General features: G+C 40.1%; 1 protein-coding gene across 1 annotated transcript; it reads left to right on the forward strand.

Annotated features, from left to right (window-relative positions):
* The first annotated feature begins 3,592 nt into the window (after positions 1-3,592).
* On the forward strand, positions 3,593-99,523 carry odad2 (outer dynein arm docking complex subunit 2). Its single transcript, XM_052112293.1, is given in 21 exon segments — positions 3,593-3,715; positions 9,959-10,199; positions 12,372-12,529; positions 12,851-13,019; positions 14,399-14,505; positions 17,150-17,289; positions 18,805-18,921; positions 30,030-30,250; positions 31,000-31,143; positions 32,813-32,957; positions 44,424-44,570; positions 46,201-46,410; positions 49,570-49,803; positions 50,296-50,406; positions 50,583-50,737; positions 58,954-59,196; positions 67,097-67,211; positions 87,073-87,261; positions 87,578-87,781; positions 87,783-87,800; positions 99,102-99,523. Coding segments are annotated over 20 exon segments (3,159 nt in total). The 5' UTR covers positions 3,593-3,715; positions 9,959-9,981; the 3' UTR covers positions 99,216-99,523.
* Positions 99,524-110,985: the final 11,462 nt, after the last annotated feature.

Raw genomic sequence — 110,985 nt, forward strand, 5'->3', positions numbered from 1 at the left:
CCATCTGCCGCCAGGTCATCCCCGTGTACCAGGATGAGGGAGGGGAAACAAAAAAAAGTGTGGCAGCCACACGCCGTAACGGCGATCGTGCCAAATAAAAAAAAACATTTAAAAGAAAAGAGAGGGAAAGGCCAACATGGAGCGGCAGTAGGAGAGAAAGAGGAGAGAGAGAAAGCGAGAGAGAAAATAAAACACTTACTCGCCGGTTCACAGATATACAGTAGCTTGGTCCTCGGCCACTCCTCCACCCTCTAGCAGATGACAGCAGCGCCTCCCTGGGTAGATCGGAGGTAGTCCTCCGGCCCCTGGCGGACGGAATGCCCTGCCATGTTTTTGGTGGATGGTAGGGGTCTCCCACGCCACTGGCAGCGGTAACTGCTCCAGGCAGTTGGTTGGGAGCCCCTCCCCTCGTGGTCGCTGTATTGGTAGCTGTGAGAACTCCACTAAGGAGCATCCCTCCTCCTTCCCAGCCTTTCGGCACCAGTGTAAAGGGGTTAAAGGGAAAAGAGGCCCGCCCTCCGCCCTGCTAACTTTCATTCTCTCTTGTCATTCTGCATAAAATGCTCAGTCCCTTCTCTTTTCTGTCTCAGCATTCCAATCAAATGTGCTCAGGTGCAACAAAACTCTTATGTCAAGAAAATTATTATTAAGTCTTTTAATGGTATTATCACTAAGGGGCTCCTTACCTCGAAGGATTTGTTGCAACTGGCTGCTGCTTCTTTTACTACATATCCAGCCTCAGATACATGGTCTGTGAAGTTTTATTATTATGGGAAAGCTCTTAAGTCCATATAAATTACTGTCTTGCACAATTACACCAATGCCATCTGAATTATATTTATAGTAAATGGACATGTTTGAAATGTTTCCCTTATGTTTGAGAATATAAACATTTAAATACATAAATCAGGCTAAGTTCAGCACTCAGGAACCAAATTAATTGTCCGACTGTATACAGAAAGGGGAAAAACTGACAATTCGTCCTTGAATGATTACATTTATTATTATTATTACTATTTATTTTCTTGTACGCAGAGCCTCAGTGTTACCTCTTATTGGCTCACCTCTTTAGTCTGTTGTATTTCTAAGGAGTGGCAGAGCCAGACAAAATGCCAAATAATAAGATTGATGACAATGATTTGCACCCATTCATTCAGCCAGGGATGAAAGCTTTTGCAAATTAATAGAAACATATCTGGACTATAGATACACTCACCTAAAGGATTATTAGGAACACCATACTAATACAGTGTTTGACCCACTTTCGCCTTCAGAACTGCCTTAATTCTATGTGGCATTGATTCAACAAGGTGCTGAAAGCATTCTTTAGAAATGTTGGCCCATATTGATAGGATAGCGTCTTGCAGTTGATGGAGATTTGTGGGATGCACATCCAGGGCACGAAGCTCCCGTTCCACCACATCCCAAAGATGCTCTATTGGTTTGAGATCTGGTGACTGTGGGGGCCATTTTAGTACAGTGAACTCATTGTCATGTTCAAGAAACCAATTTGAAATGATTCGAGCTTTGTGACATGGTGCATTATCCTGCTGGAAGTAGCCATCAGAGGATGGGTACATGGTGGCCATAAAGGGATGGACATGGTCAGAAACAATGCTCAGGTAGGCCGTGGCATTTAAACGATGCCCAATTGGCACTAAGGGGCCTAAAGTGTGCCAAGAAAACATCCCCCACACCATTACACCACCACCACCAGCCTGCACAGTGGTAACAAGGCATGATGGATCCATGTTCTCGTTCTGTTTACGCCAAATTCTGACTCTACCATCTGAATGTCTCAACAGAAATCGAGACTCATCAGACCAGGCAACATTTTTCTAGTCTTCAACTGTCCATTTTGGTGAGCTCTTGCAAATTGTAGCCTCTTTTTCCTATTTGTAGTGGAGATGAGTGGTACCCGGTGGGGTCTTCTGCTGTTGTAGCCCATCCGCCTCAAGGTTGTGCGTGTTGTGGCTTCACAAATGCTTTGCTGCATACCTCGGTTGTAACGAGTGGTTATTTCAGGCAAAGTTGCTCTTCTATCAGCTTGAATCAGTCGTCCCGTTCTCCTCTGACCTCTAGCATCAACAAGGCATTTTCGCCCACAGGACTGCCGCATACTGGATGTTTTTCCCTTTTCACACCATTCTTTGTAAACCCTAGAAATGGTTGTGCATGAAAATCCCAGTAACTGAGCAGATTGTGAAATACTCAGACCGGCCCGTCTGGCACCAACAACCATGCCACGCTCAAAATTGCTTAAATCACCTTTCTTTCCCATTCTGACATTCAGTTTAGAGTTCAAGAGATTGTCTTGACCAGGACCACACCCCATAATGCATTGAAGCAACTGCCATGTGATTGGTTGATTAGATAATTGCATTAATGAGAAATTGAACAGCTGTTCCTAATAATCCTTGAGTGTATAAATCAATGCATTTACACACGTGTACACACTGTACTTGTGCACACTGTTCAGTGAGCATCATTTGCTTTCTGCCTCTGTGGCCTTAAGGCTGTAAATGACAAGTCTGTTGCCAGAGACCAAAAACAAATACTATTCCAGATTTAAAATCAAATGCCTATAAAACTGCCCATTTATTTTCTTATTTCTATATCAATACTAAGCAAATATACAATAGTAGCACTAATTTAACATGCTCGGCCATGTTTACCTGTGACATGAAAAGATGCTCTGAAATATCCATAATTCATACCACTAAACAGACTTGATTAAATTAATGAAAAAAAAAAAAGAACTTTTATTTTAATTAACTGTGTGTAGCAGAGCTGAAGCCTTGTGGAAATGCTTTTAACGTTCCGTGTAATATTAAATGCCAGGGGAAATTCTTAGTAACAAACTCTTGGTCTTCAGCAAGGACTAAAATCATTAATTCAGGAACATAAAAATCCGAAAAGCACTATTTAAGTGAAAAAGCATGGAAATTTCTGTAATGCTAACCTTTAGGTCATCGGTGTGGTTTGGCAAATAGCTTACAGAGAGAGAGGCTAATGCACCTGGCGCTAGGCCTTCCATCTGCATGATTGAAAAGAAGGAGCTCCTGTTCAGTTTTGCAAATGAGTGAGACCTATCAGAGCTAAACCCAGCATGAATAATGCTGCACTGAATTAACTTATTTTGGAGAGCCTGTATGAGAAGGATAAATTGGAAGTTTTTTCTGTGGCCCTATTGCTTCTGCTTAATTTTCTGCCAAAACATACAGCACTTCAAGGGGAAGTTTATAAAGAGGCTCTTAAAAGTGTGGTTCTGTGGGCACACCAACCCAGAGAGAAAACAAACAGTTGACATTATGTAAAAGCCTTTAATTCGCCCAGGTGAATTTGTTCGACAGCATGTTTTAATAGAATGATGTCAATGTAAATGTTGATAATCCATTTAAAATAGTGTTTCCTCCACAGATAATGGACAATATAAAAGTAAACTCCTGTAAAAATAGAATTATTTCAAAAGAAAAAACTAAACAAAAACATCAACAACTTTGTAACTTAATCCAAACGCTTTTCTCTATTTTTGACCCTCTCTGCACTATGTTGTTTGAGTGTATCTTAGCAACCGTAGCCAGCGCATAGTTTGTTTCTGTGGTTACTCTGTAACTGACTTGAACGCTAACCAGCCAAAGTTATCAAGCTAGAGCACATATTTGAAGAGGAATATATATAAACGTTGGGGTGACTTGTTTAGTCAAGTATTTTGGTGAGTAATACTAAGCCTTAGTTGCCGTTTAAACCGAATATGTCCGTTGTTGCGTCCGTCTCGACTGTTCTATAATTGGTTTGTTATGTGAACATACTCTAGACAAGTTTAGTCTTTGACTTGAGCCTCGTCTCGCTGTAACTTTTTTAAATTCGCCGTGTCAAGTTAAAAAGAACACCAACTTCTCCTGAAACCCGTTCGGTTAATTGCGCTGTTGCGTTTAGCTTTTTAACGCAAAGCACAAGTTCTGTGTGAACTGCCCCATATCATTAATTGACAAACGTACAAGGGTGACACTAATATTTTCGTCTTCACAGTGACAATTTCCCTTGGGGGAAAAAAAGTCCGTTAGAATTTGCAGGGTTTCTGCAGGTTTTATGAAGCTACATTGAAGACATTTTTATGACCAACTAAAGAAAATATAAGGAATCAATGTGTGTGTGTGTGTGTGTGTGTGTGTGTGTGTGTGTGTGTGTGTGGTGTGTGTGTGTGTGATATAAAACATCCTCACATATGTTTCACACAACAAAATAGTAACTGAATTTACACACACAATAATGTTAAGAAGTTTACATTCCCTTGGTTTCTAATATGGTGTTGCTTTCTCAATGATCAATGACTGTGTAATAATTGTTTTTACAATTGAGGGACTAACACAACTATTACAAAATCTGCAAAAAATTATTGATGCTCAAGAAGGCAATATAAGAACCAAGGGGTGCAAACTTTTGAACGGTATGATTTGTGTAAATAAGAGTACATTTTGTGTTTTGTAGCTTTTGATGGGCAGTACTGTATAAAAAAAAAGAAATCTCTTATAGGCTATTTGTATAAATTCTAAAAGGGGTGTGGAAACATGTAAAAACAAAAGGGTTACGCAAACTTCTGCACTTAACTGTATAGGTGTTGTGAACAGAAGGCAGCGGGCAAGTTAACGAGGGACAGGTGAAAACAATGACAGAGAACACGAACGCTGACAAGGAGACTATGGAACAAAACAAGGGACAAAAGTGAAAACTATGGAATACCAAAAGGGACAAAAATGGAAAACAAAGGGGCAACGGTAAAACAAGACAAGGTCATACATAACACTATGGAATAACAAAAGGGACAAAAATGGAAAACAAAGGGGCAACGGTAAAACAAGACAAGGTCATGTAACAGAGCCCCCCCTCAAGGATCGGATTCCAGACGATCCGAAAAAGAAAAAACACACCAGGAGCAGACGGGCAGACCGGGGGCACGAGAGCAGGCAGGAAGTCCAAGGGGGCACAGAGGGCAGGCAGGAAGTCCAAGGGGGCACAGAGGGCAGGCAGGAAGTCCAATGGGGCACAGAGGGCAGGCAGGAAGTCCAAGGGGGCACAGAGGGCAGGCAGGAAGTCCAAGGGGGCACAGAGGGCAGGCAGGAAGTCCTGGGGGGCACAAAGGGCAGGCAGGAAGTCCTGGGGGGCACAAAGGGCAAGGACTGGTTCAGGTGGTCTGGGAGCTGGCCACCGGGCAGGGATAGGTTCAGAAGGCCTGGGAGCTGGCCACAGGGCGAGGATAGGTTCAGGAGGCCTGGGAGCTGGCCAAAGGGCAAGGATGGGTTCAGGAGGCCTGGGAGCTGGCCACAGGGCAAGGATGGGTTCAGGAGGTCTGGGAGCTGGCCACAGGGCAAGGATGGGTTCAGGAGGTCTGGGAGCTGGCCACAGGGCCAGGATGGGTTCAGGAGGTCTGGGAGCTGGCCACAGGGCAAGGATAGGTTCAGGGGACCGGGGAGGAGGCCACTGGACAGAAACAGGGTCAGGGGGCCTGGGAAGAGGCCACAGGACAGGGGCCGGGTCAGGAGGCCTGGGAGGAGGCCACAGGACAGGGACTGGGTCAGGGGGCCCGGGAGGAGGCCACAGGACAGGGGTCGGGTCAGGAGGCCTGGGAGGAGGCCACAGGTCAGGAACCGGGTCAGGGGCCCTGGGAGGAGGCCACAGGACAGGGGCCAGGTCAGGAGGCCTGGGAGGAGGCCACAGGACAGGGGCCGGGTCAGGAGGCCTGGGAGGAGGCCACAGGACAGGGACTGGGTCAGGGGCCGGAGGAGGCCACAGGACAGGGGCCGGGTCAGGAGGCCTGGGAGGAGGCCACAGGACGGGAACTGGGTCAGGGGGCCTGGGAGGAGGCCACAGGATAGGGGCTGGGTCAGGAGGCCTGGGAGGAGGCCACAGGTCAGGAACAGGGTCAGGGGCCCTGGGAGGAGGCCACAGGACAGGGGCCGGGTCAGGAGGCCTAGAAGGCTCTGAGGACGGAGCTGAGGAAGGCTCAGGAGAAGGCTCAGGAGACGGAACTGAGGAAGGCTCAGGAGGCGGAGCCGAGGAAGGGGGTGCCGTAGGAGGCTTTGGGGGCGGAGACCTGGAAGGCTCTGGAGTCTCTGGGGTCTGAGCCGTAGGAGGCTCTGGAGGCGGAGCCGTAGGAGGCTCAGGAGGCTCTGGGGGTGGAGCCATAGGAGGCTCGGGAGGCTCGGGAGGCGGAGCCGTAGGAGACTCGGGAGGCGGAGCCGTGGGAAGTTCTGGAGGCTCAGGAGGTGGAGCCGTGGGAGGCTCAGGAGGCTTTGATGGCGGAGCCATAGGAGGCTCTGGAGGCGGAGCTGAGGGAGGCTCAGGAGGCTTTGGGGCGGAGCCGTAGGACGCTCTAGAGACGGAGCTCGGGAGGCTCAAGTGGAGGAGCCCCGGGAAACTCTGGAAGAGGAGTCCTAGAAGGCTCGGAGGCCTCGAGAGGCTGACGCCATAGAAGGATGAGCCGCGGACGGCGGGGCCGCGGCGAAGCCCAGGAAGGCTCTGGGTCGGTCGAGGCTACAGGCGCTGGCTCTTGGACGGTAGAGCCTACAGGCGCTGGCTCTGGGACGGTAGAGGCTACAGGCGCTGGCTCTGGGACGGTAGAGGCCGCAGGCGCTGGCTCTGGGACGGTAGAGGGCGCTGGCTTGCTCACAGTGACATGCGTAGGCGCAGGCTCGCTCACTGTGACATGCGTAGGCGCAGGCTCGCTCACAGTGACAGGCGTGGCCGCTGGCTCGCTCACCGTGACAGGCGTGGGCGCTGGCTCGGTCACCGTGACAGGCGTGGGCGCTGGCTCGCTCACCGTGACAGGCGTAGGCACAGGCTCGCTGACCGTGGAAGGTGTGGGCACAGGCTCCTTACAGTAAGCCGCTAGATCCATATGTTGGTCTTTCGTTCTGTTGTGAACAGAAGGCAGCGGGCAAGTTAACGAGGGACAGGTGAAAACAATGACAGAGAACACGAACGCTGACAAGGAGACTATGGAACAAACAAGGGACAAAAGTGAAAACTATGGAATACCAAAAGGGACAAAAATGGAAAACAAAGGGGCAACGGTAAAACAAGACAAGGTCATACATAACAGTATGGAATAACAAAAGGGACAAAAATGGAAAACAAAGGGGCAACGGTAAAACAAGACAAGGTGATGTAACAATAGGCTATATAGTTTGTGAAAATTTATATTTTAGATATAGTTTTTTACACGATTAACCACATTTGATCTTTTTTAATGTACAAATTCCATGTGGCCTATCTATATGATGTCATATTACATGTGCAATTATGAAATGACTTCACAAAAATTCACAACATTGTAACCAAAAATTCAAAATACAACTCCCACATCTGAACATATACAGTGAGGAAAATAAGTATTTGAACACCCTGCTATTTTGCAAGTTCTCCCACTTGGAAATCATGGAGGGGTCTGAAATTGTCATCGTAGGTGCATGTCCACTGTGAGAGACATAATCTAAAAAAAAAAATCCAGAAATCACAATGTATGATTTTTTTAACTATTTATTTGTATGATACAGCTGAAAATAAGTATTTGAACACCTGTCTATCAGCTAGAATTCTGACCCTCAAAGACCTGTTAGTCTGTCTTTAAAATGTCCACCTCCACTCCATTTATTATCCTAAATTAGATGCACCTGTTTGAGGTCGTTAGCTGCATAAAGACACCTGTCCACCCCATACAATCAGTAAGAATCCAACTACTAACATGGCCAAGACCAAAGAGCTGTCCAAAGACACTAGAGACAAAATTGTACACCTCCACAAGGCTGGAAAGGGCTATGGGGAAATTGCCAAGCAGCTTGGTGAAAAAAGGTCCACTGTTGGAGCAATCATTAGAAAATGGAAGAAGCTAAACATGACTGTCAATCTCCCTCGGACTGGGGCTCCATGCAAGATCTCACCTCGTGGGGTCTCAATGATCCTAAGAAAGGTGAGAAATCAGCCCAGAACTACACGGGAGGAGCTGGTCAATGACCTGAAAAGAGCTGGGACCACCGTTTCCAAGGTTACTGTTGGTAATACACTAAGACGTCATGGTTTGAAATCATGCATGGCACGGAAGGTTCCCCTGCTTAAACCAGCACATGTCAAGGCCTGTCTTAAGTTTGCCAATGACCATTTGGATGATCCAGAGGAGTCATGGGAGAAAGTCATATGGTCAGATGAGACCAAAATAGAACTTTTTGGTCATAATTCCACTAACCGTGTTTGGAGGAAGAAGAAAGATGAGTACCATCCCAAGAACACCATCCCTACTGTGAAGCATGGGGGTGGTAGCATCATGCTTTGGGGGTGTTTTTCTGCACATGGTACAGGGCGACTGCACTGTATTAAGGAGAGGATGACCGGGGCCATGTATTGTGAGATTTTGGGGAACAACCTCCTTCCCTCAGTTAGAGCATTGAAGATGGGTCGAGGCTGGGTCTTCCAACATGACAATGACCCGAAGCACACAGCCAGGATAACCAAGGAGTGGCTCTGTAAGAAGCTTATCAAGGTTCTGGCGTGGCCTAGCCAGTCTCCAGACCTAAACCCAATAGAGAATCTTTGGAGGGAGCTCAAACTCCGTGTTTCTCAGTGACAGCCCAGAAACCTGACTGATCTAGAGAAGATCTGTGTGGAGGAGTGGGCCAAAATCCCTCCTGCAGTGTGTGCAAACCTGGTGAAAAACTACAGGAAACGTTTGACCTCTGTAATTGCAAACAAAGGCTACTGTACCAAATATTAACATTGATTTTCTCAGGTGTTCAAATACTTATTTGCAGCTGTATCATTAAAATAAATAGTTAAAAAATCATACATTGTGATTTCTGGATTTTTTTTTTTAGATTATGTCTCTCACAGTGGACATGCACCTACGATGACAATTTCAGACCACTCCATGATTTCTAAGTGGGAGAACTTACAAAATAGCAGGGTGTTCAAATACTTATTTTCCTCACTGTAAGTGCTTGTACTACGTAAAAAGTAATGTGTCACACTAAATGTGACATTGTCTGATTTACCTCTGTGCTCGTGTGGAAATGAACATTACAGAAAAATACTCACTGACATATTCACATGCTGCATGAAGAAATGGATTGGCTTCTTTTAGCTTGTTGTTGTGCATTTCTACTAATTTCTACTAACTTGCTACTTGTGCTGAATGACAGGATGATAAAGAGTGCACGCCAAGCATATGACGTCATTGCCATTTACATTTCAGTTGATTTGCAGAAAGACTAGAATTAAAATACAGTCAAATGAACATGCAACGCTTCAAAATTGCTTCTCTTCTCTGTAAACAATACAAAAGACAATAGCGAGAAGGAAAATGAGTACATCAAATGTAGTCAGTGAGCCTACCAGCCAGGGACGGATTATGACTTGCAAAGGCCCTGGGCCCAATTATCTCCAAGGGAGGGGGGTCGTTGTTCATGCCCAAAAGGGTTTTCAAGTGGGTGGGATCAGCAAACTAGATCCTTAAAGCCCAGGGCCCCCCTGGGCAGTCAAGGGCCCCCTGGTAGTCAAGAGCCCCTGGGCACTGGCCCCATTGGCCCGGTCAGTAATCTCTCCCTGCTACCAGCTGAAACCAGGACATAATTGCAATGTTTAGGGAATTGTCGGGACACCGGGACACACCTCTTCAAAACGGGACATCTGGTCACCCTACTTCAACGCTATGAGAAAACAATCCCACGAGAAAACAATCTCTCATACAACATTTAATTCCACGACCTTATGAAATAAAGACTTGTTGCTCTGATTTAAGACCTTTTTTTAAGGCCTTATTTTGCGGAAGGGCGAATTAAGACTTTTTAAGACCTGCAGAAAACCTGATTTGTAAACATCGCTGATCCATTTACGTGCAGTTATGCATATATAACTTTAACAGACTCATGTTGTATTATTATTGTTATCACCTCTGTATTAATTTTAGGTAAGGCCCATCTTGTGTCCATCATGGGAGTTGCGCTCTCCAAGGCAGTTCAGTGGAGCAGCTCTGATGTTGAAAAACTGGAGAATACCCCACTGAATGAAGCCATACTCACTGAAATCCTGCTCTTCACGGAGCAGTTCAGTGCCAGACACCCACAGGAGGCCAGGCTCATGTTCAGAGAACCTTTACAATGGAAAACATCTCTGGAAGCGTCGGATTTCAAAACAGAGTATGACATAAGGTAATACCAACAACTGGACCACTGGACCAAAAAACATTTGAAGAGAGAAAAAAATTTTTGGAGAAGAGAAAAAGACATTTAAGACTTAGGCTCAGGAAGGAACTGAGACACAATTTTCTTTTCTTTTTCTTGACCTTATGGTTCAATATATTTCCTTCCCATTTCAATAATAACAGATTTGCAAATGAGCAGACTAAGGATGGCAAAGAAGCTTGTACGTCAGAGCAATTAGAAGGAAAAATCCTGAATTAGTTTTCTTGTTAGGATTTTGTTTTTAATAAATATTTTTTTTTGTCATTATTTCCTTTGTAGGGTAGAGATATGTAATTTCCTTGGTGCAAACATTTAAAGGGATAGTTCACCCCAAAATGAAAATTCTCTCCATTTACTCACCTCATGCCATCCCAGATGTGTATGGCTTTCTTTCTTCTGCTGAAAACAAACAATGATTTTTAGAAGAATATTTTAGCTCTGTAGATCCTCACAATACAAGTTGGCCTTTATTACAATATATTCTCCTCCCTGCCCAGTAGGTGGCGATAGCAAAAAATATCTTAAATATTGGTCTGTTTCTCACCCACACTTATCATATCGTGGGTCTTTTTCTCACCCACACTTATCATATCGCTGTTGAAGACATGGATTTAACCACTGGATTCCTATGGATTACTTTTATCCCACCTTTATGTGCTCTTGGAGCTTAAACATTTTGGTATCGCTTGCATTGTATGGACATACAGAGCAGAGATATTCATCTTGCTTCAAATATTGAACATCTGGGATAGCATGAGGGTGAGCACACGATGAGAAATTTTTATTTTTGGGTGAACTATCCCTTTTAAAATACACTATTGGTCAAAAGTAAATTTTATAATAGTAAAATCATTAAAACTATGGAATAACATAAATGGAACTATGGGAATTATGTTGTGACTAAACAAAATCCAAAATAAATAAAGTGTGTTATGTTTTAGAATCTTCAAAGTAGTAGTGATGGGCATTCCGGCTCTTTCTCAGCTCACAAAAAAGAGCCGGCTCTTTTGGTTCCCAAATTGCTCTTTAAAAAAAATATGTTTTGTATTTTTTTCAAGTCAAACAGTTTACAATAATTTGACTATAATTGGTGTTAAAACAATTATAATTAAATTATTAAATGAAATCATACTCTACCTTATCCACAATGTATTTAAAAATGCATTGGTTTGTTATGAAAAATAATGCTATTAAACATTTGCATTTAAAGTATAACATTTTATTGTATATAAAAAGTGCATATAAATCTAACCATTCAAAATGAATACAATCTGAACAGCATAATAGAATATTGCACCATATAAAAAATAAATAAATTACAATTTGCAAAACTGCAGCATCCCACAAATTGAAATATATGTACAAAAGAAGGATGCTATTACACATGTGTCTGATTGACAGGAACAACTTGTGAGGCTGTTAGTCTGAGCAGACAGTCAGAATGAGTGTGTGTGCTTTTGAGCATTTAGGCCTATATTATTTTATTTCTTTTTTCGTTCTTTGAATTCGTTATTCATATCTTAATTTCTTTTAAATATTTTTATAAATAGATTCGGAAGATAGAAACTCTTCTGATATGCAAGCCGGCTCCCAATGTTCACCTTCATGAGCCGGCTATTAGAGCAAACGACCCATCACTATAAAGTAGTCACCCTTTGCCTAGATTTGCAGACATGTACTCTTGACATTTTCTCAATCAACTTCTTGAGGTATCACCCTGGGATGCTTTTTAAACAGTACTGAAGGAGTTCCCATCTATGTTGGGCACTTATTAGCTGCTTTTCTTTATTATTTGGTCCAAGTCATATTTGGTCCACAGTTATATTTTTCTACAAAACTAATTTCAAACATTTATGCATTTGCCTTCAGATCAAAAGATTTTTAAGTTTGTGAGAAACATTTCAGTCAAGCGTTTTAAAAGTTTTGTCCGGTAGTATATATTAACAACAACAACACAGCTTCACAATGTTATAGACAATAAATAAACATGTTAACAGTTCTTGTTTTTCAGATAAATTCAAATGCTGAATCTACGCAGTCTTAAAGACCTGTTTATGTCAGTGACTGCTTAAAGCACAGAGAATGCTTCCATCTGTTGTTAATCTGCTGGCTTTTCGATCCATCCTTTCTCTTCATCAGTGGTGAATCAGTCATGTCCCAGCAGTCTGATGAGGACGGCCATCCCCTTCTTCAACTCACTCCACCTGACATCACAGTTTACACATTTTACCACCTCTCCAATCTTCTGCAACTTGCTGAAGACAAAAAGATGAAGGAGGTTCAGGCCTGTTTGGAGTGTGAGAATCTGTGTGCAGGGCATACAGTATTACTTTAACCAACTACTAATTTCTCATATCCCATATCAGCTGTTGATTCTGTTTTCATTCCTTTGTGGCCATCACATAATGCAAGTCAAAATAATGTCACTTTTGCTGTTTACATTAATTATAAAGTTGAGATTAAAAAGGTGTTTTTTTTTTGCAATTTTTACAATTTAGGATTAGTTTCTGAGATGCTGCCTCCTACAGCTTTTGACTAACACTTAAAACTGAGATTTTGAAACATGCAATGAATGTATGATGAGCAGCTGTAATTAAGGAGTGTTTTTTGCCACTCAGCTAACAGGAACGCTCTGATAAAGATCTTGGGGCACAGCTCTACCACAGTGGAAGGAGAGGACCTCGTGAAAGAGGATGAGTCAAGTGAGGAGCTAGAAATCAATCTGTTTAATATTTTGAAACAGCTTGACACAAAGCTTCTCAGCATTGCAGTCAGAGAGATCTCCAGGTACACACTCTTTCTGTATACACCACTGCATATGCAACACACTGTCTTCTGTCAAAACTAAGCGACTTTCCATCATCGGGCTGAACAATTCTGAGCACGGTATGGAACGGTTACAGTAGCATTTTCACATGAGCACAGTTTGGCACGGCATGATTAGAAACTGTTCTCAGCCCAGAATTTTCAGAGTTGGCATGGTTAACTAACCTACTGGTGGAAATGCTTTAGTACAACTCACGATTGTCAATTTGCCAATGCCAAGGTAACTTATAATGCTTTTAGTTGTTTCTAGTTCTCTAATATTTAAGGAAAGTTAATCATAATAGTGTATATTCATTATTTTATGATGATGGTTTAACTAGTATAGTAGCCTACATAGTATAACTAGAAATACATCAATATATTCTCATAAACTATTTACATATAATACTTATATAATAATTTGTCAATAAATATCCTTTTTGGCTAGTCTGGGAACTTTTACCTTTTCTGTGTGTTTGTGTCCGGTGACATACACGAGTCCACAAGCCCTCAGCAGATGATGGAAAACATCTCGACATTTTCTCTTTGCTTTCCTTTTTGCTTTATGGGACGTGTCTTTCCTGTAGAGTAAAACCAGTGAAAAAGCAGTCCTTAGACTGCAACTGGAATATGTGATCATCCTACATAGCGATATCGCTCCAATGTTAACCTCCCACACTGTCACAAACACACAAACTGTTACATACATTCTCCTAATTTCTCCACACCATAGTGTAAAAAGGAACCATAACCACTCCAACTGGCCCTGATTGGCACGGTTTTGTGACGAGAACTGGTGGTGGAAAAGTGGCTATTCAGTCATGCTCCTTATTTTAAATATCATATCTGCCTTTCGTCCTTGTCATGTCTTTATCCACTTTTCTACCATTGGGCCGAATGGATCTTGTCACAGAACTGTGCCGCTCTACCGATCCAGGCTCGTTGGCACAGTTACAGTTTGTTTTCAGTTTGCTGGTGGTCTTGCCATGACACAACATGCGTTTCACTCCTGTTGTGTCCTGAGTAAGGTTAGCTAACTGTGCTAAGAATTCCAGGATGGGAAGGGAATGTAACCTCACCATACCAAACCATGCTCAAGTGGAAATGCTGAACCATTATTAAACATGCTCAGAACCATTCGACTTGATGGTAGAAAAAGCACTTTATGAATGGTGGAAAAATATTATGCTCTATGCATCCACTTCACTGGATCTGTGAAAAAGTGAATGTTTTTACTATGACGTTTGAATTCACACATTATTATTATTGTGTGTTGTGTGTGTGTGTGTGTGTGTGTGTGTGTGTGTGTGTGTGTGTGTGTGTGTGTGTGTGTGTGTGTGTGTGTGTGTTTCTTTGCCCAGAGAGGGCAGGCTAAGCCCAGCAGCTGTTGAGATGGAGGTAGATCAGCTGAAAAGTTTCTGTGCAACAGGAGAAAACCGGGTGCTGAAATCTGTGCGCTACACATCAGGTTTGCATTATTATTTTTCCCCCTCTCCATCACTTCTGCCCACTCCATCTCGTTCTGTCACTAACTCACTCACTACCAGACTTCTTTTCACTCTCAATCTGCCTAATGCACAGCTAATCTTATTTCTCCCTTACATATTACTTTCTATCACACTGGATCTCTCTATCTCTCTCCATGAGTGAATGCTTAGTGTGAACGGGTGGATATGTTGAAGTGAGTGTATTGGACTCTGTGTAAGACTCCTTTTTTTTTAATAAAGGTTTTCCAGTTAGACTAAAATTGTACAATTACAGTATGTAGACTAACTTTAGGCTGACAGAGAATGGTGCATTGTTGCAAACTTTGTAACTGGGCAGAATAAGCTAGCTATTAGAAAGAATTAAAGATTGTCTGCTGTAATGTAATGTATATTTTTCCTTTTTTATTGCTTCTATAGAATTAAGAATCTGAGTTGAGTTCTTTCAAACCACTTCAACTGTGTGTGAAAATGGTGCTTTATTGTCACTGAGATGATGAAACCATATGTTTCAATTAATGATGCTGTGCATCTGATTCTAACCTTTTTAACAGGTTTTTAGTGCTTCTTTTTAGATTAAAATGTATTAAAGTGCTCTAAAAAGTAAAAAAAATTATAATAAATAAAAAATGTCCCTCTCCCTATCTCGTCCTCACTCTTCAAGCTGCCACTATTAGTGGGCAATGCTGGGTAACCATTAAATATTAAAGTCTCTGCAACATGGAAACCATTACATATGTCAGATTTCATTTATAAATAGATTCATCAAATCTTCCTCTCGACAATGAGCACATTGCAATGCCATAACAATCAAGTGTTTATGTAAAGAGGAGCGTGGCCTGCAAATTTTGAATGATGGATGTGGGTTCTTATAAAAAAAAAATAGTAAAATTGGAAGCTTCTATGCAAATGAAGAGGGGGCACAGTGAGGATGCACAGGGTGGTTTGGAGCATGTGGAAGTATCAGCAGGGGTATTTTTGGGTGATGTCTGCAGCAGCTCAGTCCTGAAGAGCTATCATTCATCTTTGCTGGCAGGACTGCAGGTACGAAGCTTCTGTCTGTCCCATGGGAGCCTGCATTCTGTGAAGTTTTTTTTTAATGTGTTCTTCTGTGAAGCAAGTAGGACACTGGCACTTTTACAGGTTGTACTTGGGTTATTTATATACACCGATCAGGCACAAAATTAATACCACCTGCCAAATAATGTGTAGGTCCCCCTTGATCTGCCAAAACAGTGCCAACCTGCATCTCCAGATATCACCAGATGATCTCACCACAATTGTACAGTGTGGTTATCTGAGTTACCATAGACTTTGGCCATTCTCTGTTGACCTCTCTAATCAACAAGGTGTTTTCATCCGCAGAACTACTACTCACTGGATGTTTTTTTGTTTTTGACACCATTCTGAGAAAATTCTAGGGGCTGTTGTGTGTGAAAATCCCAGGAGATCAGCATTTACAGAAATGCTCAAACCAGCCCGTCTGGCACCAACAATCATCCATGTGATTATCTAATCAGCCAATTGTGTGGCAGCAGTGTGGTGCATACAGTTATGCAGACACAGGTCAGGAGCTTCAGTTAATGTTCACATCAACCATCAAAATGGGGAATTGTTTTTTGACTTCAGTGATTTGGACCATGGCATGATAGTTGGAGCCAGATGGGCTGGTTTGAGTATTTCTATAACTGCTGATCTCCTGGGAGTTTCACGCACAACAGTCTCTAGAATTTACTCTGAATGTTGCCAAAAATAAAATACATCCAGTGAGAGGTAATTCTGTGGACGGAAATGCCTTGTTGTTGAGAGAGGTCAACAGAGAATTGCCAGACTGGTTCGAACTGATAAAGTCTATGGTAACTCAGATAACCACTCTGTATGTACAATTGTGGTGAGAAGAATATCTCAGAATGCTATTCGGGCTGGTGCTATTATAGGGGACCTACACAATATAAGTCAGGTGGTTTTAATGTTGTGGCTGATCAGTGTATGTGTGTGTATGTGTATATATATATATATATATATATATATATATATATATATATATATATATATATATACTTATTTATACTTGCAAATGCACAATACTAGCTCCAGAATAATGGCAACATTCATTTATTTGCACGATGTATCCAAACAGCTATATCTTTTCTGTTTGTGCTAAAAAAACATAATTTTTGTAAATAAAAAACAAAATAATTCTGTCAATTTACTCTATCTCATGTTGTTTTATATCTGTATGACTTTTTCTCTTCTGTGAAACACAAAAGGAGATGGTAGGTGGAGTGTAAACCTCAGTCACTATTCACTTTCTTTGCATCTTTTTCCCATACAATCAAAGTGAATGGTCACTGTGGCAAAAATTCTGCATACCATCTCCTTTTGTGTTTCACAGAAGAAAGTAAAATGGGTTTGGAAAAACATGATTGTAAGTAAGTCAGTTGTTTTATATATTTGGGTGAAATAACCTAAAAATTGTAATCCCATACTTAAACTTTTTGTATTTATCTCACACTGATCTCAAAATACTTCTGAATCTGTAAATACTTAAGTACCATCTCTTTGTTAATCAATGTGTTGTTGCACATTTTAAAAAGACCGTATTGTTTCCTCTGGATGGCTCCACAGATTATGTGTTCTCAAATGGTTGCCGCTCTCCCCCCTGGAGGCAGATCGATGGAGAGATTTGCTCACTCATAATTGAGACCTGTGACACAGAGCCAACACTTTTTATCACTTGCAGCGCTTCTGGAGCTTTTCTCAACGAGGTGAGAAAACTTTTGAGAAACTAAGTGCAATAGCAAATAATAGAAACTAACATTTAATTGACTCAGTTTTTAATTGTTCTGGGAGCAAAACCTGCTTCCATGTCAAAGTACACTTTTGTTACTGCACACATTGCTTTTTTCTCTCTCCCCTTTCCTCCCCAATTTGGAATGCCCAATTCCCAATGCACTCTTTAGCCCTTGCGGTGGCATAGTGGCTCACCTCAGTCTGGGTGGCGGAGGACGAATCTCAGTTGCCTCTGCGACCGTCAATCCACGTATCTTATCATGTGGCTTGTTGAGCGCATTACAGTGGAGACCTAGCACACATGGAGACTTAACACTATTCTCCGCGGCATCCACGCACAACTCACCACATGCCCCACCAAGAGCGAGAACCACATTGTAGCGACCACGAGAAGGTTAACCCAACGTGACTCTACCCACCTTCACTCAGCACGCCCTGGATTCAAACTTGTAACTCCAGATGTGGTAGTCAGCGTCTTTACTTGCTGAGCTACCCAGGCCCCCCTCTGCGCACATTGCTTGCGAGAGTGATAGAAATCTGCTGCATAAAGCATCATTTGCCAGCAGCAATCAGTTTCGGAAATGTAGAGATTTTCTCGTCTGATAATGTTTTGTATTTTTATCATAAAAAACAATCAGTAACCTAAACAGCATATATCCCAGCAAGCCTGGCCTGAGCACATAACAGATGGAAATTAATGCATCCCATCGGAATGCTAAATGATGCAGTATGGGTTTTCTGAAACTGTCAACCTGTCAGGGGAATACATTTTGGTAGATAATTTTAACACACAATGTGCTCTTAATGTGTTTGAAAGGTATGGTATACAGATACTTTTCCAAAACATGAGGTAAGCGCAACTGAAAAGTTTAGACATGACAGTTATGTGGTTGTGTTCCAGATCTGCTCCTCTAGCTATGTTAAGTGGTTTGAGATGCCTCACTGTTTAATCAAAAGCTAAATTTTACACACCACAATATTGTTCATTCTTGTTCAAAACAATTTACCAAATCAACTACATACCTGTCTGTCTGTTTTTATCTTTGTGGCTCTTTCCTGTCTACACCTTGCCCTCTCTGTGTCTCTACCTTTCTTTTTAGGCTCTCTTGTCCTCGCCCATGTTTTGTTAAATGCTTTCTGACATTTCACCAGTTTGTTGTACATTTGAGGTCAGATTGAATTAGCTACAAATGACAGTGATGTAATTTGTAAGGAGTAGACATTCAGTCAGAACACTTCACCTCCGAACCTTACAGATTAAGTGTTTAAAATACAATTATGTTTGTGCATGTGTGTTAGGTTGAATGAGTAATTTGTGTCTTTAGTAACTGTTGAGCCTTTTCACTGGCTCCTTGTCTTTTTCCTTGACTCATGTGCTGTTTGAAACAGCAGTTGAATTCCAATTTATATTTTAGCCAAAAACACTGCTACACCACTGGGAATGTAGTCGATCTCTCGGTTTACATTTACATTGTGATTTGACTTTACAGGGAGTCACTGGAGAAGGAGGTGAGAACTCTTATAAGAAGAAAAGTGATGTCTTCAAAGACCTTGCTACGCTACTGAAAAACAAGTCTCTGCACTTTGCTGATGCTATAAATGAACAGGTATTGCTTAAAACCACATAGGAATACAACTATTTCAGTCTTTCATCATTTTTGAGACCTTGTTCAATCTATAGTATTCTATAGTATCTATATGGCAAAGTTCATTCAAGTTGATTCTCTCTCACAAAATACTGGAACTTAACTGTCAAGTCATTTTTATTTGTATAGCACTTTTCACAACACACATCGTTTCAAAGCAGCTTTACAGGAAATCATGCATTAAAAAAAAAGAAACTGTAATATCTATAAAGTCTTAGAGTGATCATTGTGTAGTTTGATTAAATATGTTTGTAAGATTGTACATTTTCTATAAATATTAAATAATTAAATAATAATTGTATTTACAACCCCTGTGAGCAAGCTGAAGGTGACTGTGGCAAGGAACACAAAACTCCATATGATGTTGGTTAATGGAGAAAAATAACCTTGGGAGAAAACAGACTCACAGTGGGGGCCAGTTCCCCTCTGGCTAACATCATGAATATAATGCCAATATTAGTTATTTGTGTGCAGTGGAAGGCATGGCTTAAAATTTGTAAATGTAGTATGCGTTAAAGTCCAGTGTTTAAAATCATATATATTTTTTAATTATGAACTTTAAGATTAATTAATTAATTAATTCATGTCTTTGAAGTCCATTCTGGATTAACTGCAGAAGTTTACATAGATGCATTGTCCTTTGTTATTTGGCTGATGAAGGCTTTTGTTTTAGCAATTTAATGATAGTCTATGTATTCCATTTCAAGAGTGTAGTCCATCAATGGACAAAGGTGATGCAGGCAGAGATCAATGAGGTGCATCGCAGTTCTACTGGCAGGTATTTTGGTGAGGTTCGGTGGGGTCCATCCTAAGTCCAAGGTTCAGGCAGTGGCATGATGTATCCGATGTCTTACAGTTGGAGTAGGCATCGGTTCATCTTCTGAAGTCAAAAGACTGAAGTGATGTTTGGCTAGCACCGGCTGTAGTTTGTTGTCATCACTCAGTGATATGTAACAGTGGAGTCCGGGGAGCAGGAACGGAGCTGGATCTGGCCGGCTCTGGTAACCTCTGGATATGAATCCCGAGGTTGAGGATGGAAGCAAATAGAATAATATTAGCGTAGATGCCTTTCAGATTTATAGATCATTATAGATGTTTCTGGTTACAGCAGACCTAAGTAAAGCAGCCTAATTGTGAGTTGATGGACAAAGTAGGTGTATGCCTGGCTAAATAGATGAGTCTTTAGTCTAGACTTAAACTGAGTGAGTGTGTCTGCATCCCGAACTGTGTTAGGAAAACTATTCCATAGTTTAGGTGCCAAATATGAAAAGGAATTACCTTCTTTTGTGGATTTTGATATTCTTGGAATTATTAACAAGCCAGAATTTTATGATCGTAATGAACATAATATAGCGTGTCAGAAGGTCACTTACAGTAAGTACTATGGAGCATTGTATTTTGTGGTTAACAGAATTTTTTAATTAATATGAAATTTAACAGGTAGACAATGTAACGACAATAAAATTGGGCTAATATTATCATATTTCTTGGTTGTAGTCTGCACTCTGGCATCTGCCTTTTGAACCAATTGAAGTTTATTTATTGAACTTGCTGGACAACCTCCCAGTAATGCATTACTTTAATCTATTCTTGAGGTCATGAATGCATGATACAATGCAACGGACAAAAGAGTGTCTTTAGTTTTTTGTTGGGTTTTAAAATGTCTTTAAAAATGTATTTCACTTATGCTTTATTTGCTTAATATTTTTTAATTTTGACTAAATGGCATTGTTGTTTTCCATTCCGCTGATTGTTTTAGTTATTCCCTCATGCACCAGATGGCAGTTTTTGAACACATGACAGAGTTTTAATAGTAGAGTCTGCTCCACACCTCAGGGCTTTGGATATCCTTGCCATTTTCTGGGCAAACCCACCATTTCAATCACATAATGCACAGTTTAGAACTAATCATAAAAAATGTATAACCTTCTAAACATTTTCCACATAACTGTGGCATAATTACATTATCTCTTAATATTTAAATGGACATCGGTGCTCGTTAATTTCACATCTCAAATGGTAAATGGATCTCTTCAGTTCTTCTTAAAATCCACGATCCCGGTTCCGGGATTTAAAATTACGTCAGTAATAATGTACTTCCAATTTTAAATGTATGCGGAGGAGTTATGAGCTCATATCTGGTACCATTTGAAAGCTTAGAATGTCTACTTTCTTGAGATATGCATCACTTTGGCATTTGTTTTACACTAAGTAACTTATTTACAATAAATTACATAGTTCCACCCATCAAAAGTCGTGTCATAATTATGTGCGTTTTTGAATACATATGTCTCATATCGCTCAAATATGACGCACATGTACAAACCATGTATCAAATGAAAGCTCTCATTGCCAGTAAGAAGTTCCAATAAGTCTTTTTATTGAGGTATAATCACATATCTAATACACTTCGAATGAATCATGAAGTATACAATCATACAAGTGAAATTATTGAATATTTGCCGTGCTACTCGCACTAGACAGCACAGTTAGCCACAAATGCTACATAATCTTTTACCTTAGGTTATTCTCTGCAAAATGAGCCGTTTTTCAGTGTTTTCTGTGGTTGTGTGCCCAAGTAATCCCTCGATATGTCACACGAGTGCAGAAACACCACAAAGTAATGTTATATGATATTCAACAATCCAGGAAAATATGTAAACATCCGATCCGGATAAAGCATATATTGCCGTAAAGCTTAGACCCTCCGCTTTCCGGCAATGTCTCTCAAGATCAAATAGACCAATCAGGGGCTGTGATATTGCATCCAGACTGTGAAGTGATCACTGGGTAGGTTACGTGCCCAAAACACACAGACGCGTCTCACCAGACACCAGAGCGCATATTTACCACTTTCAACAGTGTTTTATGTAATGACAAAGGGTTTTCTGTAAAATTACACTGGGATTTTGCATTTATAGCACTGTATATGGGTATGGGGAGACTTTAGATTTGGGTAGGCGGAAAGTACACCAAAAAAGGTAATATTCCTCCCTTCAAATAAATTGAAATAGATATTAAATAAAACATGATACAGACAAAATTCCTTTTTCAGGTATTTGCTGACATCTAGTGGAAACAGCCAAAACTGTCTGCTTGCTGCTAGGGTTTACAGGGCTTGAGTTATACACTTTCAAAAATGAATTTATATAAAAAAAATCAAAAAGCGCCTCTTTTTTTAGGAGGGTTATTACTGTTCAGACAACATATATTTAATTTTTTTTAATTTTTAGCAGTGTTTTATGCAACTTCAAAGGGTTTCCTGTAAAATGACACCAAAACTGTGTATTTAGGCCAAAGTATGTGGGAATGGGAAGCTTTTTAATTTGGGTAGGCCAAATCCAGGCGGAAATCCCCAAAAATGGCAAGGATCTTAAGGCACCTGAGCTGGAGATGTTTGAGTTTTGAAGATGCTAAAAGCTCAGTAGTAGTGGTGGTCTATATTATAGATTGTTGCCTTGTTTGATGTAGTCAGGTGCATTCTAAAGACAACAAGTGCCAGACTAGTGTTGTTTTGTTTTTTGATTTAGGTATTGCCATTCAGTACACATAAAGCTAAAAACCAAGGCTATATGTGTTAGTTCTTTACAACTTACTCTTAGTTATCCATAACAAGCTGTGAGAAATCTAAGGTTTGGCCGAGTCAGACGCACCTAAAAAGTAGGAATGGGAAAAAGTGCCTGAGAACATGAGTACCCAGAAGTAACAGCAATGATTATCATAAAGCACATTAAACTTAAAACATTTTACACTGATCAAAGCCGAACAACTGTCCAGCACTGTACACAATAATGTTCAGTCAACACTGTATGAATAGGATTAGAGAGTGTTTTGTTGTGTTGTGTTAAAAACAGTTTTATGGTGTACATCTGAATAGAATGGGGCACATGCATTTTTAAAAGTGTTTTTAAAAATGATCTTTGAAATATTTTTAACTTGGCACGCCATCATAAAAAGGTAATGTTCATGCAAGATGCAGAAAAAACAGACATGACTTACCATTTGACTTACGTTTTCATTGACCAATAATTAAAAACAGAACAAACAAGTACTTGAGTAGTCAAAATGACCAAATACACATGCCTAGTTAGAATTCAGCAACTCAGGGTTGGAAATTTTGGCTATATAGACCTCAGAAATGAGGCCAGTACATCAGACTCAGACACACAAATAGCACAGCTGTCCTTCAACTGGCAGTAGTATACTCCTGTTCTCTCCTCAGCCTGTGGTGTGAGGTATGCAGCCTAAAATCAATCACAGCTGAGGAGAAGAGAGCAAAGGGGAAGAGGGGACAACCTAATGTCTACTCTTCTCTCTGTGAGAAGAGTGCGTGCTTGTCACAATAACTGAGAGCGAGACAGATTAAGACAGTAAGTGAGAATGAGAGAGAGGGAGTGCTCTCCTCTGTCAATGTGCTGTTTTTCACATCAATGCTTTGTGAAAGAATGTGAGAACAGGCCAGTTACTCAGACCCCTCTGAATTAAGTAAAAGATAAATTAACAAATTGGGTCTCCGATAATGGCCTCAAGATGTGGCGAAAATGATATTTATCATTAGAAATATTCTATCCTATTTCTCATTAGTGACACACTAATGTATTTGTTGGGGGAAAAAAATGTTTTACAAACTGGCGGCATTTAGGGGACCAAATATTAGGTGCTTTGTACATGAGATATCACAATGAGGAATTATATGAAAATCTATTTTTTAAATATATGTCACTTTAATAAATTACCATTTTCCATTTTTTATTGGTATTGGCTGGCTTAATGTTCTCCTGATCTTTCTTCTGCTTCATCGGTAGCAGAGGGCAGAAAATTCTTTTTTTGTTTATGCAGACAAAAGGTTTCCTCCAATATGTTCTTTTCTTAAAACAAAGCTCCACAAAGTTTTATGCTGACTGTTGGCTGTTTTATAACCAACATAATTCTGTCCTTGAGTAATATAAATGGAAACTCCATCATCCAGACCGATTTCTCTTTATGTTTCTTTCTAAATGATGGTGATGTTATCTCTCTGCGATATAGTTTGCAGATGGAAAATGAAGCAAGACAGAATGATTACTGCTTACTGTATAGTAATGGTTATTGTCTTGCGCAACTCCACCGTTGTGTATAAAAACCTCTGTCTGGTGCTCCCGTAAATTACCTTGAGGATAGAAATCTAAAATGCTCCTTTCATCTATTCTTTTTGCATTGAGTGACAGTTTTCAGACACAAATTAGGGCTGCTGCAGGTTTTTACCTGAGCACTCTCAGTAGAGATGTCCAAGTTAAACGCTGTGGTGTCCAAGACTTCATCTTCCTTAATTTGAGGAACAGTTAATATGAGTCTGTACTCTGTAGTAGTGCTAACCTTTAATAACTCTTGCCTCTGATGAATGGTAAGTCTAAATATGCTTTCATTCTAAACCTCTCTGAGAAAAACTGAAGGAGCTGAAGCCGAGTTTTATGCTGTACTCAACAAAAGCTGTTCCTACGGTATGACAGATGCACATTTTTGTATGCCACAATGTGATTTAATCAACTAGGACAGGTCCCTGAATCAACATCCATTGTAGTTCCAGAACAACATTGTTATCAAACAATCTAAGCCCTAACCACCATCCTAACTCTTCCCCTAACCCTAAAATCAGAGTGCAGTGATTGATATGAATTTTATTTCAGGAACTAATAAGGATGTTGATACAGAAACATGTCCTACTTGTGTAAATCATGTTAAGATGTTTATTTGGTACATGATCGCGATTGTTACTTCACTGAAATTTCTATCAGAATATGTTTGCCAAATAGTTGACAAAATCATACATTTTTGTTTTATGTTACCATTCTCATGGAGACAGGAAATGCCTGATTAAATTTAAAGTGATTGTGGACTCAAAAATCCATTACTCACCCGAATTTGGAATTCCTGTTCCAAATACTTATTCCATGGACTTTCTTCCATGGAAAACAAAATGATATGTTAGGCATAATGTTAGTCATTGTTAGTCACCATTTTCTTTCATAGCATGCTTTTTAGGGATATGGAATTTCTGGGCCGATACCGATAACTTTCAGCTCATTGTGGCCAATACTGTTTACCGATATATATATATATATATATATATATATATATATATATATATATATATATATATATATATAAAGGTTATAAGTTTTCCTCCTTCAACCTGGAACTGTTTGCTAATTCATTTAAAGGATCTCATTTTAAAATAGGTGTCATTTAAAATCTTGGAATTTTGACTGCTATTTAAGGGTTGATGGATGTAACATAAACCATATAAATCTGCCTTTATTACAGATGTGTGCTGATTTAAATGAGAAATAATTTTTGGTGCCCATTTGTATAGGTGCTTACGGTAATTCTGGTAACTCACTCAAAGAGAGACAATTAATTTCTAACAGCTGTAATAATGCATTAAACCAAGATGTGGTGATAAACTGCATGTAACGAATATTAAACAACAAAACACACAAAACAAACCCTAATCCCTGTATGCATGGTGTATTATTAGTGCCGGCAGCCGGAGTGCGACTGCAGAGTTGGTTTGTGTGTGCTATGAATGTGCGCTCTTGTGCTTACCCAAGTCTCATTCACAGACACATGCTACGTCACTCATCTGAAAGTTCTACTGTATAACTTTCAATTTATAATTTTTTTTTATTTATTGTGCAATTTTAGGTAGTGCTTGGACTAGTTTTAATCACAATGCTGCTCTGTTAGTAATGCTATTTCCCACATTCTGTTTATTTCATGAAGTAATAAGCGAAAATGATAGCACCCATGTAGCCTATATGCTTTTAGCACATTTCGTTTATTGCCTCATGAAACAAACAGAATATGGGTAATCCATCGTTACTGACATCAGATGACTAAAACCAGCCCCAAAATAGAGATCCCCATTTCTCCCCAATTCGCAATGCATTCTAGGTTCTCGTGGTGGCGTAGTGACTCGCCTCAATCCGTGTTGCGGAGGACGAATCTCAGTTGCCTCTGCATCAGAGACCATCAATGCGCACATTTTATTATGTGGCTTGTTGAGCATGTTACCGCAGAGACGCGTTGAGCGCCTCACTCTATATTCTCCACAGCATCCACGCATGACTCACCGTGCGCCCCACCGAGAGCGAGAATCACATTATAGGGACCACTAGGAGGTTAACCCAATGTGACTCTACCCACCCTAGCAACAGGGCCAACTGGTTGCTTAGGAAGCCTGACTGGAGTCACTTAGCACACCCTGGATTTGAACTTGCGACTGCAGGTAATCAGCGTCTTCACTTGCTGAGCTACCCAGGCCCCCAGGTTCAGAGATGTTGAAATAATCCTCACAGAGTAACATGAGTGTGGCATGGGGATGCGGTCATGTGTCGGTCTGTGAGAGACAGGTTTTAGGGGTAATTATTTACATTTACATTTATGCATTTGGCAGACGCTTTTATCCACAGCGACTTACAGTGCACTTATTACAGGGACAATCCCCCCGGAGCAACCTGGAGTTAAGTGCCTTGCTCAAGGACACAGTGGTGGTGGCTGTGGGGATCGAACCAGCGACCTTCTGATTACCAGTTATGTGCTTTAGAATCAGAATCAGAATCAGAATCAGCTTTATTGCCAAGTATGCTTACACATACAAGGAATTTGTCTTGGTGACAGGAGCTTCCAGTCTACAACAATACAAACAATACCAAAAACAGCAGCAAGACATAGGTAATTAAAAACAAAAAAGAACACAATATAAATAATTATACATATACGTATGTACACTCACCTTCATACATACCCACATACACACACGTAGTGCAAATCTAATACAATCTGTATATAAAGAACAAAAAACAGTATATTATGTACAGAGCAATATAAGTAATGGCAGAAGTGGATATGTTGAATAATATAAATTAAAATTAAAATTAAACTGTGTAATGCACATCATTATTGCTCAATGGGGCAATTTAATTGTTCATTAGATGGATGGCCTGAGGGAAAAAACTGTTCCTGTGTCTGACAGTTTTGGTGTTCAGAGCTCTGAAGCGTTGGCTAGAAGGCAACAGTTCAAAAAGGTAGTGGGCAGGGTGAGTGGTGTCCAGAGTAATTTTACCAGCCTTTTTCCTCACTCTGGAAGTGTATAGTTCTTGAAGGGGGGGCAGGGGGCAACCAATAATCCTCTCAGCAGACTGAACTGTCCTTTGTTGTCTTCTAATGTCTGATTTCGTAGCTGCACCAAACCAGACAGTTATTGAAGTGCAGAGGACAGACTCAATGACTGCTGAGTAGAACTGTTTAAGTAGCACTGGTGGCAGGTTGAACTTCCTCAGCTGGCGAAGGAAGTACAACCTCTGCTGGGCCTTTTTCACAATGGAGTCGATGTGTATCTCCCACTTCAGGTCCTGTGAGATGGTAGTGCCCAGGAACCTGAATGACTCCACTGCTGCCACAGTGCTGTTTAGAATGGTGAGGGGGGACAATGGTGGGGTGTTCCTCCTAAAGTCCACAATCATAGCCCACTACATAGCCCACTTTAGCCCACTACACCACCACCACTTCATTAATTATGAACCAGGTGACAAGCCTTACCTCTCTCTCTCCCACAGACCGACACATGACCACGTCCCCATGCCACAATGAGCTTGGCTCTCACACACACACAGACACGCTGTGTATGTGCATGCGCACTGTCGCTTGAGACTTCCCGAGTCTATGCCTGAAGGAAAGACGCAACCGGCAGTCAGAGAATTTCAGCCGCGAGTAAATAAATCATAACAAATTATCAGCAGAAATATTGGCGGAATAAGTGATGACAGATTTTTTTTTTTTTTTGGCAACCTATCCCTTTAAGATCTGATTACAAGCACTATGATTAGAGTTGCCTCCACAGCATAACAATTCCTCCTTGCCACTGTCGTCTTTGGCTTGCCCACTACTATTTTCTGTAAAGTTGCTTTGAAAGAATGTGTATTGTGAAAATAACTAAAAACTGAAAAAGAATGAGGTCAATATTCTATGTGCATGTGATTTTGTTTTTTGAACAAGGCTGGCCATGTGCGAGCAGGTTGTTCGATTATTGGTGGCTGTAAGGAGAAAAACTATGGTATATTATTCTTTGAAGCAATGATGCCAGGCAGGCCGTTCATAGGTGTGAGCATATGTTTGTGTGTAAAAATGCCCACCAGACTTAAATATTTTATGATGCCAGCAGGCGGGAACTTGGCCACGAGCACTAGCACCTAATGGGTGATGTACAGAGGCTGTAAAGAGAGTCATAAAAATTGTCTGCTTAGACACAAATCAAACCCCTCTTTGTTCTCCATTTTTAACTTTATTTCCTTATTTTCTAGATTTCATCTGTCTACTTCTCTATGTCCTTTTTGTTCCATGTCACTCCTAGGTCTTCCAAAAGCATTTCCAAAAGGCTGCGATGAGAGTTCTCCTTTTTGCACAGGACTCTCATCATCATCCATGAATTCAATCATCCAGGAATCCATCCACCTGAAATGAACCCATTACCTTGGGTGCATGTTGATTTGAGAGCAGATAATGCTTTTAGCTGCACTGTTTTAGTGTGAAGAGTTCAGCTGAGAATAAGCTCATGTGCTCTGGATTGCAGCTTGAGTTGCTGAAATAAGTCTCACACACGCTCTGGTCCTTCAGCCATCAGTCAACCACCAGACCCTGATTATTCAGCCCAGACACCCTCAGCACAGTCTTGCTTCAAATGAACACCAGGTCTTAGCCAAAGACAACATGCTGTATCTCCTAGCATATCAGCGGTATGGGGGAACTGATGCATTATTAGATCAGACACTTTTAATCAAATATACACAGCCAGGGCTGAGCAGAATGTGATGCTCATCTGAGAAAATATATCAAACCACTTGTATGCTTTGTCAGACTGGGACAGGAAGATATTGTGTCTTGATTAGCGAGATTCTTCATAGTTATATGTTGTAGTTGTAGTTTGAGGTTCATTGAGCATTTATTTGATGTTGTTTGGGATGTTTTGTGCCATATTAGAGTGTTCACTCTCCATGTTCTTGTACCTGATTTTTACAGGTTTATTAAAACAGTTATAATATTAAAGGTGGATGGAGCGGTGTGCAGAAATGGATAAAACTTTAGCTGTTCTTAACTTTCCCCTTTTTATGGGAAATAAGCCACGAAAGGGACAAAGTGTGCTTAGCTTATCATGATCCAGACAGAGACCTTGTACCATAATTAAAGTTTTTTTCCCCTTACGTACTTACTCTGACCTCTTTTTCTCTCATACTCTTCTCTCTTCCTTTCTCTGTGTCTAGTCTCTCTTTCTGTGGCTCACGCTTGTGCTACAATGATGGCAAAACTTGTTTTCAGATTTTATTACCAGAAACTAGGAATGTTAATAATAAGATTATTTTGCGATTCCAGAAGTTTCAATAACAGTTTTTTCTGTAAGAACTATTTTTTTTAAGTCATCTTGAGGCCCCTTAGAAGGTTTCTGAGGCCCCTAGTAGGCCCTGGCTTCGTGGTTGAGAACCACTGCTCTAAAAGATAGAGCTGATGAATGGCTAATGGTAGGGCAGGCTATTTTCTGCATAACAGGTGTCTGTGACTAAAAAGGCTAACAACCTGTTTAACCATTCATATGGATCCTGTTGAGCTTCTCACAGAAGTAATATAGAAGTAGGAGAGAAAGACAATGTCCTTTAAAATTTAAAGAAATCCTTGTAGAATTGCTTTGCCACAAAAGGCTCCACTCAGTGTGTGCCAAACTTCCAGCCTGCAGTTCATGGAATGTACAGAAAAAATGTTTTATAGGCAATTAAAAAAAGAAATGCAAACATTGGAAATATGTTTTTATTTCTCATTTATTCATATATATGCCGCTAAGCTAAGAGTGCATTCATGCACAAAAAGTACTACTTAACTGTGTTAAAAGAACAATGATTCAGAGGAAGACCTCTTTTAACTACCCAAGATTTTATAATTTATAAGCACAGTTTATTGTATTATATATAGTTTGCACTTTTGGTGCAAATTGAGATAGGTCCTTTTCCTGACTGTCTTTATTCATTCGCTCCCTTCCGCAGGACTTTGCCAGTCAAGAAGTGCCATCTACCAAAAAGATCCTACATGTGGAAGCAGTTGATGCTGAGCAAACGGGCCAAAACCTGAGGTCTTACGATCATCGAGAAAAAAATGTGCCTGAGAAGGCGAGACAACAGCTTGAGCGGAGCAAGCAAGGCGGTATGAAGAAGAAACTAGAACCATCTTTGAAATGGAAGAATCTCGGCCTCACGTCCCCTCACGAGTAAGTGATAAATCCAAATCCCAGTGGATGTCCTCTGGGAGTCCCCCAAAAATCAAATGGTCACACTTCAAGAGAGGGTTATATAGCTTATACAGTATATCTGCAGTATATATATATATATATATATATGCTTTCTTCTTGCATGCGTTTATCGCTGAAGTCTTGGCATAGCATAGAGGAAAAACCCACAGCTTATCAATCAGACATGTGTTTTAGGATTGATCCCGCAGACCGATCCTTTCTGCGGTTTCAACACTTGTTACTTGTGAACCTCTTCTAACTAGTCAACTTAGTTTAACAAAACAATAATCCTTTGTTTTGGAGAAACAGTAATTTGCCAGATGTGAAAATGTATGCCTTACTGTTCTGATTGTCCTAAGAAAAGATCCAAATAAAATGAAAAAAATATAGGTGTCCAAGCACTCAGACACCAAATGCAGAACTACAGAAGACATCAACTATAATAGTAAAAATATGTTAGAAATGAAAAAAAAAAAAACATGCAAATGCACTTATCAAACATACTTTCTTGCTGCATTCCTCTTCCTAAACTGAAAATCCAAGTGGCTTTTAACAGCTTTGTGATTATACCATTATGTCTGCCAGTAAGTATTTAATATTATGTATGTGTGGTAAAATAGTTGTACTGGGTTCATAGTATTTATGCAATCTAATCTTTTCTGAGGGGAAAAAACATGCTTAAATTCTAAAACTGTATACTTAATTAGTGATTGTTTTGATTTTTCCAGTGAGGGAGAGGAGAAGAAAGCCCGGAAGAGTGGAGAGAGCAAGAAGGTCTTGGAATATTGCACAAAGTCACCGGCATCAGAGAACAAAAGGAAAGCTAATTTTTCTGGATCATCTCTGCCAGGCTGCCAGTCTTCTCAAAAAATGTATGCCACCATAATATTAGTCCACAGAAATAGCTTTTGTCATAGTACACATGGTATTTCTGAGGTAAAAGCCTAACTATTGCAGCAGGATCTGAAAAGCCTTCTCCCAGGAACATGCTTAATTGATTAACCCTTTAATCATCCAGCCAAACTTATAGAACTTATTCAATCACTGAACTGGAAAAATATTTGTTTTCTGGGCAAATTAGTTTGGAGTTTTCATTTTAAAGCCCTTAATAAGTCACGGATGAAGATGTCGTTCATGTTGGTGTATAAAGGCATGGTCTTTTGGTGCTACTGGGAATAGCAGTCTGTAATAATTGTTCACAGTTTAGCCTGTGCTACAGCCACTGATAACCCTGTTCCTTCTCCTGGCTGTCTGTTTGGTGGCAGAAAGTGAAGACTCTAGCTCACCCCATTGCTAGAGTACACAGCCCTTCCTATAAAGAGCTCCGGGTATAGTCACAGTTTCTCTGTCCCAAAGTCCCTCTGGTAATGCAATCATTTTTAATCTGTGCTGCACACAAGAGCCTTCACAACGTTCTTAAAGAATAGTTCACCCAAAAGTAAAATTATGTTGTACTCACCCTTATGTTATTCCAAACCCATTTGACTCACATTGGCCACTTTTATGATACTTTTATTTATTTATTTATTTTGCTTTAAATTCACAATACTTTAGAGTGATTATTAACTGCTAATGTATGGAAATCAGGGATCACAACAGAGATCACGTTTTCCACAGAAGAAAATGTGTTATAATATGAGTAAATAATTGGTGAACTATGCATTTAAGAACATTAGAGTAGATTAGATTTAACTAAATTGTCATTGTGCAGAGTATAACTATTGATACAATAAAATACATTTACTGTAACATCCAATTGTTAGAGAACAGTTCAGTGCAAATTACAAGGAAAATTAGTTACACAAATGCAGCAGTGAGTGACTAGCAACAAAGGTAGTGTTTATCATGGCGTGAATTACAAAGAGAGGAGTGCCCTGGTGTCCGGCAAGTGAGTTATTCACTGGAAAACACATGTTAGTCCCTCTGGCCTTCTCCCCATGTATGCTGAGTTTCATGACATTTCAGTAGCCCGACCCGCTTTATTGGCCATCTGCATTTGTGCATGTGTAATCTAGCGATGAAAGAGATTTCAGAAATGCTCTGATGACCACTCCAGTCATCCTCTCTCATTTTCTGTCTATTGCTCTCTCTGTGTTATTTCCATCCCCCTGTCGTTTAATTTAATGCCATGGCTTAAGATGACACTTCAAATACACCCCAGAGTTTGACGGCCTTTTTATACAAGGGTTTCAGCATGAAGGCCTTTCAGAGAGCAATAATTCAGTCCGCATTGGATTCTGAGAGACTTTACCAGAGCTGGGAGAGAATGGGCTGTGTGGTTTGGCTTGCACCTGCTCTGACTCTCCCCTGATTTTCTTTATATTTTATGCATTAAAATATCTATTTAATAACTCTATTTAATAACGAAAGTTTTTTGTTCCTTTTTTTCTGTAATGCCTTTTTATGTATGATATTTCTCGTTTCTTTACTGAGAAACTTCTGTGGGAGAGTACTCCTCACAGTGTGTGCCTGGGAGACATAAAAATTTGGACCAGCTTGAATATTAATATGTCTAAAAGATGCATATGTGTGTGTGCACAGCAAGACCCCAGTTGGAGCTGATGACTTCAGTGAGAGTTCATCTGAGGGTGAAGAAGATGAGGAACAGCCTGACAGACGTGGCGAGACTACAACCGACCTGCCCTCTGAATATTGGCAAATCCAGAAACTTGTCAAATACCTAAAGGTAAAAAAGAACACCTACACATAAACTGTTCATATACACACCAACCTGCATCAATACATCAGAAAGGGGTTCACAAAGACTAGGAATAGTTAATCAGAAATGAAAATTCTGTCATTATTTTCTTACCCTCATCTCATTCCAAACCCATGTGACTTTCTTTTTCTGCAGAACACAAAATATATATTTTACAGAATGTCATGATCACTGAATCCCATACAATAGCAGTTGATAGTACATCACTAAAAGCTTAAAAAGCACCCAAATGTGTTATAACGTAGTCCATGCAACTCAGGTGTCCTTCTAAGTCTTCTAAAGGAATACAATCACTTTTCATGGACATTAGGGCTGAGAATTGCAACAAACCTCCTGATTTGATATTACAATTATATTTCCAAGCCGATTTGATATGTAAATCGTGATTCTGTAAGTTTTGCAAAATTTATGTTTTGGTAGGAAAAACTTAATAAAAAGATAAAAAACATTAAGTTCTTTTGAAGTTTCTATTGAAGAACAGTTGTGTCTGAAATGACAATTGATTTCAGTCTGTATTATATAATTTGCAGATAAAAGGTAGGAATATGCAAAACTGCCAATTTAAAACTACCAATCGACCAGTCAGTGCGTTGTCTGAGCTAGGTGACTAGTTAGTGCAAGTCTGCAGTTAAGGCTGCATTATGTCCTTTTGTATCCAACAAATTAATGTATGCAATATATCATTTTAACTTACTAGACTAATGTTTGAATATCGAATATAATATATATTACCAATGGCTATTATCTTAATGATAATTTTGCTACATAGAAATGGAGTAAACATGTACAAGAACCATTTATGGGGCTGTACTGAATTATGACACACATGACCATTCACCAGTAATCCCAATGTTGTTGCATATTATTTGCATATGTATCCAGAGATAGTATGAGATCCTATGCTGTATTCTTATAGACAAAATTATTCTTACAAACTGCTCCTAGATGACTGACAGAGAAAAGAGTGAGAACTCATAATGTGTGTGTGTTCTACGAGACACGATCGTGCTGTGCGTGTTAGTGCCGAAGCGCAAATGATCTTCTGAACAAAAAAGCAAATCAGGCATTTCTTTCGTATGTTCTTCAAAATATAATCAGATGTGTTTTTCTCAAGCACACGTCTTTTTGTCTAGGAATTTGTTGTCGAATGTGGTGGGTAAATGTGCACTTAAATGGCCACTGCACATGAATACCCTGGCTGTTAGATTGTGAATATTGTGGGGGCGCAACATGTAGTCCACAGCATTCAACAGTTTGATGAGCCTTTTTACAGCTTTATGTATTTATTAAAGCAGTGTCAGACAGAATCGACAGAATGACTTCTGACAAATACTCTCCACAACACCTCTCAAATAAATTTTGGATTATGCATAATAAAAGGAACATTGATCACAGCATTTTGGATTTTGACATCCGAAAGTGATCAAACAGCGTTTGATGGTTGTAGCAGCGGTGTATTAAATAAAATGGAAAATAAAAAAAATATTTTTCATCAGAGAGACTAATTTAAAATCGTTTGGCTCAAGAATTGTGATTTGTAACATAATATTTTTTTTCCCCCAGCCCTAATGAACATACCAAAATTCAGTGATCAACTCTTCTAAACAGTGTACAAATCAGTGTTAGAGACAGTCAATATCATAAAATGTATTGAGAGAGATGCACAAGAACCAATGAAGTTTAATCTTATTGACGTGTCGCCATATTAAATTTGTGCTCTGGATGTGTTCCTTTTGTGTTCTGCAAAAAGTTATATGGTTTGGAACAACGTAAGAATAATGAAATGATGACAGAATTCATATTTTGGGATAAATTATTCCTTTAGCTGCAATTAGTCGCTGAAATGAATTGACTTTTTTACACTTAATATTACTATTTTTAGGGGTGTAAAAATTTGTCAATATTATGCTGAAACTTCGATGCATGGATTACTGCATTTAATAATCTATTATAATGACTATAATAATACACAATGTGTAACAGAGACTGTCTCAGATTGTATGCACACTCTCGCAACAGAAGTGCACTTTAAATGAAGAATGTTTAGTTTGGATTTCTGCCTTATTGTTCATAATTGCACTTGTCTAATAAAGCAAAATGCATTAATTTATATTCTTTTCTTCCCCAATTACGATATATTACGCATATTTTGGAATATTTGGAAAAAAAACTTGGAAAGTTTATTTGCGATCATTATTTGACCTTAACGTGTTACATGCGATAATTTTTTAATTCTGGGAGCCTGCTTGGATTAATGATCAGACTATTTGCCTGTATAGATGAAAGATTGAATTTATATTTCAATTGTTGGTTCAGTAAATGTTCCTTTGCTGATATGCAAATCTTTTACTCATAATCAGCAGTCTTCTTACCATCTGTTTGTGTTAGTTTGCATAAAGTCAAACATGATATTATCCAGTATTTATATTGGCTCAATAATTAACTTAACAAAAGTATTATTTTTATTATTATTATTATTATCAGTATTATTATTATGAACCAAGCCTCCCTGTCTTCCATTAATACATTGAATATTCGGAAAAGATTTAGAATCTAACAGTTGTGCATTCTTCTGTTCAACCCAATGCATTATGCATAATATAATATTTCTGTAATATTATTCTCCATTGATTAAGTATCACTCATTTGTTTAGTTAAAATGTAAAACAGGTTAAAAAAAAATTATTATAGTAAAAATTACAATGATGTCGACAACCCACCCAGTCAAAATTTGAAGTGACAGCCCCTCCCTGCCCCTCAAAATGTCTGTGTGCGGCCCTGCTCACAAGCTGATGCTCTACTGTAACATTGTCTTATCTTTTTACTGAATTCTACAGAGTCATGTCCAGCCACCTCAACCTGAACTTTTATTCAGGTTATTACATTAAGAACAAACAGAATTTGAATCACTATTAGCCAGTTTTTGCTTTGAATGATGTTTGAATGGTTTCCACCTGGTATTACTTTCCAATCCAACAAAACATTTCCTGATGTTTTTACAAATATTTCTTATGAAGTCATTGTTTTATTAAGCTGCTTAAAATTGTACAGGCTTCTTGCATGGTTGGTCGAGGGCTTTTCTAAACAACATTTTATCAGTACCCTACTTATAAGCACAACATGTATATGTGAGTGTGTATTGAATTATAAGCACAACATGTATATGTGAGTGTGTATTGAGTATTGTTGTTCAGAGCTAGGATATTACTTATGGAGAAAATAACTATGCCCAAGTGTATATAACTGTAAATTAAACATATAATATCTTCTTAATGGTTGTGTTTGTTTTACGTTGCCTTGTCGCCTTATAGTCATATAGATTCAACAGATTAAGCTGTTAAGCTGCGGAGCCAGTACTAGCATCACATTAAATCAACTGTCTGTGCAGGCTTTCACTACTTCTCACTTGTTGCAGGGAACTTGCCACATTTGGTGTGGACATGGTGTAAGTCAGAACAGCACTAAGCCTGTGCAAAAAATGTCTTCACTCATTATTAGTAAATTTTTTCATCCCAGTCCATAGATACTGTTTTTCCAACTATTTAAAGTCATTATTATCACATTACAGTGCTTAGCAGCATCATTACACTATCAATGTGCCTTACAGTATGTTGCAGTTTATACAGCTAGCATGTAACATAAAAGGGATATGTTGGGAGTGACCCTCCATTATTAGCATATATCATACTGGTCTCTGTATTAAAATATAGCATCCCTTTAACCAATATAGGAGATAATTTCATTGAAGGCATACTCAAGGCATTGATGTTGTGTTAAACACCAGTGCACACAGTGTATGTAAAAATACTATGTATTTTTAAAAAGATAATTTCCACTGTAGCGAGTAATAAATTACATAAAGAAAAACAGCCAAGCAAAGTTCAGCCACAGGTAGATATTTTTAGCCTAGTAAAACACAGGATAATGAATGTGATTTTCCCAAGGGGAGGTGCTCATCCTCTACCATTTTGATTCTCAACAAATGAGCCTCTCTATGCATCTACATTTCTAAAGTGGATTTCAAAATTTTTGGTGATTTGTGTAAGGTGTTTGGGGATGCGTTTGTTACTGTGCTCTGTTCAATTCTAGACAGAATGTGTTTGTAACGTGCCCTTCCCGGCATTTTATCTGTCTGGAAACCACAGTTCTTATTTATGGTGGTTTGTCCAGTAGAGCTGTAATAATGTTGTTACCATCAGATCCTGAAAAATAGTCTGTGCCAAACTAAATATCTGTTATATTTTTAGAGCGATGAATATGTTTTTTTTCCATCCTCTCTCCTTTCTTCTGGTCTTTTCCAGGATATAGACAGGCGTTTGTATTTCTGGGAGATTACACGTCTATAAGGTGATGCATGAATGATCTGACTTGTATTTAATGGTTGTTTATGTAGGGATATTTTTGCAGTATACATTACTTGGACTGTACATTTACATGTCTTCATGTTTGCCTTTCTGTACACATGTACAGAGGGCAGTTTGCACCAGTGACTATATCCTTTCATGATGTGAAATGTGCACACCGATATTTTCATGGCTGTATTAGTGTTATATTTGGAAATTGTGCATATCTTTAAACCGCAGTACATATTACACACACCAAACTCCATTCAGTTATTGCTCGGATGGCTCAAAGAACAAGCTTTGAGTATAATCGCACATTTACACATTCACACATTCACACATTCACAGACAGACAAATCAGTTTGTAGAGGAGTTGAACGCCAGATCTGGATCAACTGCCTTATCAGCTTGAATTAGAGAAATATTGCAGCCAAACAAAGTTGCATAGAAACATTTTCTCGCACTTCCCTTTCCCTCATGTCACCCCGTTCTGCTCTTCATTAATGACTTTTAAGTGAATTTTTAATGCTCTAATGTTTTTATATGGTAAAAACCTATGCACAATCTTCGCCAATGTGATTAGATAATTTTTTATTACAAATCCAGTTGACTATTAAGGCTGCAGAGTGTCTTTGTCTGCTCAGGAAATAAAGCCTACAGTAAAGCTGGATCTCTTTCACAGCATCTCTTCATGACTTGCTAACACAGCACTCACTGTTTCTGACAGTTAAATGATAGAATACTCTGTTGTGTTTTTGTAGAATATTAATATGCACAAATAAGAGACTCTACATTTTGTTAAGCAGTCACGACTCAAAATATGAATCTTATATAAAATATGAAATATGTATAATGATGGACATAATGGAAAAAAATATGTTAAATGGCAATAATAAAATGCAACTGACCATATGATCTTTACATACACAATTACACTCACCTAAAGGATTATTAGGAACACCTGTTCAATTTATCATTATGCAATTATCTAATCAACCAATCACATGGCAGTTGCTTCAATGCATTTAGGGGTGTGGTCCTGGTCAAGACAATCTCCTGAACTCCATACTGAATGTCAGAATGGGAAAGAAAGGTGATTTAAGCAATTTTGAGCATGGCATGATTGTTGGTGCCAGACGGGCCGGTCTGAGTATTTCACAATCTGCTCAGTTACTGGGATTTTCACGCACAACCATTTCTAGGGTTTACAAAGAATGGTGTGAAAAGGAAAAACATCCAGTATCGCGGCAGTCCTGTGGGCGAAAATGCCTTGTTGATGCTAGAGGTCAGAGGAGAATGGGCCGACTGATTCAAGCTGATAGAAGAGCAACTTTGCCTGAAATAACCACTCGTTACAACCGAGGTATGCAGCAAAGCATTTGTGAAGCCACAACACGCACAACCTTGAGGCAGATGGCTACAACAGCAGAAGACCCCACCGGGTACCACTCATCTCCACTACAAATAGGAAAAAGAGGCCAATTAGTGCCAATTAGTGCCAATTGGGCATCGTTTAAATGCCACGGCCTACCTGAGCATTATTTCTGACCATGTCCATCCCTTTATGGCCACCATGTACCCATCCTCTGATGGCTACTTCCAGCAGGATAATGCACCATGTCACAAAGATCGAATCATTTCAAATTGGTTTCTTGAACATGACAATGAGTTCACTGTACTAAAATGGCCCCCACAGTCACCAGATCTCAACCCAATAGAGCATCTTTGGGATGTGGTGGAACAGGAGCTCGTGCCCTGGATGTGCATCCCACAAATCTCCATCAACTGCAAGATGCTATCCTATCAATATGGGCCAACATTTCTAAAGAATGCTTTCAGCACCTTGTTGAATCAATGCCATGTAGAATTAAGGCAGTTCTGAAGGCGAAAGGGGGTCAAACACAGTATTAGTATGGTGTTCCTAATAATCCTTTAGGTGAGTGTATATGCTCAGTGGCATTTTATTATTGGCATCTAACTTTGTATATTACCTGTTGTCCATGATCAGAACAGAACTGGGACACATGTTTCCTATTAATTAAGAATTGATTTAACTGTTTGTTAAGATAGCAAAATAAAAAAGCTTATTAACTTTTAATAAGGAGGGAAATACGCTTCCCATATCTTTAGTTTTTGATGTCAATGTCTGTGTGTCCAATCAAACTCTAGTATTTTGGTTCAAATTCATCTATGACTTGGTAGAAGCTAGCCAAATTAGGCAGATGCCAACATGGAGTGGTCTTTCATGTGTTCATCATTCTAAAAAAAAAACATTTGAGTGTTTGATTTTGAGGACATTTTGGTTTGCTAAAGTGCAATAAATAATGTTGGTATTGCGTTGAGTTTCCACTTGATGCCCAAAATAAAATCTGGGTAAGCAAGATTAGCAAATTAAGCAAGATAATTTAAATTAATTTAGATTTTGAACATAAGAAAAGCTCAAATTAAAGCTTTTTAATTTATTGAAGAAGAATGGAAAAAATAGTGGCAGAAGTTGAAGTTCCTGTCAGAATGGAACAGTTGTTTATCATGAACAGAGCAGTTTCCATATCTAGTTCAGCTTCTTGTAATCTCTCAGGACCTCATAATGAGGTTTTGCTCCCTCTACTGGACAAAGTGAGTACTTTAATGAGTTGGCGTTGGATTAAGCTGCTGGTGTACCTCTGTCCTGTGTGATGTATACAGCTGCTTTAAAGTATTCCAGATTCAATACAAGTTAAAGGCATAGTTCACCCAAAAATGCCATCCCAGATGTGAATGACATTCATTATTCTGCAAAACACAAATTAAGATTTTTAGCAAAATATCTCTGCTCTGTAGGTCCATACAATGCAAGTGAATGGTGACCAGATTTTTTCATCTCCAAAAATCACATGAAGTCAGCATAAAAGTAATCAACACAGTGGTTAAATCCATATCTTCTGAAGTGATATGATAGGTGTGGGTGAGAAACAGATCAATATTTAAGTTAAATCTACACTTTCACTTCCACGTTCTTCTTTTGGTGATTCACATTCTTCGTGCATACATTTTTTTTATATTTTTTCTATACCACTTCTCTCTTCTTTTTTTTCTGTCCTCTTTTGTACCTGTTACTAACTTTATCCAGAGCATCTGTACAGCTTTGTTTTCATATATCCATTCTTTCCTATTTTTTCTTTTTTACCTTACTGCTTTCTTCATATTAGTGTCCCTCTGTGTCTCTCTTCAGTAGAATTTGTTAATTGTCTGAGTTCAGTGTTTAGTTGGCAGGGATTTATGAAAGCTACATTCTGTACTGTTTTGTAATGAATATTTCAAATATTCTTTCCTCAGGATAGGTTTTTATGGTGATACGCAGCTTGTGCTGTCACTGCCCCGCTGTTTGTCTGGGTCTCTAACAGAACTACTATCTATCAGCTCTTTTTAAAGTTAAAATTTTTTTGTTAAATGCCACTGGAATTGGTTATTTATTGAAGACAAATGGATAGCCAAATCCAGTCATTTTAAATAATTTTAAATTAATCTTTGCAATGCTACAAACTGGATAACTAAAAACATTTATAGACTTTACCGTGATGGATGTCAGCTTTGTCTCCAGCTTGCAAAAGAAATAGTTCAGCCATAAATAAAAGCCATAATTTACTCACTTTCATGTAATTCCAAACCCATATAGCTGTCTTTTTCTGTGGAATACAAAAGTAGATGTTTATCAGAATGTCTGAACTGTTGTCTTCCATACAAAATGGATGCAGGCCAGGGGCTGTCAAGTTCCCAAAAGGACAAAAGAACCATAAAAGCATCATGAAACTAGGCTGTATGACTAGTGTGCAATATTTTCTGAAGTAATACGTAAGCTTTGTGTTAGGGACAGACTGAAATTTGATCCGTTCTTCACTGAAATTTCTGTCTCACAATATTTTTTCAGAGGTGAAGCTTTCCTTTTGAGATTTTTGTGGAAAATATGAGCTCACAGAAATAGATTTAATAAAGCTTACAAATAAGGTCAGTTTTTATCATCTAGATAAGGAGAGAACGTGTGAACATTCTCTATTGGACAATGACACTCTAATCCTTATTGCAGTATATAAGGTAATTCCTGATACATTTGTGAGTGTATCACATTCTGAAAAGAGTGCTCAAAGTTTGCACATCCCTTCAGTCACTTTTAAGAGGGCAAATACTCTACATTTATGTCAGTAAGGTGTTCAGTGATATATAATGATAAATCGTCAGTCATCCATGTGCGTGTGTAAGAAATGTGCTTTCTCTGTCCTAAACATCTGTGTCTTCACACCACTGGCTGAGAACTTGGACCCTTAAGAATCGAGTCGGAGACTTACATTATAAAAGACCTTCAGATGTTCTCTGAGTTGTAAAGAATGTCGACAGCACTTTGAGACCAAAGCTGCTAGAAAATGAAAGCATATGATCATCAGATTTCTTTTCCCCCTCATATCAGTTCTAAATTTAGCTTGGTGTTTTTACAAGATTCAGTGCTAACCCATTGAATGCTTTGAAGACTGAGAGAGTGGCCAGGCAGAAAGTACATTGGATTCACTGCTAGTATTGATTCACATTTAGTCCAGCCACTTAATATGGACAACACATGTGTGTCTCTCTCTCTTTGTAACTTACTCTCACTCTTGCTTATTCTTTCTCATTCTCTTTTTCTGATAATCTTAATCGTTCTGTCTCTATACCTGTTTATCTTCTTTGCACTCAAAGGAAAATGTTATTGCTCAGATGTTGCTCTTTCATAGCTCAGGAGACTCAGTGGAGCTCTCAGTTATGTCTCATTAAAGAATGAACTTTGTCTCAGATTGTCCTTTTAAAATATTAAATGGGAAATAAAAACAGACACAAATTAGATAATTAAGATGGATATCTTAGCTCAGATAATTTGGCATGGGAAGTTTATATTAAATTATATTGAGTTTATATTTGCAGAAATTTAGCAAATCTGAGCTCAACTTGTGGCATTGATCTCTTCTGAAACTCTAGAAGAGATGCGTGAGATTCTCAGAAGAAAAATCTGTGAAGTTGGAGATTTAAGCTAAAGTGTCCATTTGATTTCAATTTACTCTCATTGCTCCCTAGCAAAAACATTTAAAGTATTAAAAAGATCTCATTTGTGATTTTTTTTTTATTTCCCTTCCAACAATCACTCTCTGTCTTGCACCTCTCTCATTCAGTTCTCTCCACCCTCTCTGTTGGATCTGTCTGTTTCCAGTCTTCTTTCTTCATCTTTTATAATGTAAGTCCATTTGCTCTTATTCATCCTACTACATGTCCTTCCCCTCTTTCATCTGATGTTCCCATATGTCACATCCAAAACATTTTTTACCAAGTGTTATTCCTGTTTATTTTTCTGTCCTCTTTTATTTTCATTCATTGTTATTTTTTATAGTGCATTTCCTGTAGGGACTTTGTTGTGCGATTTTGTGAGTGTCTATGTGTGTTTCAGTTATATGTTCAGGGTGGTCCTCAGTCCTTCACCTTCTGTGTCTAGTAAATGAGGGTATGCCAGTAGCCTAACACTCACTACATATTATCTGCTGCTCATTTTATGAATAAAAAACACAGTGCTTGTTCACTTGCCAGGAGATTAGACTTGAGTGTCACATTTCAAAGGTCTGCAGCATGAGCAATATTGCAGCAGCTTACATGCCTCTGTGGGAAATACTGCATTGCAACCATAGAGAGAAAAGCTTCTCTTTGTTTGTGAGCACTACTCTATAAAAAAGTTAAGAGAAAAATTAGACACATGAAATACCAACATGTAAAAGTAGAGTTTCTGGGGTTTTCTCTTGGGGCAAAGCTGATCATAGATCTGTGGTTTGACCCAAACAAGCAGTAATCACAAAAAATCATGAAACAATCATTTTTGATTAAAAGATGATTAGTAGTGTATTATTTTTGTTGGATCCCCTGCTTTATATATCCATCACTCGCCCTACTGTCATTTCATTCCAGCGATAAAAAACATCAAAACCACTGTCATTTCTGCAAGATATATCTAGTCTGGCCCAACAATTGCAACATGTTAAGTTTGTTGTACTTCCTGTGAAGGCAACTTCTTAGGAACAACCAACCTAAAATGCTCTCTGTATATAGCAACTGTCAAAACAGAGATTTCTCTAAGGCCAAACCTTTATCATCTCCAACATTTCAGAGCTTGTTTTCTTGTAATTGCTAAGTTAGGTCATTGTCTATGGTTTCAGCCCACAGCACAGCAGTAGTCTGTATCAAAGGATCTCTCCCCACCCCTGTTTATAGTCACTATATCAAACACTTATTCACAACATGTGGTCAATGCGGTCCTTGGAGAAAGGGAGATGATTTTAAAGGGGTGAGTTAACAGTAAAATGGGTTCAGGGAGAAATTAAGCCATTGATACAGAAAAATAACTATAATTACAGAATTATAAGATAACACATAGACATAAAAATATTTGCTCACTTAAGCCACAGTTAAAAATGGACGAATGTCTTTTTGTTGTATACAGACATAAATAAATAAATAAATAAATAAAACCAAGTGGCATTTATTTGAAAGGAAATTGCACAAGCATACTTTTCAAGCAAAAAATTCCTCAAAATGAAGGTTGTTAGGTTTTAAGTTTTTGAACAACACATACTGTATATTGTTCAAAATAAAGACACCAAGTATTTTGAACATATTCAGAGTTAATGTGATGATCTACAGCTGTGGTTTCTCTGCTTGAATACCTGTGAACTTGATGGGAACTGACTTTACACAGTATACATCCACTAAAATTACTTTGCAGATGTCATTTGGTTTGATATTTTGGGACCTAATGCAATGCAATTTAATTAATAAATTTTTAAGTATGACTTAAGTATACAAAAGAGCCCAAATAGTTTTTGGTGCCACTGTATGAAGACTCATATTTATACACAAATAACATGTCAGTATCAATTCTGTCATCTCACTGAATAAGAGCTAGCAAATGTTTTAGATGAATAAAATATAAAGAAGAACAGCTGTTTCTGTTCTTCTACTTGTGGGTTACTTATGATCGATCAAAAAATGTAAACGTTTGAGTGCTGCACAGGACTTTGACGTGTGTTTGTGTGTGTGTGAACAGGGGGCTAATCAGACAGCCACAGTGATTGCTTTGTGCTCATTGAGAGACTTTAACCTGGTCCAGGAGACCTGTCAGCTAGCTATCAGAGACGTGGGGGGGCTGGAGGTCCTCATCAACCTGCTTGACACAGATGAGATCAAATGTAAAGTAAGTTCATCCAGACTAAATTAATACAAGTCGAAGGTCACCTTAGAATGTATTTATTTATTTTTCTTTAGCTTTTTGTATCTATATTGTTTTATTTATGTATATTAGTATCAAATTCTACATCAAATACAGAGGTTCATTACTCTGGAATTCATACATTTACATTGCTAAAATGTCTTTATCCATAAACATTTTCACTCTTTTAATTTCTGTACATTTTATGTCTAATTTCTTTATGTATTAATCAAAATATTTTTCTTCTGTTTTTCTTGTTAATTCTCATGGTGATAAATTAACAAACAAACAATAAATACTCTGCTGTGCTACTTGCAACTTGCCAATATGCAGACATAATACTACAATATATCAGCCTGACCTCATTAATATATGTAGCTATTTGTACGTTAATATTTGTAATATTTAAATGTACATGTTTGGACGTTTGGATAGACAGTAAAAGTTACAATATGGACATTTGAAAGCATCTAATACATAAGCATTTTTACGTGTTTACAGCTTTAGAAATGTAAAATATTTACGAATCATTACAAATATATTTGAATACATGAATCGATTATAAATATATTTGTAAATTTTTACTGTTTTATAGATATTCTTGATCCCTTAACCCTTCACAACCCCTAAACATAACCACTTTTTAACAATATAAAAACGTGTAACAAGTAGATTAATGTACCCTAGCAATAATTTTTGTTACAATAAATGTGTATATATATATTGCATATATATGTTAAAGCTGCTAATCCCACACCTACTCCTAAACCTACCCATAACCATTTATTAAGTATATAAAACACGTAATAGGCAGATACATTTAATCATAAAAATGTATTAATAAAAATGCTAAATTCAGGACAAAATCAGTTCAAATTGCAATGTGCTGCATCCAATGTGCTTGCTGACAGCATACAATAGCTTTGTATGAGGAAGAGAGTGGAATTTAAATTCTTAATTGCTGTAAATCTTCTCCTGATGCACATCGTAACAGCACTGTCATTTCTCATTCAAATTATTCAAAATATGGCATGTCACAAATGGCCACAAGTCACTTGAGAGCCAATGAGCATTCGACAAATAACCGTAAAACCGCTGGTCGTAATGGTCATAATAACCAATGCGGGGTTACTGCTGGTGCTACAGTGGTAGGAGACCATATTCTGAAAACTAATTTGTGTCCTATGGCAACCAAAAATAAAACTAAATGCTTAATAAATTACAAAACAATTACAGAGTTTTTATTCATTTTAAAGTTTAGTCTTGGTTAAAGTGATTTAATCCTTTAAAACGTTGTGTAGGGCAGCAGAAATCGCACAGAAATGAATTAAACTGTTAAAATGTCATATAATGTCAACTGCGTTAAATAAATTTGATGGCATTTAACTAATCTCATTGATTATAAATTACACGTAATTAACTGATAAATTAAATGAATTCAATATTAATAAATTCAAACAGTTCACTTAAACATTTGTATGTGTTAATACATAAATTATGACGTTTAGATGCTGTCAATATGTCAATATTGTACGTTTCGGTGTCTATGCAAATGTAAGACAATGATCACATTGCAGCACTTTAAAAAGGATACTTTTTTCTCCCATACTGTTAGATTGGTTCTCTGAAAATCTTGAAGGTGATCAGTTGCAACTCTCAGATTCGACGGGCCATCGCTGATCTTGGTGGTTTGCAAACCATGGTATCTATCCTGGATTCCCCTGACAAAGAACTTAAGTGTCTGGCTGCAGAGACCATTGCCAATGTGGCCAAGTTCAGACGGGCCCACAGGATGGTCCGGCAGCGTGGTGGCATCAAGAGACTGGTGAGGGAGTGGGATCAAGATTTGTATGCCTGTGTGTGTTTGGCCAGGCAGAAATTTAAGTTATGGTGTAAAGGGATCAATGGAAAGGAGGAGGCGAGAACCAGCTTGACAGTGTAAATAATATTTTAATTTCAAACTAAAACAGAAGACACAAACACACACATGACGGACCTGTCCGTAAACTATCTCTCTCTCCCGCACGATCCTCTGCAGTCGACCTTTATCCCTCTCGAAGGCTTGATTAGCCTAATACGGGACCGGGTGTGTAGGATCACGACAGGGCCCTCTGCCCTGCCACATTTGGATACAGCCAAAGTGTATTAAACAGATTGCCCATCATTAATACTGTAACTTGAAAGAGGAAGCGATACAAAAAAGCCAGAGAGTAATAGTGACAAGCAAAAGAACATACAGTATACCACCCTCTGTTTCGCCACTCTTTCTCTCTCTCTCTCTCTTTCGCACAATAATTTTCTATGCCAGCATCAAAGGAAGCACATTGCAGGTAAAAACAGATTGAATATCGTGTTCCTCCTCATCCTGGCATGTGTGTTTATTGGCAGAGTGACGCTCGGTATGATTAGGGTTTGTGTGTTACTCCACTCTGTATATTTACTTGGGGCCAGACTCGGACGTTCTCAATGTAGCTATCATAGATTAGTTACATGTAAAGAGCCAGACCACCTCTGAACTGCACACGTGTGTAATGCTGTGTTAGAACAGCCTTTCTGGCCTGACAGAGAGGGAAACATGAAATTTGCTCTTTAAAGGATGTGGTCATTTGTAGATTTTGGTGTGACAGTCTGAGTTTTCAAGACCTCTTAAGTAGCAGGCACTGTTTGACTGATGATGAAAGTTAAAATGAGTGTTGGCTGCAGAATCGAGGCCAGGAGATTGCATTCCATATTCTGCAGGCTTAGTGACAGAAGTGCACTGAAGATGCCATAAAATACATTACAATCACACATTTCTGTTCATTTTTACATTACAGGATTTAAAGGGATAGTTTAGCCAAAAAATGTAATTATCATCATTTACAGACCATGATGTTTCCCATTATTCTGTGGAATGCTAAAGGAGATGTTAGTTGGAATTAATCAGTAATCATTAACTTTCATTGAATGGGAAAAAATGCAATGAAAGTGGATGGTGGTTGAGGCTGCCTGTCCCTAATATTCTGCCTAATATCTCCTTGCATTCCACTGAAGAAAGGGTTCTGGAAAACCTGAAATTTTGCAATGCAGTTTTCCAGTCATGGAAATGAGAAAAATATCTAAATGGCCTGGAAAATTATTATTTGTCCTGGAAAAGGACTTGCAACAGGGGGGCTTTTTACCGCAAATACTTTCACTTATTGGACAATTATTGATTTATATATATATATATATATATATATATATATATATATATATATATATATATATATATATATATACAGGTGCTGGTCATATAATTAGAATATCATCAAAAAGTTGTTTTATTTCAGTAATTCCATTCAAAAAGTGAAACTTGGATAATGTATACATTCATTCCACACAGACTGATATATTTCAAGTGTTCATTCCTTTTAATTGATGATTATAACTGACAACTAATGAAAAACCCCAAAATCAGTCTCTCAGGAAATTAGAATATTGTGAAAAGGTTCAATATTGAAGACACCGGGTGCCAAACTCTAAACAGCTAATTAATTCAAAACACCTGCAAAGGCCTTTAAATGGTCTCTCAGTCTAGTTCTGTAGGCTAGACAATCATGGGGAAGACTGCTGACTTGACAGCTTTCCAAAAGACGACCATTGACACCTTGCACAAGGAGGGCAGGACACAAAAGGTCATTGCTAAAGAGGCTGGCTGTTCACAGAGCTCTGTGTCCAAGCACATTAATAGAGAGGCGAAGGGAAGGAAAAGATGTGGTAGAAAAAAGTGTACAAGCAATAGGGATAACCGCACCCTGGAGAGGATTGTAAAACAAAACCCATTCAAAAATGTGGGGGAGATTCACAAAGAGTGGACTGCAGCTGGAGTCAGTGCTTCAAGAACCACCACGCACAGACGTATGCAAGACATGGGTTTCAGCTGTCGCATTCCTTGTGTCAAGCCACTTTTGAACAAGACACAGAGTCAGAACACAAAAAGGACTGGACTGCTACTGAGTGGTCCAAAGTTATGTTCCCTGATGAAAGTAAATTTTGCATTTTCTTTGGAAATCAAGGTCCCAGAGTCTGGAGGAAGAGAGGAGAGGCACAGAATCCACGTTGCTTGAAGTCCAGTGTAAAGTTTCCACAGTCAGTGATGGTTTGGGGTGCCATGTTATCTGCTGGTGTTGGTCCACTGTGTTTTGTGAGGTCCAAGGTCTACCAGGAAGTTTTAGAGCACTTCATGCTTCCTGCTGCTGACCAACTTTATGGAGATGCAGATTTCATTTTCCAACAGGACTTGGCACCTACACACAGTGCCGAAGCTACCAGTACCTGGTTTAAGGACCATGGTATCCCTGTTCTTAATTGGCCAGCAAACTCGCCTGACCTTAACCCTATAGAAAATCTATGGGGTATTGTGAAGAGGAAGATGCGATACGCCAGACCCAACAATGCAGAAGAGCTGAAGGCCACTATCAGAGCAACCTGGGCTCTCATAACACCTGAGCAGTGCCACAGAATGATCAACTCCATGCCACGCCGCATTGCTGCAGTAATTCAGGCAAAAATAATTCAGTGTTTCGGATTATGCTGTGAGGATTTTGTAAAAAATAAAAATAACACTATTATGTTGATAATTTAATTTTATATGTTGATAATAAAATTATTAAATTCTCAAATATGGTAATAAATGTCCTGGAAATATCCTGTAAAATTGTGCCTTGAAAAAAGTGGGAACCCTGAAAAGGCTTTGGAACATCCTGATGGTGAAGAAATTATGACAATTTTTATTAGATTTTTGGCTGAACTATTTATTTAAAACACACCATGAACCTCTAAAACGAGTGTCTAAAATAAAAACAATGTAAAGCATCATATTGAATAGAAATGTAGGTAGTGTTATAATGTCAAATAGAACAGTTTAATGTATTTCAAATGTATTTTTGCAAGTGCTTCTAAGTTCATCACATGTAAGTGCACTAAAATGAGGTGTATGAAAATCTGAAGTTGTTTCTGGCAGGTGGAGTTGCTGGACTGCGTTCCTGATGGTGTGTCTTTGAGCACAAATCAGGAGAGGGACGTGGAGGTGGCACGCTGTGGTGCTTTGGCTCTCTGGAGCTGCAGCAAAAGTACTAGAAACAAGAAGGCCATACGACGGGCTGGGGGAATCCCTCTTCTCGCACGGCTGCTCAAATCACAACAGAAGAACATGCTCATCCCTGTAGTTGGAACTCTGCAGGAGTGCGCTTCTGAGGTTTGCTTTATTCACAGAAAAAGCCCATTTTAAAATGTATCACAAACAAACAAACAGTTCTACTTTTTGTGCAGCATTAAAGTTAGATGCTTAAATGATTGTGCTTGTGTATTTATGTGCCAGGGCATCATAAGTAGTAATTACAAATAAACCCTGTGATTCTATTTAGATTATATTAAAGTATTGTGAAACATGATGTAAGCTACTTGTGTAAAAGTTACTGATTTTATGTACATCTGTTGTTTATAAGGACACTTAGTACAAAGTAGGGCTGAAAATAGTGTGCTGTTCATGAAACATCACTCGAGACTGACAGATTGTTTCTATGAAAAGACCAGTTCGAAGATATGAATGAATTTATGAGGCCAGAAAGTAAGAAAGCCTAGGACGAAACAAGCGCTATGTTGGTTAATGCAGTGTTGTTTGGCACAGCAGATTGGCTTTTACAGTAGGTTTTCAGCAGTGAGTCATTCTGGATGTTTGCGTTGGCAGAGGAGCTACAGAATTGCTATACAGACTGAGGGCATGATTGAGGATCTGGTGACGAACCTCAGCTGTGACAATCAAGAGGTCCAAATGCACTGTGCCAGCGCAATCTTTAAGGTACTGCTGTACGCAATCAGACAACTACACATTTATTTATACAGGTATAACGGACTAATAACTTAGTCCTGCCTTTAATTGCACATCTCTATATTGCCTGCAATCCTTTTATATGAGAAGTGTTTGTGTGTTTTGTGTGTGTGCACATTTTGGCTGCATTTCTGTGTATCTGTTAGTGTGCAGAAGATAAATGTACCCGTGATCTGGTGAGGCAGTACGACGGACTGAGGCCACTGGTCATGCTACTCAGAGAAGCTGAAAACAAGCAGTTACTAGCTGCCACAACTGGAGCCATCTGGAAATGCTCCATCAGCATGGAAAACGTGGCTAAGTACGTGCATGTAACATAGAGCTTATAAATGTATAATTACATTTTTATAATTGTTCAGTCAAATTTGAACAGTTTTTTTTTCTATAAAACAACTAATTGCATATGCATACTACTAATGGCCTAAAGACATGTTTTTTCACAGTATATTTTATCAGGTAATAATTTCACAATTTATCAAAGGCACATCAAAAAGCACCAAGAGCATCAGAGAGTTTCAGATTTTTTGAACAGTAATATGAATTCAGGTAAAGTGAGACACTTTCTGATTAATATGCCATTGGCGTTGTTTTAAAACCACGTTTTCAAACTGGGAGGTACACCTCCCGAGAGGGGCACTGAGAATGATGATAAATTCACCAAGTAAAATCAAAAGATAAATAAACACCAAAAAATGTATTGTGTTGATAAATGAAAATGAATAGCTTTACATATTCACATATTATTGACATATTCAGCTAAATAGACCATAGCTCCATTGTATTATCATACTGTTAAATGTTGAGAGAGCATCTATTTACCTGTTTTGCTAGCGCAAGTCTCTCATGGTTTTCCTGTATGTGCACTGCTGCTCTATGAAATCTCCCTGCTCTCGCTCAGAGATTGTATGTCCTGTTCACTCACAAATCTATTATAAAGCCATATAGCAACCTGAGTCATGGCTGGCTCCAAAGGAGGAGACGACGGGCGAGTCGCAACATGTGGCGGCAGCATACGCCGCCTTGGCGATTTATGTATGCTACCGCAGTGGTGCTGTCTGACTAGGACATGTTTGTCTCGAACTAACGGGAGAAACTTCCGCAGGGCAAAAAATACAGTCAGCAACTCTAGGCAGTTGATGTGCCTGTGCAGCTGGGCCCCTATCCAACGGCCCGCGGCTGCGTGCGCGTTGAACACGGCGCCCCAACCCGATCTGGAGGTCTCATATGCATCCAGCACTGACTGCGCACGCTCATTGGTGAGATGTGCTAACATTCTCATGCCGAGAAAAGAGATACTCTGAACCGGGGTGAGTTTGCTCTTTTCTCAGTTGACCTGAAGGCCCAGGCGGCTGAGGTGCCTGAGCACCTGGTCTCTGTGAGTGCATAGTAACTCTTGGGAGTGGGCCAGTATGAGCCAGTCGTCGAGGTAATTGAGTCTGCGGATGCTGGTTTTTCAGAGCGGGGCAAGAGCTGCCTCTGCGAATTTCGTGAAGACGCGAGGGGAAAGAGACATGCCAAAGGGGAGGACTTTGTACTGATACGCCTGGCCATCGAACGCGAACCGTAAGCAGGGTCGTGTCGAGGGAGAATTGAGACGTGAAAGTCTAGAAACCAATCTAGATGCCGGATGCAAGTTAGCATTTGTTTTTGAGTGAGCATTTTGAACGGGAGTTTGTACAAGGCCAGGTGACCCAAAGACAAAGGAAATAGCTCTTTTATTGAGAATGTGGGCAAATTAAATAAATTCAACAAAGGATTCTCATCCCGGCCCTCCACTGGGGGACAGAGCAGTCTGCTTACCTGCTCCGGAGCTAATGTCTTGGTCACTGGGTCGATCACCTCAGGAGCACCTGGGAGCCTTACGGGTCCTCGAGGGGGTCCGTGAGGGGGCGTCAACTTCCTGCGGGGTGCTCGGCGCGTGGGCTGAGAGCTGGGCCCAGGTTGAGGCAGAGCAGTTTTGCGTTTCCTCGCCGCAGGAGGTTGCCCAGGCTTGCGGCGGGGCAGGATATGTGAAATAGCCTTTTATTTCTGTTTCCTCACTGCGGAGAAATGCTGGGTGAAGTCCTCGACGGTGTCGCCAAAGAGGCCAAACTGGGAGACAGGGGCGTTGAGGAAACGCACTTTGTCGACCTCACGCATCTCGACCAAGTTCAGCCTCAGATGATGTTCCTGGACCATGAGAGTGGCCATCACCTGCCCGAGTGACTGCGCTGTGACCTTCGTGGCTCTAAGGGCGAGTTCGGTTGCTGAGCGCAGTTCCTGCAACATGTCGGGATCAGGGCTACCCCCGTGCAGATCTTGAAGTGCCTTTGCCTGGTGGATTTGCAGGAGGGCCATGGCATGCAGAGCGGAAGCGGCATGTCCGGCGGTGCTGTAGGCTTTGGCCATCAGTGATGATGTTGTCCTACAGGCCTTGGAGGGGTGTACAGGGCGACCTCGCCAGGTGGTAGGGTTTTCGGGGCATAGGTGAAGCACAACAGCCCTATCCACCTGAGGAATTGCCGTGTACCCGTGGGCTGCTCCGCCGTCGATAGTAGCGAGAGCGGATAAGCAAATGGCTTTGTGACGTGTGGAGAGCGGTGCCCTTCATGCAGACGTCAGCTCATCATGCACCTCCGGGAAAAATGGGACCGGGGGTGCGCGGCTGTGTACGGCGCGGAGCCCCCAGGAACCAGTCATCCAACTGCGATGGCTGTGGGGAGGACGGAGGGTTCTGGAGGGTTCCTGAAGGCCGCAGCCCAGGGGAGTCCTCGCGTCAGATGCCACGCTCTCCGATGCAGCGGCGAGCTCATCCACCTCAAGCTCTAGAGGATAGGCAGACTGGCCGTGAGGTGAGCCGCTGTTGCCTCGAGCACGGACAGGAGTCAACGAGCGTGCCGGGGGGTGCTGCACCCGCTGCCATCCCCAGATCGCCTCCATCACCAGCCTTTCGGTTGAAAGCAAGCTACGACCACAACGTTGCCATGGTCATGCTCTCGCAGTGAGAACATGATCCATCCACAAACGCTGCCTCGGTGTGATCTTAACTCAGATACACGAGACAACGCCTGTGGCCATCTGAAGCGGAGATCACTCTACTGCATCCAGGAACTATGCTGCGTAGTTGCTCTTTTAGAGGAAATAACTCTTTTAGAGAAAATCACTCTTTTATAACTCTTTATTAGTTTCTTGTGCTATCGAAGCACCCAGGGGCAAATTGCACTGCCGTGCAGAGAAGGAGAATTGCTGGTTTGTCGAAACCAACAGCCAAGCGTCAGAGGAAAACAGGAACAAGTGTGTAACTCGCAGCTCACTGCAACACGACCATCGGCTCAGAAGAAGATTTCTGAATGAACTCGACGTATTTGCCCGCTTTTATACTCGTATGTCCAGGCGGGGTATGCAAATACTGTATGCCTAATTCCCATTGGCCTTTTTTCATAGATCAGAGGCATATTCGGCACTCAAGAGAGACCCCTAGTGTCGCTTCTTCGACAACATTTCTTTTTTACAAATGGCATAGGCTTTATTATTTATTATTTACTTAGCATGTTATTGTATTTATATTCTGTAAATCTGCAATTTGATGTCAAATGGCTTAACTGCTCACACAGTACCATTTTGAATAGTTAAAGATCTTTACTTCACTATACAGAGAGAAAAAAGGAAGAAATATTGAACTAAAAAACTTTGAAGTCCAGTTTACCTGTATTCTCCCTATATCGGTATTTTTTTTTCTGAGAGTAATGACCTGGCTTTACATGATATCAGTTTATTTATCTCATCCGTTTATAAAAGTTTCTTGGTTAAATTTTTTATTATTTTTTTTCATATGTAGAAGTAGTTTTAAAAAGTATTATGAAGATGCCATCCATCCTCAAATAATAAGATACATAGTCTGGTCTCTCTGAGATTAGTAATTGGCTTCAGATTTTGTCAGATCCACTCTTGTCATGAAAATGGGGTCTGGTGAGGAGAAGGACACAGTATGTGCAATCACACAATCACATGCAGCCTTCGTTTTTATGAGATGTCTCATTTGTTCACTTCTAACGCTCAGATTTTCCACCACGCAGAGCTGTCATCCGTTGTCCATTTGAGTCTGCACTGAGCATGGCTACAGAAGTGATTATTTGAGCAAAGAGTAAAAGTTTTTATAAACTGTCAATGAGCTCTGATCTTTTATGATGACTTTTTGCTGAAGGAATGTGAATGGTTCTTTTACGCACACTGCTAACAAAAGATGAAGTAAAGTGTTGATTTTATAGACGGCCGTGATGTGTTAGTCAAAGCAATTCTCCCATTAGTGCAGCGAGTGGGCTTTGGGAGATGTGGAATGCGTCTCTGAAACAGGCGTGCTGTAATAATCAGGAGTTTAGGCTGAAAGACTCTTAAATCGTTTGTCATGTAAAGCATGATGGCCTTAACTCCAGCATCACTTAGCTCAATGAAGATGATGATGGTCCTGGAGGCTTTCCTGGTGTAATTTTTCTGGCGGGTGATGTCTTTTTAGCCAGTCATTTTCCTCCATAAATCCAAAAAAGCCTTGGAATCATCATCTGGCTTGCCCGCTCTGTCACACAAGTACTCTCATATAAAAGTGATTTACACATATTACTTTCTTTGCAGTATGCATTTGGGGACATGTACTCTACAGGGCTCAAAAATGCATTATTTGTTTCCACCATTACCTGTCTATAAATTATCAGGTGTTATTTTCACAAGTTTGAAGCCAAGGAACTGATAAATCTACTCTACATTTTTAGTTTATGATAAAAGTGTGGGGTTTTTTTTGTTTGTTTTTTTATAGGATTGTTATAGACTGGGATCTTTAGAAGTATCTACTGTCTGGCCCCATACCATGCAAAAATAGAAAAGTATTGAAAGAGGAATTCAGAGGGAGGACTGTGTCTGAAATGGCCCAGTAGCAGTAAGGCCACTCTCTCTCCACCTCATAAGTCAAAGCTGACAAAACTTTATCCTGCATTTACATCAGGCTTAGTCTACTGAAACAGAAGGCAGGTAGTCCATCCCACATTCAATTCACTTAATGTCCCATTAGCCAAATAAGTGTCATCTAAGAAAAGTAATGGGAAAAGCATTTAGTTGTTAAGAATAGGGCTATGGTAATACCTCTCAAGAAGCCTCTCATTGAAACATATTCTTAGGAAAAAGCTGAGATTAAATGAGTCAGTAAACAAACAAGTTTACGAACACCAGTGAAGCATAATATTTGAAAAATAATATTTGAAAGATTCTGTCAAACTTTTGATCTGGTAAATCGTTAAAATGAGAAGATAAATGTGCCTTTCTCTGAAATAGCATAAAAGTTTTCCTCTTTTTTCATAATTTAGTCTGCATCGGCCCCTTTAAACCATTATCTTAGATTGCATATCAACCTGTACACTCCATTCAACCTCTATCTAGAACTAAATTCTTTACAGTATGAGCTGGATGTGACAAACTAACTAGAGATATACCATTCCTGTTGAACTAAATAGACCTTTCCTGTTTACTTGGATTTCGAGTTCATTTGGATTGCACGAGTGGTTGGTTAAGTGATTTAATGTTTTGAACATCATCTATGGAGAAAACCAGCATGATGCCAGTTAAATATTCAATGCATACCTAGGCGTGAAGGAAGGAACTGGTTTTATTGAGGTTTTTTGTACAACATAAAAGTGTCATGGTTGAACACTGCATTAGGAATAAAACAGCCAACCATTTTTTACAATTAAATAAGCCCATGGAGGGGAGCGCTAGGTCAGTAAGCATTTACTGGAGAAAGTTTTCCTGGTCCATCTGGTCTTGGAGTAAGTGGTGTCAGTATGCCATTTCAGAAACAATCAAGGCCTGAGAGGCATTTCAAGACAAAAATAATTTTGGAATGTATTTTATTGTGGTCATAATTTTAAGGAGCTTTTCCTCTTTATTTTTCTTTGCTGAAAGCACACAAGCAGCTGAGAGTGCTGGTGTTGCCAGAAGTAGACAGCATGCCTTTGTGTGGCTGAGGAGAGGGCTGGCCACAGTGAGCCCAGCAGGGAAATGGGTTCAGGGCTGGGTTGAAGGGGCTTTGAGAAGTTGGTGGTGACCTAAAAAGACATGCAACCTTGAGCAGTGTGCTGTGAGATGCATGTGTTAACCATTTACCTGATTAATGAACCAGTAAATTAAAGTAATCATGATGGCAAAAAATATTAGAATTATTATGCTCATAACATAAACATAATTAAAAACAAAGCTGATGTTCACTGGAGTTTTTAGTTACATAGAGCTTCTAAATCGAGATCACAGCCATCTTGCTGTCATCTCTCCGTAGATGTCTCTGAAGAACTGACTGCAGCAGACTGAGAAGAGTAAAAAGCCAAAATTAGTGTGGAAGAGCATCAGTGCTGCCAAAATGTTGAGTGAGCTCTTGGCCAGCATACTCTTGTTTGAGGTCAAAAACCAGCACCATTCAATTACAGAATGCCTTGTCTTTTACCTCTGTAAAAAGCCTGTGATGTGCTCAGTTATAGATTTAAATAATACATCTTTCTATCTTCACTTACAGTATTAGTGCTATCAATACCTTTATTTGGGTTTTAATGAAGCCACTTACAGATTCTACTGTGCAATTTCTATTGTGCTTTCAGGAGCTCTGTTACAGTGTCTGACCACTCTTTAACCTTCTTTTTTGTTGTAACAGCTGATCGGCCCTGTTTCATGTTATGATTCTCTTGCCAAGGTAATTTGGAAGGTTGGTGTTGGCTTTACAAAAGTAGAAAACACCTATAGTCAATTTATCAAGCGTTATGTTTGTAATTACTACATCATTTCAATGTAGCATACTGATAGTACTTCAGTGATGGAATCTGTGTTTTACATGCTATGTTTGTGCTTAGGTCTTGCCTTTTTTCTACCATTTATGGCCTTTTTTCCACTGAGCTAACTTTGGCAGCTGTTCTTTTAATTTCTGTTTTACTTGCAAGAAAATGTTTGGTGGACTTCTACCAGAGCCAAGTGACCTTGGACACTCTCTACAATGGGCTGTGGGGCTGCATAGCCAGAAACCGTAACCATGAATAAAAACAGCCATATAGCTTAACCGTACATAAGAGATTTGTTAAGGCTCCCTGTGACCACATTATATGCCTTTTAAAGGTTTACTGTATTTTACCACTACTTGGCAATGAGAGGCAGAATTGCACCAAAAGCTCTCATTCACTTGCTCCAAACCAGAAAATGCAACCTTTGTGGTATAAATGCATGTTGCAAGCAGCGTGGGAAAGGTTGTGGCAATGCTGCGTCACCAGATTTACTTGCCTCTCAGATATCAGCAACCCTGCTGCTTCCCAAATAATAGTCTGGGATTTGAACCTTAATGCTTTTATGATCCATAACATGACGAAAAAAAATTCTACTTGGATTTAATCTAATTATAAACAGTTTTATTTTTTGCCTCCCATGAAGAAAGGTCATGCAATATTGACTCAACTTCTTGTGTTCTGTTGATAACAATATTTTAATCGAATACACATGTTTTACATATATTAAATTCCTTTATATGCAAAGCCTCTTTTCAAACACCACATTCAAAATCTTCATTGCACATGGAAATTTGTTGAAAAAACATTATATGCAGTCCTCAAAATGTTTCAGTTTTATCTTGTCAGAATTGCAGAAAACATTACAGACAATTGCAAGCAAATGTGCACAAGCATTATACAATAATGCTTGGACCCATTCTGTAGGTATACTTTGTGGACCTAGGAATAGGTCTCTTTTGAAATAAGAATAGATGCTTATACAATGCACTGAGATAAGAGGAGTGCTGTATTTGTATGAACTTATAACTGGATGATATGGCAATGAATGTACTCTTACAGACTAAGAGCCACACATATCATTACAATCTTTCTCATTGGATATTTTTTCTGTGACCCTGCTTCCACCTGTTATTAAGATGCATTTTTGATGATCCAATCACAAGTGGTCAGTACTAAATACAGTTGGAAAGGAGGTCCCAAATGTTTTGTAATCAGATCACTGAAACCACATACAGAGGTAGCCAAAAGCGCTTGTGACCACATCGAATGTTAGGTGCAAAACACTTACCCATCCCAAATGCGTCCTGGAGAGTCAACCTGTCAATCAACCACTGCGCTAAAAAAAGAGTTTAAACTTTGCCGTTTAGGGTGTTTTCAACTTGGTCTTTGTCTTACTCTTACTTGCCTCTTCCTTTCTTTGCTCTTTCATGTTCCATTGCTTTGGTATTTGAAACAGCAATTGTGTGCCTTTATATTTGAGACAATAAAGAAAACTGAGTATTTAGTTTTGGTTGATTGTATTTGCACCAGTGAGATGTATTTACACATTCGTGAGCGATTGATTCCTGGGTGTATTAATACAGTCATAGTGTACCTATTTGAAAAATACTGTAATTTATGTGGGCATGTACAGTATGAGCTGTTTTCTTGGACATGCACATGAGTTGAGTAATCCTTTCTTTCTTTCTTTCTTTCTTTCTTTCTTTCTTTCTTTCTTTCTGTCTCCCAGGTTTCAGGAGTATAAGGCACTGGAGACTCTGGTTGGGCTGCTCACAGACCAACCTGAAGAGGTGCTTATTAATGTGGTGGGGGCTCTGGGAGAATGTGCCCAAATACCTGAGAATCTTGCCACCATCCGCAAGAGCGGTGGTATCCAGCCCTTAGTCAACCTACTCAGCGGCACCAACCATGCCCTTCTAGTCAATGTTACAAGGGCTGTGGGAGCCTGTGCCACTGACCCTGCAAACATGGTGTAAGTCTTAAGTCAGATAACACATTTGAATTAGACTTAAAGCAATTAGTGACCTTAACTATAAGGCAATAATCAAATGAGCTCCTCTGAAATGCTTGCCAAATACTTTAGTTCAGCTACTTTACATTATGAATAGCTTGTACCTTGGTAAATTTCAAGTTAACCTGGCTCTGCTCACAGTGTCTTACATTGGCCCTATTATCAATCTCGCTGTTGCCATTGGCTTGACTTAAGATGACACTGCATTGTTCTTGTTATCGGAAAACGATTCCATGTTCACCGCTTCTGCAGTGGATCCAATGGGCCCTGGGGTGTACACCCTGCCCAAACTTCATTTACCACACTTGCAGAGTAAGATCCTTTAGTGCTTGGTGCAATAATAACAGGGCCCAGAGATATGTGTTTACCTGCTGTGAGACTCATAACTGTGGCCAGAGTGGAGGCCCTTTATTGTCCTAGTGTGGTCAGTTTGTGTAAGCTGCAGAGCACACAATGACTATTTGGACTTGATTCACTAAACAGAAACAGGCAGATGTGCATCAGCACAGATGAGTACATGGAATGTGTCTTTCAGTTTAATGCATAGTGCATTGGACTTATCATACCTGATGGAAAGATGCTGTTTCTGTTTAAACAACACAATTTTATTTCAATTTATAATCTCAAACTGCTTGGTCTATGAGCCTAGTTGCATTAAAAAAAACAACAAAAAAAAAAACAAGCAGAGGTGACATTATAGGGTCTGTTCCAAATCCTAATGAGGTGTCTCATACAGTTGGCAGCTGCCTTCTGTGGCAGCATCCTAACTGAAATGCCTCAGAAGTGACCCATTTGGAACACTACATTAAGACAAACTTAATTTGAATGATCTTGATATCGATTCTTAAATCCTTAGATTGATCTTTTACTATATGCGAAACCCTCTACTACATTGAGAAGACATCACCCGCATTTACAACCAAATTTCATGCTATGTGACTAAAAATGTCTATGATTAGCCACTGGCTGGTAACTGTTTAGATTTCATTCACCAGTTAAAAGTAATTTGAGTTCTCTCTCCCTCAATATGCGCTCATTTATTGATGTTCTTTACAGAATAGCCCGTTCCCTTTACAAAAAGCTTCACTAGGATGCTGCTCTGAGAAAAGCGCTTTGGGAACAGTCCTACATTGTGACCAGCTGTGAATATGTGTGTAACATGTCAATGAACATTGACCGGAATTTATAGCCTCGGCTGGTCAGATCATTGGATGCACCTGTGGCCAGGCTATAAATAGATGCGTCACCAGCATGTCGTCAGATCTATTTTCTTCAGAGCCATTCTGTGTGTGTGTGTGTCTCACAAGCCTGTCAAACTTTCTTTCCTCTGTTAGGAGTTAGAATTGGTTAGGAAGTGCGCAGTGAACCTTTTCTCCTTTCTCTTCTTTCTTAAAAAAAAGAGAGTATGACTGAAAGTCGGAGCAAACGATGCGTGTTCCTTTGTTTACGCTCTATGGCCGTGAGGGAAACGCATCAGTTTTGCTTTGTTTGTTTGGGGGAAGAGCATGCTGCTCTCGCACTGGATCGATCTGCTTTTGGGCAAAATGCTTCGCGCTCGCCTTGCTTGCTTCCGGGAGTCAGCGCCCACACTTAATTCGTGGGGCTCTCTCATGGATCTGGTTGAGGAGCGAGAGACAGGTTCGTCCCTTTCCCTCGCTCTCTCCCCAGATCCAGCTGATCCTTCTCGTAAGCCTGAAGCACGCCTCGGCACCTCTTCGGTTCATGAGGGGGACGCTGAATCTTTCACGTGCCACGCACAATAATAAAGCGGTTCACAACAGACCCCCCCCTGCCCCCTGGAACGCTATATCAGTCCCTTTCTTTTTCTCTATGACCTCCATAACAAGTATTCTCATTCATGGTGGAATCTTTATACTTCCCGTGTCTTCATGGGTGCTGAAGCCCCGGGGTATTCGGTGATGCCGCAGGTAGAAGAGACACTTGTGGGTTATTTCTCGCCTGGCTTGGCATCATCGCTAAAGAGACCCACTCTCCCCACAAAGCTGTGCAGGACCACCTCCACGCTTGTGGGGAAGGCTTTTCAGGCAGCAGGTCAGACTGGTGCTACCCTGAACACTATGGCAGTGTTACAGGTGTACTAGGCTAATCTGTTGAAGGACTTGAGTGTGGGCCCCACGGTCGACGAAGAGGCTTTCTCTGAGCTTCGTCGAGCCATGGACCTGTCTCTCTGCACGACCAAGCAGACGCACCATTGGCCGGTCTATGTCTGCTTTGGTCAGCACGGAGAGACTCTTATGGCTTAACCTATCAGGCATCAGAGGCAAGGACAAAAACTTTCCTTCCCGATGCCCCGGTTTCGCCTTCTGGTTTATTTGGTGACGCTATGAATATAGTTATCACCAGGTTCCAGGAGGCAAAAAAGTCATGAGGAAGCCTTAGGGCAATTCCTTCCTTGCCACACTCGGGGGGAGGGGCCGTCAGCCACCCAGCCCCGCCCCGGTCCTTCTAGATGGGAGGCTCAAAAACAAAGCGTGGCGAACCATGCTCCCCCTCGTAAAGACTGGGGTCCGGTTCATCGCCCTCAGCAGCCCCCAAAGCAAGACCTCAGGGCAGTTATTTCTAAAAGGGAAAACCCCTGATGGTTTTTTGGGGGGGTAGCCCCCCTCAGGACGGGGAGCATGTATCATCCACTTCGGCCCTCCCGGTACCTCCACGAAACCTCTCCATTCCCGCCGCCTCTGGTGTTTCGGGAGTTTAGAGGCTTCCAACGAAATGTTGGGTGTACCGTTGCTTCCTGCCTTAGTCCAGGACGCGGAACACTAGACATCCCCTCAACAGGAAGTGTCAAAATGAATACCCATCTCAGAGAACCTGGCAGCGTGGGAACTTCTGCCAGGCATTTCTATGTGGGTCCTAAGAACAGTACAGAATGGCTAGAAATGGCTAAAAATGTTCCTGAGGATCACTTTCGGGGGCGAAGCCTTCCAGTATCGGGTTCTTCCATTCGGCCTAGCCCTATTAACCTGCACATTCATGAAATGCAACACTGGCTCCTTTGCGACTCCGGGGCATCCGCATTCTGAATTATATAGACGACTGGCTGATCCTAGCGCATTTCCAAGAACTGGTAGTTCAGCACAGGGATTTTGTCTTAGCTCATCTGGTTTCTCTGGGTCTGAGACTCAACGTCAGAGAGCATTCTCTCTCCCACACGGGGAATCACTTATCTGGGGGTTATATGGAATTTGATCACGATGCAGGCACAGTGGTCTCCCGCACGAATAATTTGCAAGGTCACGATAGGTCAAGGTTGCACTGCTCGTCAGTATCAGCGAATACTAGGTCTCGTGGCATCTGCGTCCGCGGTGATCCCTTCGGGCCTTCTGCACATGAGACCGTTCAAGCTGTGGCTAAAAGCTGGGGGATTCATCCAAGGGCCGGTCCCTTAAGGCAAATAAGGGTTACGCGCCGCGGGCTTCGTTCCCTTTCTATGCGGTTCAGACCCCGGTTTCTTACCTTGGGTCCCACTCTAGGTGCGTCTCGTTGTCGCAGGTTGCTAACGACAGACGCCTCCCTGACGTGCTGGGTAGCGGTCTTAAGTGGTCGTCCAGCTCAAAGAGAATGGGAGGGTCGTCAGCTCGGTTGTCACAGTAACTGTCTCGAGCTGATGGCTGTATTTCTGGCCCTGAAATACTTCCTCCAGAGTCTGCTATGTCTTGTGGCATAAGTCAGGGCAACTATTCGTTTGCCATGGGAGCCGCAACCAGGGGGCGGCCACCTCCAAGCAGACTATGTCGCATGGGGTGAGGGGTGCTACTGCCCTGGCCTACGAGGCGCGCGGTCAAGCTTCGCCAGTAAGTATCAGGGCTCACTGTACCAGAGGGCTCGCCTCCCCTAAAGCCTTGGCTAGAGGTGTCCCTCTGCAGCAAGTTTGTGATGCGGCAGGTTGTTCCTTTCTGCACACATTCATTAGATTCTATAGTTTAGATATTCATGCCACTCTGGGCTCCTATGCCCTCGAGTTGACATCTCAAGCTCATGTCTGAGACCTCTCGCGTTCTTGTGAGCACACTTCACAACCGTAGGGCTCCGGACAGCCTCAGTGCGGCTGCGTGGGTATTCTCGTTCCCAAAGCAATTTTCTCAACGCAGCATCCTAGTGAAGCTTTTTGTAAAGGGAACGTCTCGGTTACGTGGTGTAACCCTTGTTCCCTGAAAAAAGCGGAACGAGATGCTGCGCTTCTTTGCCGCACTGGGATGTCCCAGGACTGCTCTTCAGAAAAAATATCTGATGACACGCTGGTGACGCATCTATTTATAGCCTGGCCACAGCTGCATCCAATGATCTCACCAGCCGAGGCTATAAATTCCGGTCAATGTTCATTGACGTGTTACACACATATTCACAGCTGGTCACAATGTAGGATTGTTCCCAAAGCGCTTTTCTCAGCGCAGCATCTCGTTCCGCTTTTTTCAGGGAACAAGGGTTACACCACGTAACCCGAGACGTTTTCTTAAACGGAAAGTATCGGTTTTCAGCATATTCTACAAATCAATGTAAATACTTGTAAATAGTTCAAATTGTGCATATAAACAATAAACATTTAACAAAATATAATATGACCACAATTATGAAAAACTAATCAATATAATTAGTAAAATGTATATTTCCGTAATGTTCCTAATTAGAAGGTCCCCTGTATAATTAATAGCATTAGCTGAGAGAGAATTTATTTTGTATGTTCAATGAACATAATAACTTAAATATTCCCATATGAATTGATGACGAATATCGAATCGAGAGCTTGTGAATCAATATCGAATTGAGTCAGGAAATCTATAGAAATACCCAGCCCTGAGAGTCTCAATTCACAGTTGCTTTCAATACAGATGATGTAACAGGAACAAAGTGATGCTCTAATGAGCATATACACAAATAGCACGTCACATTTTGGGTAAAATAGTCATATTTATATTGTTTTTAAACATTTGTATAAATGTTTTTCAGTAAGTGGATTATACATATATTTATTCTAAAAAATATCTCGCTATGTCCTCCCATACGATGCTACCTTAGAATTTTGACAAAACTAGATATCTTAGGAGGCAGTATGTAAACCTGTAGTTTATAGTAGTGGGTAAAAAAACAAACATCATTGTCATTGTCATGCGCTGTGTCAAGCACAAGGTCATGTTCAGAGGTTTAAGTATTGTTCTTCTGTTTATTTAGTACATCTGACTCTCATTGCTTTTACAAGATTTTAGACTACAGTTCCCTTCTTAATTAATGCTGGACACAAATAAAGAGCATTTTGTTCTCTACCTCTGTGACGGCCAAGCGCACACAGCCTTTGTCTGAAAGATTAATATGTTTATGGATGTGAGCAACCACAGTGGTGTAGTAAAAGTCCACAAAGCTTGTTTTTCAAGAAATAAGGTCATTCATTTAATTAAATTCAAGAGTGACAAGGAGCTTTAGCCCTGTAGATCTATCTAACAGCTCCTGAAGAGCATTTTGTTCTTGTTTTCACATGGCACATATATTTAGGAATTGTTTTTCATTGTACTGTAGTTGTAAACAGAGAGGGGAAAACAAGAATGAATTCACTAATATCATTAATAATGTGTATATCGTGCAAAGACATTCATATATTAATATAAGTGTGCATACAAATACTTTCAGAAGCCCCTGTATCACAATGTTTATTGAACTGCGAGGTCGATAAAGATACCCAGCCCTATAAAACAGCCTTTGGACTGATTTCTGTGTGGGTACACACTACGGCTGCACTGTTGTCAAGTCCAGAATTATGTTTTGCTACTGTTGGAAGGATTTAGTGGCCCCTCAGGATAGTGGGGGACTCTCCCTGTTATCATGCTTTTCAAACTGATTTATGAGCAGGATGGTGTTGGGGGGTACGCTTGTTGCTTGGACAGCTCTGACCAGTGTTCAACCAGCCCCCAGTCATAGACAATCCCCTCCCCATTTTGAGCATGGTTTTGCAATTATGACAGCATTGAATGTCGACCTTGTCACTGGATGCACACATGGGAAAAAGGTTACATGTTATTTATACCTGACAAATGGACCGCACTGAATAGTCATTTTCCTGGGCTTCCCAGAGCCTCACTAAATACTTTACTAGAATCATATCCGCAGCATGAAATACAGCCTGTTCTAGTAAACCTCACTCAGAGACAGTGAAATATAGAGAGACTTGTCTCTGAGAATGTTTGACTTGGAAAACTGACTTTCTCTGGGTTTTTTCCTTCTCCAAGTCGCCGTCAGGAGCTGAGTTCAGTGGTGCGTCTCGTGCAAGTGTGTGTGAATGTGTGTGTTTGTCCACAGTCCGCTATAAATATCCACACGGACCTCCTAAAAGCATTGTGCGGGTCAGCCTTCGGCCATACTGATGAAAACATGTTTCAATGGAGCTTTTGGAAGCTGAACAGGGGTACCCGTGTAAGGGACTAAGCAGGTGGGTTGTGATTAGAAAGCCATGCTGAGCAGCTTTCTGATCTGCTACTGGAATGTTTTCATCATCACACCAGGAGGGATGCTCTGCAGCAAGAGCCAAACAGAACCCTGGGAAAGACAGGCATATAAACATTGCTTGTAAACTTTGTTTTAAAGCTTATTTCTATGCATTGCCTATAACAACATAAAGGGCATTTAACATGGTACATGATAGGTGATAAGCCTTGATTGTAATCTTGCCAATTCTCGTTTTCCATACACATGAGAAGCGGGGTGGAATGCACCAATGCAAGCGCTACGATTCACGCTACTGCTTTAGCGCCATGTTAACGAGTGAAAATGTTGCATCTCTGAATGAGGCGATTACTGTAAAAATTGTATTCCATGTTGCATGTAAGTGATAGCTAATAAAAAATATGGCCGATGCTATTTGCAACCTGGTTCAAATAATGGTAGTTGCAATTTACACCCTGGTGCAAAAGTGGCAGATAATATTTGCACCCCAATTTAAATACTAACATACAGTATACTAGGGTCATGACTTTGTTTGTGTGTGTGTGTGTTTATTGTAATTTGGAGTCACACAGAAAACCTTCACCAACACCTATCCCTAAACCTAACCTATGAAAATTAAGCTTTTATTGCAGTAACCATAGATTAACTGTGGTATTTTGAGATTGACCATGGTTCCTACAGTCATGGTTAGTACAATATTACCATATTAAAATGATGGTTACTATATTGATATTACAGTATTACTACAGAAAAATAATTGTTTCTGCCAAAAAAAGAAAAAAACATGGTTACTACAGCCATGGTAAATTGGCTTACCAACTACTATATGGTTAATTTCTGTTAGGGCATAATGCGTCCCCTAATCAAAACAGCATTTCATTCTAGAAACGGCCAGTGCCGAGCTGCGGGATAAAGCCATCACTCCTCGCACCTTGGACCAGGAAGAGAACCCATGGAATCAATAGACCCCAGCACTTACCTGGATCAAACCCTTCTCTGAGCCCGCTGAACCTTGACACTACGAGGAAACCAACCTTTACGTTAATTTTCATTTATCATTTTTATAAGTAGTAGTAAAGGAAATATAAAATTGGAGACAGGAAACAGGAAGGGCATAAGAACTCGGGTCACTCGCACATTAAATCATTTTCATAGCATCTTTACTTTCCGTAGTACCACAGCGACACAAATCATGCTCTTTTATTTTTTTTTTTACATTTTTATAGATCCACTGGATTGTTGTGGTGCTATCTATACCTGGGTGCAAACGGTCACTCAAAATAATAATAAAAAAACTTTTTAAGTAAAGATAATCTTTAAGTAAAAATAAACTCTCTCTCTCTCTCTCTCTCTCTCTCTCTCTCTCTCTCTCTCTCTCTCTTGCTCTTGCTCCTTGTCCCACTACCAGGATCATTGATCGTCTTGATGGTGTGCGTCTTCTGTGGTCTTTGCTGAAGAACCCCAATCCAGAAGTTCAGGCCAGTGCTGCCTGGGCCATCTGCCCCTGCATCGAGAATGCAAAGGTACGCTTAAGTTTGCACAGCATCATAAAATATAAATTTTCCCTTAAAACAAGCGAAACAATACTATTCTGTGGGTTGAACTGAGCTCATACTGCTCACACATATTCTCTCACTTTCTCTCTCAATTTGCTTCCTTTGCAATGTCTGCTATGGTTCTTTTAACAAAAGAGCATTCATACAGTAGTGTGCAAAGGTTTAGGGACTTGTGAAAAATTGCATAGTGACGGAAAATAAATAGTTTTCATTTATCAATTATCGTCATACTGTAAACAAACAAAAAGCATAATCAATATTTGGTGTGATCACCTTTGCCTTCAAAACAGCAACAATTCTCCTAGATACACCCGGATACATTTGTTGTTGGTTTTTGGCAGATAGGATGTCCGTAAGATCTTGGAGAACTTGACACAGCTCTTTTATCTAATTAGGCTGTCTCAGTTGCTTCTGTCTCTTCATGTAATCCCAGACTGTCTAAATAATGTTGAGATCCGGGCTCTTTGGGGGTCCGTACCATCTGTTATAGGGCTTCTTGTTGTTCTTCTTTTAAATTCTATATGCAAAGGGAGTTATGAAATCTAAAATTGATATTTCCTGCTGATACAATTAAAAATGGGGGTTTAGTTTTCACCTAAACAAGTTGCATTCAACCTTCCCTCTGAACCACTTCAAGTACTGAAACTTCACTGCTGTCTCTTCATCACACACATAGCTCACTGGAGCAGTGTGAAGTTCCCTGCTGCTTCAAACGCTTCTCCATCATTCCGGTCCCCAAAAAACCCCAAATCACCTGTAACATGTAAACTCACATCCGGGACCCTCACTGCTTGCACTGGTGCTCCTCAGGGATGTGTTCTCTCTCAACTGCTCTTCTCCCTCTACACAAATGACTGCACTGCAAAAGACCCCACTATCAAGCTCCTGAAGTTTGCAGATGACACAGCGGTCATCTGCCTCATCCGCAACAGTGATGAGTCTGCAGACAGATGGGAGTTTAAACAGCTGGCTATCTGGTGTGGTCACAACAACCTTGAGCTGAACACACTCAATACAGTGGAGATGATAGTGGACTTCAGGAGAAATCTCAACTGTTTGTTTCAGCCACCATATCAGACAGAAGGAAACTACAACGAACAGTCAGGACTGCTGAGAGGATTATTGGTACCCTCCTGCCCACCCTCCAAGACCTGTACATCTTCAGAGTGAGGAAACGTGCAGATAGAATCATTCTGGACCCCACACACCCTGCCCTCTCCCTCTTTGAACTGTTTTCTTCTGGCCAGCGCTACAGAACAATGAGCGCTAGACTTTTGCAAAACAGTACTGTGTGTGCAATCCAAAGTCAGCCCAGAACACAGGATATACAAACACACAAAGTAGAACATTATATTCTCATACATGCGCACAACCTCAAAATCAAACTCAGTGTCATTATCACTCAACCATTCTACATGTAAACATATATCCCACATTTTCAGAGCCACAACATCAAGTGAATGGACCAAGCAGTCTCAGTAAATCAACGATATACTGTATAGATTCAATTTCATAGCAGGCTCAAAGCTTATCTGATTTCCTGAGCCTTTTGTGTAACGTATTAGCAGAAATGCATCATTTATCTGTTACATTATCAGCACAGTTATAAAAATACACTTGTTACTTGAATAATCTTTGAGTTTCCTGCATCTCAAAGAAACATTTTGCATTAGGTTATCTTTTGGTTCACTGCATTAATCGACAGGGGTCATCAACCCTTAGCTTGAGTGCTAACCAAGTTTGACAGTGTTTGCCTGACGCTCATAGGATGAATCCAAGATGGCGGCGCGGTAGCACGCAGCGGCCACTCCGGATCCACAATGGTGCTATTTTTGTTAAAAAAGCCAGACTTTTGCAACACATGGACATCGGAGCAACCAGTGTTCGTGTCTACCATCGCCAGACACTACTCAAATATAAGACTCATGCAAAAACCAAGCTGCATGATGACCTGCAGGAGGCGCTACGCGTACTCGGCTTGCTGCGGAGACCAGGCCTCCAGCCCTCGGCGTCGCCTGATGCCGGTGGCGGGGAAAGGGCGTCGTAAGCGGTGTCGCGGCGAGCGCGGAAAGAGGGCGGGGTCCATGCTAGGCTAAAACAAACCCTAGCCGGCCGGCTCTCCGTCTATCCTGCTCTCAAATGTTTGCTCCTGGACAATAAACTGGACTATATCCGACTCCAGCAGGCTACGCAGAGTGAGTTTAGAGACTGCTGCGTCTTTGTTTTCACGGAGGCGTGGCTCAGCGACAGAGTTCGGATGCCGCCATTCAGCTAGGCGGGCTCGCCTGCGTTTCGTGCCGACAGAAATACAGCTCTCTCGCGGTAAGACTCGCGGTGGTGGCTTGTGTGTTTACATCAACACGGAATGGTGCAAGAACTCTATGCTAGTCTCTAGTTACTGTTCATCGCTGTTGGAGCTTGTGACTGTTAGATGCAAACCTTTATATCTACCACGGAATTCACCACTGTTTGCATAACCGGGTTTACATTCCCCAAGCTAACGCTAAGGAAGCGCTCTGTGAACTGTATGGGGCTATGAGCGAACTGCAGAGCGCTCACCCCGACGGACTGTTTATTGTCGCCGGAGATTTCAACCATGCAAATCTCAAGACAGTGCTCCTAAATTCCATCAGTATGTGGACTTTGCAGCGAGAGGGCTGAGCAGCTTGATCTTGTTTACACAAACATCCCAGGCGCGTGCGGTGGAGCCCGCCCCCACCTCGGCTACTCAGACCACATCTCTGTTATGTTAATTCCAGCATACAGACCGCTCGTCAGGCGCACAAAACCGCTTCAGAAGCAGGTGAAAACCTGGCCAGCAGGAGCCATCTCTGCTCTTCAGGACTGTTTTGAGTGTACTGACTGGCACATGTTCAGGAGGCTGCAACATATGGCGATTCTACCAACTTGGAGGAATACACAGCATCAGTGACCAGCTACATCAGCAAGTGCATTGATGATGTCACTTTCTCAAGACCATCACCACACGCTCCAACCAGAAGCCGTGGATGACTGCGGAGGTGCGCGCGCTGCTGAGGTCCGAGACTCCGCCTTCAGAGCAGGCGATAAGGCAGCCCTAAGAACAGCTAGGGCCAAACTGTCACGGGCAATCAGAGAGGCAAAGCGCTGCGCCCAGAGAATCCACAGTCACTTCCAGGACAGCGGTGACACGCGGCGCATGTGGCAGGGCATCCAGGCCATCACCAACTACAGGACAACATCAGTTGCCTGTGACAAAGATGCCTCCCTTCCAGATGCGCTGAGCGACTTCTACGCTCGGTTTGAAGTGCAGAACGGCGTGATGGCGAGGAAGTCCACCCCTCCTCCCAATGACCAGGTGCTCTGTCTTACCACGGCAGATGTGAGGAAAACTCTACGTAGAGTCAACCCACGGAAGGCTGCTGGACCAGACAACATTCCTGGCAGAGTGCTCAGAGGATGTGCAGACCAGCTAGCAGATGTTCCTACCGACATCTTCAACATCTCTCTGAGCAGCGCCGTTGTTCCAGCGTGCTTCAAGGCCACCACCATCATCCCCATGCCAAAGAAGTCTTCAGTGTCCTGCCTCAGCGACTACCGTCCCGTCGCACTTACACCCATCATCATGAAGTGCTTGAGAGGCTCGTCATGAGGCAGATTAAGACCCAGCTGCCCCCTCACTAGACCCACTGCAGTTTGCGTGATCGTTCAAACCGTTCAGCGGACGATGCCATCACCACAACCCTCCATCTGGCCCTCACCCACCTAGACAATAAGGACTCATACGTTCGAATGCTGTTCATAGATTTCAGCTCAGCATTCAACACAATCATTCCCCAGCACCTGATTGGAAAGCTGAACCTGCTGGGCCTGGACACCTCCCTCTGCAACTGGATCCTGGACTTCCTGACTGGGAGACCTCAGTCAGTCCGGATCGGGAACAGCATCTCCACCACCACCACACTGAGCACTGGGGCCCCCAGGGCTGTGTGCTCAGTCCACTGCTGTTCACTCTGCTGACTCACGACTGTGCAGCAATGCACAGCTCGAATCACATCATCAAGTTAGCCGATGACCACGACCGTGGTGGGTCTCATCAGCAAGAACAACGAGTCAGCATACAGAGAGGAGGTGCAGCGGCTGACGAACTGGTGTAGAGCCAACAACCTGTCCCTGAATGTCGACAAAACAAAAGAGATGGTTGTTGACTTTAGGAGAGCACAAGGTGAACATACTCCGCTGAACATCGACGGCTCCTCTGTGGAGATCGTCAAGAGCACCAAATTCCTTGGTGTTCACCTGGCGGAGAACCTCACCTGGTCCCTCAACACCAGCTCTATCACCAAGAAAGCCCAGCAGCGTCTCTACTTTCTTCGAAGGCTGAGGAAAGCACATCTCCCAACCCCCATCCTCACTACATTCTATAGAGGGACTATTGAGAGCATCCTGAGTAGCTGCATCACTGCCTGGTTTGGGACTTGCACCGTTTCGGACCGCAAAGCCCTGCAGAGGATAGTGAGGACAGCTGAGAAGATCATTGGGGTCTCTCTTCCCTCCATCAAAGACATTTACAAAAAACACTGTATCCATAAAGCAACCAGCATTGTGGACGACCCCACACACCCTCACACAAACTCTTTACCCTCCTCCCGTCTGGCAAGAGGTACCGAAGCATTCGGGCCCTCACGGCCAGACTGTGTAACAGCTTCTTCCCCAAGCCATCAGACTTCTCAATACTCAGAGACTGGTTTGACACACACGTGTCCTGAGTTGCACTTTAATAACTGTCACTTTATAACTGTCTGCTACCTCAATAACTGCTATGTGCATAGAACATTATCTCATAGTATGTTATGTTTACATTTTTAGAAACTGTCATCTTTTTGCACTACTGAGTACTGGTCGGCGCTGCACTGTCTATTGTCCTGTTCATTGTCAGTAATTTGTTGTACTGTCCTGTACTTTTTGCACATGTTTGCACGTGCACTTTATATAGGTATATATAGTACTTTATATAGGTATATATAGGTAGTTTATATAGGTATTTTATTTCGTTGTGTAGTCTCATGTGGTCCTATGTTGGTCCTTTGTTGTTTTTATGTAGCACCATGGTCCTGGAGGAACGTTGTCTCGTTTTGCTGTGTACTGTACTAACTGTATATGGTTGAAACGACAATAAAAACCACTTGACTTGACTAGTGCCGATTTTTTTTTAAATGACATGTGCTCACATGGAGAGAGAAGAGTGAAACCTGGTGGCAAAAGCTATGCAAAATTATGTACCATCCAAACCAGGAACCCGATCTGCCTCGGCAGCAGTTATTTAAATAAAGGCCCATGTGGCTTGTGTTAGCCTCTCCAGGGCCAGATTTATGAGAATCATGGTTGAAGAACCACATCTGGGGGCTTCGAAATCCATACCAGTAGACAAACACGCACACATAGCTGGTACTTACTATTAATTCTTTTAGTGATTATAAGCTACTGTACGATTGTGCTTTGTGCTTTAATCATCAGAGAATGTTCTGCATATAGCAGCACTGTGTGCTTTAAAACTTAATTAAAAAAGTACATAGATAATCACAATGCACAATTTAGTGTTCTTTTTCCTTTGTCTGTGGTGCCTCTTAACATGGTGTCCAAGTTACTTGATTTCTTAAATTGTTCTGTATTAGAGGGCTTGTTAACCCCATAATTAATATTGTGCCATCATTCACTTACCCTCATGTTGTTCCAAACCTGTATGACTTTCTTTCTTTCATGTAATACAATATATATATATATATATATATATATATATATATATATATATATATATATATATATACACACACACACACACACACACACACACACACACACACACACACGTTAGGCAGAATGTTATCCTCAATCACCATACACTTTGATTGCTTTTTCTTCCATTCAACAAAAGTGAATCTATTTTTGTGTTCCATAGATTAAAGAAAGTATTACGGGTTTGGAACATGACAGAAACATCATTCCTTTTGTCTTCTTTCACACTCTCAGTCACTCCCTTAAAGGGATAGTTCACCCAAAAATTTAAATTCTCTCATCATTCACTCACCCTTATGCCATCCCAGATGTGTATGACTTTCTTTCTTCTGCTGATCGCATACTATCTAACTAAAATCTAAAGATTTTTAGAAGAATATTTCATATCTGTAAGGTCCACACAATGCAAGTGAATTTTGAAGCTCAAAAAAGTGCATAAAGGCATCATAAAAATCACCTTTGTGGTTAAATCTATATCTTCAGAAGAGATATAAGTGTGGTTAAGAAACAGATCAATATTTAAGTCCTTTTTTTACCTAAATTGTCCTCCCTGCCTAGTGGGTGTTGCCAAAAACAAAAGAAAACAAATGTGAAAGTGGAGATTGATAGTAAAAAAGGACTTGCATATTGATCTGTTTTTCACCCACACTTTCATATTGCTTGCCAAGATATGGACTTAACCACTGGAGTCTTATGCATTACTGTTTTGATGCCTTTATGTGCTTTTAGGAGCTTTAAAATTGTGGTACCCATTCACTTGCATTGTGAGGACTTACAGAGCAGAAATATTCATCTAAAAATCTTTGTTTGTGTTCTGCAGAGGAAAAAAGTCTTGAGTAATTGATGAGATTTTCATTTTTGGGTGAACTATTCCTTTAATGCTATAATCCTGGTTGACTATAGTTTTCTAATTTTCGTCTTCTCTCATATTCACACACTCAATCTTGTTCTTCCCCTTTTCTCCCTAGGGCCTTTTCCTCTCTCTCTTTTCAGCTTGGCTTACATTTTTGTATACTGTTTGTGTTTCATCCGTTCTCTCTCTTTCTTTCTCCCTCTTCCTCCCTCTCTGCACGTCTTGCTTCGTGCTGTGTTTGCTGATGTGGAACTTAGTTGGGGATGTTTTTGTGGGCCCTGGGTTGAAAGGGTTCCTCAGTGACCCTCCGCAGCTGGTGGCTCTGCCATACTTCCTCTGCTGCTCCCGCTTTTCTCTCCCTCTCTTTCCCCGCATTCATCAGTATTCCTGCCCTGCCGTTTCCTGTGTAAGACATACCGCAGGTTCCTCCTCTCTGGTTTCTGCCTCTTCTGCCCATACACACTAACACAGAGCTCACCCTTTGGCATGAATAGAGACTGCCCTCTCACCCTCACCCCCTGTACCTTTCAAAGAACTCAAGCTGCATATGTTCGCAATGGAGCACTGTCTGAGTGTCACGTGGTCTGAAGCCCTTAATACAATCACAGCAATTTATTGGCTGATGGCGCTTAAGCGACACCACTCAGAGAGCTATGTCATAGGCTTCATAAAGGTGCTCGCTTTTGCACCATCGAGTCAGAATTTCTGTTCTTCGGTGCATGAATTGTCTAAGGCCTTGTTTGTTTCTTGCGACTCACATTGAAGCTCAGATTATTTTTCTCCCTTTTGACATGGCGTGAATTTCAGAGCAATTTCAATGTGTTCTTTCCCCCCAAACTGTAACGGATGATTGCTGAGATGAGATGGGAGATTCTGGATCTAAATGCAGGCTTTTAATGAAGATGATGACAAACAAGAACTGGCAAATAAATGCAAAACACAAGGGCTAATGAGGGAATGGAAAACAGGTGAGAACAATGGGGAACAGATGGCAGTGATGAGGGCAGTGCATGATGGGAAATGTAGTCCGGCAGAACACTTATAAGAGTCCTAGGAAACATGAGGGCTACAACATTAAGGGGCGACTCCTAGTGCCCCAAAGATGGCTGAGAAGGGCAGGAAGATACTGGTGAGGAAGGTGACCTAGAAGATGACAAGATGGCCAGGGAGGAGACCTCAGGTTAAGGATTGGGTCAGGAGGTCTGGGAGGTGGCCACAGAGCAGGGACAGGGTCAGGAGGCCTGGGAGGCGCAACAGGGCCGAGACTAGCTCAGGAGGCCCTGGGGGCGGCCACAGGGCTGGGACTAGGTCAGGAGGCCTTTAAGGCGGCCACAGAGTGGGGACAGGCTCAGCGATGGCAGGCGGAGCAGGAGAGGCTCGGAGGGCAGAGCTATGGAAGGCGGAGCCATGGAAGACTGAGCTGTGGGAGGCTTGAGGGGCAAAGACATGGAAGGCGGAGCCATGGGAGGCTCAAGGGGCTGAGCTATGGAAGGCGGAGCTATGGAAGACAGATCCATGGAAGGTGGTGCCGTGGGAAACTCGAGGGGCGAGGCCATGGAAGCAGAGCCGTGGGAGGCTGGAGGTGCAAAGCCATGGAAGTCGATGCTGTGGGAGACTCAAGGGGAGAAGCCATGAAAGGCTCGACAAGAGCTGGCAGTGACCTCCATGTTCGGGAGCACTGGCAGCAACTGAGGAATGACCTCCGTGGTTGTGAGAAAAGGCAGCGACTGGGGAACGACCTCCGTGGTCGTGAGAATAGGCAGCGACTGGGGTACGACCTCCGTGGTTGTGAGAACAAGCAGCAACTGGAGAACGACCTCCTTGGTCATGAGAAGGGGCAGCGACTGGGCAACGACCTCCATGGTCGTGAGCACGGGCAGCGTCTGGGGAACGAACTCCGTGGTCATGAGCATGGGTAGAGACTGGGGAGAAAGTGTCCTTTTCCTTCTCCTTTTTTGGACAGCTGGTAGTGGAGTCACAGGAGTGGGCAAGGCCACAGGCATTGGCTCTGGGATGGTTGAGGCCACAGGCATTGGCTCTGGTACAGTTGAGGCCACAGGCATGGGCGCTGGGACAGTTGAGGCCACAGGCATGGGCACTGGGACAGTTGAGGCCACAGGTGTGGGCAATGGCTCATTGGCTGTGGCAGGCATGGGCGCTGGCTCGTTGGCCGTGCAGTGTGGGTGCTGGCTCTTTGGCCATGGAGGGCTTGGAGCAAGGAGCCGTGAAGGGCTTGGAGCAAGGAGCCGAGGAGGGCTTGGAGCAAGGAGCTGTGGAAGGCTTGGAGCAAGGAACCGTGGAAGGCTTGGAGCAAGGAGCTGTGGAAGGCTTGGAGCAAGGAGCCGTGGAAGGCTTGGTGCAAGGAGCAGAAGATGCAGGTTTTGGCCCAGGGTTCCCGCCATAATCCACTTTGTAATGGGAACCGCAACGTTCCAGAGCCTTCTTTACATATTCACAGAGTGTCCAGTGAGGATCAGCCAGAGGCATCAGTTCCTTCAGTGCACTATTCAGACCGGTCCAGAAGAAAACCACCAGAGAGATGTCTGGATAGTGCACTAAATTTGCTAGTTTATGGACATGATCCTCAATTGGACGGTCCTCTTGCTTAAGAAACAGAATTCTGACAGCCGCTAGATCCATGTGAGTCAGTTCTTCTGTAACGGATGGTTGCTGAGATGAGACGAGAGATGTTGGATCTAAATGCAGGCTTTTAATGAAGATGATAAGTGAAACAAACAGACATGAACTCATAAAGTAACAAACAAGAACTGACAATGAAATGCAAAACTAGAGTGTATATATATACACACACACACACAAGGGCTAATTAGGGAATGGAAAACAGGTGAGAACAATGGGGAACAGATGGCAGTGATGAGTGCAGTGCATGATGGGAAATGTAGTCAGGGATAACACTTCAATATAAGAGTTCTAGGAAACAAGGGATGATGAGGACAACACCGCTTTATCAAGGCTCGCAACCACAAGTTGTTATCCCCACTTGTTCCAGTTCTACGGCCTCCAGATTTGGAGCTCCTTGTGCTGGAGCTATTTGGAATTTCAGCTTTGTGTCTAAGAAAATAGGAGTGCGAACAGAATCCTCCTCATGTTTGTCGCCCTCCCTCTGAGCAAAAGGGTGAGTCTTGTCGGATATACTCTGAGGCCTAGCTCATGACCATTTTCTGACCAACAATGCGTGCGAGAGACCATGCATGTCGTGAGCATCACCATTAAAAAACACTGCATGAGAAAATTTGACATTGAAAGGTAAGGAAACAAAATGGTCCCTATTGTCTTCTTTTGTGTCGTTCTGGGAGAATGCACATAAATAACTCAACTCAATTTCTCAACTCAATTTTATTTATAAAGCACTTTCAAAAACCACACTGGGTACCAAAGTGCTGTACATGGAGTAATAAAAAATAAATAAAATCACATTAATACAGCTTAAGAATGCAAAAAAACATTTAAAACCTATAAAACAAGAATAAGATAAAATCTACCTAGTACAATTAATTAAAAGCTAGGGAAAATAAATAAGTTTTTAAGGCACCCTGGAAAGAGAATAGAGACGGAGATGATTTTATGACCAATGGAAGCTCATTCCAAAGTCTAGGGGCTGCCACCGCAAAAGCTCTATCACCTTTAGTTTTTAGGCGAGATCGAGGAACTGACAGACACAGCTGTTCACTAGAGCGGAGAGACCTTGAAGGTTGATTCAAACTTATTAAGGCAGAGATGTACTCAGGTGCAAGACCATGAAGAACCTTAAACACATACATCAACACTTTGTACTTGATTCTGTATTGGATCGGTAACCAATGTAGTGAAATCAAAACTGGGGTGATATGGTCTCTTTTCCTGGTTCCAGTTAAAAGCCTAGCAGCTGAATTTTGGACCAGCTGCAGGCAGAGAGAGAGGCCTGACTCACACCCAGATACAAAGCATTACAATAGTCCAATCGAGAGGACACAAAGGCATGCACAACCTTCTCCAAATCATCAAAAGAAAGGATGGGCTTCAACCTTGCCATAGTTCTAAGATGGAAAAAACTATTTTTAACAACAGCATTTATTTGTCGATCAAACTTGAGCTCAGAGTCGAATATAACACCCAGGTTTTTTACATAGGGAAGTTTTTTCCCTGGAAGCAGTGACAAATTTCTTTCTAAATTTAAGTCACATCCCCTTTGACCAAAAACAATAAACTCTGATTATCCTCATTTAATTGAAGAAAGTTGTTTGCCAGCCAACACTTCACATCGGCCATGCATTTATGCAGAGACTCAAAAGAGTGGTGATTCCCATGTTTAATAGGAAAGTAAATTTGAGAGTCATCAGCATACAGATGATAGTGTATGCCATGCCTTTCAAAGATCTTTCCTAACGGAAGCATGTAGAGGGAGAATAAAACGGGTCCCAAAATGGAGCCCTGAGGAACCCCACATGCTAAAGGAACAACTGATGAATAACAGTTCTCTAAACAGACTGAAATCGTTCTGCCCTTGAGATATGAGGAGACCCAATCCAAGGCTAACCCCTGAATACCAACCTGGTCTCTTAGGCGATTGATAAGTATGTCATGATCAACCGTATCGAAAGCGGCACTAAGATCCAGCAGCAGAAGACCAACAGGACTACCAGAATCCACACCTAATAAAATATCATTTAAAACTCTCAACAGAGCTGACTCTGTGCTATGACCAGCTCTGAAGCCTGACTGAAATTGATCGAGCAAATTATTGATGGCTAAAAAATCATTTAATTCTGCAAGCACCGTCTTCTCTAATATTTTTGACATAAAGGATAATTTTGATATAGGTCTAAAGCTGTTCATATCAGATGAATCAAGGTTTGCTTTCTTAAGAAGAGGCTGAATAACAGCATGCTTAAAGCAGTTGGGAACAATACCAGTGGTCAGGCTACTGTTAATAATCGATAACACACTTGGACCAATTGATTCCACCACCTCTTTAAACAAAGTGGATGGAATAACATCACACATAGAACCAGTAGGCTTCATATGTGCAATTATATGTTTGAGTTGAGACAGGGACACAGGTACAAAACAGGTCAATAGATTTTGCGGAACAGGATAGGTAACAGGATCATTACTAGCAGGTAAGATCTGTGAGTGTATACCAGAAATTTTAACAGTAAAAAATGTTAAAAACTGCTCACATGTGTCCACCGAAGGGGAGATGGGAGTAAGGGCAACTGGATGAAGAAATGATGTAATAGTAGAAAAAAGAACTTTAGCATTATGACAGTTCTTTGAAATGATATTAGAAAAATAGCTTGATCTGGCTAATTTAACTGCTCTTTGAAATTTAGTCAAACAGTCTCTCAAAATTTCATAGGACACTTGTAGTTTATCTTTAAGCCACTTTCGCTCAGCCTTCCTGCACTCCTGCCTAAGAGCACGGGTATTACTATTCAGCCAGGGCTGAGCCTTGACTTTTTCTTCCTAATTTTTAATGGAGCCACAGTGTTTAAGATGCCAGAACATGACAAGTTGAACTGGGAGACCAAATCCTCAGGCCCCATATCAGAAAAAGGAGACTCCAGCAGTGATTTCAGTGGAGAAACATTAAAAGCAGCTGAAAAACTACTAGCAGTAGAGGGAGTGATAAAACGAGATGTGACAGCAACAGGGCCATCATTAACTTGATCACTGCATGAAAAATGTGGGTTAAAAATAACAGTCTTGTGGTCTGAGAACACAGTGTCAGCAATTTGCACATTGCTGATAGAAAAACCCAGAGATAAATCCAGATCAAGGGTATGACCGCATATATGTGTAGGGCCAGCAACACTCTGAAATAAACCAAAAGAATCTAATAAATTAACAAACTCTTTGACCAGTGGTCTCGAAGGACATCACACGTGAATATTAAAATCCCCCAAAATTAAAATGTTATCTGAGCAAGGAATAATAGCAGATAAAAAATCTGAGAACTCATTTATAAAATCTTTGTTATATGACGGTGGTCTGTGGATGAGGGCACATAACACAGATTTAAATGAGTTCAGCATAATAAGCTGAGCTTCAAATGTAAAAAAACGCCTCGGTGGACAGAAGCCTGCATTTGAACTTGTTTTTAAAAATAACTGCAAGGCCCCCACCCCTACCGACTGCCCTAGGTGAGCTAAAATAACTACAGTCGGGAGGTAAAAGTTCTGAAATAGGAGCCATGTCGCCGTTGCTGAGCCAAGTCTCCGTAACAAATAAAAAAATCCAATTTCTGAGAGAGAAAAAGATCGTTCAGTATAAAAGACTTTTATATAAATAAAGCCATGGAGGAGCTTCCTCTGCCTCTCTCTCGCTTTCTGCCCTGTTCAAAGCACTGCTCGCAGTGGTGGGGATCATGCATGGACCACCCGAAAGGACCGGGGAAGCCTGGTTGAAGAACGAGGGGGCTGGAATAAGAAAATATTTCCCAACTGATTGATGGCGAACAACCGACGGCTTGTAATTTGAGATGTTTATATTTCACCCAAATTAAATGTCAATTCAGAATGCTGATGCAGAAACAAATAATGTCATAAGTACAGCTGGGGACTGGTTTGTGACTATAGATTTGAAGGACGCTTATTTCCATATTCAGATTGCTTTTTTCGGAATTTTGCATCCTTCCGTTCAGACTTGCACTGGCACCACACAATTTCACAAAATGCATGGATCACTCTGATGCCCTTGAGGCTTCAAGGCATCCACATTTTGAATAATCTCGCCGATTGGTTGGTGTTAGCTCACTAAGAGACTTACATTGAGATGTCATTCTCAGACATTTGAGCAATCTAGTGCTGCGTGTAAACCTAGACACAAGTGTCAAGTTGCCAAGTCAACAGACTTCGTTACTAGGAGTGGAGCTGGATTCACAGGCGATGCAGGTGCACGTGTCTCCATCTTGCATTCTACCAGTGGATTACACCAGCATCTAGCGATGTTCAGAGTGAGACGTGTTCTCCCTGCGAGAACATTTCATAGGCTATTGGGGGTCAAAATCGCTGCATCCGCTGTCATTCCCCCTGAGCATGCTGCATGCAAGACCTGTAGTCAAGGTGGTCCTCTCCATACACATTTGTTAGATATTATAGACTGGATGAGGGACCTGGACTTATTGACTCTGGCTTCCCATGTTCTCTCTGTTGGAACAGGATTAAATTCATAATTCTTTTTTATTCAGATGCTTATTGTGTGCCGCTATATGCTTGCCAAACGAGCTTAGACAGTTGGCTGTTCGCATGGCGTGAATTTATTAGTTCCCATAGTGATCATATGCATCAAGTTCTCCAAAAGGGAATGTCTAGGTTACGTACATAACCTTGGTTTCCTGAGGGGAAAGAGATGCTGCGGAGCTGGCCATACTCTAGCAGCTGCACAGGTTTGTGCCTTTTGCAGAAAATATGACTCAATGGCACAAAAGCTAGCACCTTTATGGAGCCCGTGACGTAGCTCCCTGGGGGGCGTCGCTTAATTGCTATCAGCCAATAAATTGGTGTGATTGTATAAGGGCTTCAGACCACGTGACACTCGGATGGTGTCCCATAGCGATCATGCACAGCGTCTTGTTCCCCTCAGTGAACCAAGCTGTACGTAACCGAGATGTTCTCTCTGATTCTGCCGTCCTCACCCCGCTCCACACACTTGACTTGCTTTGGGTCTTCTCTTTCTGAGTTTACATGGAGGAAGAAGGCTGCCTTTCACTCTGCTGTGTATACACAAGGGGTTATTAAGGTTAGGCTGTGTTATGTAACACAGGGTTATAGAAGGCTACATTTTATTGTCTTCAATTAAACCCCAGAGAAGCGGTGGTGTTTTAATATGTGTGCTGACAGTGTGCTTGTGCTTTAACTGGTACGTATATTATAGCTACAGTCATACATACTTAGACAATCTTTTGCATTGTGTGTCGTGCTATTTTGAATAATGTTGCATTTTAAAGACGCAACATTAATTATATTTTACATTTAAAATATCCATCTTTTAATTTTTTTTACTTGAGACCCCTGCATTCTGTTCCATTTAAGAACACGTCTTATGTAAATGGCCTACAAGAAACTTGTCTGATAGGGGTGATGTGAATTTGAAACCAGGCAAATTATACAGAGCTTCCTTAAGACAATTAATAGAGTAACCCATGACTATTTGATTTTGAAAATATGTAGTTTTGCTCATCCTTAATTCAAAATAAGTAGAAATTAGCTTAAAACATGGTGGGATTGTGTTATACATGATCAGAGCATAAGAGGCAGCCTATGCTTCTGTATGATGCATCAAATTAAATTTACAGCATAATTATCCCTTGTCATCTGCATAAAAGTGTTTATCCAGTAGAAATAGCAAGTGGAAATGTGGCATATTCACTGAATTTCCTCTTTATCCAATTCCAAGACCTTATCCAGTTCCAAAACCATAATAATATGGCTCTGTACTGTCAATGAAGATATCACTATACTATTTTCTAATCAGTGTCAACAGCTTTATGCCATGCTGGCATGCAGCTTACCCTCTGGCACCACCAAAATGACTGGACTTTCAATTAAAAGAGTGTCTAAAGCTAACATTTTTGTGCACGTAGTCAGTGGCGGCGTTTCACAAAAACCTAGAGTATGGCATTCCCTCTGGCATACATAGAACAACGACATTACCGAACGATATACCTCACATTATACCAAACCAAATGCACTATTAACTTGTAACACGTTGTGTCAGGACTCAGGAGGGAAAGAAAATAGGGATAGCTCACAGCTGAAGTTATTAGGCCAGACAGAATCACGGAGGCGATTGGCATCACAACAACTCGCGTTTTATTCCGCAGTCGAATTTGGGGCAACTGTCTTTCCACAGCATTATCAAACAAACAAAACCAGATAAAATAAAATGAGCACCAAACAGAGATTACCCGCATATATGGGGGATTTGAAGCGCACGGTACATACAATACCATACAGAGTGCAGAAAGTTCAACAGGGTGCGCGCAGCTCTTAATGGGGCCACACCTTATTTCCACTCGTTACAAACTCTAATACACTATTAATTAAAACTCACAGTGAACAGCATTAAATATAAAAACACATGTCTTACCTTTTTGTTGCAGTGCAGTTTTTATTGCATAAGTGGGTAGCGGCGAGGTCGGAGCAGTGCGAAGTCGGTGACAAGCTCATCCAAATCAAAACATTTCACCAACTCTTTCTCCACAGAGATGAGCATTAAGTGGCTTAGTCTCTCATCACCCATTGTTGTCCTCAGATAAGTTTTTACTTGTTTAAGGACAGAAAAAAAACGTTAGGTTTGTGCTGTTGTGATCGGTAGGGTCAGCACGATTTGAAATAGTTTTATTAACTCACTGTAGGCCACAGGTAGAGACTGCAACTGAATTAAATCTGACAAGATAGTGTTGTCATTGGTTGGTTTCTCATCACATTTTAAAAAAATCCTCGCAGAGCTGACCTGGGACTCAAGGATGACTTCATCAACATGTGCAGCGTAGCAATCAGCAAATGCAGCAATTTTCACCGAATTCATATACTGACAGCACTACAGTCCTCGTTTTTTTTATTTAATTTCTTCAATAAAAAAACATCCAAGGAGGATTGAATCGGCCTGTTTCTTTTCATGTTTACTCCGTATGACTGGCAGGCTAATCAAAAAGACGCGCGATTAAGTGATGCAATAGCTGAGGCTGCGCACACTCACTCCACAATTTAAAAAAATAATAATAATATAATATAATAATAATAATACTTTTGCAATAATCTAAACATATATCATACATGTATGTGTTCATTTAAAATATGCTATTGTGTTTTAGACGTTGTTAAAATAATAATAAAAATACGTTGTTTTTTTTCTGATCCAATCAGAGAAGTCGGCGTTAAGATCATAAGAGCAGCGCTCATCGTGAGTGGTCACTTATCACGTGTTTTGCCTTCAGATTTATTATCAAATGAATAAATGAATCCATTTTTTTAAGCAACTTTATTGCACTGAAGTAGGAATAAGGTATGAAGTATAGCAATAGTAGGAAAAGTCACAAAGTCTCATGTCGTTTGGATGAAAGGAATTTATTTATCATAAATAAGCCCAGATTTTACAGTGGGAAACCGTGTTGAATTGCTCCAGCATCATATAATGTAAACTGCATTTATGACAAACAAAGAACTACACAGATATATAATATCAACGATTTATCAATAAATGCACGCACGTTGGTTGTCATCTGCTTTTGTTCTGACGCTGACGCTGCGGAGATAATACTGGGAGGAGCCGGTTTCATATGACTTTTAAAAGTGACCGACTGAGCGATCACGAAACGCGGGGGGGGTGGAAGGGTGGAAATTTAGGGGGTTAAAAAGCCCTCCTAAAATCTTTAACGAGCATCATCATCAGCTGATGTTTTATCTAAACTCTGACTGCTAGGGTATGGCAATGGCCATACTCTGCCATACGCAAACGCCGCCCCTGCACGTAGTGTGGTTGATCCTCTGGTCAGGACAAAACTCAGCTCTCAGATTGACATAAAGAGCTTTCCTTTGTGACAATGTGTACAATGACTTTGTGTTTTAGAATCTGTTGAATGTCACAATCTGCGTCCCACCCCAAAACATGGTAGATGTGTCTGAGTGTTAGATCTTTTTAAGACATGCAGTAAAAATAAATATATTTCTTTGTCTATCTGACTCAAATCTGTTTAATGTTTTGTAGATTAAATGGAAAAAAACACATTAAATCCTTTGTAGGTGGTTTAAAATATGATTACAATCAGATATATTTTTTTGCGTTCTCAGTCTGAACAGTCAGATTAGATTTGATGTGTTTTTTCCTCATTCATTGTGCAAAAGATTGTTACATCAGGTGTTGTGACAAGAAGACTTCATTAAAACATGCATGACAAGGACAAGGAATGCAGGTCAACAGAGGACAACACTTGTTCAGAATTGGATACAGCCCTTATGAAAACAAAATCAATGGCAAAACATAAATTGCAAAGTCTTACACATGGTATACCTATACAACTTTGCGTCTTTACAATGACAACCAATGTGGAAATGCTACTGCAGGATGAGCAACTGCAGTCTTTTTTCCCTCCCCTTTTCTCCCCAATTTGGAATCCCCAATTCCCAATGCACGCTTAAGTCCTCGTGGTGGCATAGTGACTCGCCTCAATCCAATTGGCAGAGGACGAATCTGAGTTGCCTCCACGTCTGAGATCATCAATCCACACATCTTATCACATAGCTTGTTTAGCACGTTACTGCGGAGACATAGCACGTGTTGTGGCTTCATGCTATTCTCTGTGGCATCCATGCACAGCTCACCATGTGCCCCACCGTGAGCGAGAACCACATTATAGGGAGGAGGTTACCCCATGTGACTCTACCCAACCTAGCAACCGGGCCAATTTGGTTGTTTAGGACGGTGTTTCCCAACCACTGTGCTACAGCACACTGGTATGCCGTGAAAGATTGTCAGGTGTGCCGTAGAAAATTATCAAATTCCACAAAATAAATAAATGCATGAAAAAAAATTATAATAATTTCAGGGATCCAAACTCCTCACCTTTCGGAGAAATTCGCCATTTTGAAACCATAATCGGTCACTTTTGTGACTGTGAAGAACAATGATTAATGTGCAAATGTGACAATGCGGCACTTGACGCTGGGTTCAGCCTCCAGAACCAAATTAAAACTGCCACGAGACGTCGTCTATCTGAGGCAAAGACGCAAAATCTATTGTAATTGCCTCGGCATCAGTCTCTCTTGATTATGCACAGGCAAGCACCCAGTGTAAGTCGAAGCAGATGAGTTTTGTTCATATTTTAATCATATTGTTTTTTGTAATATTGTATTGTTCATATTTTAGTGGCCTCCGCTGTCACTGCGGGGGGAAATAACATTTATCTGCTTCATGTGGTGTATCTGTTGTTCATCTGTTTTCTTCATAAATAAATAAATGCATAATGCATTTCTGTAAGTTCATAATTAAAAATGAAAATGTGAACGAAAATAAAATCTATTAAATGTCTTATCATTGTGTAACGCAGTCAATGGAAAGGAGGAGGCGAGAACCGGCTTGACAATATAAATAATAGTTTTAATGATAAACTTAAAAGACAAACACACACACACATGACGGACATGTCCGTAAACTATCTCTCTCTCCCACACAAATCTCTCTCTCCCACACATGTTTGCACGTGCACTTTATATAGGTATATATAGGTAGTTTATATAGGTATTTTATTTCGTTGTGTAGTCTCATGTGGTCCTATGTTGGTCCTTTGTTGTTTTTATGTAGCACCATGGTCCTGGAGGAACGTTGTCTTGTTTTGCTGTGTACCGTACTAACTGTATATGGTTGAAACGACAATAAAAACTTGACAATTCTCCACAGTCGGCCTTTATTCCTCTCGGAGGCTTGGTTAGCCTGATAAGGGACCGGGTGTGTATGATTACGACCCGGCCCCACCCTCCGCCCTGCCACACATTGAAATATGACAAATAAAATGACAGGTAATAATAGATTGTGATGGAATATTTACGACCCTGTCCGTCTAAATGACGGATGATGAGAAAGTCTAACACAATCTGATTTTTTTGCATAGCCAAATTTCAAACATTACAAGTAAACACGCTACTAAGACAGACAGAAAACATGGACAAGTTGTTGAAAAGGAAAATTATTGATTATGGTTAGCCTATGTGGGATAGTGGTGTGCCTTATAATTTTTTATTTGTTAAAAGTGTGCTGTGGCAGAAAAAATGTTGGGAAACACTGGAGACCTGGCTAGAGTCACTCAGCACATCCTGAATTCAAACTCACAACTCCAGGTGTGGTAGTAAGCATGTTAGCTACCCAGGACCCAAGCAACTGCAGTCTTAAAAGAAAAGGTCAGCTCTGGCCACATACAGATAACTAAAAAAGTCTGATTTAAGAGAAAGTCAGATTTCCCCTGTAGTGTAAACAAAGTCTCAACAAAATATAGAGAAATTTGACTACTGAATATTTCAGCCAAAATTTTCAAACTCTGATTGTAGTCTGGAAACTACTTTTTGTACGCACAGACATAATCATGTACAAACACAATAATAGCCTCCTCGGTTATCCTATTATTGAATCACTCATACATTTACTTAACACATTCACACATTCACACACTCATCCCGATTACTTTTTTCTCTGAATGTGTTTCAGGATGCTGGGGAAATGGTGCGTTCTTTTGTGGGTGGTTTGGAGCTCATTGTTAATTTGCTGAAATCGCCCAATATAAACGTGCTGGCCAGCGTGTGCGCAGCCATTGCCAAAATCGCCAAAGATGTGGAGAACTTGGCAGTTATTACAGACCATGGAGTGGTTCCCATGCTGGCCAATCTCACCAACACTGTGAGTGTTGCTCCAATCATGTTTCACAAATACAATATCATTCATACTGTTCTCCTTTGATAATATTTTTTAAATTTTCTAACCCCATCACATCTCTTCTGGAACTTTTAAGTCCACATTTCACAGAGCCAACTATTAGATGTTTTTCTAACACAAGCTATGCAACTGATTGACTGCAGAAATAATAAAAATGCACAATACTATTGTACTATTTCCTTTATTGAAGTGTTCCTAATGTAATATTTGTATTATTCAGTGTGTAATCAGCACTCTATTAAATAAGATTTTTTTCTCCCTATGTTTTGCGGCTGTGTAGGTGGACGATAAGTTACGGCGGTACCTAGCAGAAGCCATCACCTGCTGCTGTACTTGGGGGAGGAATTGTGTCTCGTTTGGCGAGGCTGGTGCTGTAGCCCCTCTGGTGCGCTACCTTTGCTCAAAAGACCCTGCAGTGCACCAGGCCACAGCCCGGGCTTTGTTTGAGCTCTCTAAAGATCCTAAAAACTGCATTACCATGCAGCGAAAATGGGGTTGTCAAGGTACAGTGTATTAGTTTTATTTGTTTGACTTTATAACAACTGCCTTCTAATCCATCACACAGTTGATTCTTCCAACTAATTATTGCCCAGAGTATGTCCATTAAAGAAAGGTGTATGAAAGTATGTGTTGAAGTCATCAGAAATTAAAAGATTAAAAAACATTTTCAATACACTGATCACCATTTTAAATCGTAATATATGAAACAATTACATTAAAATCAGTTTATATGTAGGGTCTAAATGTCCCTTAATGCAGACAGAGTGATATTGTTGTGCATAAACATGTTCAAAACAATGCAAGGAATGCAAAAAATTTGTTTCTAAATAAGCAGGATCAATTGGCATGCCATGTCATGCACAATAGAGGAGGTAGAGCAGGCATGGGAAAAGTAGAGATGAATATTTCAGCTCTTTTGGTCCATACAATTAAAGTGAATTGATGCTAAAATATTGAAGCTCCACAAATCACATAAATCAACATAAAAGTAGTTTAATCCATGTGTCTCCAGTGATTTAATCCATGTCTTCTGAAGCAATATGATAGATGTGGTGAGAAACAGATCAATATTGAATTCCTTTTTTACTATTAATTCTCCTCCTTTCTCAGTCAATCTCCACTTACAATTTAATATTGTTCTTCTTGTGTTTTTTTTATTCACATTCTCCAAGCATATCGCCACCTACTGGGCAGAGAGAATAATTTCTAGCAAAAAAGGATATAAATATTGATCTGTTTCTCACTCATACCTGTCATATTAATCCTGAAGTCATGGATTAAACCACTGGAGATGTATGTATTACTTTTATGATGCTTTTATGTGCTTTTTGGAGCATAAACATTTTGGCATCCCTTCACTTACACTGAATGGACCTACAGAGCTGAAATAATCATCTAAAATTCTTAATTAGAAAGAAAGAAAGTCATAAACATCTGAGATGGCATGAGGGCGAGTAAATTATGAGAATTATTCATTTTTCAGTGAATTATATCTTTAAGTAGTACATGGAGGCCACATTGTCCTCCATTTGAGATACAATGTACAACACTGATTTAGTTCTTGTTCTCAATCTAATGCATGATGCACAATTTTCTGAAGTTTGTGAATGGTGGATTATTCTGCCTGAAGTATTGCTCTACAAATGTTTATCTTAATAAAGGCATAATTATAAATTATTCTATCATCTTTACTTTCCTGGTAATTTATTATACCAATTAACACACTCTCTACATCAGGGGTCAGTATTATTAAAAATATATTATTATTAAAAATGTCCCTGTTTTATTCTATTACATTAATAATTTTAAAGCTACTCAAGTTATTCGCCCAAAAGTAGTGAGTGGTTTTCTTGTCTCCTTGTTATTGTTGTTTGATTAATATCCTTTATATGTCACACTTCAAGCCCAATATTTTTATGCAAATACGCTTTTTGTCCCACTGTTTAAATTCACTTTAGAAATAAACGACTGCGTTTACATTAATGCCTCACCATGACTAAAAAAGTTTTCAGCTGAGACCTGGCTCCATAGTTAAAGCAGGGTTGGCACACCGCAGCTTGCGACATGTGAAAACATCACTAATAAGCTTTGAAAGGATATATTTTGAACTATTTTGGAGCAGCGAGGGCAGGAGAACAAGGCGTGTTTTCTTTTTCTTTTTTTTTTTTTGTTGGGGGGCGGAAGTGAGAGCGTTTTCTAAGAAAATGGGAACTCAGCACAGCAAACAGTAGTGTGTATGCTGGGCTTCAGTTCGGCAGTTATCCCTGTGAACTAGCATGCCAGGGCTGCAGAGTATTGAAAGGCCGTTGTGTGGGGAATGGTTGCTCAGCAAGCTGCTGGGACTAAGAAGCAGAATGTGACTGTGGCACGTCTTTGGCAGGGCACACTGGTCCAGAGTGACTGAACACTGCTGAGATACTTTCTGAGTGGCAGTTTCTAGAATTCACTCCCAAAACACTCAAGCCACTTAATATGGGTCTCAATCAAAAGATTCATACCATGTTAGACAGCAATGCCTAACATGGTCTTTAAAACTTTCCGTAAAAATTGCTCAATTTACAAGTAACTAAACGGATTTATGTGTTAGATGTGATTATTCTAGCTCTTATAGGGTTATTTGGGGAAAACTGCTCTCCGCTAAGCACGAATAAAATATGCTGAACCAAAAATCAAGCATTTCAAGATGTGGCTGTGTTAGGGGGTTGTTCACACAGAATGCGTCCTTGCATTAAAAAAATCTAAACGCAGAGCCACAAATAGGACAGAACTTTCAATATAGTTCAGTATAGTTATAAAGTTCATTTTAACCTGACACGGCATGGTGCTACTGCTTAAGATGCTGATCGAAACGGATACGTGGGGCAACGTTCGAAGATGTCCAGTGCTTGTTTATAAAGAAAGACAATTGAGAAACAGTGCAGATAAATGCAAAAACTCATACGGTGTGAACAGCACCTTAGAGTGACTGTATAGACCACAACAGTTAAAGCAAAACCCATCTTATCATAGGATTCTACAATGCAAACTGGTGATTAAATTTACAAACCTCAAGTCTGAGTGGTCTTTTATTACAAAAACCAGGAAACACAAGTCAACCTTTCCTTTATTCAAATAGCAGTTTAAAAAAATAAGAGATGTCTCACATGTAGGCCTACATTTTATTTCCCATAAACTGTAATTCATTTTGTGAGTAAAAAACAAAACTTGTTTTGCCAATATTCAAATTCAACCACATTTGACCATGCTTTCCCAATGGGATTTTCACATGAGAAAAGCTTGCACATACGGTTCAAATGCTTCCCCCACACCCCCAATAACAACTGGATATAAATTATGAGAGCGGTTGTTATGTTGCAGCCAAATATTTTTTCCCATGTTCCTTTAATGGTGTGCTGTAGTCTGATGTGCTGGTGCAGTGAATGTGGTTCAACTCACCCCATAATTGGAGGCTGGACTGAACATTGGGTGTTCCAAAGAAAGGAGTAATGTCCAATTTGCAAAAGTCGTTAAGTTGAATGTTATTTTTCCCAGTTCAAGCAATGGCAAAAACTGGACAGCTGGTTGAATTGAGTGTGTGTGTGAGTATCTGTGTAAATACATGTTTGTGTGCGTGCGTGGATGTTCATTTATTAGCCTGTTAATCAGATGGTTTCAGTTTGGCCTCGTCAACTTTTCGTCACCACCAACCAGCCCCCACATTTTTGCTGCCTCCACCTGACCAACCTGAGGAACAGCGGAATAAGAAAACGTTGGCTCAGCAATACATTTATAATTTGATATATAGACTATTGTGACAGGGGATGTGTTAAAATTTTATTTTCTAACATTGTAAATGGGTTTCGAGAGAGAGTTTATCGGGGAATGATGTCTGCGCTGTAGTCTAATTTATGAAGGGGTGTAAAACTCAAGACTGCCTCTTGCTATTATTGTAACCGTTTTTCAGAGTCAGAAGCTCTTGTACACCCAACAACTTAGAGCTGTAATGATTTCCTTCTCTCTCTCTCTTGCTTTGCATTCTGTGCCCTCTCAGACTTATGTTCTTTCTGTAACTTTCCTGTATGACATACTTAATGGTGTAGAACTCAGTCTCCTAAATTTTAGCAGGGGAAATTAAGCTCTAAGAAAAAAGTATTTTGCACTGGAAAATGCATTAGAGTCCGAGATCTGTGTTCTCCAGCCTCTCCAAATTCTGTCTTTGCTATTTTTACACCTTTATTTATACTCAAAAATCAACCTTTAATATTCCATTTTAATATTTCATGAAATATGAAAGAACATTTTAAATTGGTTCAAAGCAAAAGCTGAGAATGAAACAAAAAACTTGTATGATTTTACAAGTGTGTTACACCTCCAAGTCCAGACGTTATATATTTTGCACACAGACTATTTACACTGATGTTAAAAAAGAATCATTCAGCCAACTGGGCACTAAAATGGCTGGGTTTACTTTTTCTTTCTTTAAAAGAGAAAGCAAATCATGTCTTTGATGTTCACAACCATATTTTTTTAATCTCCTTTCAATATGTGGGTGTTATGTTTTTTGGTTTTTTATGTTTATATGTAAATGTCTGTGTGTACTGTCCTGTAGCATGTGAATTAACCAGTGCATTTCCCCGAGAATAAACACATACTCTATTTGATATGACATCTAGTTTTCATTCTTTTTGATGCTCAAAAAACTCGATTCACCAAGCCCTTCTCCCGCCAGAGCTTTGCAGATTGTTTGTTGAAACCATAAATCTTTGCAGACAGCTTTAGTCAGATTTTCTATTAAAGAACCGCTTTCATGCAGAAATACCTTTAAGTGGCAAATTACAAAATACGAATGGTAGCCATTTATACCGACAAGGATTCCAAGGTGTTTATGGGGTGGGCTTAGACTGCATGTTAGACACTGATTCTGCTTCTATACTGAGCCTGTTGGTTTTACCTCCTGTTCTGTTTATGCAGCATATTCAAAACAGACCATTGTCATATGTATGCATGGCATTAGATAGGGAGGGATGTAAAGACAGGTATAGAGGGCATGAGATATAAAAAAAAGAGCAGGATTCAGCCTCTGCCTGCAGAAATATTCCATATGTTTCATTTTAGTCATGCTCTGTGTGCAGCAGGTTGAAGCCGGTATGGTTATGGCGAGCAGATGACGTCCTTATACACACTCAAGCTATTCAAGATCCCTCCTCACTCTCTCTGATCTGGCTACTGTAGCATGTGTCTGAAGTTTGTAGTGTTTTATGTCTTGAAACAGCATGACTCGACCCTCTGTTTCGTGTGATGTCAAGAATGCAGAGTATCTCAGGTGTGTGTGTAGAGAAAGGTTAAGGAGAGGTGTTTTGAAGACATGTTTAAGGTCTTACAAGGTTTTCTGCATGTTTATGAAGGGATATGAAAACAAAATTAAAGAGAACATGACTGTGAGTGTTTGGAATTGATCAAGAAGTGGCAGCTCAGTGTTCATTCTGACTCTGGGGTTATAGGGAATTTCCATTTGCCCTATGGGTGAAGGCTGTTGGTGTCGTTTACACATAGATAGGAGGAAGCCAAAATGCAGACATCACTGAAGTCTCAGAGAAAGGTCTAGACTTTAGAAGATAAGGACACAGGCCATTGGGAACAGGGACCAATAATGGGATTGGTATAAATTGGAAATGGAAACTGGAATGTTTAGTAAAGGGGTAAAGTAAAGGAGTGAGTAGAGGACAATAACAGGGAGGAACAGGTGGATGGGTGGGGGATTTTTTACTGAGATTTAACCCCTCTCCTCAGGGAACAGCAGCTTACCACTGCAGCACTTAACACCACAACACCTACATGCGTGACCGATCATGCGTGTGCAAGCATGTGTGTAAGAACTGATTTACATGTGCTTGAAAGAGGAGCCTGGGAAAACATGTTTTTGCCTTACCTTTCTAGAGGTCAGGATTCTCCTGTCACCTTTGGAGCGCAGAAAGACAGAAGAAAGACTTAGTGCCTCTCATTCATTTTTCAAACATGAGGCAAGTTATCATGTTACTAAGGTTTGGGAGTATTTAACAAGTGGCCTATTATAGTCTATTCAGGAACCAGCTGGGAGAGCTGAGAGGGACTGGGGTAGACACAGAGAGCAGTGCTTATCTGAGGCTCCGCTCCAGGCCCGAGGAGACCCTGTTTGGCTACGGCTGAATAACACTCTATGAGTTCTGGCAAATGGTGGCTGACCCTGTCACGGGCATCCTCTGACTGCTCACAAAAGCAGCTTGTCTGAATGTGCTGGCATGTTGTTGCAGCCTCGTGTTTGCATCCGTTTGCTTTTTCGAAGTGTTTTGGATTCTATTTTAAAAACAGTAAAACTGGAAATACAGCCAAACATGATAGCTGATACATTCATGTGCTGGAGAGAGGCTGCTGAGATTGTGCAAAAAACAAAACATAAAGCCCCCCTCCCCCCATTTGTGTATGTCAATTCAGTTCAGGAATCTGGTGGAGCACACAGATAGAATATTAGTCTTGCCTTCTGTTTATCCTACACTTATTTAACTTTTAGCAGGAAATTCTGGGAATGCCTTGACTGTCTGTGCCTTGACTCTGTGTTGCCTGCTCTGTATAAACTTTGTGTGCGTGCGTGTGGACATACTTAAATTTACCTTTCTTCTGGGGTAAATTTCATCCCCAAAATCTTAGTAGTATGTAACTTAAAATTTGTTTAATATGAAAGCAATATATTTATATGGTATGACCTCTTTAAGATGCTAAAGCTAAGCAAACTTGTGTGTTAACTTGTAACATGACAAAAGTCCAAAGCCCAGACGTCACCCTAACACACATTATACTAGCAATGACCCCGTTTACATACTCTTTAATGAATGTTACGGGTTCAATACAAGCGCAATTGACAGCATTTGTGACATAATTTTGATTACCACAAAAAGTCATGATAAAAGAGTGACTTTTGAAAAGTCACTCTTTTTCTTAAAAAAAAAAAGCAAAAATCTGGGTTGCAGTGAGGCACTTACATTGGAAGTGAATGGGGCCAATTTCTGGAAGACACTGGAAGAAGCATTAATTCTTCTGTTCAAACGTGTGTACTATTTCAGCTGTAAAGTTGTTTAAATTGTAATTTTTTTGCCCATTTTAGAATTTATAGTGTTATTTCATCATAGCAACAAAGTTGTAGTATTGGATATAACTTTACACAGAAAAGGTTAGTAAGCGATTTTATCACACTAAATCATGTTAACACACACATTGTCTTGTGGCTGTACTTCTGAAAAAGTTAGTATTTTATAATTTATTGATTCACTTTTATTGTAAGTGCAGCTCTGTAACCCAGATGTGACAGGGCGGAGGGCGGGGCCGCATCGTGATTCTACACACCCGCCCCCTAATCAGGCTAATCAAGCTTCAGAGAGGGATAAAGGCTGACTGAAAGCTGCAGTGCGACAGAGAGAGAGATTTACGGCAGTGTTTCCCAACCACTGTGCCGTGGCATGTGCCGTGAAAGAATGTCAGGTGTGCCATGGAAAATTATCAAATTCCACAAAATAAATAAATGAAAAAAAAATGAAAAAATGCATAAAAACAAAAAATCTACTTTCAGGGATCCAAACCTTTCCTCTCCTCACCTTTCAGAGAAATTCGCTGTTTTGAAACCATAATTGGTCACTTTTGTGATTTTGAAGAGCTACGATTTATGAGCAAATGTGAGTGATATTTATACGCGTTAAGGGCCTTTCACATGACTCGCGTCAGCGCTGCAGAATACACTGAAGTCGGTGAAGTGACTTTACACCAAAGTGTTTTTCACACACGCGTTTTTTGCTTCAATAATATCTTTGAGAATACTAAACAACAAGAACATTTAAAAACTGTCCAAATTTGTGAAGAGAAATTTAACATCTCATAATTTATTTTAAATAAATATAACCTTATCGTTTACGAATATCAGAGACCCCAGTAAATGAACTAATTTAAATTCACCAAGAAAACGCTTCGACCTAAACATAAATTAGTCCTTTTATTACTTTCTGCTATCAAAGCAACTGCAAGCTTTTTTTCTCTTCCAAATACATGTTTTCAATGTTTATTGTGTACACCACCCGCATTTTTACGTGACAAACTCGTAAAATCGCCCCTCTGTGACACTTTCTGCAACTCTCGTCATGTGGAGGGCAATGTGGCACTTGTCGCTGTGTTCAGCCTCAAAAACCAAATTAAAACTGCCACGAGAAGTCGTCTGTCCTAGGCAAAGATGCATAATCTAATGACAATTGCCTCAGCATCAGTCTCCCTTGATGCGTTTGATTACGAACAGGCGAGCACCACGTGGCTTGAGGCTTGAGTTGTCAAATGAGTTCTGTTCAGTTCATTTTTTACGCTTTGTTCATATTTTAATCGGATTTGTTTTTGTAATATCGTGTTGTTCATATGTCGTGTTTTAGTGGCCTCCGCTGTCACTGCGGGGGAAAAAACATGAATCTGCTTCATGTGGTGTCTCTGCTGTTCATCTGTTCTCTTCATAAATAAATAAATGCATAATCTGCTATATGCTTGTCCTGTAAATTCATGATTAAAAATGAAAATGTGAACTAAAATAAAAGCTATTAAATGTCTTATTATGATTAAAATATGAAAATTAAAATGAAGAGTAATAATAGATTGTGACGGAATTTCTTTGACCCTGTCCGTCAAAATTACGTACGATGAGAAAGTCTAGCACAAGCACTGTATGTGATTTTTATTTTTATTTAAAAAAGTTTGCATAGCCGAATTTCAAACATTACAAGTAAACATGCTACTTAGACGGATAGAAAACATGGACAAGTTATTGAAAAGGAAAAATATTGACGATGGTTAGCCTATGTGGGATAGTGGTGTGCCGTAGAATGTTTTAGTTGTAAAAAGTGTGCCGTGGCAGATAAAAAGTTGGGAAGCACTGATTTACGGACAGCTGTCCGACACCTTTGTTTGTTTGTCTATTTGTTTATGTCTCTTATTAAAATGTAATTTATATTGGCAAGCCGGTTCTCGCCGCCTCCTTTCCATTAATCTCTTTACACCAGATTTGAAAGAAAAGGTGGTTCAAGTCAAAATGTATTTGTGCGATTATCAGCATTATGCCACACGTGTGGTTGATGGAGAAACATATTTAATGCCGCTTAAGGGATTTAGAAAAAAGCTGTTTAAAACCCCTAGGTTTCTGCTAGCTTATGCGGTCATGTATTGTAAATGCATAAGCGCCATTCTTATAGGTTTCTGAAGAGTGTGCATTTGCGTGGATAAGACTGGATAACTAAAGTACAAGCGGGAAGAATTCTTCAACTTATCTGGGGAGTACAGCAGGAAAAGTGAAAATCACACACACACACTCAAGTGGAACACACCAATTTAAAATATTAACTACTATCTGTCACATCTGCATATGTGCATAAATGCACTGGAGAAATTCCGGTTTAATGCAAAGTTTAGGAAACTAACACAGAAGGAACTGTAGAACATCTGAAAATAAAGCAAAGCAATAGAGAAAAAGAAATGGCATATTCTATCTTAGACATCATGCTTACTATTTACATTAGCATTGCAGGGAAATTACATTATAGCCCCTCTGTGTAGAGAAAGCTGTATGTACTGTAAATGCAAATACCTTTTTCGTGTATTAAGCAGCTTTCTCGCAATAAACAATTTCTGGTGTCAATGTTAACATAAGTTCCTAAAATGCTGAATCGGTTACCATTTTGAGGCTGACAATTTATTCATGTATTCATACACTTCAAATAGTCAAGAATAAAAAAAGAGGGCGGTAAAACATGGATATCCTCCTTGCTCCAGCATCAGGGTTATAGAAAATAGTCTTGAGGCCTTGGTTTGTCCAAAGGCTCCTTGGTGAAGTTAACAGAGACATAGGGGGCCTAAGGGACAGACTGAATGAAGCTCAATGAATGACCCACTATTGGTACTGCAGTGAGGGACTCACACATACTAAACAGATTTAGAATGCCTAGAGTGTTTGACCGCAGTTTGTGTTTATTTACATTTTAGAACACAGCCCAACCCATGCAATCTATCTTTCTCTCTATGTCTCTCTTCCTCACTTGCTCTCTCTCTCTCTCTCCCTCCCTTGACAGAAACAACTATATTATACCATGCTGTATAACTTAACCACAGTGTGGCATTGGCACAAACTCTAACCCTTATGCTCACTTTGTGTGACAGTATAATAAGTAACTCTCATTGCACAATAAAAGGAAAAGGTTTTAATATATTATTTTATGTAGCCAGTATGTTCCGGAAAGTGGTCTTTTTTAGAGTAAGTGAGCTCTGCGTTGAAAGTGTGGATCAAAACAGGCGAGTTATATGAGGCAGAAATGGAGCGATCTGATATGACCTTTGCTCTGAGGGAGGGTGGAGCCAGGCTATGTGGTGAAGATTCAGGTTTAGTACATCGCCAAATATTCAGTCAGCTGGTCACACAACCCACTCAAGCAGGGATCTACAGCAGTGGCATACACTTAATGGAGGAAAAGAGAATTAAATAGATACATTTTCTGAAGAAAATGTAATTGGTGCTTCCAGGTGCAAAACTTGCTGCAGCCATGTGGAATTTGCCACTTTATAGTACTGTGTGTCTAAAGAGCCCATCATCGTGTCTGTATAATATTCTGGTACCGAGATATGGCAGGGGCATGTTGCTATACAGTTGCTAGGGATATGCTAGGATGTTGCTATGTTGTTCCTTAATGGCTGCTTGTTGGCCTGAGTCTGAAGAATCCACCCGTGTGTTCTGAACCAGAGATAGCTTTTTTTAATTGTGCATGTCTAATTGCTTGGGAAAGCCACAGCACACCTTCTCTCAACAAGTCACACAATCTGAGGCATCACTCAGGTCCATAGCCCAAATGGTGCGGAATGAGTTACAAGCCAAAGTTTTGTCTGTTAAAAGAAGAATAGGGTTAGGAATTTTTAAAAATCCCTAAAGGCTGGATTACACTACACAACTTTAAAAATCTGAACAGCTTGTAAAAAATACTAGGTATCACGCATTTACCGACTAAGTAACTGGCTACAGATAAAAACTGGCATCACAAACCAAACGACTCAGATCACACACTACCTAATCCAATCCGATTTGATGGTAAACTCACCTGGAATCTTTTCTGAATCTGAGCATAGTTCAGCCAAACGCACTTCCACAGGTCACATCACAATCTTAGAGACCCAATTCCGTAATTTAATTTTAACAAATAAAATGTTGTTACTATGTTTTCCCTTTGTATGGCAGAATAGTAATAGTGGCATCTTGCTAAAGCAAGCACCACCAATTAATACAAAGTCATATACAAACACGAAACCCATTCATTATGGTAATGTACACAAATAAGATAATACATGCATCTTATGCTTTAACGATAATACAGGTATCCGCACAAATAATTGACACATAGCCTCAGTCATACTCATAGGAATACATTCTCTTACATAAATACACTTAAATACACAAACACAGTGATATGTAGTTAATGAGCCAGGATTACTTTGCTGCCATCCAGTAGGCAGCAGGCCTTGGCAGCCGCAGGAGCTGTAAACTCCTCTGGCAAATGTCTGCAGTGTGCAAACAGTTGCATTTATAGCTTAATAACAGATGAGATGTCTCCTTCAAACCCCAGGAAAGAACTGCTATAAGAGGCCCTCGTGAATGACAGTAATTGTAGCTACATGGTTTTCATTCTATCTGATGAAAGAAGAACGTTTGGTATTGTTTTCATTATTGGATCGTTATGATGGCTGTTTCTGACATGTTCCTCTCAATCTCGTGACTTCTTTAACAGCTCCTGCTCATCATGATTGGATCCACGGATGAAATTCTGCAGGAGGCGGCAGCCAGCTGTGTGGCCAACATTCGTCGCCTGGCACTAGCCAATGAGAAAGCTAAATATGGGTAAAAAAAAAAATGACCACAAGCAAAACAGATATATTCTTCCTCCCAACCTGTTGCTGTGCCCTCAACCACAATAAAATGTTCCACCAAATTTGTTACTTTACCCCCCCAGTTACACTAGGTAAGGGTAGCCAATCAGTTGGTGTATATTAACCATTGCACAACCAGACCTTTTAAGAGGTAACTGCAGGGGAACAACTGATTTGATTGACTGATGTATGTTTATTTCTATTTTCTTTCACTCTGTAATATTCTGAAGCATTAGTAGACATAAACATGTCATTTATTACTTCTTTGGAGTCTACATAAACCTACCCCCCACCCACACACACACACACACACAAATTCCTCATCACTGCAACTAATTTTACTATAACAATAAACGCTTTCTTCTCCCATATGTGTACATGCCAAATGTTCCACACTTGCACTGACTGCAGCGGTTTAGAGCATGGATACAATGTGCTCCCAAATACAGCAGGTACTGATGTCCACACATCTGAATAACAGACACATCTGGTGATTTTAATTTTTGTTTAAAAAGTTAATACAACCCTGTAATTGAAAACTGCTTACTGAGGAAAAACACAAGCATTCATCTTTTCTTCCCCACCTTTTCCTCTCACTTTCTCTCTCAGTACACAATAGCTATTCAGACAAACAAGATCATATACACAAACATTTGGGGAAAATAAAACAGACAAAACAAACACACATGGTTTGCAGACAAAAGAAATTCCCATTTAAATGTAGTTCATAAATTCTACCAACATTCACATAAATGGCACAATCCACAAAGATGTGTGTAGTACCTTTTCCCTAATATGATTAATATGATTGAGAACATAATTATCGTGAGCAGTTCCCTGAGGATTTCGCTTTATTATTTGTTATTGCACAAAATATGGTGATGGCTCCTCTGAATGTCCTCGTTTATTTTGCCTGTTTTAAAAGTAGGAGCATGTATAAGGACAATTAGACCACCTCAACAGCACAAGAGTAGCGTGCTCTCTGTTCAAATGGTCCCATAAAATCTAATCTTAAAAAATAATCCTGTTTTATATTATCAGAATCAATATAATGTCCAGTACCTTCTCCTAGTAGATATAATGATTGCGTAAAAAACAAAAATAAAACCAGCATAAATACAATTACGCAACCTAGTGGAACAGGCTATGGAATCTTGTCATATAATGACTTGTCAAATGTCAACAGTGTGAAATTGAGCTAAAACCAACCAGGGATTTGTTCCAGTGGTTCTGTCATCTCCTCAACAGTGATGCTACTATTTTAGGACCCATTGGGACTTTCCAGATTAAAATCCATTTGATCTAAGATCCCAAATGGGGAAAACATGAGAACAGTGTGGTTGAACGTCTCTGCCATTCTCTGGCCATTTAAACTATACCAGCTGAGCTGATCAAGAGGAGAACCAAAATGGGTCTGCTCCAAACCTTAGCAAGATGCTTTACTGTGTCCTGCCTACATAGGCAGCTGCCTTCTATCGCAGCATCAGAACTGAAATTGAGCCCCATAAGAGACCGATTTCATAGGATTTCCGACCCACTTCATAGGTAGTAGCTCCACAAGTCATTCAAACATCACTGCTCACACAGCGCATGGGAGACTCAACTGTCAACTGTTTTCAATATAGGTGACACAAGAGGAATGATGTGATACTGTAATAATCATAAATATGCAAAGCACACACACATTTTGGGTAAAAATCAGTTTTCTATCATATTAAACTTTTTTATTGATACTTTTCTGTATTGAATGTATTATAAGTATATTTATAATCTGATTTTCTCTCATCTTCTGCCATCTTTGATTTATTTCCAAGCTCATCATAGTGCATTCTGGGATCGCCTACCCAGGGAAGGATACATACAATGATACTTTAGGAGGCAGTAACATTAAAATGCCTTCCTTTATGATGTCTTTAAGGGCTACTTCCGAGGGCAACTCACTAGGTTTTGGAACAGATCCAACATGTCTGACTAGTTGTAAAGAGAGGAGATCCCTGTAGAGAAAGCAAAGAGCTGATTTGCCTCGAAAACAGGGTTGCATTTTTAACTTGATTTATTAGATGAGATATATTTCTTTCAATCTTCTTGAATATGCCCAGTTATTTAAAGTATGTTTGTATTTCTGTCGATACAACCATTGGACAGTGCTTATACTGTTCTAGTTACCTAAAATTTGTCAGGCTACACATTTTACCTCTCAACCTCTTTTGTGAACACCAAATTCATTCACTCATATATCCCACCTATCCTCCTATCATTTTCAATTTATGTGTTGAATATTTTGCAGTGCATTAGAAAGCCCCTTTTGGTCACATCACAAGTGAAAATGAATTCACACCTACAGTTGTGATTAAACTAAAAAAAGAAAAATGTGGTTGGAGGAATCTATCCAGTGAAACATCTTGGCTCATACCATATAAGAATTTGCAGTATTTCTAAATGTCATTTAAAGACAAACAGAACTGAATATTTGAATTGTGGAACCAATATCAAGCTTGATCACTGATTTCCTGTTGCTGTGCATTTTTTCATGCTTCATTCTCCTTTGTTGAGTCTATCATGTGTGGTTTAGTGCAGTTTACTTCAACAGACTATAAACTCAGGGACTATAAATGAAAATCATTGTCTTAAGGTATACGACTCTAATCACCAAAAATAAATAAGGCCTTTTTAAAACCAAAAAGTGCAGATGTTACAACCACTTCTCTATTACCTCTATTCATCCATCGCTCTCTCCCTCTCTCTATCTCTCTTCCTCTGAGGATGATGACTAGTATAGGACATGCCTAACTAACATCATTTAACATATGTTGTGTGATTGACTGAAGCACAGGATTTTATGGGATGGTGAGTAAGCACAGAAGACATGTTTAAGTAGTTGGGATGAGAATTAGTACACCAGAAGCATCTGTCTTCCTGCCCTGTCAGCTCAAAATTGTAGGCCCTCCCTCTCTACAGCACTCCCCAACCTTGTTCAAACCCGATCTCACTGTTATAAAAGCTGTCTTCTTGTTTTCAAAAATGCTAATAGCTACCAGAGATATTGCTGTGAATTGTGATCATATTCCCTAAGTGAAATAAAAAACTATTTCAATGTAGTGTTAAAGCACTTTAAAGGAAATCATGTGTATCCACATACTTATATCTACAAATGTCTTACTGGTTTGTTATATGATCATTGAAATTATTCAAAGCTAATGAGAGGGTTTGTCACTAAAGTACGGCAAAGACTGTTACCACCCAATACACACATCCCAATTCATCTCTTAATACTTGGAAGTCATTGGTGAGAGAAATATGCAGTGAAATGTTGTGGTCATAGTAGATCATGCCTCACCTAAATCTCCATCTCTGCCCTTAGCAAGAAAACTGACCCCATCACAACAACCAGAAAGTGTTTCCTTATTAGATTTTGATTGAATTACATTGAATACAGTGTCATTTGTACAAAATCATAATTCAGTGTGTTTACTTAAAGTCATGAAGGAAGGGAGGGAGGGATTTAATGTAATTCTGTGTCCATGTGATATTTTTCATGAAAATGAAGCACGTCTGTTTGAAGTGGAGAGTTCCCGCAGCTCCCAAGACAGTGGGTTAAAATATTTCATAAAGAAAATAATGACTAGTAAAATTCCCTTCCAAATATCAGAAGTGGCTTTGCCTTCCACCAAAAGGACAAGAAGGCTGGGTTTTAATATAATATGAAAGGGAGAGCACAGCATCACTGCCATTAAATCACATTAAACGTGTGCACACTTTGTCTTTTCTAGACATAGTAGACAGACCAAAGATCCACAATGCACAATCTGTCTCTTTATCTCTCTCTTTCTTTACTCCTGCATGGTTTCACACACTTGCCTGACTATGTAGAGGACTGTATTAGATCAGATGTTGCAACAAATTGTTAAGTTTCCATTCTTTTGTGGTCACAAACATTTTAAATGTAATACGCTCTCAAAGGTTAAATATGTTTTTGCATAAGTAGATGGTTTAGTTTGTTCTCTAACTCTCTCTCTCTCTCTCTCTCTCTCTCTCTCTGACTCCTTTTTGCTTCTTTCTTCCAATTCCCTCCCTCTGTCTCTTTTTCTCTTAAATGGTTTCATTGCCTCAAATGAATTCTAACGTTCCCATCCATAAAGTGCAAATAACTAGCTGGCTTAACAATAAATAAACAGAGAAATGAGTACAAAAATACCACAGTGTCTGGGTCGGCTCACAGAGCTGTCCCCTATTAAGAGCTCCACGATTGTAATAAAGACTGCATTGGTACTGACAGGCCATGCTTATTGTAGTGTACTTTATAGAGTACAAATGTATTATGAGAGGAGAAATCACCTCTGGTACACAAAGCATATCAACAAAGAGTTGGGACACTAAAGTTAATCCTGATAAGTTTCTAAATAATCCCTTCAGCTACATATTTAGTGCTTTTTACAAAACTGCCACTACTGACGTGCTAGATCTCTAGCCTTCAAATACCTTCAAACACCGAAATATCTTCAAATACTTTCCTTAAGTGAATGTGATAGAAATTACTGTTAAGTTGTTAACATATGAAGTTTCTGAGGATTTTGTAATATATAGACAGTCTTGTTGATAATTGAAGTTTGGGGTTTTGGAGATCACTAAAACACTTTTAAGTATACACTGAGAAAAAGTTATACAAATAAACCAGTCTGCTGTATGTATAAGTAAATAAGTATATACAGTATAATAATTCTTAAACTTACCTGCCTCCCACACACAAATCAAAATCACAAACATATATTAGAGCTAGAGTTGCACAGGCTTTCTCATTTCTGGGTTCTGAACCTGCCTGGAAGGCTTGTGGCTCTGGACCAAGAACGATATTATCCTTGACTTTTCATCAGGATGTGTTCATCAAGCTCTCAGCACCCAACATGGGTGAGAGAAAGAGGGAGGGAGCGAGGTTTAGAGCAGGGGAGACTGAGACAGACAGAGGGAGTAGAGCAGCAGGCCAGCTGCTGATGACTATCAGTTTTTTGCTTCTTATATTGTATGCTCGAGACTGTGTGAAGGCAAGCTTTTTGCTGTGGATTTTTGCACAGCAGGAGGAGTTGGTAACTGATCAGACCAGATATATCAAACCATAACCAAACTGCTGCCAATCATTCTTATGTGCCCCCATTTTTTGTGTTTAAATATTACATTGCTATCTGTAAATCACATAATGGCACCATGTCTAAATGTTATATTGCCTTTGTTCTCCTGATTCCTAAAATAAACTCTGCCCTGACAGCATGCACACAGGCCTCTTAATATGAGGTCAAAAAGCATCCAACCTCAATACACCAACTATACGAATAAGCAACCACTTCAAAATAGGAACAGTATTACCTCTCAAAACAGTGCAACCTGAAAAGATAACACCATGCCAAAATACTGAGCCAGGCGACCCAGTAGATTACTAAACAAAACACAACACGCATACTTCACATGCATTGATGTATTTTAGGAAGCCATCTTTTAAAAGAAAAACACTGCTTCAAGGAAGAAAGGAAAGCTGGGGGAAAAAAGAAAACTGAACCAACAGCTTAACACAATTTTTATTCAAGACATTGTGTTTGCCAATTTGAAAGACTCTGAATATCATTCAGATTGGACACCGTAATGGTGTTAAGTATGTGGAAAAGCTGCTAAGGATTTACATACTCTGACTTGTGCTCCAAATGCTTAAGGTAATTTAAAAAAAACACTGATTAAATCGCTTTTAACAATCTCTAATGGGTTTTACATTTACATTTACATTTATGCATTTGGAAGATGCTTTTATCCAAAGCGTTTGCAAATAAAGATCAAAAAGTAATAGGCTAACAAAATTCAAAGTCAAAACACAAGTTCACATGCTAAAAGCATTCAGCATTGTGTCATTTAATCAATAAAGGAACATTCCAGGTTCAACACAAGTTAAGTTCAAACAACAGCATAAAAGCATAAACGACTCATCCCTCTTCTTTAAAAAAAATAAATAAATAAAAGGAAACAATATACCATATATACAGTGAGGCACTTAAAATGGATGTAAATGGGGCCCATTTTAGAGGGTTTAAAGGCAGAAATGTGAAGCTTAAAATGTTATAAAAGCACGTACATTCATTATTGTGTTAAACAGAATTATTTGAGCATAACATTTTATTATTTGAGCTGTAAAGTTTAAATAATCGTTTTTGCAGGATTACAGGGTTTTACGGTGTTATGTCATCATGGCAGCAAAGTTGTAATTGGATATAACTTTATACAGAAAAGTTTAGTAAGCGATTTTATCACACTCAGAACATGTTAAAACACATATTGGTTAAATCTTGTGGCTTTTTAACTTGTATACTTTTGAAACAGTGAGTAGCCTATTTTACATTTAAGGATTGGCCCCATTCACTTTCATTGGAAGCGCCACACTGTAACCTTGATTTTTTGATTTATTTATATAGAAAAGGAGGCTAAAAATGCTGTTGACTGAGCTTAAATATATTGAACCTGGAATATTATTTTACTTTGAAAAAAAACATTTGGATGTCATCAAACCCTTGTCTGTCCTGTAAGTGTAGTTTGGGTTATTTTACATAAACACATAATTGTTGTTTTATGCAGATGCTGTTGTGGTATGCAACCTGGTGGTATGGTGCTCAAGCTGGAAAGGATACAAACAAACATGAATATGAGGAATAAAATATTAATGAAGAACACTTGCTCTGCAGCTACCCCAGGGCCTGCTCTTGGGTTTAGTCAAATGCTTTCTGTCTGATTTTCTGTTTGCAAGTCAACCTGCCTCTATATTTTATTGACAAAGGCTCAGTTCCATTTTGAATGCCATTCCAGACTCAGCCTCTCTTAGCCTCTAAATAGGTGCTTAGCACTGAGTAGATAAGCTCAACTTAACAAATTACATGTACATAAGTATTCACAGCCTTTGCTCAATACTTTGTTGAAGAACCTTTGGCACCAATTACAGCCTCAAGTCTTTTTGTGAGATGTTCAATCGGGTTCAATTCTGGGCTCTGGCTGGTCCACTCAAGGACACTCACAGAGTTGTCCCATAGCCACTCCTTTGTTATCTTGGCTGTATGCTTGGGGTCGTTGTCCTGTTAGAAGATGAACCTTCGCCCCAGTCTGAGGTCCAGAGCACTCTGGAGCAGGTTCTCATCAAGGATGTCTCTGTATATTGCTGCATTCATTTTTTCCTCGACCCTGACTAGTCTCACAGTTCCTGTTGCTGAAAAACATCCCCACAGCATGATGCTGCCACCACCATGCTTCACTGTAGGGATGGTATTGGCCAGGTGATGACCGGTGCCTGGTTTCCTCCAGACATGATGCTTGCCATTAAGGCCAAAGAGTTCAATCTTTGTTTCATCAGACAAGAGAATTTAGTTTCTCATGGTCTGAGAGTCCTTCAGGTGCCTTTTGGCAAACTCCAGGCAGGCTGTCATGTGCCTTTTACTGAGGTGTGGCTTCCGTCTGGCCACTCTACCATACAGGCCTGATTAGTGGAGTGCTGCAGAGATGGTTGTTCTTCTGGAAGGTTCTCCTCTCTCCACAGAGAAATGCTGGAGCTCTGTCAGAGTGACCATTGGGTTCTTGGTCACCTCCCTGACTAAGGCCCTTCTCTCCCAATCGCTCAGTTTGGCCAGGCGGCCAGCTCTAGGAAGAGTCCTGATGATTTGAAACTTCTTCCATTTAAGGATGATGGAGGCCACTGTGCTAATTGGGACCTTCAATGCTGCAGAAATTTTTCTGTACCCTTCCCCAGATCTGTGCCTTGATACAATCCTGTCTCGGAGGTCTACAGACAATTCCTTGGACTTCATGGCTCGGTTTGTGCTCTGACATGCACTGTTAGCTGTGGGACACAGGTGTGTGCCTTTCCAAATCATGTCCAATCAACTGAATTTACCACAGGTGGACTCCAATCAAGTTGTAGAAACATTTCAAGGATGATCAGTGGAAACAGGATGCACCTGAGCTCAATTTTGAGTGTCATGGCAAAGGCTGTGAATATTTATGTACATGTGATTTTTTTTTTTCTTTTTCGTTTTTTATTTTTAATAAATTTGCAAAGATTTTAAACAAACTTCTTTCACATTATCATTATGGGTATTGTTTGTAGAATTTTGAGGAAAATAATTAATTTAATCCATTTAGGAATAAGGCTGTAACATAACAAAATGTGGAAAAAGTGAAGCGCTATGAATACTTTCCGGATGGACTGTATATATATAATAATTATCTGGCTCGCCCCAGATAATTATTGCACCTTGACCTGTAATTGGCCAAAATGCTCCGTTCGACTTTTGCCGAGACCCTCTACTCTTCCACGTGGAACACGGAAGCTTGATCTCTGACCCACTTTCTGTAGATCTGAATTTCTGCTATTTTTTTAGAATATTGAATTTGATATTCTGAATTTGTTCTTCATCTTGAAAACTTGAAGCTGTATTTTTTTAAACTGAATATTTAGTGTAAAAATTCAGAACCAAAAATGTCCTGTTTGAAAATACATATTTGTAAAATTGTGCCATAAAAAAACAATTCAACTTAAATATTAAAATGTGAAATGTCCAGGATTGGTGTTTAAAATTTTCAAATTCAAACCTATTTAAAATACAACGTAATATTACATTTGGCAAAATCACACTTAAAATTCAAATTCAAAAGTCTATAATTCAGATTTACACAATTTGAATAAAAATTGTTTTGTCAGATTTCTGGCTCCATATTTAACTCTACTCTGTATAAATTTGAAGGCTGCTTATTGGATCAATTCAGGTAAATGTCATATTATGCAACTAGACATTACTTTATGGAGAGCGTGCTACCTACTAGTTAAGTCTTGCCTTAAGAACAGGTGGTGCAACCAAATGAAGCACTGACTTAGTTACAAACTAACTAGTACTAAGCCCTTAGTGTGAACTTTACGTCCTAACTTAAATGAGATATTACACACAGCTGGTGCAACCCTACCCTGGAGGACAGTGTCAGACTAGACTCAACCATCTAGGTTACCTTGGAGATGCCAATGTTGAATCATGCTTGTGTGGGCACCCACATGTGGTAAACCTCTGTTAGACAAGGGACAGTAAGAGAAAGGACATAATTTCACTGATCATTAGTGGTCGAGAAGGACTTTCTTTTTATCTCCATGAATTAAATTCACTAGGGGAGTGTCATCCGGCTGATGTCCTAGCGAGTTTCTTCATTAAATAGGTAAAAATACTCCCAAATTAAAGGAACACACCAATTACACGGGGCGTAAGGAACGCAAATGTGCCTCCTGAGCTTAGTCACTTCACCTCCAAACACTACCCTGAATAAAGCCGAAAGACACAGTCAATGGCACTCAATGCGACGTGTAAGTCGTGTAATTTGGGAAAATGAGAGGGTTCCTGAATCACATCGATGCTCGTGAGGGAACTCACGCGAGCAGTGTTTCCTCAGCCTGCTAAGTTTCCCGATAAAGCATTGCACATGGCATTGATTTAATTCATTTGTTTATATATTGGTTTATAGCGGTTCCTAAAGGGAGCTGGAATAGAAAGTAATTGTAGCCCTCGGTAACGAGGTTTGGAAATGAATTAGGTTGTTTAATGAAAATTCTGCTCTCGAAATGTTAAGTCAATAAAAAATGAGGTCTCGAGGGATTTTCTGTCCTATAGCGGTAAGCGCTTTGGGTGAAAGACAGGAACACAGACTTCCACAATAATCACCCGTTATAACAATAAATGTAAAACCACCATTAAATATATGACATGATATATGATATAAATTAATTGTACTCTGCTTCTGAACATTAGAAGAAATAGGCTTGCATCTTTCCAATTTGTAGGCCTATAGGCTACATAAATAATTTTTTATATTTGATTTATTTATGTATTTATTTGTTCACTTACCTCTGGTATTTAGTGACCCGGGACCTCATTCCACCCTCTGTACCTCCACACCTCTTTAGTTTTCCTCAATCTTTTTTTTATAATGGCTTAAGTAGGCTACTAAAAGTGTATAGGGTCATTAGAGAACATATAGGTATGTAATACTGTCTGTTTTTTTCTTTTCTTTCTTTTTTCACTTCCATAAATAATTGTTTTGATTATTTCATATAATGTGTGTAAATTGTTGTCCTTCCACTTCCGAAACAGTGCATAAATGGTGTTGTCAAGTGGTTTCTGCTACTTTTCTCTGTGCTGTTCAGGATGCGATAAAAATAAAAATAAAAAATAAACATTTTCTGGAGATTACACAAGCGGATTTCCATTGGTATCCTACGTCCAATCCTTGCAATTAATATATTTAAACAAGCATACTTTTTGTTTCCTGTAAAAATTTTTTAAATAAAATCAGATTTTTGCATGCAGCTCAATGGAGAATTCTGTTTTTCAGCTGGTAAGTGTGTCAGAGTCACACTATACTGTGTCAGAGGTGTAGGATTTTGAGATTCTGGTATAACTCCCAAAAAATATATATATATATTTTGCACATTGGATAAGAATATCAGATAGGAAAGTCATGTTTTGTCAATAAAATATGGCATTTGTAATCAAAACAGTCATTAGGCTAAGCCTAAAGCCTACTTTGTTCAAGAGGCCTACCTTTTCAGATAAAGATGTAAATAAGCAATGCCAGAAATATTGGAGTGAAGGGAGTTGGAAAGCAGAAAGTGGGGGAAAATGTCAATGTTCAGTTCTCCCCAATATGCAATATGACATCTTGTGATGTCATATTGCACATGTACATTGTTAATATACCCTACCCTTTGTTTAGATATCCATTTGTTCAATGCTAGATAATACATTTAATAGAATGTCACTTCATGTCCCTTGGATATCATTTTCAAGGTAAGTCTTGAAAAAAAATAATAAGAAGAAGACTTTTGATTTTGACGCATTAGTCTTGGGTTTATCACATTGCATGTATCACGCTGTTACATTACCCAAATTTATTTCATATTTTTTTACTCCAAACACTCCAGCCCTAGTGGACAGTAAAAAAAAAAAAAGGCTAATATTTAATATGGTGTGGCACAGAAATAAGAAATAAGACTTGTTATGTGAGGTAATAAAAAAAAAATTTTTTTTTTGCTTATGTTACCAGACTGACTTTCTCACATTTTCGTAAAACCAACATTTTGAAAATGATCCTTGCAATATGCCCCTACCAAATTTCAAAGCAAACCTACGCCCTTGACATAAACAGTTTGATTTGGCTATTGCCGTGTATATTGAGACTCAGTTAGTGCCTGAGAAAATACATAGCCTATATGTGTAGCTTATGTGTTGTGTAGCTCAATGTGTGTTTGACAGCCAGTTGCGTCTCGTGAAATTTCAGTATGAAAATATTTTATCCTGTTCTAGATTTGTCCTGATTTGTTGCATTATCTCTTTTAAAATTGAAAAATAAAACATCAGAATATAGTCTATACTATTTTCTAGTTGTCTTGAAAATATTTAGGCTTCTGTCTGGCCATTATGTAGACCCATTTGTGATACGTGCTGGATCTAATCCCGAGGATGTAACAGTGTTTGGTGAAATTCCCATGCATTTAAGGGTTAATATTAACAACAGGAATTAATCTAATGAATGCATCCCACTTCTATAATCAGTACTCTAAAGTATTTACTCTCTCATATTGAAATGGTTCTGTTTTCCACATCAAACTCTCTGGTCAAGAAGCTTATAATAAACCACATGATCCACTCACACCCGCTTTGTCTGTAGGTTGATGGAAACGTTCCG

Source organism: Xyrauchen texanus, chromosome 40, assembly GCF_025860055.1.
Source record: "Xyrauchen texanus isolate HMW12.3.18 chromosome 40, RBS_HiC_50CHRs, whole genome shotgun sequence".
NCBI classification, from domain to species: Eukaryota; Metazoa; Chordata; class Actinopteri; order Cypriniformes; family Catostomidae; genus Xyrauchen; species Xyrauchen texanus.